The sequence below is a fragment of the Furipterus horrens genome, unplaced genomic scaffold (assembly GCF_987537825.1).
Source record: "Furipterus horrens unplaced genomic scaffold, mFurHor1.1.pri manual_scaffold_6, whole genome shotgun sequence".
NCBI classification, from domain to species: Eukaryota; Metazoa; Chordata; class Mammalia; order Chiroptera; family Furipteridae; genus Furipterus; species Furipterus horrens.
The window spans coordinates 113,415,969-113,560,147 of record NW_028327176.1 but is presented as its reverse complement, the minus strand read 5'-3'; positions in this window follow the sequence as shown (position 1 = coordinate 113,560,147).

The following is a 144,179-nucleotide window of genomic DNA, read 5'->3' as shown; positions in this document are numbered from 1 at the left end:
CTCTCTCTCTCTCTCTCTCTCTCTCTCTCTCTCTCTCTCTCAAATCAATAATAAAAATACCATCAGGTGAAGATTAAATAATAATAATAATAATAGTAGACTATAGAAGGAAATGTGAGAGAGAATAAAATGGTGAATAAAGAAATCTTTCAGCATGAAAGTTTATTGGTGAATGGGAACAGTTTTTCTATGCAAATTTTGAATTATAGACTATGCAATGTTAATAGAGCAATTTACAAGAAAATGTCCAAGACAAGTGTAAATAATCTCTGCCTATGGATGGCATCTAAATTGACTGTTGGCCCCAACATGTCTGTAGAAAAGTTTATGTTAATGGAGACAAAATGTGATCAGCGACCTTAAGAGAAAATAACATTGATACTCTAGGCTTTTCTCAAACATATTTGGTTAATGCTGTAAAACTAAGAATCACTCAACTACAAAATACTTCTAATCTGAAAATATTTATGAATAATCTAAGGTAGCAACCATCAAAATAGAAGACAACAATTTTTTTAAAGGTAAAAACAACAACAAAAAAGCACCATCTTTTTAAAGAAGAATCTTCAGACTGAATATTGTAGTTGGTCAGTGCTTTTTCATTCTGGCTATACTTTAGAATCAACAAAAACCTATGTAAAAATAAAATAAGAATGGATTAAATCAAAACAGCACAGTCTTAAGTGATTCATGTCAAAATAAGCTAAGAAGTATCTGATAAAACTATGGATATTTTGAGTGTCCATAGTTATAGTAAAAGAATATTTTGAATATTGAAATATACAATGCTCAAGAGTCTAATATCACTAAGAATTTTTTTCAGAAAATAGTTTATTATTGCAACATAAAGGTTTTCTCAATTAAAAAAAAGGTTTTCCTTAGAAAAATGTAGCTTGGGTAAGTTATTCAATCTTTCTCAAGATTCTTTGCAAAATAAGAATAATAATGGGCCTTGTCTGATTAAAATGAGATGTCTCATGTAGTATCACTAAAGGAGGACTGATGTTAAAATTTCAAAATTCTCTCATACAGACACATGCAGACATGCAAACACACAAAATCAATAACCCCTTTCTTCTCATCAAATAGTGGAGATATGAGGCAGAATTTAAGAGGCTCAGTATTTTAGGTTGGTACCAATAAACTGAAATGACAATTTTTTAGAAAGATTTTGCAAACAAAAAAATAGTTGAATATTTATAAAAATATGTGCAGAAAGACAATTGAATGAAAGCTAGAACAGTATTGTTTAATGGAAAGATAATATATATCTAATATTAATCAGAAATGCAAGCCATATATGCAATTTTAAACTTTCTAGTGAAAAGCAAAAATAAAGAGGTAAATTAACATTGAAAATATATTTGGTTTTGTCTGTCAAAATGTTTTCATTCCATTATTAATGAGTTGTTTTACGTTGTTCTTTATTTTTTTATTGTCTTCAAAATTCTATATATTCCTAACACTTGGCACATCTCAATTTGAACTATGTGCAATAGCCACATATGGTCATTATGTATTGCACAGCTCAGATTTAGAAATTGACCTGGATTCACAACAACTAACTACAAAAATATGAAACAGTTACTAATTTTAAAAGTTTGCAAGGCAGCAATATGATGTTAATATTTTAAGATTGGACAAAAATATTTGAGACAACTTTTGTGAATAATCACAAGTTCACAGACTAATTACTTTCAGTTACAATGTAGGTCCCTTTAATAAAGTTATCAATGTAGTTTTTAAATTTTTAAAAACTTTTATTGACTTTTTTTGAATGACATAGGTTAATAAAATTATATAGATTTCAGATGTATAATTTTGTAATACAGTATAAGTATATTGTATTGTGTGTTCACCACCCAAAGTCAAGTCTCCTTCCATCATAATAAACAAACAAAATATAAACAGTCCCCAGCTAGTTTTAACTGAAGTATAAAATTTAATTATATAAATATCATGTTTTTGAATACATTATATATAATAATGGAAACATTGTTCATTAATAAAAATTTATATATGATGAAATAATTTTATGAAATAAAGGGACAAATAAAACATTTAAGCAATAATAGGCCTGGCATGACAAGAGAAGATGTAAAACTTAGGTGGTAAATTTATTTCTGAATACATCTTCCGGAATGTTATTTGGCAATTTATAAATCCGTTAACGTGGAATTGCTAGTGATGGTGTGTGAAATAAATTCAGTTTATCCCATAAAGTAAAATGGATTAATTTATTGCATGGTCATTTTAGATGCACCATAAAGATAATGAAAACATAAATTTTACTATTCAGGTAGAAATCACTTTGATTACTTTTGATTGATAGTGACTATAACAATCAAATTCTATTGTCTGGTGACAATCTTGCACTAACACTCTGAAATTTGCTTTGTAACAGTCTTTAAAATATAATTACACTAAATGTATTTTGAATTTAATATTTGTTTTTGCAAAGTTACAAAATAAAATCAATATTTGTAGAACAAAGAAGAAATTCAAAGCAACATATTAATGCATGAATGTGCAAATTAGAGAGCTTTAATGTGAACTAATGCTGAGATCAGGGTTGATACCAGTCAAAACTGGAATATTTCCAAGATTGACTATCGTGTCCTCTATGAGTTGACTTTAATTTATTCTGTTCCTTCCTGGCTAGACATTGCTTTTCATATTTAGCCTTTATACAATTTTATAAAAACATGAATAAGTCAATTATTACTCACTTGATAATCTTTCAGGTAGGGCATTACTGTATTACCCAGAGACTCCATCTATTCAACATATCAGTAGATTAGGTACTCAATAAAGTACCAAAGAGAAAGTGTTGATTAAGACTGAGAGATCAAATCGACCACCCTAATTACTCGGGAAGGCATACATAGGCAAATATGGCATTGTGTGGCAAAGCTATCAAAGCTGTAATAGAGGGAGCACGCAGGAAAGGCATTTACCCAGGCAAGATGAGTTAGGGAAGAATCCCTTAAAAAGAATGGAGACTATAAGTAGACCAAAAAATGAAGAAGGGAGTTGAGAGAATGGAAGTTTGGAGGAGAGATTATTGAATGGCATATTCAAAGATGCACTGGTAAAAATGTAGTAAAATAACTCCTAGGTAGGTGATGAATATATTATTGAAAAACCTATGGATAACATATCACTGGAAAACCCTTGTAGAGAAGAGAAGGATACCTTTATATCAACATATTTTCCAAAGATTTTATGTATTTTGATTAAATTATATTGGTATTTAATAATAATTTACTTTGCATAAAGTAAATAAAAATGTGTTAATAATTTTGAGACTATCAATTTTTTTTTCAAAGTAGGGAATGCTGCCTGTGCTCATTCATTAACAGAAAAAAAAAAATACTATACATATTTTCACAGAAGTTTCTCATAAATGCTGATTATATTATTTTAGAGAGCTTTTTGTTAATTTTTTGTTTTAAAAAGTTTTTAAGCAAATTTTCTAAGATATGAATCTAAATAATGAATGTAATTGATAAACTGTAGTCAAATGGGCAACTGCAAAAATAAAATAGGAAAACTATGATTTCACTCAAGAGTTTCATATCATTCCAAGATATAAATAATTGGATTCTCATTTTAGACGAAAGTACTAACATGAACTTAGTCCAAGTTTTTGTTTTAAATAATCTCATATTAATCACTTTGCTTTCATAATTTTACAGTTTTGTTTTTCTTCAGAGAGAAAAACAGCATGATCTATATCCCATGAAACGAACCTCAGAGTGATAAATTTTATTGTCTATGGTAACCCTTTTGAACTATTTTTGATTACTGAATCTTTTTCATGATACTATATAATGCTTCAGACTAATTTATTTAGTATATGAGGTCTGTCTGGAAAAAGTCCAGCCATTGTTCATATAATGAGAATGGTTTGTGCAACATCAATGTAACCTGGCAGCCAGGGAGAGTGGACTGGAATGTGCATGTATGAACAATGATGGCTTCACTGTACTAGTCATTGGGGACAGTCGATGCTGCTGAGTGAGCATGTACTGTCTGGCCATCACATTCAAAATGACTGAGTCAGTTAAACAACGAATCTGCATCAAATTTTGCGTTGTTAGAACATTCCTCATAGAAACTATTTGGATGATTCAGAAGGTCATAGCTACATGCAACTGGTGGTTGGCAGCTTCATCACAACAATGTGCCTGCTTGTGCATCATATCTCATCCAGATATTTTTAGCCAAGCATCAAATCATGCAGGAGAATTGGCCCCACTACAGTCAGGATTTGTTGCTCTATGGCTTCTGGCTTTTCCCAAAACTGAAATCACTTCTGAAAGGGAAGAGATTTCAGACAGTGATGAGATTCAGGAAAATATGATGGGCAGCTGACGGAGATTGAGTGAACTGCGTGAGGTTCTAAGGTGCCTACTTGGAAGGGGTTTGAGGCATCATTGTCCTATGTGCAATGTTACTTGTATCTTCTTCAGTAAAAGTCCTTATTTTTCATATTACATGGCTGGATCCCTTCTGGATAGACCTTGTATATGCTTCTCTTTGCTTTTATATTGTGACTAACAATTTGTTATATCCCAGAAAAAAGTAACAGATTGACTTCGAAAAGAACAGCCATGGCCCTGTAAAAGTCTGCTGTATCAAATAGTAAATGGTCTAATTTCTTCTGCCATGGTGGAAATGACGGGTGTGAGGCCGTCGTAGAGATAGTCTTAGCTTCAGGTAGAGAGTGGACATGGCAGTGGGAGCAATGAATCAAACTTTTCAGTTCATTATTCAGAGAGAGAGAGAGAATATGACTTAGTAGCAGACACTATGTGGCAGAGCGTGTAAGATTTCTTTTTCTTTTTAATTTAACTCTTTCATGGCTTAATACATGATCTTTGCTTTGGAAATTTAATATGGTTTAAATGTAGAGCATTATATTTATGGTAGTAGCTTATGCAACTGGTTTACTCATGAAAGCATGTGGAGTTCATACCAGAAATTATTTTCTTCAAATTCATTTCATTCTGTTTTACCTTTCAGAATGTCTGTCAATTTACAATGTGTATTTCCAATGTAATAGTTCTACCTGATGATTTCTCCAAAATTACGTTGTAAATCCAGACTAGTTCTGGGAGGAAGTTAGTGTAGCTTCCACTTACTCCTCCGCCATCTTGTTTCTCTGAGTTTGTTGTCATTTTAGTGTTCATAGTTTTGATCTTCTTTTTCTTAAGTAAGTCCCTTTGACATTTCATATAATAATGGCTTGGTGATGATGAACTAGTTTGTAACTAGCCCTATAGAAATAAGGTGATTAAAACAGGGGGAAATGATAGCAGGGCCCACGTGTTAGAGTTTAGCCTTAATTGATAGGCTTAAGTAATTGAAGCTGTGACTGGAGAGACTTTCTTTATCACCAAACCTTTGCTTCTGGAATTTTGCCTAGAGGGTGGCGGCAGGCAGCAGGACCCCAAATTGCTTTTCGGTAGCATAACTACTATTGAATCAAGATTAAAGCATTTCCATCTCCCTAAAAATTATCCTGTGTCTTGTATCATCCTTTCCTCTAGCCCCATAGCCCAAGGCAACCAGTGATCTACTTTCTGTCTCTATAATTTTGCATTTTCTAGAACTTCATGTAGACTTTTATGCTTTGCTTCTTTCACTTAGCGTAATGCTTTTTGAGATTCATTTGTGTTGTTTTGTGTATCAGTATTTTGATCTTTTTTATTGCTGTGGATGTCTGTGACGCGATATTCTAGCGTCCACATCGTTTAGAGCTGCGACTCAGAACATGGCGCGTTCCTAGAAGCCGCTTTCGGCATCAGTGGGCGGCGGCGACTGGACTTGCAAGCGTGGGGCGCGGGACCAACCGACGCCACTTCGTGTTGGACAGTGGAAGCTGGAGAGCCGGGCTATTCGGACTGAGCCAATTGGTTTCCATGGATCTCAATAGTACCAGCACTGTTGTTCTTCAAGTCTTAACTCAGGCCACCAGTCAGGATACTGCTGTGTTAAAGCCAGCTGAGGAGCAGTTGAAACAGTGGGAAACACAGCCAGGTTTTTATTCAGTGTTGCTGGTAAGTTGCTTAAAAATAGTTATTATTTTTAATAAAATGAGACACTATTCTATTGTTTTAAAAACCTACTTGTGTTGGTGGTTTACTTAGTGAAACTGATCCAAATGTTTGGCTGCCATTGCACTGCCATTTACTAATTCGAGGCATGGCACTTGGAGGACATTTAAGAGATGTTTATTGTTGGGTGAGTATACCCAAGCAGGGTATTGGTAGTATCTGCTTAGAAGGTTACACTGCCAGTTTTCTATTTTAGCCTGTAAATGCTGCCCTCAAGACTGTAAAGGAGGAAAGAGGAAGGACATCTCTAAAATCAGAGAAGAAAAACTCTGACTCCAAAAAACCTCCGCTGCCTTGCGGCATACCTCTTCAGGGGAAAGGCTAAGGGAGTAAACCCCGACAGAAAATACGGAGCCGGAGTCCCTAAGGCGGTTTGACATTGTAGTCAACACCGGCAACTCCTGCGGCGCACCTGAAGCCAAGCTGTATTGACTTTGTCTTTCCCTTGGACCCTTCAGCTGCGAAGAGAGGGGGGGTCTGCTGCATGGGCAACAGCAGACCCTCCATATCACCCTGCCCAGGCTCTGTAGCTTCAGTTTCACTTGAGAGGACACTCCAGCGTCATCGCAAGATGTCGACTCAACACGGGAGGAGACAGATACCGGTTATAAGCTCATCCGATTGGCGAAGGAAACGAGCGCCAGGGGTCTCCCCTGATGGTGGGAGAGGTCATCGCACCTCACTGGACAGCTACCGTCTCGCCATGGCTCGCCTGCCCCACTGGGTGCGTGGGGATCAGAGAGGCGCCTCTCGAAAAGTGGGCCACAAAACACCCGCACCAGTTAATTCCAAGCAAACAACAAGAAAGAAGCCTCCGGCTCTTCGCCTCGCTAGCTGGAACATCAGGACCATGTGCCCCGGACTTACTGCAGACCTTCCGTGGATCAAGGGTGCCAGGAAAACCGCTGTCATCGATAGGGAACTGGCACGACTAAACATCGACATTGCGGCTCTACAGGAGACCCGGTTGGCCGACAACGGAACTATCAAAGAAACCAACTACACCTTCTACTGGCAAGGGAAGTCTCCGGACCAACCAAGACAGCACGGTGTTGGGTTCGCTGTGAAGAACACGCTTGTTAACTCCATAGAGCCACCCACAGGAGGCACAGAGAGATTACTTACCCTCCGATTGTCAACAACTTTCGGCCCAGTCAGCATTCTTAGCGCGTATGCCCCAACCCTCTGCGCCACCACCGAAGAGAAAGAACAGTTCTACCATGCACTGGACGAAGCGTTATCCAAGATTCCCAGAAGTAACGCTCTCTATCTCCTTGGAGACTTCAACGCAAGAGTAGGAGCCGACCACATGGCCTGGCCCACCTGCCTTGGAAACTTTGGGAGAGGAAAGATCAATGAGAATGGTCAGCGACTGCTTGAGCTTTTGTGTCACCATGGCCTGTGCGTGACAAACACATTCTTCAAGTGCAAAGAGATCCACCAGGTGTCATGGAGGCACCCCCGCTCCCGTCATTGGCACCAGCTTGACCTCGTCATCACCAGAAGAACGGATATTGGCAGCACCCTCCTCACCCGCAGCTACCACAGTGCAGACTGCGACACGGACCATGCCCTCGTGGTAAGCAAGGTGCGCATAATGCCGAAGAGGTTGCACCACTCCAAGATGAAGGGTCGCCCACGCATCAACACCAGTTGTGCCAGCAACCCAGTTAAGACCCAGCAATTCATCAACAAGATGGAAGATGCACTCGGCGAGGGAGTGGCGGCAGATGACATTATCGAATCCAATTGGCCACGTCTCCGCGACGCCATATACAACTCCGCCATTATTGCTTACGGGAAGAAAGAGCGGAAGAACGCTGACTGGTACGAGGCTCACTGGGAAGAAATGGAACCCGTGATCGAGGCTAAGAGGAAGGCCCTACTGGCTTACAAGGCTACGCCCACTCCCAGTACACTTCAAGCTCTACGGGCTGCCAGGAACAAAGTCCAGAAGACCGCCCGCCACTGTGCCAACACCTATTGGCTAAACCTGTGCAGAAGCATTCAGGAAGCCGCCGATATAGGCAACGCACGAGGAATGTATGAGGGTATCAAGAAGGCAACAGGCCCAATCCCCTCCAAGATCGCCCCCCTTAAGTCCAAGACAGGTGAGGTCATCACTGACCAGGAACAGCAAATGCGGCGGTGGACCGAGCACTACCTCGAGCTGTACACAACGAAGAACACCGTAACAGACACTGCTCTTAACGCCATCCCAGACCTACCAGTCATGGAGGAGCTAGACACCCCACCTACTGCGGCAGAGCTCGGCAAAGCCATCGACCGCCTCGCTTGCGGGAAAGCACCAGGAAGCGACGGAATCCCTCCAGAAATCCTAAAGAGCGGGAAACCAGTCCTGCTACAGCCGCTCCACCATCTATTCTGTCTCTGCTGGAAGGAGGGTTACATCTCCCAGGATATGAGAGACGCCAACATTATCACCATGTACAAGAACAAAGGAGACCGCAGCGACTGCAACAACTACCGGGGCATCTCTCTCCTCAGCGTCGTCGGCAAAGTATTCGCCCGGGTCGCTCTTGCCCGCCTGCAGACCCTTGCTTCCCACGTCTACCCAGAGTCCCAGTGTGGCTTCCGAGCTGGCCGCTCAACAGTGGACATGATCTTCTCCCTACGCCAGCTGCAGGAGAAGTGTCACGAGCAGCATCAACCACTCTACCTCGCCTTTATTGACCTCACGAAGGCGTTTGATCTGGTCAGTCGAAGCGGACTCTTCAGCTTGCTACGGAAGATTGGCTGTCCACCACATCTGCTTGCTGTGGTCATGTCCTTTCACGACAACATGCACAGCACGGTGTCCTACAACGGCGCAACCTCTGAAGCCTTCCCAGTCAGCAGCGGAGTAAAGCAGGGCTGCGTCCTCGCGCCTACGCTGTTCGGAATCTTCTTCTCCATGCTCCTCCAATACGCCTTTAAGGACTGCAGCGAGGGTGTCTTCATTCACACCAGATCCGATGGCAAGCTCTACAACCTGGCCCGTCTACGAGCCAAGACCAAAGTCAAAGAGGTGCTCATCCGTGAGATGCTCTTCGCCGACGACGCAGCTTTGACATCACACTCCGAAGAGGGACTCCAGCAGCTAGTCACTTGCCTTTCCCACGCATGCAAGGAATTCGGACTAGCCATCAGCCTGACGAAGACGAATGTTATGGCTCAAGGCACGGGGACTCCCCCATGCATCACCATCGACGGATACACCCTGGAGGTTGTCAACGACTTCACTTACCTCGGGTCCACCATCTCGAGCTCTCTGTCAGTCGACTTGGAGGTCAACCGGAGAATCGCCAGGGCAGCCACAGTTATGGCCAGACTGAACCGGCGAGCGTGGAACAATTCCAGCCTCACTGAGAAAACCAGACTGCGCATCTACCAAGCCTGCATACTCAGCACTCTCCTCTATGGCAGCGAGACGTGGACCACCTACGCAAGGCACGAAAGGAAACTCAACAGCTTCCACATGAGGTGCCTGCGACGCGTCCTGCATGTCGCCTGGCAGGATAAGGTCCCCAACACCGAGGTGCTGAAGCGAGCCAATATGAGCAGTTTGCATGCAGTTCTTAGCGAGAGACGCCTCAGGTGGCTTGGCCATGTCAAAAGAATGGATGCAGGCCGTATCCCCAAAGACGTCCTCTACGGCGAGCTAGCAGAAGGCAAGAGGATGACAGGGCGCCCAAAACTGCGGTTCAAAGACATCTGCAAAAAGGACATGACACAATGCTCCATCAATCTCAACACATGGGAAGTTCAAGCAGACAACCGCCTAGCCTGGAGGCTCGCGGTCAGGCAAGGTACGTCACGCGCGGAGGCTGCGCACAACGAGGAGGCAGCCCAGAAAAGATCGAGGCGGAAGCAGCGTCAGCAGCAGCAACAACAGCCATCTGCCTTCACCTGTAACAAGTGCGGCAGGGATTGTCACTCCCGAATCGGACTGCACAGCCATTCTCGGCGGTGCAGATAGACTCTCAAGAAGCTACGCCATCGTCTCTCGAGACGGACGGCTGCCGACGAGTTCTACCTGCTTAGGTAACTTTGGCTTGATTTATTTTGAAGTTAACATTTCATGTATAGCAAACCATGAAAACTCTTAAAACTTTTAAATGTGAGATTTCATGTAAGTGACCCAATTAGTTTGATAAATTTCTGTCTTGGTGCTTCATTGAGGCAAAAAATAGCTAATATGATTATCTTAACAACTGTAATCTTTATATATTACTTATTGTAATGAAAGTACATGTTTTCAAAATATTTTTATAAAATAATTTAAAACTGATCATCATAGGCAAATTATTTATTAATTTTGCACATTATATGGAAAAATTATTTTATTAAAATGTATTATGGAGGTTGGGCATTGAATTAATTTTGTCTAAGAAATGATAAGAAATACATTACCCTTTATTGGAAAGCATAAATTAGAAAAGAGACACTTACATGCAGTAGTTTAAAGAAAGTAGAAGATAATAGGGAGAAAAAAGTTGCCTCTAACTTTTAAATTAAAGGTCATTTATCTAGAATATGTGACTAGTGGTTATAGGAACTATGTGTATATATACATATATATAACTTTATATGTATACATATAAAGTTAATATTTAGTTATTAACTAAAATGTTTGCATTAAAATCACTTTATAGAATTTGAACTGAATAGATACAATTTCATGGAATTTATCTCCAAATTAAAAAAATATATTTAAAAATATTAAAGGTCAGTTTAAATAATATGTAATACATAAATGTCAAAGAAATCTAAATTAATATTTCAAATAGAATGAAGAGAGGGAGGGAGATAAAAAATTATAAATTATATGTTTAATATTTTTGGTTAGAAGCCATGCTTAGCATTTATTAATATAAATATAGATAGATAGATAAATATATAGATAGATATTCATATACATATGGCTAAATATTAGTCAGAATTAGGTTCAGTCAAAAATATTCTCTTATCTACCAACAACCATCCTATCTACCACCCACTCACCCCATTCACCTTCACACAGTCTTTCTAGCCTTGTTTACTTTTTCTAAAAAAGGACAGCCTGTTTTTTCTTCCTGCCTATAGAAATTTATAGGTCTTATGGTTAGAGAATTATCCCCTATACAAGAGCCCCATTCCTCCTTTTACAAAGCTCTCTCTTCATTATTGCATTAGCCTTTTTTGAATAAGTACCTCTTTACCTATGTTGGACATTTTATTTGGTAATATTTATTACAAGCGGTTTTTAATATCCACTTAGTTTTAAATTTTGTTTTTGGCATTGTTTTGAGGTACTCTTGACTATTCTGTGTACTGGGTAGATTTTATATTACAAGAATATATTGGAATCCCCCTTTCCTATTGGTTTAATATTATTATTTTTCTCTTCTTTACTTCAGTGAAACTATCATATTTTAGAAAATAGCTCAGTAGGGAGTGAAAGAAGATCTTCTGGATGGAAATGTAAAAATCAAGCTAACAAATTATAGGTAAGAGCTCCATTAGGTGTTATTAGGAATTTGGTGTTTCAGGAAGACATGAGAGAGGTCAGCAGAAAATTAGAATAAAAAGTCAGAGGTTTGAAAGCCAGAGTGGTGAGAACTTTCCAGTAGTGAAGCTGTATTTTCTTCTCTTTTTTAAATGTAATCTTTATTTTATTTTTGTCCATAATCATTTGGTCCCCTCATATATCCTCCCCCAGCAATGCCCACACTGTAGTCCATGTCCATGAGTCCTTTTCCCTTTTTGCTGAGTTCCTCCACCCTCTCACTCACTACCTCCACTAGCTGTCATCTGCTCTCCATCTATGAGTATGTCCCCATATTTCTTGTTAGTTCAATTCCTTCATTAGATTTCACATATGAGTGGAATCATATGGTTCTGTCTTTGACTGGTTTATTTCACTTAGCCTAATGTTCTCCAGGTCCATCCATACTGTTGTAAAGACTACATCAAACTAAAAAGGTTTTTTCACAGCAAAGGAATCAACAAAATAAAAAGACAACCCATAGAATGAGAGAACATATTTGCTGATCCATGTGATAAAGGGTTAATATCCAATACTTATATAGAACTTACAAAACTCAGCAGCCAAAAAACAAACAAACAAACAAACAAACAATCCAATTATAAAATGAGCAAAGAACCTGAGTAGATGCTGCTCCAAAGAAGACATACAGATGGTAAACAAACCTGTGGAAATATGTTCAATGGCACAAATAATCACAGAAATGCAAATTAAAACCACAATGAGGTACCATTTTACATCTGTCAGAATGGCTGTCATCAATAAATCAACGAACAGTGCTGGCAATGATGTAGAGAAAAAAGAACCCCTTTGCACTGTTGGTTGGAATGCAGATTGGTGCAGCAACTGTGCAAAGCAGTATGGCGATACCTCAAAAAATTAAAAATGAATCTGATTTTTTACCCAGTGATCCCCCTTCTAAGAATATATCTGAAGGAATCTAAAACACTAATTTGAAAGAACATAAGTATAGTTATTTACAAACAATTACCAGGTATGGAAGCAGCCCATGTGTTCATCAGTAGATGAATGAATAAAACCACTATGGGATATTTATACAATGTTCATTAAAAAGAAGGCATTTTTACTTTTTGTATTTCTTTTATACAGTAATCCATCTGTCTTCATGAAGTACCTCAGTGAAGTCTGATTCAGCAAATAATGCATGTGTTTGTGTGGCAGTGAATTGGAGGAAAGACATAGAAGGAAATAAGATCATCTCTTACTACTTTACTAGGACCTAATTAAAAACCTCAGACTCATACTGTGAAAGGCATTAAAAAATGCTCTCTGGCAGTGACTCACAGGAATGGAGGAGATAAAGATCTAAGTGACTGTTATTATTAAGGAAATTAAAATCTAATAAGGGACACAAATTATGACTCAGGGAAACTTACTACTAGGCAGGTAAGTATAGAGGAGAAAAACTGATTTCCCTCTACTCTTCAAGATTCCTTGATTAAACATACTGAAATAGATTAACAATAAAAACAAACAAGTTTTGTTAAGTATACTTTATTGATTATGTTATTACAGTAGTCCCAATTTTTCCCCTTTGTTCGCCTCTGCCCAGTACTCCATTTCCTTCCAGAAAATGTCCCTCCTCCTTAGTTCATGTCCATGAGTCATGCATATAGTTTTTTGGTTTCACTATTTCCTATACTATTCTTAACTTCCCCCTGTCTATATTGTACCAATAAATTATGATTCTTAATACCTGCACCATTTCCCCATTTCTCCCTCTTCCCCCTCCCAGTTGATAACCCTCCAAATGATCCCCATACCTATGATTCTATTCTTATTCTGGTTTGCTTAGTTGAGTTTTGTTTTTGTTTTTTTTAGATTCAGTTGATGATAGTTGTGAGTTTGTTGTCATTTTAATGCTCATAATTTTGATCTTCTTTTTCTTAAGTAAGTCCACTTGACATTTCATATAATAATAGCTTGGTGATGATGAACTCCTTTAGCTTCACCTTATCTGGGAAGCACTTCATCTGCCCTTCCATTCTAAATGATAGCTTTACTGGATAGAGTAATCTTAATTGTAGGTCCTTGCTTTTCACCACATTGAATACTTCTTGCCAGTCCCTTCTTGCCTGCTAAGTTTCTTTTGAGAAATAAGCTGACAGCACCCCTTTGTAGGTACCTCTCTGCTTTTCTCTTGCTGTTTTTAAGATTCTCTCTTTATCTCTCACCTTTAGCTTTTAATGATGATGTGTCTTGGTGAGGTCCTCTTTGGGTCTAGCTTGTTTGGGACTTTCTCTGCTTCCTGGACTTGTATGTCTCTTTCCTTTGCCAAATATGGGGAGCTTTCTTTTATTATTTTCTCATGTAAGTTTTCAATTTTTTGGTCTTCCTCTTCTCCTTCTGGCACCTCTATAGTTTGGATGTTGGCACGTTTAAAGTTGTCCCAGGTGTTCCTAAGCCTCTCCTCATTTTTTTTTTTTTCAATTCTTGTTTTCTTACCTTGCTCTGCACTCACCCTTTTTCCAGGCACTTCTCCCAGTTCTGTATGGGACTGGCACCTTTCTAACTATTGCCCTGGCCATCATTCCAAGAGTGGGTGGGACTGCAAACATTCTAGGGCTGTAGGGGCCTTTTAAACAAGCAGACTCTGCTGAGAGACCAGCAGTTTCTGCCTCCACCCCAATCCCCACTGGTTTGCATAGTCAGAAGCAATGCAGCTTGATTTTCCCCACCGCTGGAATTGTGAGGTGTGTGGTCTGGTCTGGTACTGGGAGTGCTTCCCAGGTGTCCCTCCCAACTTTTTAAAACATGTGACTGCATTTTCTGCCAGTCTGCCACTGCTGCCTCTGCCACCACCACCACACCACATCCTCTCCATCCCAGCTCCTCCCTTCCTACCTGCCTAGATTAGTATTTCTTCTTTATATCTTTGTTTGTTAGACTTCTTTGCAGCTCGATTTCTGAAACTTCTGGTTGTCTCTAGTTTTGAGGTAGTCGTATTCCTTCTTAGTTGTGGAGGGAGACACAGCATGTCTGTCTAGGCCTCCATCTTGGCCAGAAGTCCAAAAATAAACAAGTTTAAGAGCATATAGACCTCCAGCATATATATTGGAGAGGCCCATAAAAACCAAGTAACTCTCTAAAATGTCCAAATCACCACTTTATATACCTCCTTTGGCTAAAGACAAAGTAACATGTTGGTGAGGGGAGGCCAGCTATGTGAGGTTGTCAGGCAAAGGAGAGTAAACAAGGATAAAGCTTCTCTACAGATTTAGGCCGTTGCCTTCTGTGTTGATGAGATTCCAGAGATTTAGAGTTTTCCTTCCCCTTTCAAAGAGAGAGAAACCATGACAAAGATTTTCTTTATAAATATAAATGTTTCTTACAAAAGGGTAACTTCTACCAAGTTTTCATAGCTTTTTCAGTCTATTTTTTTTTTTTTTAATAATGAGCTCAAATAATCTTTATGCCAAAGAAATTTATTTTGGGGTGGTATATTTTTCTCCCCTTCATGACAAATAGTTTAGACAAATACAATGCATAAATACTGAGTGGCTAACTACTAATTCTTTACTAATTCTTTTAAAGACTTTACCAAAAATTAAAATAAAAAATCTTATAGTTATTCTGAATTGTTTTGTTTATAATATTTACATTTTATTCTATTTTATTACAATTACTTAAAATAATTTTCAAATAAAATTTTATAAAATAATTTTAATATTTTATTATACAAACTTATTTATATATAATTTATATGTATATAATAGGTCTTTTGCAGTGCCAGAGTATCAAGGACACATACAGGAGTTGTATGGAAATCTCAGTAGAACTACAATCAAACCATATTTATGCCAAAGGATAGCCATTTAGAAAGTACAGAAATTGCTAATTTTTACCTTTTTTTAACTATTCTAAATAGGATGGTAAAATGGTAAGTGTACATTTTTAAAATCTAAAAATACATATATTTATTGACTAGAGAACCTAATTTCATACTTATTATCTAAATATTGATTCTATCTTAAAATACCTAACATTACTATTAGTACCAATTGATTCATATTTTAAATTATAAAACTATTTTTGTTATCTACTATTAGCCAACTACAAAATAAAAACTTTTCCAGAGATTTTCTAACATAATCGTACTTTATTCAGAATTGCTGATGAAAGATACTTATATAAAGAAATAGAATATCCTTTCATCATTGTGGTTCTCTACCATAAGTTCTATTTAGCTAAAATGAAGCTAAATTCTTTAAATTTGTTTCACATAATTAATTATGTCACTAGTTTCTCCAAATATTAATATTATGGCAATATGAAAAAATAAAACTAATTAAAGCTTTTAACTTAGTTATATCATAATAACTACAGAATTCTATAATCTCAGTATCCATCGTCATCGGCAGCCGTCCGTCTCGAGAGACAATGGTGTAGCTTCTTAAGAGTCTATCTGCACCGCCGAGAATGGCTGCGCAGTCCGACTCGGGAGTGACACGGTATCTGTCTCCTCCCGTGTTGAATCGACATATTGCGATGACGCTGGAGTGTCCTCGCCAGTGAAGCTGAAGCTACAGAGCCTGGGCAGGGTGATATGGAGGGTCTGCTGTTGCCCATGCAGCAGACCCCCCCCTCTCTTCGCAGCTGAAGGGTCCAAGGGAAAGACGGAGTCAATACAGCTTGGCTTCAGGCGCGCCGCAGGAGTTGCCGGTGTTGACTACAACATCAAACCGCCTTAGGGACTCCGGCTCCGGATTTTCTGTCGGGGTTTACTCCCTTAGCCTTTCCCCTGAAGAGGTATGCCGCAAGGCAGCGGAGGTTTTTTGGAGTCAGAGTTTTCCTTCTCTGATGTGCCCTGACTGGAAGATCGAACCAGCGACACTTAGCTCGCAGGCCGACGCTCAATCCACTGAGCCAAACCAGCCAATTTCAGTATAGTACCTCTTGAAAAAGATATGTGTGAGGACAATAGAGTCTGTTAGGCTCCCTCACCCCGGATGCCCAGGAGTGGGCTGCTTAGAGATAATAATTAGATTCACATGTGCAGCACACTCACAGTCATATAAGAATTGATGTTGTATTTTGGCTAGTAGCTGGCTTTGTCTATGCATAATATCTAAGGGGCAGGAACTGCCACAGGAATGTTCAGGCAGCGGGCAGCGAGCAAACAGTGAGTGGCGGCAAGCAGTGGCAGCACCAAGCAAACAGCTTGGTTGCGCACATGAATACTGTAATGTCTGCAGTAAAGGAATGTAAGATATCCCAGCCTTGCCTCACATATTCTTCCTATTGCCAGACAAGAGTATGCCTTGGTTTCCATGAAAATATGTATTTTATATTATGATGTTAAGCTGACAAGGATCTACTCAGTGGAAGTCCCCACAATAAAGCAATCTATTCCTTTGTCCCCAATCCATTAAAAATTAAAATGCAGTATCTGTCCAATTCCAGGCTCTTATCTCCACCTTTTGTCCACAATTCTACTGCTGCCAATTTAGACCTGGTGATACAAATGTTTTTCTCATGAATCGCACTTCAATTTTCTGCAGCTGCTCTACAGGATGGGATTTCCTAAGTATTAAACCAATCCTCTGCAGCTCTGCCTCAGAATCCCCTTCTGGACACAAAAACATATTGAGTCCTCCAAAACCCAGATCAAAAAACAAATCCAGTTCTATGCCTGAGGAAGGAAGAGCTCTTGATGTTCTGAAGCACATATTTCTTAACTAACACACCTTATCATTTAGTGTAGTTTATGGCTGTTTTTGTTTTACAAAGGCAAAGTTAAGTATTTTCTATAGACACCTTATTCCCAGTACTGTCTTCATGGGGATATGACTAGTGTAATCAGTCACTCAGGTTTCCATGCACACATGGCTTGCCTTTAAAAGTTTTATTATCTGTAGTCACAGTCTTAAAATTCTCAAAAAAATTATTTTTGAATTAATATTTTGTGAAGAAGTCTGTTGGGAAAATAGAGAATGTGCTGGAGGCTCAGTGCACAGCACCTGTGTCCATCCTGTCTATCCGTCAAGGAAGGATTCTCTTTACAGCTTCTCCCTGCCAACCGCTACTGCCCATCCTCTTCCTTGATAGCCTTGTTTTCCATGGGCTGCCACCTGTCCTCCACCCGGGGCAGTGACAGGACTGCCTGGGCAGGAGGTCCATAGTCCACCATCCAGAGAGCCTTGTATTGAGAACATGTTGTCTGGGGTCTGGCACAGGTCCTGGGAGGCTCAGAGATGGGCAAAGTGTCAACTTTTCTGCTTCAGGTTGGCAGTGCTAGTGTGTTTGACAAGGGAGTAGGCAGGGACTTCTTACCTATGAACTCACAGGCCCAGGTTTAACATCTCTGGAAAGTCACCCTTTTACCAATAGTTGGGGCAGAAAGCCTCTAGGTAGGGAAGATTGATTTCTTTATGTTCAGCAGTGGCCCAATATTTTTATGTTGCACCGAGACCCACACATATGCAACCGGATCTGTTTATCCCCTAACACTGTCAAAAGTGTTAGATCTCTCTATTACATCTCCCTGATTATGAAAAATGGATCCAGATTCCAGTTACCTCTATCTCCTTGATTTCCATGGCACCTTAAAGATAACCTTACTTGCTACTTCCTGTTGTCTTTAAAAGATTGGATCTTGCATGTTGGGGAACTTTTCAGTGGCCTTAAGCAAAAGTATCCATAATTATTAGAAATAGAACTCCTTTGAATATAAATTTAAGAATTTAACATTGTCCTCTTAAAATTGTTAAAACCATTTTAATGGCTGACTTTTAAAAATCATCTAACATGTAACATGAAAAGCTGATTACCTTAATGATTCAGATTATCTTAAGTAATTTTAATTTTAATTGACATATTCTTTTTAAACTGTATGTGACCTATTAATACAGTAAGTAAAATTTGAATACCTCCAGACATTCCCATATATCTAGGATGAAACTATACACACAGATAATGCTAAATAAGTATTCTGAAATTTTCAATTCATTTATCACTTACAGATGCATTTTATCTGTTAAGTTATTTAACACCAGACAGATGGATAGAATCAAGGTGGTAGTTAGGTGTCATATAAATTGAAACTTAGCATTTTCTCAGGAGTTCAAAATATTTTTAAATGTAATTTACTCTAAAACTGTAATAATTCTAATATAATTATCTTTTGTATCTTATGTAAGGTTGACTATTAAAACAGTAACCAAAGTTATTAAGCATTTATACTTATGAAATATAGGATGGCTGGGATTTCTGAGTCACAGTCAAATATTAAGAAAGTAGATTAATAAATTTTTCCACTATTTTATGTTCGTTTGTTTTAAACAGAGAATTGACAGCCCTGGTTAGTGTTGAAACACCATCCAGTTAACCAAATGGTCACAGGTTCAATTCCTACTCTCTTTCTTCCTGCCCCTTTCCCTAAAATCAATAAACATGTCCTCAGATAAGGATTAAAAAAAAAAATTAAAAAAACAGCACATTTGTATGGGAAATGTAGTAGTATTGTATTAGAATTAGAATCTCATATGAATTTGTGTAATTCAAGTGATGACAAATAAAGTCATTGTTTTAAGCTTCTATGTTCACAGCTCTACTGAAATCATTCTGACAAAAATCACTAGAGAAAATATAAAATCAATTATATAATCATAACCTTCCCAAGTTATCATTCATTTTATATATATATATATATATATGTATATATATATATATATATACATATATATATATATATACACACACACACATATATATATATAATCAGGTTAGTAGTCTGGATAGTCTATACAGAAAATATCCAACCATGTAATATGAAAAATAGACATTTATTGAAGAAGATACGAGATATAAGAAACATTGTACATAGGACAATGATGTCTCAGTCCCCTTCAAAGTAGGCACGTTGGGACCTCACACAGTTCTCCCAATCACCACCAGCTGCCCCATCATATTTTTCTGAATCTCATCAATGGTCTGAAATCTCTTCCTTTTCAAAGGTGATTTTAGTTTTGGGAAAAGCCAGAAATCACAGAACACCAAATCTGGGCTGTAAGGGGGCTGAGTCACCTGGGTGATTTGATGTTTGGCCAAAAAACTCTGCATGAGTCATGATGCCTGAGCAAGCACATTGTCATGATGAAGCTGCCAATCACCAATTGCCCATAGCTGCGGCCTTCTAAATCATCTGAATAGTTTCCACAAAGCAATGTTCAAGCTTAATGGAAAATTTGATGCAGAATAGTTATTCTACTTGCTCAGTCATTCTGAATGATACGGTCACACAGTACATATATATGCTCACTCAACATCATCTACCAGCCCCTCTGACTAGTACAATGAAGCCATCATTGTTCATGAATGAGCATTCCAGTCCACTCTCCTTAGCTGCCAGGTCACATAAGTGTTGTGTAAACTATACTCACTGTATTAACAATGGTTGAAATTTTCCCAGGAAGACCTCATCATTTATATAGTTATGACCATACTTAAATATGAACTTTAAGCAAATTCCAGTGAGGTCAGTGCTGACACTGCACTTGAATGATAGTGAGACTACAGAATAAATTGATTAAAAGAAAACAAAATCTTGGAAGGATCTGGACTGAAAGTTCCCTTTGCTAGAAACAGATAAATTTTATCAGTTCTCAATGAGGCAAAAAAATACATAATATATTAAAAATATGTATACACATATCTAATAAACTAAGATGTAAAACAAATCAGAGAAAATAATTTAAAATAATATAAAAATAAAATGGCAAAGTGTAATCAGGTTCTATTTTATAATTGACTGCTCAATCTAATTTTATGTGTAATAAGTGCATTTAGTTTTCAAAAAGGGGCTGTTAGCAAGCATTTTGGCACTTAAATTTATATTACCAAAATAACAGTGGAGGAGCTCAATCTCTTGTGTAAAAATACATTTGAGTGCTAAAATTTGTGTTTTACTCAAATTAATTCCATTGGTAGATATATTCATAATAGTATTTACCATAATTAATTTTAATGTTAGTGTGTAGGTTTATCAAGTATTAGTTATTTAAGTAATTGGATCAGAGTTGGGGAAACAAAATATATAAGACTTTGCACTTGCCCTGAAGTATTTTAAATTCTGGTTACTCAGTTTTTAGTCTTCTTAAAAGATATTAATAAAAATGGAGTATATAGTTTAACCTACCCTATTGTTAAAACTATTTATTAATCTTTTTAAATATAATCCATTTACATAATCCACACATGATTGGTGTCAAAAGACATATTCAATGTTTCAAAATGTGATTTTACACACACACACACACACACACACACACACATATTCTGTTGTTATGTAACTACAGCTTGTGATAATTATCAATATGAATTAGTTTTTGGCAAAGAATATTATATATTTCAAAATGAGATAAGGTCCAACAGTTATAAGAATTTGACTCAAATACAAACATAATAATATACTTTAAAATACTTATAACCTATTAAATATGAATTAAATGCTAGTTATTATTGGCATATATCTAGTTGGTTTATGAAACAATTTTGTAATTTGTTTACAACCAGTTGGGAATAAAGAAGTGTCTGGATAAATCAGATAGTTGGAAATGGTTTTAGAATTCACAACTAATCAAAACAACTAAAGGTAGTCAAATGTGTCTAAATTCAGAATAAAGTTAAATGGATGTAAAGTTTATAGTACAATTTCTAGTACATATATGTATTTCTATCAAGAATATTTGTATCAAAGAGATATATTGTTGATTTGGTTTATATAAACTCTATCTCTGCTTTCCAGCCATGTTTGTCTCTAAGATATTATATTCTACCAGCCTGATAATATTAGAATATCTAGCTCCTATATTTCTAAGTTCCAGGGAATTTACATTTCATCCTCCACAACAGTGAGCCCTTGGCCAATATCTTGTGATTTTTCATGTTCTGTAGGTATTTATCAAAGGGATCTTTTGGGGACACACTTTTATTTTGAGAAAGGAGGCATTTTTTATATGTAGTTGAAACATATTGTTGGACCACAACTGAAGTCTTTCTACAATTTCTAATAAATACACTGCTATCCTTGTGAGACAAAAGCAGAATAATTTATAGACAGCTTAAATCCACCTTTGGAGAAAATTTTAAATATGCTATATCTGGTAATTAAATCTTAAAAAGGCAGATACAGTTTTCTGATAGAAAAATAATCATTTAAATTTCAAATAAAATGAACAACTAAGTTGAAAGATGTGTTAAAATATAATATGGAGTATAAAAATAATAGATGACTTAATTATGGTTTTAAAATGCAGAAGAGGTGGGGATTTACTGGGAGAAGGGGTGGACTGGAGGGGGAGCAATGAGGGAAAAAGTGGGATAACTGTAATAAACAATAAATAAATCAAAAACTAAAAAAATACTTATTCTAAGAATAAAATCTTTCTAAATTTCAGAAAAGAAATGCAGATTCAGAATCACTTATCCCACTCCAAAATTCAACTTGATTATCTGCTAAAAAATGCAAATTTATTTATTAACAACTGTAACTTTTCATAATCCTTGAGGATCGGACTGTTTAATCAAAAAAAAAGTGTTTCACTCACCTGTAGTGACATACCATTAGTGGCAATTTTTAAGTTAATTTAGAATTTATGACTATATTTACACATATATTAGATTTTAAAAAGTCATTATTTTGTACTGTTCAATGCATGTGTGATCAAGTATACCACCCAACCTTAAGGGATATATTCCTAGAAAATATGCCCACTCCCCAAAAATATGAGGCTGATAGAAGAATATGTGGTGGGGAGACTGAGGCTACGGATAAATTTGTAAACCATGTAAAAATTATATTTAGTAAAATGAAATGATAAACATATGTACTGAATAAAAATAATTCTAATGAAATTTTATCTCAATGTTATAGTACTGGGGATTTTAAACTATTTTTCTTGTTCATTTTTAAAAGACTATTGCTGTCTGCTATACAAAAATATGTCCTTACTTTTACATTTGCTTTGTTACCAGTAATAGGCATGCTTAGAAGAAGTTTACCTATATTTGGCATCACTTTAAATAATTAATTTTCTTTTAAATATTATCTCATTCAGATCAATGAACTCTACAATTCTCAATTCTAGAAGCACAAATTGATACAAATATTTGATATGTTTGAATTGACTTTCACTTAAATATGGAATATCTGAAGTAGTATAAAAACATCTGAAATTGAAACCCCCTCCTTTTCTTATTACTCCCCTTAGTTCATTTTCTTTGTTACTCACAGAGAATTTGCACCACTGGAATTAATGTTGGGGTAGCTTAGAGAATTTGATGCATACTTTTTAAACACAGTTGACATACTATTATTGGAAAAAGAATTTAACAGAAAAAAACTAAAAGTTGGGAGCAGGAAAGCTTCATTCTAGATCCAGTTCTGTTCTTGTGTCCCTTCTGGGTTTTTAATGAGAATAAAACTGTTTAAAGACCAAAATAGAACACCCCTTCGTTACAAATGTAAATGTTTAGTATGTGCAAAGACATAGAAATATATCAATTTGAACTTCCTTATGCAGAGCTGTACACCCACTGAAGCAATTATGTTGAAATGAATCTTCACAGACGGCTGTATTTTATAGTTGCTGCAAAGCTTTATGAGCTTTCTCCCTTTGGTTTTCATTGACTTGAGCTTACATAAGAGGTTGAATCAAATGCATAGCAGAAGGTGTTTGAAGAACTATACTTCAGAGGAAATTTAATCAACAGGTACTGAATTGATAGAATATTGGTAATATTTTTTTCCTGTTAAAAAAATGTATATATTTTTTTCATTTCAGGTACATATGGTAGAAAAATATTAGATCAAAAAAAAATATTAAGAAATTAACTGGTACAACCCTCTAGTACAGTGGATTTTTTTTTTACCCTTTCATATATTCTTCTTTGTTAATAATAAATAAATGATTAATTAATTATTTTAACAATAAAAAATAACAATCCCTCTAAGGCTTAAGACCCTTTATAATCTTATAAAGGACAATGGGCGAACGTCTCAAACTCCTCTAGCTGCTTCAAGCTGGTAATATTTTTAAGAATTAAAATTTAATTCAAGTCAATTTACTTCACAGACATAATTTTTTACTTATTTTATAGTAAACTGCTATAATATTTATTTTACATACAGTCATTATATTTTCAAATATTGCTTTTAGTTTATTCTTATTAAGTAAAGACCCCCTACATATGACAACATGTATTTGGTACGTATAAACACAATTGTAATGATATATGACTGACTATATAAGTTAACATGATGACTTGAAGTATTATTATAATATACTGATTTGCAACTATGGTTTATTATCAACTGTTTTATGTATTACTATTTTGTTTGGTTTTAATCATCATTCTACGTAATTCAGTCTATTATGTTTGGGTTGCACATTATAATTTTTAAAGTTCTTTTTGCTTTGTATCATCTCCACTGATGTTAGCAAAAATCCTGTGGGGTAGGAATAAGATACGTTATACCTATGAGGAACCAGCTCAGAATGGCCAAAACACCTGGTCAGGGACACCCAGTTAGCAAATGGGTGACCAGAACTCCGGCACCCAAAATTGCCCTAACAAAAATATCAAAATGAAACCGCCTACATTTGTAGTGTTTCACTATTTATGTTTTTATATGAATTATCATTTTGACAGTGTGGTGATTGTGGGGGATAGGAGAGTGGAGAATAAGGAGGATAAATGGTAATGGAAAAAACAATAAAAATTAATTTAAAAATGAAAATAAATTAAAAATACAAATTAAAAAATAAAATGAATTAAAGAAGTTTCATTTTGAATTTCAAAGGCATGACTCTAAAATAGGAAGTGTATATTTCTGTATGTAAGGACAAAAATTGAATTAAATGCACACAAGTTAGAAGACTAGGAAAGGTTTTAAAGATATGACATATTTCTGGACTGAGCACAAGAAGTAGAGGCTTTTATTTCAACCAATCACCTCAATTCCCTAAGCCTCAGTTTCCTCATTGATAACATGAGATGTATGGACTTTGTGAGTGCTATTGCATCTTCTTATTCACAGTTCTATCTCTGATTCCACCTATGTCAAGAATGGAAAAATACCAACAGACAGGTAATCAAAATTTTCTATCATCGCTGACTTGATTCGTAGCACATCATTTTATGAAAGCTCATATTAATGAAGCTTAAACTAAAGTTTACAGCATAGTTGATTTAATGACAAAACTTTGTTCTGTCATGTGGGTGTTTACATTGACCTGTTTGGATTTGATTATTGTAGTACCTAAATGATTCATTTTAAATGAGCATCGTTTGAAACCTATAACCTTAGTGTGCCAGTTTTTTTCTTTTCTGTAATAACCATCCAGTCTTAAAAGAGTAAAAGTTTCAAAATGATTATCCAACTAATGCCATTGGTCGGTTAATTTTTCTTAAGTTGGTAACATTTTTCATCACAAATCACTACATTTATCCAAGACTCCTCAGAAAATGTTATTTGATTAACTACTCCTCTGTAAGTTGTATGTTTATTTGCTTGTTTCTTTAGGACAGAAAATTTGGTAGAATAATGGGGGTCATTTTCTTAACTAGTGTCATGACATAATTCCAAATAAGAATAAGTACAGAGAAGCAGAAGTGCTTCTCCTGCAGCATTTCCCAAAATATTTCCTGAGTTCCATTATTCCCATGACATGTTTTCTGAGGTCAAACAATTTAGAAAAAATGTTGCATCTCCTCAGTAATGCACCTGGCATCATTTTTATGCTTCCTCTATGAGAGGGGAGAGCAGAAATAATACACTCTCCATTTAGACAATCTATAACCTGCAGAGTATATATTTTCAGTACAATAAAATAATGAAGAAACACTTTAATTACAATGAAGAATAATTTAATTTAAATGTAAAATTGTTTAATAAGTTTTCTATTTCTTTTTATTAATTTCTATTTAGTTCACGTATTCTTCAAGCTATATTACACATTTTGTCAGGATGATTAAAAATAAGCTGTATTTTCAGTTTCTGAGGTTGGTGCATATTCTTGCAATAATCAAGGTGCAGCAAGATTCTAACATGGCTCAAGTGGAGTCAGAGAGAGCAGAGTGGTATGGTTTTATAACCCTAACAAGAAGATAAATCATATAGGGCCTTTAAGGCTTATTAAGGTATGAAATTTTGAATTATAGGAGAGATCATAGGAGGGTTTGGAACAAAATGAGTAATATAATCTCTTTATACCTTAAAAAGTTTGCCATGACTTCTGTGTCATGAAGAGACCCATGCTGTATTTTAATGATAGAATAAATGATGGTGAGTCCATTGCTTAAGAATATGCTTTTTAGGGGGGTGGGGGGGTATTTCTCCAAATGTTATCTTACTGAGTAGGGAAGTAAAGCTTGGAATTATTTGATTTTATATAGCAATTTGTTTTTAGCATTAAATGAGGTAACATTTAAGCTCTTAACAACAGTGCCTGGTAAAAGGGAATGCTAAACATAAACATGTGTGTATTAGATAATTGTAAATCATCTCTTCATGTATAAAAGTATAGAGACAGTTTGCTAAACTAGAAAAATCGCATTTACAAACCTTTAACAGACTCTTACAATTGTTTAACAATCATTATTGTTCTCTATTATTATTATTCTCTTTAGCCATTTATCTTACTTTCTTAACTCTCCTAAAAATATTTACTTTTTTAATTCTCTGATAATCTTACTACATATTCCTTAGTGGAATAGAAAAATGTTGTAATAGTTTCCAACCCATATTAAATACTTATTGTGATAAGAAATGTTCAAAGTACATTTCATTAGTTTTAACAACCCTCTAAATTAAATTATATTTTTATTGCTACTTAACAAATGAGGAACACGACACATAGAGAGGTGTTAAGTAAATTTCCCAGGGTCACACTGCTACTAAAAATCAAAGCACGAAATTCAAACTCAGACACTCTGGCCCAAAAGTCTCACTATGTTAATCATTCCCTTCTCAATACAAATTTTAAAATCTAGCAGCTTGAGCACTTTCTACAAGGTTCATGCTCCCAGCAAATTCTAATCCCACTTCACATTTCCTGGATCTTGACTCCTCCATTATTCATCTTCTGTTTCTTCAGCTCATTCTCCCCAAAGCCCATTCCCATCAATATTCAAACACATTCTAGTATTCTGCATATCTGTAAATCGTTTCTGTTAAGCAGGTTTCTTTTTCTCTTTCTTTCAGTGGCCATCTTCTTGAAATATGTTAGCATAAAATGTCTGCTTCTTAAATTCCTGTTTTCTTTTTAAAATGTTTTTTCAATTTTCCAACTAATAATGAATACATTCATGTTGTAGGAGATTACAGATAAAGCTAGTGTTCCTTTCTATACTACCCCAAAACAGTGAGCTTTCAGAAGGACCAGATTTAACAGTTTGGTGTTATTCTTCTAGATGTTTTCTGCAAATATATATATTTACACACAAAAATCTTAGGAAATATTTAGGGTTTTGCAGGTATGGTTTATATATATATATATACATATATATGTATATATATATATATATACAGTCCTGGCTTGGTTTGGCTCAGTGGATTGAGCGTCGGCCTGCGAGCTAAGTGTCACTGGTTCGATCTTCCAGTCAGGGCACATCAGAGAAGGAAAACTCTGACTCCAAAAAACCTCCACTGCCTTGTGGCATACCTCTTCAGGGGAAAGGCTAAGGGAGTAAACCCCGACAGAAAATCCGGAGCCGGAGTCCCTAAGGCGGTTTGATGTTGTAGTCAACACCGGCAACTCCTGCGGCGCACCTGAAACCAAGCTGTATTGACTCCGTCTTTCCCTTGGACCCTTCAGCTGTGAAGAGAGGGGGGGTCTGCTGCATGGGCAACAGCAGACCCTCCATATCACCCTGCCCAGGCTCTGTAGCTTCAGCTTCACTGGAGAGGACACTCCAGCATCATCGCAAGATGTCGATTCAACACGGGAGGAGACAGATACTGTGTCACTCCCGAGTCGGACTGCACAACCATTCTCGGCGGTGCAGATAGACTCTTAAGAAGCTACACCATCGTCTCTTGAGACGGATGGCTGCCGATGATATATACACACACACACACACAAGAATGTTATGATATTCTATATAACGTATTTTGATATGTGGTAATGTAAATCTGTACCCATCTGTTTAGGTTTAAAATTTCTAGTTCATTTGCTTTGCCAAATGAATTTAAGAATAAAATATGCAAAACTGTTTCCATTATTTCCTGTAAAACTTGTTCAGTTGTCTTAAAAAATAAGTACAGTACAAGATCTTGACCTTTTTGTTTTTGTATCATTATTATAATTATCTTATTAGAGTGCATCTCTTCAGAAGCATTTAAGTTTCTGAATAGAATGAAACAGACCAATATCTTAGTCACTATGACAAAAGCAAGTACATTTAATTATCCCTGTAAGATGCTGTGGAAACAGAAACCTCAATTACCCAACCCAGGCCATGAGAACAAACCCCATTGTCTATGAGGACCAAGCTCAGAAAAGCAAATAGCTTTTATTTCCCCTTAAAGTGATATACAGCTTGTTCCACCTGCCTGGTTTATTGATCCAGGTACAATGGCACAGAATCCACCAAGACTAACCAACAAGAAATCTACACTAATGTTATTGTTATTACCATTCAAGCCAATATGTTTAAACTGATCTGTATTTTATCCAGGGCAGAGATTGTATCATGAATAATTTCTGTCAATATAAGCAATGTGCCTGAATAATTAAAAGTGACTATATTTTGGAGTTCTTGTCTAAGTTGGAATTTCCTGCATTACACATTTGTATCTCTATTAGTTTCTTCCAGATGGTAAGTATTTGGTCAATTGCTCTATGGAGTTTATTTTATTTATTTATTTTTTTAATTCAAACTTAGAATTTTCTAGGGTCTGAACAATATAGCAGAGTATGACAGACTAAGTGATCTAAACAACAGATTTATGTCCTTGTGATTTTGGAGGCTAGGATGAACCAAGATCAAGGTGTCAGTGGGGTTGATTTCTCCTGAGGGCCTTTCTCCTTGTATTATAGATGAACTTCTCTGTATCTTCACTAGGTCTTTCTTCTGTATGTGTTTGTATCCCAATATCCTTCTCTTATAAGAATGCAAACCATATTGGATTGGTATCTATTCTAATGGCCTCAATCTTAATTATCTCACTAAAGGCTCTATCTCCAAATATAGTCACATTCTAATATAGTTGGGGAGTAGGATTTGAACATACAAATTTGGAGGGTTCACACTTCAACTTACACCACACAAATGAGAACAAGAAAAAACTTTTTATTCAGAACCTGTGATACCAAGGAAATCAGGAGCCATCACATGTATCGGGCAGAGGCTCAAAGCCAGGCAGAATGCAGAGTACAAAAGCTCACTAGTGGAAAAGAGGCAAGGCTTCAGGTTTGCTCTGATTAGAAGCTATCAGCATAGGAAATCTGTAGTGTTATTGGAATTCTCAAATTTAATATTTTTTCATAAATTGTTATAATTAAAAATAGTTATTTCCTGTTTAGTGTTGTCAATTAATTACATATAAATAGAGCTAATGTTAAAGTCACTAATGTTAACTTACATGTCTTTTAATTAAAAAAATTATATTCTCCTTTCTAAATGATTTTTATAAACATACTATCCAATTGACACCTGTAAATATTGAATTGAGGGAGTAAGTGATATATATTCTTCAAAGATCCAAAAATAAATTTCATCAAAAGGGATGGTATATGGAATCCGTAGAAAATGGCAGTAGAGACTGTATTCCTTAGTTTATCTAAAAATACATATAAATACAATATTACCTGTTGAGAATGTTGATACTCTAAAACTTTTAATACATATCTGTCTAGAGACTATTAGAATCATTTTTAATCTTTCCTGTTAGACTTGTGCTCTGGGACAGCAGAATTGAAGAAATTATCGTGATTGTCCTATTGTGAAATCTGGGTTACTTTGCTGGAATTTTCACTTTTTCACTTTTAACTGTAAAGTGTTTTTTATACATAGCTTGATAATACAAGTAAAAATGTCATATTACATTACTTCTTGAACTAATGCATCAAGGACTATAACTGTAATACCTCATGTTTTTATCCAGTCTTGAAGAAAGACTAAATCAGAAGAGTAACAAATATAATTGATTCACCAGACCATAGCAGAACAAAGCAAGATATCTGTCATCATATACCCTAACAGGGGTAACAAAAAAAAATTTAAATCAAGAATAAATATTATGGCTTTAGATTGTTTAGATTTAACAGATCTGTTAAGGCCTTAAATTATTTACCAGAATATAGACTCTGTTATATCTTGTGTTATAATACTAACTCTAATCACAGAACTTTTATTTCAAATTACTTTTTAAATTTGTTCATGTTTTCTTAAGCACATAATTATATATAACTTAGTAGGTATATGAGTTGATTTAATTGATTTTTATTTGTTCTATAAAAATGTAAACAAAAATAACTTTTTAAAACTTTAAAATCTCTAATTTTATTTCTTATAAATTTTGTATAAATATTAATAGAAAAAAATTTATATAGAGAGTTTAATGTGTCTTATATAGTTCTAAGCATTTTACATGTATTAAAACATTTAATGCATCACACAGCAACTTACACAATGTTAACAAATTCTAGTCTAGTGTTGAGAAATGACATCACCAAAGCAGCTCTTATTAATTAGGTTAATTAATGGTATATTTAAAAAATCAAGATTGTCTAAATCTTATTGATGGTGCTAGAGGTTAATATATAATTTGATTCTGATAGTGACTCTTTTTAAAAAATTTTTTAGCCTTTTATTAAATTTATTAAGGTGACATTGATTTCATAGGTTTCAGGCATACAATTCTATAATACATCATCTGTACATTGTATTTTGTGTTCACCCTATACCCTCTATACCCTCTTCTACCTCTCTCCACCACCTTTTTCCTTTTCCTTCTGGTAGTTACCATACTGTTGTTTCTGTCTATGAGGGTTTTTAAACTTTTTTTTGCTTAATCTATTCACTTTTTTCACCCAGCTGCCCAATCTAACAGCTGTCAGTCTGTTTTCTATGAATCTATTTATACTGTGTTTGTTAGTTTGTTTGATTCCATATATGAAAATAATCATATGATATATGTTTTTATTGGGCTGGTTTATTTCACTTAGCATAAACATCTTCAGCTCTATCCATGCTGATGCATAGGATAAAATTTCCTTCTTTTTTAGGATCAAGTAGTATTCCATTGTGTAAATGTACCATGGATGTTTTTATCCACACATCCATGATGGACACTTTAGCTGCTTCCAAATATTTTTTCTGATATATTGCTTTGGGAAAGGGAAACAAAAAATTAAAAATAAACAAATGTGACTACATCAAACTAATAGTGGAACATTATCTGCACTGAGCAGCATGCAAAAAATCAGGAGTAATTAGATTCTGTACTGGCTTTAGTCTCTATGTTAGCTTTTACTATTTATTTTGATTTCTCTAACCATTTGAAACTATAATACAATGCTTTTATCTGTTTACTAGAATTAAAATATTTTGTTCCCATGTAATTTACATTTTTAATTTAAGCCTGCTGTTGCAGGAACTCAGCTCTCTGGGTAGGAACATGTTTACATGCTCCTCTGTCCAGGTGTCCTGTGGCTCAGGAGATAAGCTGGCCTTGTCTTTGCCTTCAGCTTTAGGCTCTACAGGCCACTGAGTCATGGAATCCTGAGAACAAAGAGGTCTGTTAAGTACTCCATCTGCCTCCTTGTAAATAAAGTCTTAATTGGAACTGGCCTTGAGGATTAGTGGGTCTGCTTTGTATCCTTAATAGGTGCTATCTAAGTCATAAGTTACCCTAGCTGTATTTTACACGTTAATAATACATTGTAAAAATTCTTTCAATATTGGCTGTAGAGCCACTCCCCCCCATTCTATTTTTTGTAACTTTTGAAATCCTAATAAAAGGACAGTGGGTCTCATGCTCTCCGCTGACTGCCAGAGAGTGCTGCAGCCCCCCGCTCGTTTTTATCATTCTGCTTGCTGGAATTATCTGCGTGTCCAGGATCACAATTAAATTGACAGCCTGCTGTTAGCTATACCTTTCTGGGTTGTCAGATTATAGTGAAAAACCTACATTTTTTCTACTTTCATAGTGTTCCAATTAATCATAGAATTTGGAATGCTAAACTCAATACCTTCTTTTGTTTTTCACTCACTCATTCAGTTATTGAAAAATATTTATGGCATCTTCTATATAACTCACCATGTTAACTGTGGCAAATACAATAATGATAACACAGTCATTGCCCTGTATCTGTTGGAGCCACTTCCTGTAATAGATTAACTGCTCATTTTTCTTGTATGAAGATCTTTGATTTCTATTATATTGTCTATTATGAAATCTGCTGGCATATTTTGTTCATTTTATGATCAAAGACCAACAAAGTATCATAGGCCTAAGAATTTTAAAAGACCTGAATAATTAAATTGGAGTAAAGGTATCCACACATTCTATTTTGCCATAAGAAACAAAGATTGTTCATATATATTTCTATAGAGGGGGAAATTTTTAAAAAAATGTGTCATTCACTAGAGTTTCTAATAAAGGAGGGACAATATCTTAACCAGCATATCTAAAGTTTATGAGGTACCTAGTTCCTTTATTTCTTTAGGAAAATATATTTACTGAAAGTTTTGAAGGTAAAAAGTATGGAGCAAAAATTAAGTGCCTATGATATACAAGCACAGGAACAAAAATGATGCAAAACTGCCCTTAATTTTTTTTTTCTTGTCTAAGTCCTATGTGCATAATCTCCTTTAGATTTCATTTCAGTGGAAATGCATACTGTTTTGTATATATGTATATATATATATATATGTATATATATATATATATATATATATATATATATATATATATATATATATATATATATCATCATCATCGGCAGCTGTCCGTCTCGAGAGACGATGGCGTAGCTTCTTGAGAGTCTATCTGCACCGCCGAGAATGGCTGTGCAGTCCGACTCGGGAGCGACAATCCCTGCCGCACTTGTTACAGATGAAGGCAGATGGCTGTTGTTGCTGCTGTTGACGCTGCTTCCGCCTCGATCTTTTCTGGACCGCCTCCTCGTTGCGCGCAGCCTCTGCGCGTGACGTACCTTGCCTGACCGCGAGCCTCCAGGCTAGGCGGTCGTCTGCTTGAACTTCCCATGTGTTGAGATTGATGGAGCATTGTGTCATGTCCTTTTTTCAGATGTCTTTGAACCGCAGTTTTGGGCGCCCTGTCATCCTCTTGCCTTCTGCTAGCTCGCCGTAGAGGAGGTCTTTGGGGATACGACCTGCATCCATTCTTTTGACATGGCCGAGCCACCTGAGGCGTCTCTCACTAAGAACTGCATGCAAACTGCTCATGTTGGCTCGCTTCAGCACCTCGGTGTTGGGAACCTTATCCTGCCAGGCGACATGCAGGACGCGTCGCAGGCACCTCATGTGGAAGCTGTTGAGTTTCCTTTCGTGCCTTGCGTAGGTGGTCCACGTCTCGCTGCCATAAAGGAGAGTGCTGAGTACGCAGGCTTGGTAGATGCGCAGTCTGGTTTTCTCAGTGAGGCTGGAATTGTTCCACACTCGCCGGTTCAGTTTGGCCATAACTGTGGCTGCCCTGGCGATTCTCCGGTTGACCTCCAAGTCGACTGACAGAGAGCTCGAGATGGTGGACCCGAGGTAAGTGAAGTCGTTGACAACCTCCAGGGTGTATCCGTCGATGGTGATGCATGGGGAAGTCCCCGTGCCTTGAGCCATAACATTCGTCTTCGTCAGGCTGATGGCTAGTCCGAACTCCTTGCATGCGTGGGAAAGGCAAGTGACTAGCTGCTGGAGTCCCTCTTCGGAGTGTGATGTCAAAGCTGCGTCGTCGGCGAAGAGCATCTCACGGATGAGCACCTCTTTGACTTTGGTCTTGGCTCGTAGATGGGCCAGGTTGTAGAGCTTGCCATCGGATCTGGTGTGAATGAAGACACCCTCGCTGCAGTCCTTAAAGGCGTATTGGAGGAGCATGGAGAAGAAGATTCCGAACAGCGTAGGCGCGAGGACGCAGCCCTGCTTTACTCCGCTGCTGACTGGGAAGGCCTCAGAGGTTGCGCCATTGTAGGACACCGTGCTGTGCATGATGTCGTGAAAGGACATGACCACAGCAAGCAGATGTGGTGGACAGCCAATCTTCCGTAGCAAGCTGAAGAGTCCGCTTCGACTGACCAGATCAAACGCCTTCGTGAGGTCGATAAAGGTGAGGTAGAGTGGTTGATGCTGCTCGTGACACTTCTCCTGCAGCTGGCGTAGGGAGAAGATCATGTCCACTGTTGAGCGGCCAGCTCTGAAGCCACACTGGGACTCTGGGTAGACGCGGGAAGCAAGGGTCTGCAGGCGGGCAAGAGCGACCCGGGCGAATACTTTGCCGATGACGCTGAGGAGAGAGATGCCCCGGTAGTTGTTGCAGTCGCTGCGGTCTCCTTTGTTCTTGTACATGGTGATAATGTTGGCGTCTCTCATATCCTGGGAGATGTAACCCTCCTTCCAGCAGAGACAGAGTAGATGGTGGAACGGCTGTAGCAGGACTGGTTTCCCGCTCTTTAGGATTTCTGGAGGGATTCCGTCGCTTCCTGGTGCTTTCCCGCAAGCGAGGCGGTCGATGGCTTTGCCGAGCTCTGCCGCAGTAGGTGGGGTGTCTAGCTCCTCCATGACTGGTAGGTCTGGGATGGCGTTAAGAGCAGTGTCTGTTACGGTGTTCCTCGTTGCGTACAGCTTGAGGTAGTGCTCGGTCCACCGCCGCATTTGCTGTTCCTGGTCAGTGATGACCTCACCTGTCTTGGACTTAAGGGGGGCGATCTTGGAGGGGATTGGGCCTGTTGCCTTCTTGATACCCTCATACATTCCTCGTGCATTGCCTATATCAGCGGCTTCCTGGATGGTTCTGCACAGGTTTAGCCAATAGGTGTTGGCACAGTGGCGGGCGGTCTTCTGGACTTTGTTCCTGGCAGCCCGTAGAGCTTGAAGTGTACTGGGAGTGGGCGTAGCCTTGTAAGCCAGTAGGGCCTTCCTCTTAGCCTCGATCACGGGTTCCATTTCTTCCCAGTGAGCCTCGTACCAGTCAGCGTTCTTCCGCTCTTTCTTCCCGTAAGCAATAATGGCGGAGTTGTATATGGCGTCGCGGAGACGTGACCAATTGGATTCGATAATGTCATCTGCCGCCATTCCCTCGCCGAGTGCATCTTCCATCCTGTTGATGAATTGCTGGGTCTTAACTGGGTTGCTGGCACGACTGGTGTTGATGCGTGGGCGACCCTTCATCTTGGAGTGGTGCAACCTCTTCGGCATTATGCGCACCTTGCTTACCACGAGGGCATGGTCCGTGTCGCAGTCTGCACTGTGGTAGCTGCGGGTGAGGAGGGTGCTGCCAATATCCGTTCTTCTGGTGATGACGAGGTCAAGCTGGTGCCAGTGGCGGGAGCGGGGGTGCCTCCATGACACCTGGTGGATCTCTTTATATATATATATATAAACAGAAAGAGAGAGAGAGAGAGAGTGGTGGGGTGGATGTTAAGCAGTTAGGTAACATGGCTGTGATAAACTAAGTGATTTTGTAAAGAAGGCAAATATATTTTGTTACCAGTAAAATAAAAATGAGGCATGGGAAACAAAGATTATGAATTCAATTTTGTTCTTGTCGTGACTCAGAAATTCTCTTTCTGTAAGCTTTTTTTTTAAATAATTGAAAGTTTGCTATTATGTGTTATGTTAAGTTTAGATAGTAAATATTTTAGGCTCTATAAGCCTTATAGATTCTCTCATAACTACTCAACTCTGATTTAGCTGAAAAAACAGCCATAGAAAACAAGCAAACTAATAGGCATGGTTGTATTTTTTAAAACTTTATGTACAAATACAAAGAGGCTGGTTTTTGTCCATGGCCATAGTTTGCTTACCTCTGCTTTGGAACCGGATCAAACATCATGTGAATTTAAAATTGGATGGACATTGAGAAATTAGTCTCTTAAGAGACTGCATTGATAAGCCCACGAAACAATATGATTTTCAGCATTTTCTCATTTTAAATGTTAACTGGCAAGTGGTGAGACAATTTCTGATAACCTGGTTATATTTGTCTTAGTTTCTTTGTAAAAAGCAGAAGCCAAAGTTAAAGGTTAGGTTTTAGGGACTTTTGGAAGACACGGTCTCAAGTTAGTGAGACTGAGGAAAACCAGGCAGGGCAAAAAAAGGTAAGAATCCAAAAACAGAATGATATGTTACCAAGTTGCTTACTCCTTCATGAAGAAAATGCTCCAAGAAAACTCTGGAGAAGATATACAGAAGAAATTTTTGAATCAGAGCCTTTCTGGAGGAAGTAAAAGATAAGGAATTTATTAGTTATTCTTTTTGTATATGGTATCTCATTGGTCAGTTTGTTCCATACAATTTTAGTTTTCTTAAATTTCTGGATTGCATCACCTAGAATCTTAGACCTCCTGAGACATTAATTGATTTTTATCATCTTCCTCCTGGACACCCATTCCATACTTCACAGACACTTGAGGAAATATTTAAATTTTTCTGAGAAGTTTGTCTAGAAAATAAATCAAGAACCTCATCTCTTAAATGTCTGAACCGTTAGTAATCATGTTCTTGTTGGATTGTTACTGGTGAAATTCCTTAGAGAGTTTTCAAGTACTATCCTGGAATAGATTGCTGCTGAGGGTGTTATATATCTAAATACATCTACCTCATTGAAAGTCAGAGTCCCATGGCCTGGCACTTAGTTTTCACTATGGTCCAACAACAAACATGGAATTATTTTTTATGTGTTGAGAAAAATAAAATGGTATGGCCTTCCTACAGAAACTTAGGGTCATGATTATTTTTGTTTAACAAAGACTCACACACTCCTATTTCAACAGATTCCCATTGCTTCATAAAATATGCAAATAATTTAACCTAAGTTTCATGGAAACTTGAATAGCCACCTGGATTTTATGAGGTGATTTTTTTTAAAATTGGGATTCTATTCAATTCCAAAATAAGCAGCCTTTAGAGTCAACTGAAAAATCATGGTAAAGTGTTTCAAAATGTTTTCTAACTACAAATCTGGAGACCCATTAGGTGAGCAAAATAATGGCATCTTTTACCAGAAAAAAAAAAAACTCAGATACCTTAAATGGACTTCCCAAAATTTTAACTAATACTTGGCCCCTGAATCTTTAGTTTTTTTCCCCCATTCTTTGTCATACATTTAATTATTACAATTTTAGGATGCTTGCTATTTATTTATCAACAGTTAGATGAAAAAGATATAATTTGTAAGTGAACCAGAGTGCTGTTTTATGGAATGCTAAAATAATGAAGATGTCTGCAGACAACTGTGAACTAAAGTAGGAGAATTAAGATCTCTGATGTAAGACTATTTAGATTGTTGTCCATGTCTTGTAAACATGAATTGCTTCTGATTCTTCTAGCTTATAGTTACAAATAAGAAAAGACTCACTCGTTAGTTGCTTCATATCAAATAACAGAATCTCCATTTATCTTCTCTAGAAAAGATATCATTGTGAGCCTGAGTCATGTAAGAAACATAAAAAAATAGACTTCCGGTCAAGATGGAGGCTTAGACTGACATGCTCTTTCTCCCTCTACAACTAAGTAGGAATACAACTACCTCAAAACCAAAGATAACCAGAAATTCCAGAAAATAAAACTACATAAAAGCCCAGCGTATGATGTTATAAACCAGCGGTGCTCATCTAGATAGGTAGGAAGTGCAAAATTAGAATCAGGATGGAAAGGTTGGGCGTGGTGTCTGCGGTAGCTTTGGGGATAGCGTTGGGACTGCAAGAAATGCCAGGGGAGCAATCCCAGCTTCAGTCAAGACCCAGCAGCTCATGATTCCAACACTGGGGAAGGCAGACCCCCCCCCCATTGCCTTGGACAATGAGGCCCTGAGGAAGGAGCCTCCCGGTCTCTCAGCAGAGAGTAACGGCAGGAATCCATCTTGGGCCCCAGTCCCCACACAAAGCACCACAGAGAGGTGAAAAAGGTCCCGGGTCCCTGGGTAGTGATGAGTGTACAGGGTGCCGCCCCCTACAGCCCACCCAGGAAACAAAGGTAAACAGAAAACTGACAGGATGAAACAGACCATGATTGAAATCCTGGTGACGCAGCTCACCAGGCAGCAGATGAGGGACCTAACTGATGAGCAAATAAGAAGTCTTTCTGAGGCTCAGTTCAGAGCTATAGTCATAAAGTGGCTTACAGAATAACAAAAGATTTGGAACAAGACAGGGAATGAATGAAAGCTAGTCACACTGAAATGAAAGAAAACACGTATGAGAGAAGTGATGAGGAAATGAAAACCAGAGATCAAATCAACAAATCGAAACATAGGGAAGGAACAAACAGTCAACCAGTGCAGAAAGAGGAAACAAAAAGGGAGGAACATGAGGAGATGCTTAGAAACCTCTGGAACAGCTATCAGCAAACGAACATTTGAATAATAGGATTGGCAGAGGGCGAAGAAGAAGAACTAGAAATAGAAACATTATGTGAAAAAATAATGAAGCAGAACTTCCCAAACTTGGGGAAGGAAATAGACTTACAGGTCCAGGAAGCACAGAGAGTTCCATAAAAACTGGACCCAGGGAGAACCACTCTAAGACACATTATAATCAAATGTCAAAAATTAAAGATAAAGAGAGAATCTTAAAAGCAGCAAGAGAGAAGAATAGAAGTATGTACAAAGGGGTCCCAATTAGACTATCAGCTGATTTCTCAAAAGAGATCCTGCAGGCAAGAAGGGACTGGGAAGAAATATTCAAAATAATGAAAATCAGAAACCTACAGACACAAATATTCTATCCAACAAAACTGTCATTCAGAATAGAAGGACAGATAAAGTGCTTCCAGAACAAAGTAAAACTGAAGGAGTTTATTAGATCCAAACAACTGTTATATGAGATGTTAAAGGGACTTGTTTAGTAGAAGGAGGATCAAAATTATGAACATTAAAATGAAAAAAGCATCACAACAACTAACAACAGAAGCTAGGGAACCAAAATAAAAGCAAACTAAGTAGGCAATGAGAGTGGAAAAATAATTATAGGTATGGGGAACATACTGGGAGGAGGTCAGCAGGGAGGGGAAAGGAGAAAAGGGAGGGAGATGGTACAGGAATTAAGAAGCATAGTAGGAGGGAATGGAATAGACAGGAAGATGTTGAGAAGAACTATATGCACAACCAATGGACATGGACTAAAAGCGGGGGACAACTGGAGAGAGGGGGATCACTGGGTGGAGGGGAGCAGAGGGAAAAGAAATTGGGACAACTGTAACAGTATAATCAATAATAGGTATTATAAAAATAAAAAAATTAAGTACTCAGGTAGATATTGCAGGTAAATCATTCAGTATATAATAGTCATTCATATGTTCTCTTATACTTTCCTTCATACCAGTGGCCCCAAGTTCTCCTAAAGTGTGAAAGAGGATTTGTTCTGCCTTTTTCAGTCTTGTTGTTTCTGCTAGCATTCTGTTCTTGGTAACTTCTAAGTTGTGATTGAATTAAACTAAACATTTTTAAATAAGAAGAATCAGGTTGAGGGAACTCAATCCAGAATGATATTCCTGGGCACTCTGTCCTCATTGATGACAAACCAGGCATGCTTGGCTAGACCCCTCACAAAGGGAGACCGGCCCTGGCTCAGTGGATCCATGACTTAGCAATGACTGCCTGACTCTTCAGTTTAGTTTTATAAAGATCATTGCCCCACATATACAATTCATGTGCTTTATTTAGCCTTTAGCGGTAACACAATTGATATTTTGCTCACTATCTGATTATATATTTTATCCTTGTTATAAATTGTTCAGAATCAGGAGGGACAGAATGGTGCTGTATATTAATGCACCCACTCTGAAACTGAACTTGTTTCTGAATTTTAATGGCTACCTCTCTTGTTATTAGAGTTTCCTGTTAGTCTTTAATAAGGTTGATCATATTTAAGTATAATGATTTTCTTTTATTAGAGGTGATGTGGTATAGCTGTTAAGGAGGTGGGCTCTAGAGCTACACTATCTTGGTTCAAATCCTGACTCCCTCATTTCCATATATGTGACATTATTTATCCTCACTGAGTTTCAATTTTCTTTTTTGTAATATAGGGATAAAAATAATTGTAGCAACACAGTTGTTGTTAGGATAATTTAAAAAGTTAATGCAAGCAAAGCTCTTAGAACCAAGGCCTGGTACATATAACTGTTCTTATCAGAAATGGCTGCTGACTTTTTACCAAATGCCTTTTTAATAACTCAATATAATCATGTAATATTCCTCCTTTATTATTTTCCTGTGGTGAATTAAAGACATACATTTTCTTTTGTTAAACCATTTTTGTTTCCTAGACTACTTGATCATGAAATTATTTTCTTTTAATAGACGGTTGGCTCTGATTTGCAAAGATTCTGTTTAGAGTCTTGGCATCTATATTCAAATATAAAGTTGGTCTATGGTAAAAAAAAAAAAGAAACATACAAAAATATAAGGTTGAACCTGAAAATATTTTTATTATAAAAATATGACAATAATTGGAGGAGAGTTTGGAAGGCTGAGAATGCTGTCAGATAGTTATCTAAATTGACTCTTCCAGGTTTTGACGATCGTCAGGGACTTAAAAAGAAAGTTATTAAAAATTGGTGACAAGAAAATTTGAGGAAGAGTTATGGGGATAGATCTCTCTGCAGAAGCAAAGACATTTCTGCCCCCTATTTGTGTTCACCAAAGGGTGATCCCTGAAAAAGATTATTATAATTATCAAGTAGAGGGGATGACCCTTTCTGTGGATACATCAGCCTTTTTGCTCAGTCATTCCACTTATGGCCCCATAGTTTTATGCTACCACGAGATCAGCAGCATAGACTTCCACTAAGACTGACCTTGTCAGAGCCATGGCTGAGTGTTTAATGTGGCAGCAACAAAGCAACATTCAGTCCCTGATATGGAATCACTCCCTAGGTGATCAGTCAGGTATCTGATGGCAAATTGATTACATTGAACCACTTCCATCATGGAAATGGCATTGTTTTGTTCTTACTGGAATAGATACTTAGTTTGGATATGCATTTACCTATAGATATATTGATATGTATATCAATGGAGATAGAGGTAAATATAGATATAGAAACAGGTATAGATATAGATATACCTCCTACTGGTTCTATTTCTCAGGAGAATGCTGACTAATTCAGAGTTTAATAAAAATTGGAGATTAAGTGAAAGCATCCTAGATCACTCTGAATCAAAACAAGATGCAGCAAGGTCATCTGGGAGTTCTCAAGCCACACTTGGCCATCAGAAGAATGTTGTCACTCAAGTATTAACCTACCCTAGTATTTCTGCCACATACAATTACTGGATGAGAGCACCCTGTGGGAAGCATGGCCTTAGTAAACTTGCAGTGAAATATTTTAGAACTCAGAAGTTGGAGCCCTTGTTCAATGAAGCTTCCTATACTTGAAGATCTGTGAGGTGCATTCTCACAGCTGCCACATGTGGCATGTGCACATCAATTATTATTAGGGCTATCACTTAGATTTATTGTTAGTCCCCCATTATTTCCAAAAACTTAACTGGTTTGTGCAAGAATCAAGTAGGTGAATGGATTTGTGGATTTGATATGGATAATCAGCAGAGTGTTTTTCAATTCCTCTGATTTCTCATCTTCATATGTGGTATGGAGGACAAATACAAGGGTTTCTCCTTGGATATTCCTTTCATAATGTCCATAATCCATAATTCATGGACTCATATACATGCTCTGCCAGGTATTTAGTATGTGTATCTCAAATATATATTTCATAGTGGTAGAAATAACTATAGATGTGGGGATGCAGATAACTTGGACCCACCTGGTTTCTTATATTCTGAAACTTAACAATGAGAAAACAAAATTCTATGGCAGCCTCCCCAGTCTTCCAAACAGGCATAGACTAAGAAAATAACTACAGCTGACTAGTTCAGAGTTACAGTGCCTCTCCAAGTGAGACATTCTTTATTGCTTTGGTAAACTAAATATCCTCTGGTCCTTTGTGAGATTCTAGCCAGCTGGTCAGTTCTCAGATTCTTGGGTCTGTTCTTGGGTCTCAGCTGCATATTGATTACATTCTAATATTCCTTCTGTCATAAAACTTCAAAAAATGTCAAATATTTATGAAATATCTACTTCATTTATTTTGAATTAGTGTTGGTTCTAGATTTTAAGGAGTTATCACCTTAGGACCAGCCAAAGTAGCCTTGCTAAGTTAAAGATGTTCCTATGTGAATGAAAATTCTCAAGTATCTATCTTTATATCCCAATTCCTCACATTCTGCTACAGATTTTATAGTTTCTGTCAACATATATAAATGTAATCCTGAAATTTGCTGGTTTATAGGCTTTTTTTTTTTTTTTTTTTTTTTTGGAGGGAGAGTTGGGCTTGCACTAGCATATTAGGGCAAAATATAGTTACTTGACATGAATTATCAGTCTAGAGACAATCAGGGGTTGGGGGGTGGAGCAGGTATTGAGGAGGACAAATATTATCCTGTAAAAATGGAATTAATATAAGATCTACAAGCAAAGGGATACTTTATTCCTTTGGTCAGGGGTGAAAGACAAGTAGTTTGAGGAGTAAGAATAAATTACAAAGACACAGATTCTGCCTTTAAGGTATTTGCAGTCTTATAATTGTATTACATAATTATGAAATGCTTTTGCTTCTAAATATATTCTCATTTATTGATTAATTTATTTTTATGACAACCTGTGCTTTAGATGGATGTTGTTGATATTATATAGAAAAAGATGCAAGGGAAATAAAATTGTTAATGTCAGAGAAAATCTCCATCCACTAGACAAGGAGATGACAATTCCCTCATCTTCATGGTTACCCCAAAATCTCCCAGTGGGGTTTGGAGAATAAATGCTCACATCATCAGGTAACTGGGTATATTATTGACAGAGATCACAGGTTAATAATGTTTACATTGCATTTAAAATAGAAAGCCTCAGAAATCAGCAACTTGAACTACATTAAGTGTAGTCATTTCTTTTATAATGTTTTTAAGGAACATTCAGCTTTTTAGCAAGCTTCCCATAAAATAAAGCTTATTCCCTATTATTGTATACTATCCCTGATTTATCTAAATAATTGCTAGCTACCTGTCATCTAATAATAGATAAAATCTTTTAAAAAATCTAATTTGACAGGTATTTTCTTGGGGTTTGATGTATTATATGATATCAACAAATGTTATTTCCTTCTATTAGTATATATATTTGAAGAGTCCATTTACATTTGGTTGAAAATCTAATTCCCAGGATGTAATAGCATTCAAACTAAATATTGAGCTGAATTTGAATGTAATGTTTAAATGTAATATGCTAGATTTAACTTTGATGCTCATGTTTTGTTATTTTCTGAAATATTACACTTAAATGTTATACTAAATGTTTTAAAACTATAAAATCTAAAGAAAGATTAAAAACAAAATTACTGATAGCATATGAAAAGTTCAGTTATAATCCAAAATTTCAGAATTCATTAAATTTTATAGCACACCTGAACAAAAGGTGTTAAAACATGTGAGAAGGACTATAAGTAAAGATAAAATTAAATGAAATATGATACATATTCAATAGTTTTAGAGGGAAGATTGGATTATTTACATGAAATATGAAGCTTGGATAATAAAAATTAAGATATATTTTGAAATCAAAGATGGATAAAAACTTTTAAAATACATATGCTAGCATGTGTTTTGATACATATATATGCATGTATATTTCAAAACTTAATAATGCTCCCCACAAAATGCTTTCAACAATTTAATATTTAACTTATAGTTATTTTAAAAATGTGTTCTATTCCTATAGAACAATTTTGTTTCTCACAGAGGTCAAAATATATATATATATATATATATATATATTTATATTTATCAGAAAATCACTATAAGCTTCAAATAAATAATTTAATATAGTAAAATCTAAAGCTGAGATTGTATAGTTCCTGTTTTATTGGTGTTTCCTGAGTAACAATTTGGCAAGTACTAAGAAAAGTATAAAATAGTATTAGCATTAGATAAAATTATTCTAAATGTTGTGATGCTGTATTTAAAAAAAGACCCAAAAGAATCTTGACAGGAAATTTGTCCCAAATTCTATAAAAATAAATTCGATTAATAACTAAAAAATAGTTATATTATCATTCTCTCCTTTATTTTGTTGTTGATTACATTTAAATATATTTACTTAGCATCTGTTATATGTCAAGAACACTGCTAGACTCCGAAAATATTGAAATATTTAGGTGAAGAGGAAATGTTAGAATCTCTGCCCTTATATAGTTTGAAGACTTTTGGGACAGGCTGGCATTAAACAAACAAAAATATTTACAGTACTCTAGTAATTCTTGTGATAAGCACCATGTCTTAGTCAGTTTATATTACTGTAATAAATTACCACAAGTTGAGTCACCTAAAAAAACGTATTTATCCCAGTCCTGAGACTGGAAGTTCAAAATCAAGTGGCAGGCAGATTCAGTGTCTGGAAGGGTCCTCTCCCTGGTTTGCAGATGGCTGATCTCTTGTAGTATCTTCAGATGACAGGGAGCAGGAGGGCACTGGAGAGCATTCCCTGGTCTCTTCCTCTTCTGGTAAAGAAACTAATCCCATCAAGACAGCACCATCCCCATTACTTCATGTAAACTTAAGTAATTCCCAAAGGTCTCACTTCTACACACCATTACATTGGGGGTTATGACTTCAGCATATAAGTTTTGGAAGGCCACAGACATTCAGTTGCTAGCATACTCTGAAAGATTGGAAGAAGTGGATATTGTAAGTTTAGCCAATTAAGTTAGTCACTTTTAACACATACAAATTGTTAGCTTTCCTTAATATGGACATTTTTTTTCTATTGTAGGTCAATTTTTTAATTTTTTAAATTTAATCATTATTGTATTTTTTCTATTGCCATTTAGCCCCCTTACACATCTTTCCCACAAGCAATCAACATATTGTTGCCCATGTCCATGAGTCCTTTTTTGTTTTTGCTCAGTTCCTCCACCAACTAACCTCCTGCCAGCCAGTCATCATCCTGCTTTCCATCCAGGAGCCAGTCTTCTTTTTACCTGTTAGTTAAGTGTGTTTATTAGATTCCGCATAAGAGTGAAATCATAGAGTATTTGTCTTTCTCTGACTGGCTTATTTTACTTAGTATAATGTTCTCCAGGTCCATCCATGCTGTTGCAAAGAGTTAACTTTTCTTTTTTATGGGTAGTTAGTATTGCATTGTGTAAATACTCCATAGTTGTTTTATCCACTCATCTAATGATGGACACTTGGGCTGCTTCCATACCTTGGTGGTTATAAATAATGCTGCCATGAACGTAGGGGTGGTTCTGTTCTTTTGAATTAGGGTTTTGGGTTCCTTCGGATATACTCCCAGAAGTGGGCTCATTGGGTCAAAAGGCCGATATATTTTTAATTTTCCATACTGCTTTCCACAGTGGCTGCACCAATCTGCATTCCTAACAACAGTGCAGAAGGGCTCCCTTTCTCCACATCCTCACCAGCACTTGTTGTTTGTTGATTTACTGATGATGCCCATTCTGACAGGTGAGATTGTATCTCATTGTGGTTTTAATTTGCATTTCTCTGCTGACTTGTGGCACTGAGCATATTTTCATATGTTCGCATCTGTATGTCCTCTTTGGAGAAGTGTTTATTCATGTTCTTAGCCCATTTTTTAATTGGGTTATTTTTTGTTTGTTTTTCTGTTTTTGTTTCTTTGCTTTTGAGTTTTGTAAGTTCTACAGAAGCTTTGGGTATTAATCTCTTATTAGATGTATTGGGAAACATGTTCTCCCATTCTATAGGTTGTCTTTTTATTTTGTTGATGATTCCCTTTGCTGTGAAAAAATTTTTAGTTTGATGTAGTCCCATTTGTTTATTTTTCTCTTGTTTCCCTTGCCTGAGGAGGTATATCTGATACAAAATTTCTGTGAGAAATGTCCAAGATTTTGCTGCCTATGTTTTCTTCAAGGATTTTTATGATTTCAGGTCTAATATTTAAGTCTTTGATCCATTTTGTATTTATTCTTGTGTGTGGTGTAAGAAGGTGGTCTAGTTTCATTTTCCTGGATGTATTTGTCCAATTTTCCCAACACCATTTATTGAATAAACTATTGTATATGCTTGCTACCCCTATCGAATATTAATTGCCAGTACCATGCTGTTTTAATTACTATGGCCTTATAGTGTAGTTTGATATTAGGTAGCATGATTCCTCAAACTTTGTTCTTCTTTCTTAGGATCACTGTTGCTATACAAGGCCTTTTGAGGTTCCATGTAATTTTTAAAAAATATTTGTTCTAGTTCTGTGAAATATGTCATTGGAATCTTGATAGGAATTGCATTGAATCTAAAATTGCTTTGACTAGTATGGACATTTTAATAATGTTTTATTCTTCCCATCCATAAACATATTATGTACTTACACTTATTTGTATCTTCTTCAATTTCTTTTTTCAGTGTCTTATAATTTTATGAGTACAGGTCTTTTACATCATGGTTAGGTTTATTCCTAGGTATTTTATTCTTTTTGAAGCAGTGGTGAATGGGACTGTTTTCCTAACTTCCCTTTCTGTTAGTTCATTATTGGCATATAACAATGTAACTGATGTCTGTATATTAATTATGTATCCTGCTACTTTGATAAATTCATTTACCAGTTCTAGTAGTTTCTTGGTGGAATCTTTGTGGTTTTCTATGTATAGTATCATGTGATCTGCAAACAAAGACAGTTTTACTTCTTCCTTTCCAAGTTGGATGCCTTTAATTTCTCTTTCTTGTCTGATTGCTGTGGCTAGAACTTCCGGTACTATGTGGAATAAGAGAAGTGAAAGCAGACATCCCTGTCTTTTCCCAATTGTAAGAGAATGCTTGCAGTTTTTGCCTGTTGACTAAGATGCTGGCAGTGGGTTTGTCATATGTGGTCTCTGTTATGTTTAGTATGGTCCCTCTGTTCCCACTTTGCTAAGAGTTTTTATCATGAACTGATGCTGGATTTTATCAAAAGCTTTTTCTGAATTTATTGTTATAATCATGTGGTTTTTATCCTTTATTTTGTTTATGTGGTGAATCATATTTATTGACTTGCAAATGTTGTACCAACCTTGCATTCCTTGAATGATTCTCAGTCGTTCCCGGTGTATGATATTTTTGATGCATTGATGTATTCAGTTTGCTAATATTTTGTTGAGGATTTTAGCATCCATGCTCATCAGGGATATTGGCCTATAATTTTCTTTCTTTGTAGTACCTTTATCTGGTTTTGGAATTAAGATAATGCTTGCCTCATAAAATGAGCTTGGGAACCTTCTGTCCTCTTAAATTTTATGAAAAAGTTTGAGAAGCGGAAGTGTTGTTTCTTCTCATTATGCTTGGTAAAATTCACCTGCAAAGCAATCCGGTCCAAGGCTTTTGTTTGTTAGGAGTTTTTGATTATTACTTAAATTTGACTAGGTGTAACCTATCTATGCAGATTCTCCTGGTTAATTTTGGAAGGAATTTTTCCATTTCATCCAGGCTGTCTAGTTTGTTGGCATATAGTTGTTCATAATATTTTCTTACATTCCTTTGTACTTTGTTGTCAGTTGTTATTTCTCCTCTTCATTTCTGATTTTATTTATTTGAGTCCTCTCTCTTTTTTTCTTGCTGAACCTGGTTAGAAGTTTGTCAGTCCTGTTTGTCCAAAGTGTTTCTTAAGCTCTCCATTTTTAAAATTTAATTTATTTCTTTTTCCTGCTCTGCCTGCTGTTTTCTTCTACCTTGTTCCGAGTAACTGATTCAATCATCTGCTTTATCTAATCTACTATTTATTTCTTCCAGTGTAATATTTATTTCATATATCTTATTCTTTATTTCTGACTGCTCCTGTTGTTATGGTTTTAAAGTCTTTTTCCATGCTGTTGAGTATTCTTATAATCATTATTCTAAACTATCTGATAAATTGATTGCCTTCATTTCATCTGGTTCTTCTTTTTTAGAATTCTCATGTTCTTTCATTAGGGGTTCTATTTCTTTGTCTTCCTATTTACCTCCTTTTCTGTATTTTCTGTCTTAGTGTTTAAACTGATCAGTTATTAAAGTAATCAAGATGTAATCAGCATCACAGCTTTAGCTCTACAGATTGGAGCAGAGTAATTCCTGTGAGTGGGGCTCTTGCTTCCCCTCAGGCTGATGCCACTTGTACAGGGTTGCTCTACCTGAGAAAGATGGCTTCTACAGTATGAGGAATGATTCAGCAGAGGGAATCTGGTGGCTGTTCCTTCAGTTATCCCCCCCAGAGCCACCCACCCAAGATTCTCCTCAAGCATCTCTAGTCCACTCTACCCTCCCTTGGCTGGAGCCCAGAGTAAGTGACTGCAAATGAAATTTTGTACATTGGCCCTTTAAGAGACTCTCTGTGTCTACAACTGTATCTCTATGGCAGGCAGAAACCTTGCTGCTTTTCACAGCTGGATTTTACCTGGGGTCCTTTCTGGCTCTGGTAATGTAGGATGGGGGACCTAGCTTAGGGTTTAGACCCCACACTTCCCTGGGGGAAATCCCTGGCTGCTGAAATATCCCTCTGGATTTCAGGTGCCAACTGTGGAAGCCCAGCCAGCCCTCTTGTGCCTTCTCTGCACTCCCTATCAATCTCCTTGTGGTGAAATGGTTTCTTCTGTCTGTCCTTGGTTATAAGGCTTCTTTCCAGCTAGTGTTCAATTGGTCATTCAGGATAACTTCTCTAAAATTTAGTTATAATTCCAGATTGGTCTTGGAAGGAGGTTAGTGCAGCTTCTACTTTTTCCTCTTCCACCTTGGACCTCCAATATGGACCTTTTACATGAACTTTCAGATATGTCTGACTATATAAAGTAGTCTAAAAAATATGATAAAGGTAATTTAAAAGAAATCATGTTTTTTGACTTCTCCACATTTAAAAATAAATGTTACTAACTTTCTAGTTGAAAGATCTGAGGTATTAAAATATTTTATGGTTTATGTCATTTAATTATCACAATAATTCTATGAGATAAAAGCAATCATTACCTTTATTTTACAGATGAGAAAATTGTATTACTTTATCTAGTGTAGGGGTGGTAGAAAGTAAGGAAGCCAAAATTTGTAACCAAGCATTTGAATCCAGAGGTCCTGTACTGTGGATTTTAGGCAATACACATGCATGTCTAATAAGGTAGTCATTCAATAGTGTATTTTTTTACATCTATTAAATGAACCTTATTCTTTGTCTTATGTTGGAAAACTTTGATAAACAACTCAAATCTAAATATGCATAAATAAATAATATTTTTCTCTTAATTGCAGCAAATATATTTCTATATACTTTAGTGAGGTGTGATAGAAAAACATGGTAACTTGAAAATAGAATATTGGAACATATGAATCCTAGTCATCATTAATCATAATTTTATATTTGTCCCCAAATTTCTGACCCTAAGTATGGTGTATGTCATTTTTTATCTGTAATTGGCTCTTCAATTTTAAAGAAGTGGCATCAAAATATGGAGAAATGACAGAATATAATATATTTGTTATTTCTGGGAATATATTGATATGCAATGGAGTACTACACTCAGAATGCCATTTGCCTAATGAAATTATCATATTGTAAAATTGGTGATTCCCATTAATAATGACAAGAGGATAGGATAAATATGGGCAAACAAAAGAATTGGACCTGCTTAGAAATACTATGAGTAGATTACACATTATAATAACTCTGATGAGTTCATCTTTATTCTTGCCTACTGCATACATTTATGTATATATAATATATACACATTTAAATATAGTATAAATATATAGTGTGTAAATATATATACACACACATACACATCTTAAGGTCCTCATTGCATCCCAAATATATTTATCCTGTCAAACTCATGATTTTCTAGCTTAGCAATATTCATGTTATAGTCATTACAAAAATATACTATCTTTAAATGTCTATATTCATGTATTTTTGTAAAAAGATACACTAAATTTCTCCCTTTTTGTTTATTACAAATTATCCATATGTCATTTTTTAATTTAATTTATTGTTTTACTATTACAATTGTCATGTTTTTTTTTCACAATTGTCATGTTTTTTCCCCCATTTCTCCCCCCCACCTAGTGCACCACTTCTCCCACAGTCATTCCCCACCCTGTTATCCATGTCCATGGATTATTTATACTAGTTCCTTTACTAGACCCTTTCCCTATTTACCCTTTGTCTCCCCCCAACACCAATAATTGTTTTTCTGTTCCTTGTTCAATTTTGTTCATTTGTTTGTGTTATTTCTTAGTCTCCTGTATTAGGTGATATCATATGGCATTTTTCTTTCATTGCCTGGCTTATTTCGCTAAGCATAATTCTCTCTAGTTCCACCCATGTTACCACAAATGGTAGGAGTTCCTTCTTTCTTTCTGATGCTTGTATTCCATTGTGTAAATGTACCACAGTTTTGTGATCCACTCATCTACAGATGGGCACCTAGGCTATTATAAACAGTGCTGCTATGAACATAGGAGTACATAGGTTCTTTTATATTGATGTCTCAGGATTCTTCAGGTATAGTGCTAGCAGTGGAATCACTGGTTCAAAGGGCAGTTCCATTTTTAATTTTTTGACGACATTCCAAACTTTTCCATAGTGGCTGCACCAGTCTGCATTCCCACCAACAGTGCACTAGGGTTACGGTTTCTTCACATCCTCACCAGCACTTGTTGTTTGTTGATTTGTTGATGATGGCCATTCTGACTGGTGTAAAGTGGTATCTCATTGTGGTTTTTATTTGCATCTCTCTGATGGCTAGTAATGTTTAGCATTCTTCTATATGTCTATGGACCCTCTCTCTATCATCTTTGGAGAAGTGTTTGTTCAGGTCCTTTGCCCATTTTTTAATTGGGCTGTTTGTCTTCTTGGTGTCGAGATGTGTAAGTTCTTTATATATTTTAGAGATCAATCTGTTGTCTGAGATATCATTGGCAAATATGTTTTCTCATGTGGTTGGTTCCCTTTTCATCTTGCTGATGTTTTCTTTAGCAGAGCAGAAACTTTTTAGTTTGATATAGTCGCATTTGTTTATTCTTCCCTTTATTTCCCTTGCCTTAGCAGAGGTATCAGTGAAAATATTACTACTTGGGATATCTGAAATTTTTCTGCCTGTTTTCCTCTATGACTTTTATGGTGTCACAGCTTACATTTATGTCTTTCATCCATCTGGTGTGTCATGTAAGTTGGTTGTCTAGTTTCATTCTTTTGCATGTCCCTGTCCAGTTATCCCAGCATCATTTGTTGAAGAGGTTCTTCTTAGTCCATTTTATGTTCTTTCCCCCTTTATTGAATATTAGTTGACCATATAGACCTGGGTTTATTTCTGGGCTCTCTATTCTGTTCCATTGATCTATATGTCTGTTTTTATGCCAGTACTAAGCTGCCTTGATCACAGTGGCTTTGTAGTATAGTTTGATGTCGGGTATTGCAATTTCTCCTACTGCATTCTGTCTCAAGATTGCTGTGGCTATTCAGGGTCTTTTTTGGTTTCATATAAGTTTTTGAAGAATTTGTTCTATGTCTGTGAAATATGTCACTGGTATTTTAATAGGGATTGCATTGAATCTGTAAATTGCTTTGGGTAGTATGTTGATTTTTCCCATCCATGAACATGAAATTTATTTCCATTTATTTGTATCTTCCTCAATTTCTTTCTTCAAATATATATAGATTTCCAAGTACAGATCTGTAATCTCTTTGGTTAAGTTTATTCCTAGGTACTTTATTTTTCTTGTTGCTATAGTAAATGGGATTTTTTTTTTTAGTTTCTATCTCTGTCATTTTATTGTTGGGGTACAGAAATGCCTTCAATTTCTGAATAGTGACTTTCTACCCTGCTATTTTGCCAAATTCACTTATTATGTTGAGTAGTTTTTTAGTAGAGTCTATAGGGTTTTCTATGTGTACTATCCTGTCATCTGCAAATAATTACAGTTTTACTTCCTCTTTTCCAATTTGGATGCCTTTTATTTCTTTTTCTTATCTGATTGCTGTGGCTAGAACCTCCAACACTATGTTGAATAGGAGTGGAAAGAGTGGACATCCTTGTCTTGTTCCTGATCACAGAGGAAATGCTTTCAGTTTTTGTCCATTGAGTATAATGTTGGCTTCTGGTTTCTCATATATAGCCTCTATTATGTTGAGGTATGCTCCCTCTATTCTTATTTTGCTGAGAATTTTCATCATATATGGGTGTTGTACTTTATCAAATGCCTTTTGAGCATCTATGGATATGATAATGTGGTTTTTGTCTTTCACTTTGCTTATGTGCTGTATTACATTTATTGATTTGTGAATATTAAACCATCCTTGCATCCCTGGGATGAATCCCTCTTGATCATGGTGTATGATCTTTTTAATGTGTTGCTGGATCCGCTTTGCCAGTATTTTGTTGAGGATTTTAGCATCTATTCATCAGCAATATTGGCCTGTAGTTTTCTTTCTTTGCTGTGGCTTGACCTGTTTTTGAATTATGGTAACACTGGCTTCATAGAAAGAGTTTGGGAGTTTTCCCTCTTCTGGGATTTTTTGGAATAGTTTGAAAAGTGTAGGTATTAGTTCTTCCCTAAATGTTTTCTAAAATTCACCAGTGAAGCCATCCAGCCAGGGCTTTTGTGTGCTGGGAGTTTTTTAATTACTGTTTTAATTTCACTCTTTGTTATTGGTCTGTTCAGGCTTTCAATCTTCTTGATTCAGTTTTGGAAGTGTATGTTTCTAGAAATTTGTCCATTTCATTTAGGTTGTCATGTTTCTTGCCATACAGTTGTTTGTAGTAATTTCTTATAATCCTTTGTATTTCTGTGATATCAGTTGTGATTTCTCCTCTTTCATTTTTGATGAACCTTGCAAAAGCTTGTTGATTTTGTTTATCTTTTCAAAGAACCAGCTTCTACTCTTCTTTATCTTTTGAATTGTTTGTTTAATCTATATGTCATTTAATTATGCTCTGATTTTGATGATTTTCTTCCTTCTACTCACCCTGGGCTTTGTTTGTTGTTGTTGTTATAATTCTTGTAGCTGTAGGGTTCAATATTTTATTTGAGATTCTTCTGTCCTTTTCAGGTAGGCCTGTATTGCTATGAACTTTCCTCTCACGACTGCTTTTTCTGTGTCCCATAGGTTTTGGGCTGTTGTGTGTTCATTATCATTAGTTTCCAGAAACTTCTTGATTTCTTCCTTGATGTCATTGTTAACTCGTTTATTATCTAATATTATGTTATTCATTCTCCATTAGTTTGAATGTCTTTGAGTTTTTTTCTTTAGGTTAATTTCTAGTTTCAAGTCATTGTGATCTGAGAAGATGCTTGATATAATTTCAATTTTCTTTAATTTGTTCAGGCTTGTTTTATGTCCTACCATGTGGTCTGTACTTGAAAATGTCACATGTGCATTTAAAAAGAATGTATATTTTGCTTCTTTGAGGTGAAAAATTCTACATATATATCAATTAAGTCCATTTGATCTAGTGTATTGTTCAATGCCTCAATATCCTTGGTGTTTCTTTGCTTTAGAGATCTGTCTATTGTTGATAATGGGGTGCTAAAGTCCTCTACTATAAGTGTGTTGCTGTTGATATCCTTCTTGTTGTCTTCTAGTATTTTCCTTATATATTTGGGTGCTCCTATGTTGGGTGCATATATGTTTATCAGGGTTATATCTTCTTGATGGATTGTTTCCTTAAGTATTATGAAATGTTCTTCTTTGACTCTTTTTATGGCCTTTGCTGTGAAATATGCTTTGTCTGATATCAGAATATTCCTACCCCAGTTTTTTTTTTTTTTTCACGTTCATTTGCCTGGAGTATTTTTTCAATTCCTTCACTTTAAGTCTATGTAAATATTTTATTTTGAGGTGTGTCTCTTGTAGACAGCATATATGTGGTTATTATTTTCATATCCATTCTGCTACCCTATATCTTTTGTTTGGAGCATCTAATCCATTTACATTTAAGGTCATTGTTGACAAGTATTTATTAATTTCCCTTTTACCTGCATTTCTCTCTCTTTCTCTTTTTCTCCTTTTTCTTAAAACATTCCCTTTAGCATGTCTTGCAATGCTGGTTTGGTGGACATGTATTCTTTTAGTCTTCCTTTGTCTGGGAGACTCCTTATTTCACCTTCCATTTTGAAGGCGAGCCTTGCTAGGTAGAGTAGTCTTGGTTGTATGCCTTTGTTTTTCATTGCTTGAAATATTTTTTGCCATTCCCTTCTGGCCTGTAGTGTTTCTGTTGAGAAATCAGTTGATAGCCTTATCGGAGCTCCCTTGTATGTTATTTGCTGTTTTTCTCTTGCTGCTTTTAGGATTCTCTCTTTGTCTTGGAATGTTGCCATTTTAATTATGATGTGCCTTGGAGTGGGCCTTACTGGTTTCATCTTCTTTGGGACCCTCTGTGTTTCCTGAACTTGCATGACTTTTTCTCTCATCAAGTTAGGAAAATTTTCTGTTATTACTTTTTCAAACAGATTTTCTATCCCTTGTTCCTCTTCTTCTTCTTGTATCCCTATGATTTTAATCTTATTTCATCACATGTTGTCCTGCAAGTCTCTTAAACCTTCTTCATTCCATTTCAATTCTTTTTCATTTTGTTGTATTGTCTAGGAATTTTTTTCTACATTGTCCTCCAACTCACTGATCTGATCCTCTGCTTTGTTTAGCCTGCTTTTATTGATTCTAGTGTGTACTACAGTTCATATATTGTATTCTTCATTTTTTTTCTGGTTCTTATTGATAGTTTCTATGTCCTTTTTTATGGTGGTGTAGTCCTCTGTAAGTTCCTTGTAGCTTCCCTGAAGTTCTTGGTAGTTCCTCTGGAGTTTGTTGTAGTTTCCTCTGAATTTGTCAAGTTCATTGAGTTTCCTTATAACCATTCTTTTGAATTCTACGTCTGATAGTTGGCTTGTGTCTGTTTCATCTATCTCTCTGTCTGGCGATTCCTCTTTTCCTTTCATTGGGAGGTTGTTTCTATGTCTCCCTGTGTTGTATGCTTCTTCTTTGTATTTGTTTCTTGGATTTGTCTGCTTTGATTTCCCATTTTTGTGGTAGGAGATTCCATATAGGAGACCTAGGGAATTCAGTGGTGCATTCTCTTTGATCTTGTGAGCTTGATGCTCTTGGGATGCCCTTTATGTCGTTTGTTTAAGCTGTCTGGTTATATTTCAGTTACTCTTTGGTGGAACCTTCCCTCTGGCTAGTTGACTGAAAGTCACTCTGCCCCCCTTGTCTTGAGTTCTTTTGTGGAGATGCTGTTAAAACATAAACACACAACCCAGGCAAGAAACCCACACCCTCAAATATATCCCATTCCCACAATCGCACTATTAGTAGCAAATGAACCAGTATTAATATAGATGTAAAGTGGTTAAGACTATTACACTATATGAAAAACTGATAAAAGTTATTTTATCTGATAGAGAGATGATTTTTGAGAGGGAAGATGGTAGAATAATAGTAGTAGCAAGCAGGATCAAGGCTATGTGAGACAGTAAGTAGTATTTACATTGTATATTGAAAAAGGGAGGGAGGAATGCAGAATGAAGTGATAAAGTGGAAGTGCACAGTAATAGGTTTATATAACAGTTATATGCTATGTATTTAGTGTGAGAGGGAGAATAAACAAAACGGACAAACAAACAAACATTAAAGAAGAAGAATAGGAGGGAGAGAAGGTAGAAAACAGACTAAAGAAAGAATAATTTCTCCAGTACAACCTTTGGGCACTGTTCTTCTTTTACTGGATCCACCCTTGGTCAAAATTCCATGGGTTTCGAATCTTCTTTTCTGACTGGCTGGCTGTGAGGGGATCTAGCTGGATTCTGGGGTTGCTATATTCTCACTTGTGGGCCTGCCACTGGTCCCTGCTATGAGCTGCACTGAGTTGGGTCTCTCTCCATTTGTCCTGCAACACTCTCCAGCACTCCTCAGGCTTGTCTAGCAACACTTTTCTGCTGGCAAGCCAATGCACAAGCCCCTAGTCTCTGCCCAGCCTTGGGTCCTGTCTCCATTCCTTCTTCAAAAAAGTCTCTGTGTTGCCTCCCAGCTGCAGCACCAAGTTGCTTTCCTGGCTGGCAGTGCCTTATTGTGTGCCTGTGCATACTGCTTGCCTGTCTGAGGTCCCTACTGGGCCTGTGTTTCTGCCACAGCTTTCCTGTATGGTCCCCTCTCCATAGGTCAGTTCTGCTTTTTTGTTTGGTGGAGCCATGATGTGTGTGCCCAGGAAGTAGGGTCCCCACCTAGACTCAGTTCATACAGTTTCTCACAGTCCAGACTGTCCACTGTCTTCCCACGCCTCCAGCTGTTTTTAAGGAATCCTTCTAGATGACTCCCTCTGGGACTTTGCTGGTCCTAGTGCCTATGACAGGGGGTAGTTTCTAAACAAATACCAGCTAATGGGCCGGTCTGCAGCTTCCCCTTTCAGGTGCGGTGCAGCAGAGGCACAGGGCTGTGGGTCCCAGCGACTCCATTTTGAGAGCGCGGGAGAGCTTTCTGCTCTCTTTCACGCTGCTCCCACACATCCTTCCCTGTTCGCACTTTCTGAAATCTGAACTCACTCAGTCCTCTCTGTGTTTGTACTCCAAGTTCTTCCATAATGGGAGCAAGCAGACAACACTGCTACCTACTCTGCTGCCATCTTCACATCTCTCTATCCATATGTCTTAATTGATTTTTTTAAGTAGCCAGAGGATAGTGATGTATATCCAATGCAATTTAAATACATAAAATGTAGTCTCAGAAAAATGACAGACTAGGAAAACCAAGACCCTCCTTTCCCCCACAAAAAAAAAAGTAGATTTAGGAACAATTCACAGAGAAATTATCTTTGTGAGAATTTCAGAAATGACTGGAGAGGTTCCTGTACTCCAGACAAATGTGAAACTAGACTTGCTGAAGCTGGAAGAGAGATTTGGGGAATTGTCGCACCAGTTTTCCTTTTTCTGATGCAGCATCATAAGATCAAAGAGTACCTAGATCCCAGCTTCATCTAAGAAAGGAAAAGGTTTGGTTCACAGGTTTAGTGCCAATATTCTATTCAGGTTCCTCAGATTGGATGATGCCCACCCACATCTGCTTTGCTCCTTTCACTAACCCAAATGCTAATCTCTTCAGAAAATTCCTCACAGTCACACCTCAAAATAACAAGATATTTGCTTATCCTTTCTTTGGTCCATTCAAGTGGACACACAAAATTAGCCATCATAATTATTGTATATTATTATCTTATAGAAAGTATGACAGCAGCATACAGTGTTAGACCTAAAAGGTGCATGAGAGATTGTTCAATCTAAGTTGTTGTTGTTGTTTCCTTTTCCCCAGTGAGAGAATAAGTTCTCTGACTAGTAAGTAGCAAGGAGAGAGTCTGGACCAGAATCTAGCTCCACTGTTTTTTTTTTTTTTTATTAACTCTTGATTTCTACACTATATTGCTCCAAAAACAGTTTTGATGAGGGGCCATTCTAAGAAAGTATTGTTGGAAGAGGAGTTAATAAGCTGCAGTCTTTTACATTTTCATACCCTCATGTATAAAATGAAGATACATAACTGTGCTAATTACAAAGGTTAAAGATTAAAAGAACAAAACTTATAAAAACTTTAACATAGAGCCTGATACAGATTAAGCCTTCAATAAAAGGTTAACTCTTATTTTGAAACCTTTAAAAAATTGTTTCATTCTATTCTGGGATTTTAATTTTCTTATATCTTTACATTTTCTCCTGAAAAATAAATTACCATTCATGCTTTCAGTAGAGTTTATTAGTCCTATCCCTAAATGAAACTTCTGAGAGTTGCTTGCATGCCCTAATTTCTCTCTTAATTGTTAAGGTCACATTCCTAGGAACCTTAAATTTACTATACTTAAAAGTGCTTTAATGACTGAATTCTCAGTGACTCATCTTCCTATAGTCCTAATTGCTTAGAAAGACACATTTACATGAGAAATATGTACTTCTACATATAGAATATATATGTCTATAGATAGAAGATTTCCTCATTTTTGTGGCCAGAATACACATTTGAGCTGTCACATTTTATAAAATTTAAGAAATATGTGTTATAATTGTGCTAGAGATTTTATTTTATATCATCCATTTAATGGTTTCAGCATCACAATGCTTTAAGTCTTCCATTTTCTTTAATTTCTTTTCTACCTCCCTCACTTCCTTCCTTCCTTCCTTCTTTTTTTTCTTTTGTCTTTCTTCTATAGTGATTCTATAAATATTTTTTAGCCTTAATATGTGCCAGGGAATGTAATATATTTGCAATGTAATATATCTGCACCCCGAGTCGGACTGCACAACCATTCTCGGCGGTGCAGATAGACTCTTAAGAAGCTACACCATCATCTCTTGAGACGGACGGCTGCCGATACGAATATATCTGCACCCCAATAAATATTTCTACAATTAAAATTACCCTACAGTGTATTTAATTATCATATTTGTACCTATAAAAGTATTTATATGGCATGGCAGATAATTATAGATATTAATGTCTAAGTGTGCTGTGAGAAGTTGGGTAAAAATTTTATAGATTATAAACCTGAAGGTAATGAATGTGTTAGAGTCATTCCAAATCCTCAGTGTATCACATACAAGCTATGTGCTCTTAACTTACTTACCTGATGACGCTGACACAAGTTTTGTTCATCATTAGATTGGAAAACTAATAGCTATTTGGGAAGACTGAAAACAATTTCCGTACTCTACTTAGGACATGTGATTTTCAAATAAACAACAAATTATAGAAACGCATACATGCAGTAAGCATGCATTAAAAAGTTAGTAATTTTAATTAAGAATTTTCTCTGGTTTAAGATAGAATTACTCATAGAGTAGTTGGAGTTAAATTTCCCTCTAGTATATGAAAATATCACTTACTGTTAGTAGAAAAATAAACAGGTGTGTTATATTATTTTCCTACAGTTCTTTTAAGTAATGTCATGCATAATATATTTTTATTGCAAAAAATAAAAATAAAAGCAGCATAATCTAATTACTGTTTGTCAATTTCATTGAATGACTGCCAGAATACAATTATAATCTTTGTAGGAAAGTTAAAAACCTATCCTTAAGGAATTGATATGAAAGTTTTTCTAACTTGCAAATAGAAACATTAGCTTTAAAGTGTATAAAGTACAGTTAAAATATGTTATAAAATTCGACCTAAAAAAAGAAAAAGGCAAATGGAGAATATCATGTTCATCATCCAACACTGTGTGCACCATATTTCTAAATGGAATAAAGAAACCATCAAATGAAATAATTGCCTTTAGTAATATCATTTTACAATTAAAGGACTCGAATTTCTAAATCACACAAACACACATGCACACACACACATACCTACCTTATTTTGTTACATCTAAAGAATGTCAAATGCCGCACTCCAAGTGTTAATAATTGAAAAATTTAGAATATCAGGGATAAAAGTTTGTGAGAGGAAAAAGAAAGAGAAAAGGCCATATAAAGCAATTAGAAATAAGAATATTAGACTTTTCATCCAAAAAATAAAGGAAATGAAATAATGTCTTTCCTGTAAGAAAATAAACTTCAGTACAGCACTCTATACTCAGACAAAAATATTAATAAAAAGCATGAATCTAATGATATTTTTTGATATTGAGCTTTTAAAATTTATTTCCCATTTACCCTTGCTGAGAGACCTACTAGAAAATGATCTTCACAAAAATGAAGGCACTCTCTCACATCAAAGTTTCTCTCCGTTTCTTTCTCTCTCCATTCCCCTCTCTCTGAACATAAATAAATAAATAATTTTTAAAAATTTTTATTGAAGGATCACAATGAGAAATAAATAACACGCATGGTTCTGGAAACAAGGATGCAACAGAAAAGTGAGGCAAAAGGGATAGGCAGTGTGGTATGATAGGAAGTGACAAAAGGAAAGCTGAATTTGCATCTGGAAAAATGTCAGTTCAGATCATAGGTATCTAAGATGGAAGTCTATAGGGAGGAAACAAACAAGCAAAACAAAAAGACATCACTTACTGTGTTTCATCATATTTGCAGGGTATTTGTATTGTCACGAACTTTGAGAAAAAATAAAGTAGACATCAAATTAAGATCTGTTTTGTAAAAGATTGTTAAATCCTCATTAATGAATGAGAACCTAAGCCACAGACTAAGAGCAAATATTTACACATAATATCTATCAAAAGATTTGTATCTAGAAATGGAAAGCACTCTCAAAATCCAATAATAAGAAAAATAAATGACCCTATTAAGAATAGGCAACACTTTTGAACAAATACTTAACCAAAGAACATATTCAGATGGCAAAAAAAAGCACTGGAAAAATGCTCAAGATCATCAGTAATCAAACCACAATGAGATATGTGTTGGACTAACTAAAATGAAAGAGATTACTCATACCAACTTTTGAAGATAATTTGGAATAACTGGAACCTCAAGGAACTGCTGATAGAAATATAAAGTGGTAAAACAACCTTGGAGAACATTTGGCAATTTATTTATTTTTTTTAAAGCTAAACATGTCCCAGCCATCTGACTCACCCATTTTATTCCTAGGAATCCAGATATAATCAATAAAAGGGTAGGTCCACAAAAGACATAATTAAATGTTTATAGCAGCTTTGTTTATAATAGACACTACCCAGAAACACCAATGTTCAGCATCAGGTAAATGGATAAATAAGTTGTGATATATCCATATAATGGAACTTAGAGATACTCATAGTAAAAGTATACAAAATCATTTTCTCTTATAGTATACAGTAAATAATATATCTGAAAAAAGTAATGAGTTAAAAATTATTAAAATTCAATGTAGACTTTGGGTTACAGGTCTAACATATAAAGAACCTGCAAATTTTAATTTTCTTTCTTATTGCAAGATAAAGCTGAAAAAAATAAAAATCAATGGCTTTTCTTAAACCTACCAGGATACTGGAGAGATAAGTGAATGGAGAGAGTCATAGCATATATCTTGAAGCAAAAACACTTGAGGCATAAACTGGTAGTAGCGCTTAAATTAGAATTTCAATAAGTTGTTGAAGGCTATGTGGACAAATAACTCCTGGGAGCTGCAATTTAGTTTGCTCCCCACACATTCATGGGCTTTATTTTCAGATATCCACCAAGTACTTATTGTAAGAGTGATCCAACTGAGACCCAGGCAAAAGGGTGGGAAGAGTTACCCTATTGAAATAAACCATTCTTCATAACAAAATCTTACTCATCAGTGGGAAAAATTTCCTAGAGTCTTGTCCTAGAACAATGAGGAAGGACATTCTTCACACTTTAGGTCCCTCTAGGCTTCATTCTCACCTAAGAGGGTGAAATTACATAAGGAAGATCACTTGTAAAGGCCACTGCATAGATACACAGACCCTTTAGAAAAATAAAATTTAACTTGAAGAGTATAGAATGCTTGTCCACCTTTACATGAAACCAACAGGACTTCACTATGAAAATAGTAGATTACAGCTACAGAGGGTGAAAGATACAAACATTCTTTGGGGATGAGTGCTTAGGAAAATCCAAGGTCAAAAAGGAAGTGAAGTAGTCTAATTTGTTTTTCCTTTCCTTTATTTCCCTTGCCTTAAAAAATATATTGTCAAAAAATATTGCTACATGGGATATCTGAAATTTTTCTGCCTATGTTTTCCTCTAAGACTTTTATGGTGTCACAGCTTAATTTTAAGTCTTTTATGCATTTTGAGTTTACTATAGTGTATGGTGTAAGTTGGTGTTCTAGTTTCATTTTTTTGCATGTCCCTGTCTAGTTCTCCCAGCACCATTTGTTGAAAAGGCTATTTTCACTCCATTTTATGCTCCTTTCCCCTTTGTCAAATATTAGTTGACCATTTGGCCTTGGTTTATTTCTGAACTCTCTATTCTGCTCCATGGATATATATGTTTGTTTTTATGCCAGTACCAGACTGTTTTGATTATCATGGCCTTGTAAAATAGTTTTATATCAGGTATTGTGAGTCCTCCTACTGTATTCTTCTTCTATATCACTAAAGAGTTTCTGCTCAGCAAAAGAAAACATCAGCAAGACAAAAAGGGAACCAACCATATGGGAAAACATATCTGCCAATGATACCTCAGACAAGGGATTGATCTCCAAAATATATGAAGAATTTATAAGACTCAACAGTAAGAAGACAGACAATCCAATCAAAAATTGGCAAATAACCTGAACAAACACTTCTCCAAAGAGGACATACAAAGGGTCCTAGTCATATGAAAGAATGCTCAACATCGCTAGTCATCAGAGAGATGCAAATAAAAACCACAATGAAATACCACTTCACACTGGTCAGAATGGCCATCATCAACAAATCAAAAAACAACAAGTTCTGGTGAAGATGCAGAGAAAAGGGAACCCTAGTGTACTGTTGGTGGGAATGCAGACTGGTGCAACAACTAAGGAAAACAAAATGAGATTTCCTCTGAAAACTAAAAATAGAACTGCCTTTCAATCCAGCAATTCCATTGCTAGGATTATACCCAAAGAATCCTGAAACACCTATTCAGAAATACTTATGCACCCCTATGTCCATAGCAGCATTATTTGCAATAGCCAAGTACTGGAAACAGCCCAAGTGCCCATCTGTAGACGAGTGGATCACAAAACTGTGGTACATTTACACAATGGAGTACTATGCAAAAGAAAGAAAAAGGAACTCCTACTCTTTGTGACAACATGGATGGAACTAGAGAGAATTATGCTTAGCAAAATAAGCCAGACAACAAAATAAAAATACCATATGATATCACCTAATACAAGAAACTAATGAACAACACAAACAAATGAGCAAAATTGAACCAGAGGCATGTAAACAAGGAGCAGACTAACAGTGACCAGGGGGGGAAGCAGAAGAGGGAGAAGGGGGGTAAGAAGGAGAAGGGTATAGTCAAAGAGCTTGTATAAATGACCCATGGACATGGACAACAAGGTGGGCAGGATTGGGGGAAGCAATGGGGGATAAAGTGGGACAACAGTAATAGAAAAACAATAAATAAATCAAAATTTAGAAAAACAAAGGAACCGAAAACAGAGACATTAAATTAATTTGAAGACTTTGGTACCTACAGGTGAAGCAACCAGTAAATAAAGCCCAAGTCCCAGTATATTAACATAGACTCTCACACTAAAGGTCCATTTACCTCAGCACATGTAAGTGTTGTGTAGACAAAAATCCCACTTAATTTATTATTTGTTTAATTTGTTTTATTTTTTACCACAATTACAAATAACTTCTTTTAACTAATTAATTTGTTTGTTTGTTTGTTTACTTATTTTATTTTTAGAGAGAGAGGAAAGGAGAAAGAGAGGGAGAGAAATATCTCTGTGTGTTTGCCTCTCACTTGCGCCCCCAACTGGTGACCTGACGTGCAACCTAGTAATGTGCCCTGACTGGGAATTGAACCAGCGACACTTGGCTTGCAGGCCGACACTCAATCCACTGAGCCACAGCAGCCAGGGCTCAAAAATCCCACTTTAAATATAAAGATTCAGGTTAAAAGTAAAGAGATTTGGAAAAAATATGCAACATTGCCCCTAATTAAAAAAAAAAAAAATGCTGGAGTAGCTATATTATTTATAGAAAAAGCAGTCTTTAGAGCAAGGAAAAGTACCAGAGATAAATAAGAATACTAGACAATAATAAAGGAGACAATTCTCCCAGAAGAAATAATTTTTAACGTGTATATACCTAAGAACAGTATATAAAAAGATGTTAGGCAATAACTGATAAAACAGGCAGGAAATATAACAAATTTGCTATTTTTTTGGAGACATGAAATACTCCTGTCAATCATTGATATGTCAGACAGCAAAAACTTAATAAAGATATGGTTGACTGTTTTAGCACTATCAAGCAACTTGTTCTAATTGGTGTTGACAGAAAACCTCATCCAACAACAAAAGACACATTTTCTTGCTTGCTTGAGTATACATGGAACATTCACCAAGACAGACCACTTTCTGGGCCCTAAAATACAGCCGCACAAATTAAAAAAATGAAATTATGCAATGTATGTCCTCAAATTGCAATGTATCAAAACTGGAATTAAATATCATACAGATACTTAGAGGTGTTTAAATGTTTAGAAATTTAACAATTCACTATTAAATAGCATGTCAGTCAAAAAATAAGTCTCCAAAAAATTTTTAAAATATTTTAAACTAAATGGAAATTAAAGTATAACTTAACAAAACTCTGTGGTATGCAAAACAATCTCTTTATAAATTAAGAATTGAATTACACATCATTATATTTATATTTTGAGTACAAATTACAGCTTCTTCTTCAAATATATCCTTATGTGATGCTTATAGTAATCTTGTTCAATAGAATTCAGTTCATTTTGTATTCAGCATATATAGATGCAAAATGACCTTGTGGAAGTTTTCTGGGTTTTTTATTTTTGGCTTCTTTTTTATTTATTTAATTTTTTTGAGATGGAAATGTAATACATCAAATCACTTTCTCATAGAAAATATAAATGCACAATAATTAGGGACCCAGACAATTCTGAGAAGCATGGGATCAGCCACGCAATAATGTGAGCTCACATCTGCAGCTAGTCTAAAAATGTCACACAGCCCTAATTCTTCAAAGCAAATGCATCTATTACTTAGAATTTCCATGTGGAAAAAATCAGTGACTATGTTTGTTTAAAACCATTTACCAATTAAGTTTTTATTGTATCATTTCAACAAAGCTGCTGGGAAAATAATGCATTGTGCAGGTTGATACTACTGTAGATTTGTGACTTAACAGCCACAAAAAGTATTTTAATATTGCCTAGTGATTCTTCTACTTTGTCTTAATTAACGTTCTCTCATATTTTCTTCAGTTATCCAATATTATCCCTCCAAACTCATCATCTCCATCAATCACCTCCTATTTCATAGTGAAAATAAGTCTCACAAGCTACATTCTTCAAGTTCCTGCCACCAAGTCACAAATTTAGTAATCTACAATAATCTTGCCTCTTCTCTCCTACTGTGCACTGTGTTCATTGCTGCTTTTCTTCTTCTATACTTATGATCCCTATGAGTCCTTTGCTTGTTATTTAAAAAAGACCAAGTCTTTCACATTTTAAAACAACCTTCCAAATCTTTACATATATATTGAAATATAAAAATATATGATTAATATGATTAGATTTAGAATTCCAGCCCAGCTTCTCATCTATGCCCATCTCTATGTTATACCATTGATGTCTGGATACTTCTGCAAGAAAATCATTCAGATAGACTTCAGATTCAATACATGCACATGTGATTCTGACATACCCTTTCCCTTACTGCTTCTCACCTGTTTCCCTGGGTTTCTTTCTCTCTCCTTAGGTCAACAACCTTTGAGAGTAGTGGTCCTTCCTTCTCCATACATCTCAATTCTCCCAACTGTACCTACCTGTATGGACATTCCTCACTCTGCAAATAAATTGATGCCATTAAAATAAAATAAAAAATTCTCTTATTAATATCCTACATAGAATCTTCAATAAGTTCTCCATTTTCCTCAGATAAAATGTAAGCTCCTTTGCTGATGATGCTGGCCCCTCTTGATATACCATCTAAATCACAAGCTTATATTTTATTATAATTTATTTTCCCTCTCCTCTTAAAAGCTCAACATCTCTACTTCTTCAAAGATATCCAGTGTCACACTCATCTCAAAAATCTTCAGCTAGACCTCTTCCCCTGGCATTAACTTCTTGAGCAATTTTCCCAGATGATTTTATTTCATTGTCCAGTGTATCTTTTCTTTCCTGTTAAGTGTCCCTGCTATGTGTTTCTATAGTTCTCTATACTATTTTTAACTAACAGATCGGTGATTCTACTTTTCTAGTAATCTGTCTCCTTCATTAAGTTTTTAGTTCTTTACATTGATACCTAATTTCATTCAGTCATTGATGAATTCCTAGTACCTAGCATATTGCCATGCATATAGATTACAATCAAATAGATTTGTTTAACGTATTCTTTATACCTTAGCAAGCATATTAATTTAAAGTTATGATTATTATATTTCAAATGAACATGATCATACAGAACTTTTAGTTTTTAGAAAGTTATAATTTAAACTTTTCTGTGTGCATATTAAGAAAATATATTACTTATGTAAATTCATATTTTTTTAGATTTATAACATCCACAAGTTAAATTGCAGAGAGGTAATTTATAACTCAAATTTAATTTCTTTATGACCTAAAATAACCATTAAGATATTGGACTAACCATAAATATTTAATATTAATTAACAAATTGATTACATATTATAATGGTTAAAATATGTTGACAATATTTAACTTATAATAAAGGTATATTAGAAATGATAGAATTTTTAATCTGAAAAATGTAGATATTGATAACCTAGTGAAATTGGATAATAATAAAAGTACCATTTATTGAATGACATATATTTAAATAATCTAATTCAATCTTCAGTACTACCTTAGTAGTTCAATACTACTATGTTAATTTTTAATTCACATATTTAATACATTCTTACTTGCATAAGAGTGAAGTAAATTAAAGCCCATGTGGCCTATGAACATGGAGTGAATAAATAACATAACTAAGATCCAAAGAGCATATATTTTCATTATGTCACTTATCTTTCTTCTCTGAATTTGAGTTTTGTTATGAGGTTTATATTTTATTTGTTAATCAAAAAGTATAGTGGACTTCCGGCCAAGATGAAGGTGTAGACAGACACGCTGTGTCTCCCTCCACAACTAAGAAGGAATACTTCTACCTCAAAACTAGAAACAACCAGAAGTTCCAAAAAAATCAAACTGCATGGAAGTCCAGCAAACAAAGATATAAGGAAGAAATACTCATCCAGACAGGTAGGAGGGGGTGGAGCTGGGGCAGAGCTGGGGCTGAGAGGATGTGGTGTGGTGGCAGCAGTAACAGCAGCAGCGACAGCAGCCTCAGGCCAGCAGAATGCGCAGTCACATGTTTTAAAAAGTCAGGAGGGACACCCGGGGAGCATTCCCAGCTCCTCATCAGACCTCACAGCCCACTGTCCCAGCACCAGGGAAAATCGAGCCTCATTGCCTCTGACTGTGCAGATCAATGGGGATTTAGATGAAGGCAGAAACTTCTGGTCTCAGCAGAGTCTGCTTGTTTAAAAGGCCCCAACAGTCCTAGAATGTCCGCAGACCCACCCACTCTGGGAACAATGGCTAGGGCATCAGCTAGAGGGGCGCCAGTCCATTGCGGAAGTAGGAGAGGTGCCTGGAGAAGGGGCAAGTGCTGGGCAGGCGGCATTGTTCCCTCTCAGACCCCTCCCTTACATATAGCGCCACAGTGTGGTAAAACAGGTCACCCTGTACTGACAAGAATCCCTAAAGCTCTGTCCCTTACAACGTAACAGGAGTGACAGATCTACCTGGCTAGGAGACAAACAAAAACAGGAGCCTGTAAGAATGAGGAGACAGAAAAGTATGGCCCAAAAGGGGGAATGGATCAAAGTTCCGGTGGGAGAACCAAGCGACAAGGAGATAGCCAACCTAACAGATGCAGAATTCAAAACACTGGTGATAAAGATGCTCACAGGCTTGACAGATATGCTTGAGTATGGCAAACTCATAAGAGAAGAAGTGAAGGCTATGCTAAGTGAAATGAAAGAAAGTCCACAAAAAATCAATGGTGAAGGGAAGGAAACTGGGATTCAAATCAATAATTTGGAGCATAAGGAAGAAAAAAATAGTCAACCAGTGCAGAATGAAGAAGCAAGAATTGAAAAAAATGAGGAAAATTTCCCAAATTTTACAAAGGAGATGGACATACAGGTCCAGGAAGCACTGAGGGTCCCAGGCGAGCTGGACCCAGAGGGGACCACACCAAGATGCATCATGGTTGAGATGCCAAAGGTGAAAGATAAAGACAGAGTCCTGAGGGCAGCAAGAAAGAGGTGGAGAGTTGCCTACAGGGGGTTGCCTATAGGACTATCAGCTGATTTCTCAGATGACACTTTGCAGGCACAAAGGGACTGGCAAGCACTATTCAATGTGTAGAAAAGCAACCTACAACCAAGATTATTCTATACAGCAAAGCTATCATTTGGAATGGGAGGGCAGGTGAAGTGCTTCCCAGACAAGGTAAAGCTAAAGGAGCTCATCTTCGCCAAGCCATTATTATATGAAATGTCAAAGGGACTTACTTAAGAAAAAGAAGATCAAAACTATGAACACTAAAATGACAACAAACAACTATCAACAACTGAACCAAAAAAATGAAAACAAAATCCAACTAAGCAAACCAGAATAGGAACAGAATCATAGGTATAGGGATCATTTGGAGGGTTATTAGCTGGGAGGGGCAAGGGGGAGAAATGGGGAAATGGTGCAGGTAGTAAGAAGCATAATCAATTGGTACAAAATAGACAGCGGGATATTAAGAATAGTATAGGAAAGGGTGAAGCCAAAGAACTTATATTCAGGACCCATGGACATGAACTAAAGGGGGTGGGATTGCTGGAGGGAAGGGCTGTACTGGGCAGAGGGGAGCAAAGGGGAAAAAATTGAAACTACTGTAACAACATAATCAATAAAATATACTTTAAAAAAAGAAGTATAGTGATTTATGAAGTGAAAAACCTAAATAAGTAGTAGTTACTACTCTTTAATTAGGTCAATATATTAATCCCAGTTTTGTTTTTTGCCTTCTTTCTGGGAGTAGTGATGGCCTCCAACAGATCTGATCTCCTGACCCCTCCTTTCGCACCAGTGGTTAGTGATGAAAGAGAACAACATTTCAACTATAGTACCTTATTTATCATTCTGCCATTATACCAGTTTACACTCTCCTTTCCCTTTTTTACCTGTTGTGTTTCCATCATTCCTGCAGAAGTTGGATGAAGACTCGTTCTAAGTTTAGTCATCTGTACAACATAATTTTATATGTGTTTTTAATAGATGTGAGATCTTCCACTTCCTAGTTTACCATTAGAAGAACATGATTTGTCCTTAAGATACCTTAGGGCTCATGCTTGGATGAAAATATTATATGAATATTATATTTAAACTATTTTATTCTTATTCTATGTCTTTTAAAGGTTTTTTTCTAAAACTTATCAAAAAGGAACACTTATAGCTGAAGGAAATCAACCCCACCCATAAAAAAGAATCTTAACTATTGCTATGTTTTAGTGATATTCAAGCATCATATAAAAGACTACAATAAGCTGCTGATTTAATTATGTAATGATACAAAACCTTTTCAGAATCAGGTGCTTATATAGGGCATGATGAGATATAATATAACAGTGACATTTTCCCAGCCTTGTTTCACGAAGAAGGTGCCAATCTGTTAGTGACACAGTCCTTACAGAAAACAGGTAAGAATTTTTTGTATCGCTATATAATTTATGAAAATCCTGATTAACAATGTATATTTTTCTGTCTATAGGGATATTTAAAACAGTTGAGCCTACTGTTCCTTGATCAAAATCTGGTCATCAAGTTTGCTTGCCCTTTGGGAATAGCAAAGAAAACCAAAAAACCAGTCCCCAGGAATTCCCTGAACAAAATCTCTACTTAGAAATGCCCAGCAATATTGAAAGTCCATGCTGAGCAATCATTTCTGACATTTTCATGATAAACTGTGAAATACAATTTCCTATAATGACTAACAAATCAGTTATGCTTCTAAGTCTCTTGGTTATTCACAACATGTACGTAAATGGAAAAACAACATGTAAATGGAAATTGGTTCAAGAATAGCATACACAGGCCTTATCATATGTGGTGAATTGGACAGAAAACATCTGCATGGGTGTCTATGGAGATTGCTGATTTGAGGACATCAATACTAAAATGAGTATTTCAAGCAATCAATCTCTTCTCCAGATTTTCCCATTGCAAATTAAATTAGGAGACATTTTTTAAATTTCATCTGAACCATCTCTTCAATCTCCAGAAATAAATTTGATGAATGTTTCTGAAGCATCATTCATTGACTGTCGGCAGAATACCACAATTAAAGAACAGTTACTTTTTGGTTGCAAGCTAAGAGGAATGCACACTGTTAATTCTAAGTGGCTGAGTGTTGGGACACATTATTTTATCACAGTAATGGAAAGTGGTCCATCACTTTGTCAACTGGGACTTCGACTAAATGTGACAGTGAAAGAGCAGTTCTGCCAGGAATATCTGAGTTCAGAGTATTGCTCTGTGCATGGTAAATGCCTTACTGAAATTTGGAACTAGACATACAACTGCCATTGTGAAACTCCATTTTCTGGAAAATACTGCCAGGAACTTGAGACATGTTCTTATAAACCATGTAAAAATAATGACAGTTGCATTAATAAAAGTGAAAAATGGAATAAGCAAGGATATGAATATATCTGTCACCCATCATTTACAGGTAAGACTACTTTAAAATAATTTTATTAATATATGAAAATAAACAATTCACAAACTGCTACTTGCAAAAATAAACAAGATACATGAAGGGTGAATCTGAGTCGAGGAATATAAGGAAGTATGTGATGTTGGGAGAAGGCACTGGAGCTGCTTGGGAGAGTTGGAGAGGAAAAGATAATTGAGGGCCAAAATGATGTTCTTAATGGAAGCCAGTTCAGCACTTAAAAAATGATTGCTAGATAATATGAACAAGGAAGGAAAGGGCATGATGTAAGTAATAATAATTATCATAAGCTAAATGAGAAGTAATGATGAGGTTGTAGAAGTATGGTATTTGGAGAGTAAACAAAAGGTAATCTGAAAAAAATGTAAAGTATACTACTGAGACTGAAGTGGGGATTTGAAGGAAAATAAACTTTATTTGAAAGTTTACTAGGGAATTTTGGTCATCAGAGTTAAGTGAAGAGAAACATTGAGAAATGTAAGGGACATTTAAAGTTTGGGAACTTATGTAAAAGTTTCTTTTAAATGCTAGTTTCAGAAACATGGCGTGAAGAATTACAACGATAATGGGTAAGACAAGGATGATCTAGCAAGGTGAAATACTTAGTATAGTTGGCAATGGTAGTAAAAGAAAAATAGCAAATTAGCACTATATGTTGATCATGAGGTTGGAAGGAGCGGAAATAATATGACTAGAGCAGATCAGGCTTAGGGATGAAACTGATTTTGTCAGGCAAGCTTTGAAGTGTTTCAACAAAGTCTTTCTTCCATGGAGCATGGGACGACTCCTTTTGAGCCAAATTTGAGAAGGCTGTGCAAAAAATATAATGGAAAAGCTCAATTAGCCATTGTAAGTTCTAAAATTCATGCAAGCCAACATTTCATAGAGGTTAGTCTCTGTAGTAGGGAAGTACCAAGGCCATTTGAAAAGTTGATTCCAGCAATATCTACTGAACATCATCTCTTTATAACTGGGATCAAATTCTCATTTGACTATACTGTCCTGGTGATAAAATGTTACCCTACTTATCCTGGAGTATATCAGGTAATAAAAATTAAGGCAGTTTACCAAAAAGTGAAAGCACTCAAATTGCTGATTTAGAGTAAATGAAAAAATAAAATAATTAAAACGTTCTAATGCATACATTTTAACCTGCTGAAAGAATTTTAAAGACTATTAGGCCAGAAACTTTCTACCACCTATCAGAATATTGGCATATATAATCATATATCATAGACTATTATTTCAATAGTTTTATCATAAATAATATAGAGTGATTTTTTCTTACCCAATGCTTATTTGTTAGTTTATTAGAAACACAACCATAGATAATTTACATCACTAATTTTAAACACCATAAAAATACCTAATTGTATTATTCATTTTTTGAAACATTGAGAATATACCATTATTAATTACTTCAATTTTAAATTTCATAAGATATAGAAATGCATCATCAAAGAAAATTTTTGTTATTTTTCTATTTTATTTTTTAAATTTTTATTTATGTTTATTTTTTCCTTTTTATTGAATTTACACTGGTTAATCAAACTATAATGGTTTCAGGTACACAATTCCACAACACATGAACTACAGTTATTGTCTGTTCACTGCCCCAGGTAGCGTCTCCTTACATCACCATCTATCCCCCCAATACTCTCCTCCACCTGTCCCCAACCCTGCCTTCCCCCAGCAATCATTACACTGTTGTCCCTGAGAGTGCTCACTGTGTTAGACCGCTAGTGCCACCAAAACAAAGTACCACAATTTGAGTGGCTTTAACAACAGAAGTTTATTTGCTGAGTTCTAAACATTCAGGATGAAGATGTTTGCAGAATGGGTAGAATGGGTTTCTTTTTCCTTGTCCACAGATTGCCATCTCCCTGGGATTTCATAGTGTCTTCACTCTGTGTGTGTTCATGTCCACATACTGTTTTCTTACAAGTGCATCACTTTTATTTGATTAGGGCCCACCCTAATGACCTCATTTAAACTTTATCACCTCTCCAAAAATCCTGCCTCCAAATGTCATATTATTAGGTCCTGGGAGTTAGGATTTAACAAATGGGTGGGGGGAATTTAGCTCACTAAGATGGAAGGATATGACCTGTAAACATTCTACTGTTAATTTAGTTTTTATATTTAGAAATATTTTGGTGCACAATTATATTTACTTATATTTTCACCATGTTGGAGGTTATCTGGAGGTACATGATACAAGAAGACTTCTGAGGCAGAGATATCAGTTTACAAGGAATGAAAGGCATCAATGATCATGGCAAAATCTTCTTAAAATTAAGAATTCAGTTAGAATGGGGGGTATTTTACCAAATTGTATATAACTGTTCTGAAGTAACATTTGTCCAATTGCCATGCAATACATTTTTTTAGGTACATTTTTTTTGAAGGATACTATGTGATACATAGAAAAATATGCTATGTAAGGTTATAGTCGTCGTCGGCGGTGGCGGCAGCCGTCCGTCTCGAGAGACGATAGTGTAGCTTCTTAAGGGTCTATCTGCACCGCCGAGAATGGTTGTGCAGTCCGACTCGGGAGTGACACAGTATCTGTCTCCTCCCGTGTTGAATCGACACATCTTGCGATGACGCTGGAGTGTCCTCTCCAGTGAAGCTGAAGCTACAGAGCCTGGGCAGGGTGATATGGAGGGTCTGCTGTTGCCCATGCAGCAGACCCCCCCTCTCTTCGCAGCTGAAGGGTCCAAGGGAAAGACGGAGTCAATACAGCTTGGCTTCAGGTGCGCTGCAGGAGTTGCCGGTGTTGACTACAACGTCAAACCGCCTTAGGGACTCCGGCTCGGGATTTTCTGTCGGGGTTTACTCCCTTAGCCTTTCCCCTGAAGAGGTATGCCGCAAGGCAGCGGAGGTTTTTTGGAGTCAGAGTTTTCCTTCTCTGATGTGCCCTGACTGGAAGATCGAACCAGCGACACTTAGCTCGCAGGCCGACGCTCAATCCACTGAGCCAAACCAGCCAGGGACTAAGGTTATAGTATGTTATATAATAAGACCACAATACTTTATGTAAGTGGGATTTGGAAAACTTGATATATAAACAAGGGCAATAAAGTGTACAATTTAGAATTTTATGTGTAGCTTCCGAGAATCCAAGCAGCCTTTCCTTTTTTCCTCATAATTTAGATTTTATTTTACTGTGGATAGAACACAATGTTGGATCTATTCTTTAAAATTTTTAACGGTATAATATGTTATTATTGACAATAAGTACAAGATTATACATCAGATCTCTAGAGCTTATTCATCCTGCTTAACAAAAATTTTATGCCCTGGTTCCTCTTCAGATGGTATAATGTTTTTTCCCATTTTTGACTTTTCAATCATTACCCTGACTAGATGGTATGTACAATGTGTCACTTGATAAATTACCACTGCAATGCTACCAGTGTACATTCAAGAACTGGTACTTACATGTATTATTTACTATCAAAACATGATTGACAAACTCAAATTATCATGAAAAATAACTGAAGGTCAAATATCAATGATCAGGAAAATGTTTTCCAAAGATGGAAAAGCTGATATAAAATATTTTAAAATTGTTTCAATTTATATACATCATCATGGAGCAATAATTTTTAAATAAAATTTTATTTTGTCAAACATTTTATATTACTTATTTCAAAATTTGGAGAAAATCAATTACTATAATTAACTCTTTATATAAATTGTAAATATCTTAATCTAGCTAAAAAAATTTATTTTTATTTTTGCAGGCATAAATTGTTCAGTACCAAATGACTGATATCAACCACATATCTGTTTTCATGGAAATTACAGCAATATTACTACAACTAGTTTCATTTGTGAATATGATGAACCATATTCAGGTAAAAATGTATGCATACATATATGCAAATAATTTTAATTTTATCTTTTTTATTTCAAATTAAATTTTAAAATGTTTCCTTTATTACTAAAACTACAATTTTTGAATTTCTATGGTGACTGTTTTTAGGGATGAGATTAATAAAAATATTTGGTTAACATATAATTAATTATTCTGATAAATATTTCACAATATAACAAGAGTTTGGACACCAGTTGACGTATTTTTATACCATAATAGAATATATTGTGTTTTAATTACTAAAATATTTTTATAAAGAGTGCACATATTGCTGATAATTTGTATAATCATATCTAACATTTCCTTAGGTATGCCATTTTAGACAATTCACATTTCATGAAGAATAATTTTTTAATTTTTCAAATGAATTTAAAAATGTGAAATGAAATCATTATTTAAATCAACAATTTCTTCATTTAAATGTTTTAACAAAAAATATTTAAATTATTATCTATACCTTTGAACTCTTCTACAGTTTTCCATTTTCTGAGAAATAATAGCTCAATATCAGTGTATCTGTCCTGCTTCAAAGTGTCTTTAAGTAGTTATATCTTTAGCCACAATTACATACTTAAAGCCACCTTTTGGGGAGTGAAACAAAATATGATTGTCTCCCAAACTACAGAGAATGGTAATATTTCATGGTGTTTCTCTTGTAGGTCCTTCTACCAAATTAACTTGAGAGAATTTTGAAATTTTTGATAGAATACATCAGCCACTGCCTCATAATAAGAGGAGATGTTAACTGCAGGCAGTAAGAACTCCACTTACATGTGGAACCTAAGAACAAAATAGGCAAAATCGAAACACACTTATAGAGAAAAAACTAAGGGCTGCCAGGTGAGAGAGTGGTGCATAACTGAATGAAAAAGGTGAAGGGATTTAGAAGTACAAAGTTGTAGTTACAAAAAAGTCATGGGGATTTAAAGTACAGCATAAAGAACATCCCCAATAGTACTGTAAAATCTATGTATGGAGCCAGGTGAGTGCTAGAATTTGGGGGGAATCACTTTGTAAATTATATAATTTTCTAATCTCTCTGCTGTACACCTAAAACTACAATAAAATATGACTGAACATCAACTGAAAATTAAAAAAAAAAAAAGTTGAAACCTTAATTAAAAAAAAAAAAAGGAACTCCACACTAATTCAAGTGAATCTTTTAATCTTTTCAGGTCTTTTTCTCTTGTCTTTTGTTTCTTTGAGATAGGTTATGAGTTGAAAAATGTTTTACAGTCTCTTACCATTTTTTGCATATATATGGTCACCATATAATCTTTCTTCCAAACCATAGCATTTTTGAGCAAAAGAGGTAGTTAAAAGCAGTTATAACTATATAATATTTGAAAATTTATTTATTGATTGGCAATTTGGTTTCATGAAATCAGCAAACATATAAAGTATATAAAAATTATTTTTAAATAAAATTATTTCCAAACAAAATAATTGTATCTTTATATTGACAAATCAAAGGGAAAAATTTAAAATATAGTTTATATTTTCTGAATTTTACAAAATAGTATTAGCAAACCTATGTTTAGCCGAATTTATTTCAAATACTATGCTGTTAATATATCTTATTATTTTAATTTTTTAAAAAATCATCAATACCTTTTTCAAAGTTGTATCTGTGATTAAGTTTAAAATCATTAATGCCTCCAACTGGCTCTTTACCTAATTATACCATTCTTAACTGAAATGATTTTCACTGTACACATATTTAATTTCTGTTAATCTCAACAGAAAATATGCTAGATGGAAAGTATTCTCAATTCTATATTTTTTGTATAAAATACACACATCAAAAATTTTCATCAAAATCCTATTTTTACTCTAGTCAAATACTTTCATCAGAGCCATATTTTATTCTATTTAGAATTATTTTCTTTGACAAACATTTTCAAAAATAATCCTCATGATTCCATTGAGTGGCCAAACTTAGTGCTGCAAAGGTGTAGGCCTTCTCAACTTAATTCCATTATGTTCTAGCACATAAATTTATTCATGAAATAAAGAATCACCCTTCATAAGTGTTTCCTATATGTCCAGCTATTCCAAAGCACAGTATTAATGCTTATCTTGTACACTTCTAATCTTACTGAGTTAGTTTAGTGTCTTCATTGCATTTTGCAGGAATAAATTTTAATGTCTTCTTTAAAATAAGAACAACTCACTAATACTTTCAAAACCTGATTTTCTTTGTGCTTAATGTATTGTTTTTTGATTAAATGTTTGTAACTGATTTTCAACTAGATGTGACCAAAATTTAGAGGCTTCTTTAATTAAAATGTCAAAACATCCCTGAAACATTTTGGTTTATTTTCAAAGTTATTATTCAGAAGTTTAAACATTACTAAAATCTAAATGTTAATGTATGAGAGTGAGAGAAAACACATTCTGCCCTGTTACTTTTTTTTCAGTATCGGTTTTGTCACAAAAAAATTTAGTGGGCTGTCGTGTAAATATTTAAAACTTTCTGTGGATTTTTCAGTTATAGATTCTAATTCAATTGTGTGACTAGTGTAATATACTTAAAATCTTATATATATATATATATACACATATATATATAATTTTAACACAAGAAAAACTTTATCTTTGAATGTTTTTATTATATTTTCAATAGCATTTCTAATATTGTCAGGTATCTAATTGTATATGACTTATTTTATCTATGGAGCCAATAAATTTATAAGGATACTTTTACTTTTGTATGTAAAAAACTCCTGCAATAGAAAATGAGGGAAATCATTTTGAGACAGTCATTTGATCTAATGGTGGAAAGAAGGGGAAGGGACTAGTCAAAGAACATGTATGAATGACCCATGGACAGAGACTGTGGGGATTGACTGTGGGGGTGGGGGGGTAAGCTGGGTAGGAAAGGGCAAAGGGGGGGGAAATTGGGATAACTGTAATACCATAACAATAAGAAATTTACAAATAAATAATATAAAAAGACACACCTTACATAGTGTTATGGAAGAATACCTTCTACATGTGCAACTAACATCACTGGCAGGCAGTGTTCCAAAATAATTGTTAATATTTAAAATAGATGCTGATGATTCTTCAACTAGTGTGTGTCTTCTGGTTTTCATATAAACAGTGATGTCAGTAATACACTGTGGAGAATCATGACTAGTAACATAGCTTAGGGAACAACTACATATTTATTATCAAATTTATAGGAAAATTTGAAATATTTTTATTAAACTATAAATTCTTTCTTCTGATCTTAACACATGTTAAATATTTATCGAAGAAATTAACATATATAAGTATATAAATAAAATTTATAAATATTTGTATATTTATACCAGGGGCTTTCATACTGTTTTTCTATAAATGGTTATATAGTAATTATTTTATACTTTCTGAACCATATGGTCTCAATTGCAATAACTCAGCTCTGCTATGGTAGTATGAAAACAGCCATTGATAATATGTAAATAAATAAATGTATTTATGTTCCAATAAAACTTTATTTACAAAAATAAGTGAAAGGTTGTATTTGGCTCACAGTTATAGGTTACCATTTCCTGATTTATATCATACAATAAATGATCAAAACTCTATGGCAGGAACATATAGAAAATTCTCTATAAATTCTATGATAAGACTACTTGACCTCAATTTGCCTCTGATATAAAGAGACATAGCTCATAATTTTCTGGGGTTCCTGCTAACCCGGCTCACTTGCAGACAGGCAGTTTTCCACTATCAGGACAGCATTAGCGGATCCTTTTCCTCCTACTAGCTGAAAAAGGAGTCAGCTATTTGTGGCTGCTTGGGTCTTTAAACTCACACAAGCTACCTTTAAATGAGAGATATATTTTGAATCTGGAAGTGATTGGAAAAAGAGAGGTAGATTATTACTAGTTAACTTGCTAGTTTATCCTCATGTTAAAATAATGCACTGCTTATGTATGTTCCACACTCTTAGAAAAGTTCGTGGCAAAACATAAAGTACAAAGTGGAGATTAAACACATTCCTGTTTATTTTAATGCAACTGTGAATAACTGCACTTGTTTAGAAAGTTCAGAATAAATGGAAATTTCATAACTGGGCAGAACTGATATCTTAGCAATATTCTGTTTTACACTTCATGTGCATGAAGTGGTATTATTATGGGCAAACTGGGATAATGACCATATTAGAAGATCTAGTCACTGTAATACTTTGGAATTTTTGTGGTTACCTATTGCATAATTCTGTGACATAAGGCCTTAGCCAAAGATGTGAAAGAAGCATCCCATTTTAAAAACTTATAAGTATGTATGTATTTATGTATCTATGTATTTATCTATCTACCTATCCATGTATTTATCTATCTAGCCATCTACCTATTCAGTTATCTTATGTATATTTTCCGACTGGTTTCTTCAAAAACCTTCAAGAACTAATACATGTATAATCTTTTTGCCCACTGTGATAGTCTGTGCATACAAATATATATTATATTATATATGAAAAAGCGTTCATAAATAAATTGAGATTATAATGTTTCAAAGAGTCATATTAAGTCTGAAAACCTTTCTATTTCCAGTGCCTTATCAAACAGTGATTATTACATAAATTAGCTTTTATGTCAAATTTACTTTGCTCTGAAGTTTTACTCCTAACAGAGAATTTTGGAATTCAATGTCTTTGGGGAAGTTAAAGCTTTATGCTAAAAAAAGTTTAATGATCTAATGTAAATAAATCAAGTGTAGAGTACACTAATCCTATTTAAAACTAGTGAGCCTTTAGGAAAAAAAAATATATTTCCGATTTTTCAGATATCTTAAATATTGTGGAAAAGTATGAATGAGAATAATTAGCATTTGAGGTCAAACTGAAATCTCAGTTATTATAAAAGTAAAATAAAAAATGAAAGGTCTAATCTAAAACTGTAAGGTAACATATTCTTCATTGAAATTCCAAATTTGAAAATGTTATGTAAAATTTATATATCCATTATTAAATGATGTACTCTAATTTTATAACTTCATAAGGTTTATTGCAAAAACAATAATGTATTTTTGGAAGTTCAGTGAACCATCAACATTCTCATTTTATATATGATTAGTTTCTGACTTATTTTCAAAACTTTTTCGATATGAGTTTGATATTATCAGAAACTAAACTCTTCAGTCTTAATTTCAGACTGACAGCTACAATATCAATTTTAGTTTCCGTATTCATTGTTTCATTTGCAAGGCATGGTGGGATCTCTGTACCCAAAATGATTTAATGAGACCACAGAGCCCTGACCAGTGTGGCTCAGTTGGGTATCATCCAGAAAAGTGAAAGGTTGCCAGTTTGGTTTCCTGTCACGGTACATGCCTTGGTTGTGTATTTGGTGCTGGGTTGGGGCATGTGAAAGAGTCAACCGATTAATGTTTGTCTCTCTCTCTCTTTTTCCCTCCCTACCTCTCTCTCTAAAAAATATAAAAATTTAAAAATTTTGAAAATATAAATGTTAAAAAGAGAGAGAGAGACCACAGCATAGCACTGGAAGAATAATTATTTTTCAGGTATCATTTAGACTGGTAACAAGAGGTTCAATCTGACTAGTGAAGAATACTGTAAGGCATTTTATCAACTGTTTAAATCAGAAGGCAGGCAGACTATTTTTTAATGTAAAGTTGATTTCTCCATTTTAAAAATCTCTATTTGTGGCTAGAATTTATGGAGAATAGTATTTTGTCCATGGAATAGGATACTAGAAGGAGCTAAATCTGATATAACTTTACTCATTTTTAATAATTAAACTTTAATCCTATTTTGAAACCCAATTCTGATTGAGATTGGGAAATTAATCTCAGTCAATTCAACTCTAGCCCTAACCTCCTGCCATTCTGAGAATTGACCAATATATTAGTTGTTCTTATGAGTGTAATTTGTTAAGTAGTGTGGGTAGTTAATCACATTACATAAGCTGGTAAACACAATACATGTATAAGTACAATCAACACTAAGGCTTGACATTATAAAATTTGAAGTTATAAAAATATTTCAAAACATGAGGAGATTAAGAAATACAAATTGGTTGTTACAGAATAGTCATGGGAATGTAAAGTACAGCATAAGGAATAAGCTAGCCAAAGAATATATATGCATGAGCCATGGACATTGACAACAGTGTGAGGATTGCCGGAGGGAGTGGGGGGCACTGGGCTGAAGGGGACAAAGGGGAGAAATTTGGGACAACTGTAATAGCATAATCAAGATAATATAGTTTAAAATTTAAAAATAAATTTAAAGTTAAAATTATGGCAAACAGTTAAACAAGTTAATTTAATAACTTTAATGATGTGCATAATTTTTTAAGCATCAACTAGGAAGGAATTTATGTACTTTTCTGTGGATTGTTATATTTACATTGTCAAACCTCATTCTGAGGTATTTTTTTCTTAATTCTCTGGCCCCTGTGATCATTTCAGCACTGGTGGTGACCTGTAGTCCTAAACTCAACATGATCCATGGTAATATAGCACTAAAAGGCAAAAGTTGTGTATTCAAACACAAACATGAGTGATTTCCTTTGCTACCCTACTCCATTCTGACAAAGAACTGAAGCTTCTTTTGTGCCTTCTGATTAATCTGTCTTCCATTGTGATAAATCCTTCTTTGATTGATTGTCAAAACAATGCATCCAAGTGTTCCCCATCCCATTGTAAATTGTCTCAAGACAATTTATGTGTCTACCAAGTCTCTAGTACATATTATTAATTTAATAAATTATAATTATTAATAACAATGTGATCACAGCATGATCATGAACATTTTTTGTTTTGATAAATGAGAGCATACATTGAATGCAGATTAAAGGGCTTAAATGCTCAATGAAACCTATAATTTTGCTAGAGTTATGAAATATATGTGTACCGATTTAAATTCCCTTCTACTATTATTCAATAAATACAATACTTAACTACTACTTATTTGTCTTTCTTTTGGTCAGTAAACAAGTTCATGAAATAGAAAAAATCATCTTATTTAACCTTTTTAGGAAATAATGGAAATAAAATTATAAATTGAATTACTTAATTCCAGTGATATTGATCTTAAACCAATATGCAATGTTGCTTCTCTGGTTTATTCAGTGACTAATTAATTAAATATTTAATAATGAAACAGTGTCAGTGTGTACTTGCATAGGCTGATAGTGTTCTAAAGACCTTGAAAACTAGTCCAGCTTACTTACTTTGCCATTTTTAAGTAATCTGTCTCTATTGATTTATACAAAAATATTTGATATGTCCTGGATAGAAGTAATCAGTAATGTATGCATATTTGAAATATTTCTTTCAGTTGCTGGTTTGTCTTTTTACATTTTAATCCATGTATTTTGATGAGCAGATATTTTATATGTTGATAAAGTTCAATTTATCATTTTTTCTTTTTAAGTTTAGTGAGTGTGTTTCTTTAGGGAACATTTGCACATCCCAAAGTCATAAAGATATTTTCCTATGTATTCTAGAAAATTTATAGTTTTAGCCTCTCTGTTTAGGTTAATGATTCATTCAAAGTTAATTTTTGTGATTTTATATAAGGTAGGAAGCAAGATTTGTTTAGCATCATAGTAGAAAAGTCACTCTTTATCCAGAAATTTGCTTGGTATATTTGTCAAAATCAGTTAAACATATATGTGTCTATATTTCCATACTTTAAGTTATTTGTCTTTCCTTTAGCCAATAATGCCTTCCCTTGCTTAGCATAGATTTATATTAAACCCGAGGTCATGTAGTATGAGTCCTTAAATTTCTTTGTTCTTTATCAAGATTTTTTTACTATTCCAGATTCCTTTCATTTCTATATGTCTTAGAATCAACTTGCCAGTTTATCTAAAACTTATCCCAAGTGTTTTAATTTGGAGTGTTTTTAATATCTCATTCAATACTGGAAGGATAAACATCTAGCAATATTCACTTTTCTAATTTGTGAACATGATAATATGACTATAATTTGTGTAGAATTTTTCTAATCCCTACCAATATTCTATCGTTTTCAGGGAGGGAAATTATATCTATTTTGATAAATTTATTTTTTAGTATTTTAATCTTTTGATAAATATAATTGTTTTTAACTTTTTGTGATCACCTGCTGTTATATGTAGACATATACATAATATTTCTATTATCTTGTGCCTTAAGTACATTATAAATGCATTTATTAGTTATAATTTTGCCCACGTTCCTTGGAATTTTTATCTAAATAAATTTATAGTCTATATAGTTTACTTTTATATACATATTTCTAATATTATTTCTATGGTTTCATTTGGTTGTCTTATTGTACTGGCTAGGCCCTCCATACAATGTTAATAATAAAAGAACTTTCTTCCCTTTTTCTTGATGTTAAAAAGAGAATATTCACTATTTCATCATTGAGTACAATGTTAACTATAACTTTCACATAGATATCCTTTGTCAAATTAAATGTCTCTTTCTAGTCATAGTTTGTGACAAACTTTTATCCATATCAGTTGATGAATTTTGTCAAATGTTTTTACTTAACCAGCTAAGATGATTTTATAATGTCTCTTTATCTAGTTAACTAATCAATTACAGATTTCACAACTAATTCAACCTTGCATTTCTGGGATAAATCTCAATTGAATATGATTAACTATCATTTGTATATGCTCTGGATTTAGTTGGTAATATTTTTACCAACTAAAAAAAATTTGAAATTTTTTAGTTATAGTCCTGTTGAACATTGTTGTATAGTTTTCTGAAAAGAATTCTAAGGTAGATGTAAAAGATCCATTAGAATATGCTTTTTGAGAGATTGTATAAATTTTGTATCATTTTATTACATGAATGTTTTATATCAGTCACTAATGAAACTGGTTGGCCTGTAATATATTAAAAGGTTCTTGATAACATTAAATTATTTTAGCAGATACGGAAAATTTATATTTTCTAAGTCTTGTAAAATTTCAGAAGTTTAGCTATTCAATGAATTTGTTTCTTTCATATTGGTTTAATTTTTCAAATAGTGTTCATAATGTTATCTTGCTATTTTAAAAATATATCTAGAATCATAATAATGTCTATTCTTTTATTTTATATACATTCTTTGTGTATTTTTTCCTTTTTTTTATCAATCTTGCTTAAGATTTTCTCCATATTGTTGATTTTCAATGTAAAAAACGTTGGCTTAACAGATGTATTCTGTTACTTTCTATTTTACTCATTTCTACTTATTTTTTCTGTCCAATTACTTTGGGTTTAACTTAATCTTGTTTTCTACTTTTAATGTAAAGACAATTTATTTACATGACATTACTATCTTCTAGACTTCATTGTTTCTCATAAAATGTCAGTTAAGTTTGTGTATTGTTCCTTTAACATGTTTTTCCCCAACTGATTTAATAATATTATATTTTAAATATTGACTGTACTTTGCCTAGCAGTGATTTTCTTTTTATTTGTTTTACCTAGAGAGTACCAGTCTTCTAGAATTTCTAAAGTAATGCTTTCACCTTATTTTTGAACTTTTATACCATTATTTTAAATTATTTTTACTGTCAAGATCTCTCTCCCTCTTTTTACAATTACACATATGATAGACACATTGTTTTCCTTATTGTCACTCTGTCTCTATTCATTTTACTTCACACATTTTTGCCATTTCTATTTTTCACATTAATTTTCTTTTATATAATTTTTTAGGTTGCTGGATGCTTTCTATTCTGTCTGGTTTACTGTCTCTTCAAGGACTTTGTGTAGTTTTTGTTTAGGTGTGTTTTATATGAAATTTCATGTTTTCTGTGAGACAGTTCCTCTGAGAAAGAAAAAAGGTATTTCACCAGTAACAATCATAAATGTCAACATTTCTTTTGCACTCTGTCTTGTTTTTTGTTTGTTTTTGCTTTGTTATTTTTAAATCTTCAGAACTTTTCTTAGTATATATTGAAATAGGGAACATTGCAGGGAAACTAAACAGGGACTTTCAGGTAGATACATGTAATTTTAAGCATCAAGTATGTATAATTAGGCATAAACATTAATTTCTGGTAAAGTTATTATGACTTCACTTTACCTCTTATGGTAATTATTTTAAATTGAGACAACTATAAATGAGGCAGGCAGCTTCAGTAAGAGGAGCACTGTCAAAGTGCTGAACATCTGTGGAGAGAGAATTGAGCAGCTATAATAAATATATAATACCTTGTCCAGATAATTTTACCTAGTACAACTAACTTCATTTTCTAAATATGTTTTTGTAGACACTACTTTCTTAAAACAATTTAATCACTTTTCCTTTTCTTATGTTACATAGTAGAAAGATGAACATGAGAGTTATATGAGCTTGGTTGTTAGATTCTATAATAGTTACAGGTGAATTTTAGTCATCTAATCTTCAGTTACTTCATCTACAGAAGGAAATATAGTGCACTTTTCTTGCTTGCTCTGTGGAATGAATGAAATAAGAAACACAGCATGGATGTGGTTAATATCACATTGCCATTAGGGTTAAGCAGACTTGTGTTCCAAGACCATCTCTACAACTCCCTGGGTCTATGACCTTTAGAATATTATTTAAACTCTTTAAATTTTCATTTCCTGATCAACAAAATTTTGAGAATTATCAATACTCTTCTTGTAGATTTTTATAAGGATTAAATGAAACAATCCATGTTGTGTATACTTAGTAAAAGTTACAGATGCATAACTAAGCACTCGAATATTGCAGTTGCTGTTACTTTTGCTTGTTTGACATAACAACCCTTCATCTAATGTTTATTTCTTCTGTTTAATATAGGCAAATCCAGTCTCCTAATTTTTTTCAGCATTCAAGTATTTAGAGGTTTGTCTTCTATCTACTTTTTTGAACTTATTTTTCATTATTTCTCTAAACAATTGATCCAAGTGATTGCATCATGAACAAGTCATACACACTCACATTTTCTCTGTGGTTGCTCATAATTTTTTCCTTTTCTACAATGAAGTCTTCCCTCCTTTCCTTTACTTCTCCAAAATTTATTTCCTTTAATCCTCCTGCCGATATATAGTGTCCTTAACAGCAAAGCCTGTTATCTAGTCAAATATATAGCTCCATGTTGTAACAAATATAAGGTATTGAAAAAGTTTCATAATCATGAAAATCAGAAATAGGCATTTTTTTCTTAATCCTAAATGAATTTAGGCATGAAACAATCTGTTTTCCCATTCTGGAGTAACATGGTTATATTTGAATTTTGTACACTCTATTTGCCATACATAGAAAGAAAAGAATCAGTTTTAGATATGTGTTTTATTAGGATACTGGAAGTAATATTGAAAGAAACACACCCCCTCTTAAAAAAGAATATACATGATCTTGGAACAAATAAGCAGGTAATATAAATACCTGCTTATCTTTGAATCAGAATGTGTTGAATTTTTATACCAGTTATAAAAATCACCTGATTGTTTCATTTTTAAAGTGAAAAACATGTAATAGATACTTTTAGCCTTGTAATATTGAATGCACTGTCTCCCTTTGTAGAATTTTGAATTGGCTATCATTAGTGACAAATGCTCTATACATTTCAATAATTCTGCTTATACAATTGTAATAATTTTTCTCTTCTGATTCATCAGTTTCAGTGACTTAAAAAATCACTTGATGTCTGCTTGAAAATTACGTATGTGTTGTTTCCTATATTAAGTAATCTCTGAGGGTGTAGTGTAAGTCTTTTAATGACTTCTAGAAATCTGAAGTCTGCATGTTTCATCCTTTGTTCAAGTGAACAGGTGTGACAGTTTATAGAATTCCAGGCAGAAACTTTCTAATTACTTCATCTTGGGACTTTGAAATATGTTTTATGGGCAAAATCATAAACTTATTTTTAGATAAAGAACATTTTGAACATATGGCTTCAAGGTTTATTAAATGAAAAAAATTGAAAATAAAAATTTAGAAAGTTGGAATTACCAACTATTTTACACTTAACCTATAGGTATTTTTTAACTTGATTTTGTTTTTGATATTCATTGATATTACTTTCACATATTGGCTATAAAATGCCAATTCAGGAATTACTAAATTATTATTATAAACCATTTCAACAGACATGATTCTACTTGAATTCACTGATATGCTAATTTGATTATAGTAATTAAAAATTCCAGTGTTTAAAAATCTACTCAACAATAGACAGGCTTATCTTGACAATTCTATCAACTTCATGTTCTATAGGTTCAGAAGTAGTTTTAGAAAAGACCGGAGATGGATTATAATTTCCTGATTCAAGACAAACATTTGAAAATAATTAATATATTTTGATATGAAATTGTACCACAATTCATAGGAATTCATCTCCAAATCAAAAAGTACCTTTACAAATAACATGAGATAATAAATTAAATTGAGATGTACATGTTAATATTATATCAATTAAGTAAGTTTGGAAAGAAAGTACAGTTGGCTCTTGAACAACACAGGGATTAAAGGTCCTGACGCTCACATAGTCAAAACTGTGACTTTCAACTCCCCAAAACTTAAAATAGTAATAGCCTCCTGTTGACTGGCAGCCTTATCAATAACATAAAGAGTCAATTAACACATCTTTTTTTGTGTGTTATATCTATTATATACTGCATTCTTATATAAATTAAGTTAGAAAAGGGAAATGTTATTAAAATAATCATAAAGAAAGAAAACATATTTAAAATAGTATGTATTAATTGAAAAGAAATGTGTGTATAAGTGAGCCCAACAATTCAAACCCATGTTCAAGAGTCAACCATAATTTATTTTTCTGGTACTTATGCGTTATATTTTATTCCAGTGTTGTCACAGCTCTACCTATCTATGGGAGATCAAAATTAATGGCTATACTTCATATGCTGGATACACTCAAATTTAGAACTTTTAAGGAGCACCTTCTATAGAGTATTTCTTGCTTCCAAAAGAATCCAAACAGCATACATTACAGCAGGTGTGTCTACCATTTTATGTTTAAAGACCAAGGTTTCTCTTCAGGTGCAGTGTTGCAGGGAACTGAAACACCAAATAATTCTTCCTATATATTCCATTTTTTGAGGTTGTTATAAAATCCCATTAAGATTGCAGGGCAGAGAAAGTGTTCTGGAAGACCCTATTCAGTTGAAAATATTGCCACAGCCATTTTTGATAATCTACCAAAAACACTTTTTAAAAACATATTTCACACTAGTTGATTCTCAGGTGTTTTCTTCTACAGCATCCTATAGAAAAAATTACTCATTCTGTGATGTGACATGCATTATGAGGCCATTATTGCTTTGTCTTAGCCAACAATTGCATTTACCAAACTACTGTTTTAGCCACATGTCTCAAAATCTTCTCCTTTTGGGGGCTTCATGACACATTGTATATTATTTGCTACTGCTTTTAGTATTGCCATTTGCTGTCTTCTTGGTTTCTCATCATTAATTTATAGAATTAGCGCCTACTTTATAATCTTTCTTTCCATTACAAATTCTGTCATCACCATTTTAAAATCTTATTTCAAATTTTTAGGCTTCCTTAACTCCAAGGAATATCACAATCATTTCACTGCAGCAACTCCCACACATAAAGATGCCAAGAATATTCTCATTATCCTGAAATAGTGTTATTCCTTTAGTTTCTCACTTTCTGAATCATTCTACATTTTGTTTTTTAGCTCATATTAAAAAGAAAAAAAATTACTGGAAATCAATTTGTTTTGATAGAAAAATAATTTTTTGAGATCAAGGACTTGGATATGATTTCATATCTGGTGTTTATTACTCTTGACCAAGACCCTTCATTAACTTTCCTGAAGCTAACTTTTTTTCATGTGCAATAGTTGAGAAAAAAATAAAAGCAACATTAGATTGAAGTGTAAGTTAAATCTTGTATGTAAAATGCAAATACTGTTCCTAACACCCAGAAGGCACTAGATTATCGTCAGTTACCTCTTGCAAAATGTTTTGTTCTTCCATAACTAATTAAAAACAGGTGTTACACTTCCATCATGAGATATGATGCATATAGTTAGCTTTGCATTACTTATATCATATGTTTTCTCTGTTCCTTTTCAAGGTTATTGAGCACTGTTGGAGGAAATTCCAACATTTTAAATAGCTTTACAATACATCTGTAGGCTTGAGACTCAACAGTACTCTCAATACTTATATCCTTTCTCTTTAGGTGTGTAAACAGTAACCTTCCTGCTTATTTATTGCTACTTTTCTGAAACCTCAGACTTTTTGTTTAACTTCTCTTTTCTAAAGTGTCACTCACCCCATATCCACGCAGCAAATAATTTTTATTTTCTACACAGAAAGTACATATCCAGTATGATATTCATCAACTTTTATCCATTATTATTTTTATTTTAACCACATAGTTTCTCACCTCCTTTACTTCAGTTTTATTAACTTTTATGTCTACTTATTACAACATTGTAATCTGAATTCTCCCCCTTTCCCATAGTCAAATATAATATTTGCATTTAGCCAAGTTGGATTTATTATTTTATATGTATTTTAATTTCTAATAGAGTTATGCTCAATTCAGTTTTCTTGCTTCGTGGGGGGTGACTACTGATGAGAAAAAAATTGTTTTACTTGATAAACCCTTGCCACTACTTATCAAAAAATTATCTATATCTCATAGGAGTTTGAGTCCAGGGAAATGTATTTTGATTTTTGGGCATACAAGAGAAGACATATCAGTTAAAAGCAGATTACTAAGAAAGTATAAAGCTTAGGGAAAAACAAAACTATAAAAGACAACATGTATAAGAGCCAATTGTGAAATTAGAAAAAATTAATACATTTTAAGTGAAAAAAATAACTAAACTCAATTCGTTAATGAAATCGAGTGATTGCTCTCAAGGACAGTTAAATGAATTCTTTAGTGTTCGACTTTCTTTTTTGGACTGAATCCCTCCTATTGGTTTTGCCTGTAACTGAAATCACATATTTATACAAACAAGCTAATTTATATTTCCATGTATGTGTTATATAATTAAGTGTTATACTCAAGTGAATTTCAAATAATTTGTGAATAAGTTATGGTCAATGAAGTGTTTTTCAAAATATTCAAGTTGTATTATTCAAAATTCTTCCGCTCTTTCTTCCCGTAAGCAATAATGGCGGAGTTGTATATGGCGTCGCGGAGACGTGGCCAATTGGATTCGATAATGTCATCTGCCACCACTCCCTCGCCGAGTGCATCTTCCATCTTGTTGATGAATTGCTGGGTCTTAACTGGGTTGCTGGCACAACTGGTGTTGATGCGTGGGCGACCCTTCATCTTGGAGTGGTGCAACCTCTTCGGCATTATGCGCACCTTGCTTACCACGAGGGCATGGTCCGTGTCGCAGTCTGCACTGTGGTAGCTGCGGGTGAGGAGGGTGCTGCCAATATCCATTCTTCTGGTGATGACGAGGTCAAGCTGGTGCCAATGGCGGGAGCGGGGGTGCCTCCATGACACCTGGTGGATCTCTTTGCACTTGAAGAATGTGTTTGTCACGCACAGGCCGTGGTGACACAAAAGCTCAAGCAGTCGCTGACCATTCTCATTGATCTTTCCTCTCCCAAAGTTTCCAAGGCAGGTGGGCCAGGCCATGTGGTCGGCTCCTACTCTTGCGTTGAAGTCTCCAAGGAGGTAGAGAGCGTTACTTCTGGGAATCTTGGATAATGCTTCGTCCAGTGCATGGTAGAACTGTTCTTTCTCTTCGGTGGTGGCGCAGAGGGTTGGGGCATACGCGCTAAGAATGCTGACTGGGCCGAAAGTTGTTGACAATCGGAGGGTAAGTAATCTCTCTGTGCCTCCTGTGGGTGGTTCTATGGAGTTAACAAGCGTGTTCTTCACAGCAAACCCAACACCGTGCTGTCTTGGTTGGTCCGGAGACTTCCCTTGCCAGTAGAAGGTGTAGTTGGTTTCTCTGATAGTTCCGTTGTCGGCCAACCGGGTCTCCTGTAGAGCCGCAATGTCGATGTTTAGTCGTGCCAGTTCCCTATCGATGACAGCGGTTTTCCTGGCACCCTTGATCCACGGAAGGTCTGCAATACGTCCGGGACACATGGTCCTGATGTTCCAGCTAGCGAGGCGAAGAGCCGGAGGCTTCTTTCTTGTTGTTTGCTTGGAATTAACTGGTGCGGGTGTTTTGTGGCCCACTTTTCGAGAGGCGCCTCTCTGATCCCCATGCACCCAGTGGGGCAGGCGAGCCATGGCGAGACGGTAGCTGTCCAGTGAGGTGCGATGACCTCTCCCACCGTCAGAGGAGACCCCTGGCGCTCGTTTCCTTCGCCATGAAGAATGCTGACTGGTACGAGGCTCACTGGGAAGAAATGGAACCCATGGTCGAGGCTAAGAGGAAGGCCCTACTGGCTTACAAGGTCACGCCCACTCCCAGTACACTTCAAGCTCTACGGGCTGCCAGGAACAAAGTCCAGAAGACCGCCCGCCACTGTGCCAACACCTATTGGCTAAACCTGTGCAGAAGCATTCAGGAAGCCGCCGATATAGGCAACGCACGAGGAATGTATGAGGGTATCAAGAAGGCAACAGGCCCAATCCCCTCCAAGATCGCCCCCCTTAAGTCCAAGACAGGTGAGGTCATCACTGACCAGGAACAGCAAATGCGGTGGTGGACCGAGCACTACCTCGAGCTGTACACAACGAAGAACACCGTAACAGACACTGCTCTTAACGCCATCCCAGACCTACCAGTCATGGAGGAGCTAGACACCCCACCTACTGCGGCAGAGCTCGGCAAAGCCATCGACCGCCTCGCTTGCGGGAAAGCACCAGGAAGCGACGGAATCCCTCCAGAAATCCTAAAGAGCGGGAAACCAGTCCTGCTACAGCCGCTCCACCATCTACTCTGTCTCTGCTGGAAGGAGGGTTACATCCCCCAGGATATGAGAGACGCCAACATTATCACCATGTACAAGAACAAAGGAGACCACAGCGACTGCAACAACTACCGGGGCATCTCTCTCCTAAGCGTCGTTGGCAAAGTATTCGCCCGGGTCGCTCTTGCCCGCCTGCAGACCCTTGCTTCCCGCGTCTACCCAGAGTCCCAGTGTGGCTTCAGAGCTGGCCGATCAACAGTGGACATGATCTTCTCCCTACGCCAGCTGCAGGAGAAGTGTCACGAGCAGCATAAACCACTCTACCTCGCCTTTATTGACCTCACGAAGGCGTTTGATCTGGTCAGTCGAAGCGGACTCTTCAGCTTGCTACGGAAGATTGGCTGTCCACCACATCTGCTTGCTGTGGTCATGTCCTTTCACGACAACATGCACAGCACGGTGTCCTACAACGGCACAACCTCTGAGGCCTTCCCAGTCAGCAGCGGAGTAAAGCAGGCTGCGTCCTCGCGCCTACGCTGTTCGGAATCTTCTTCTCCATGCTCCTCCAATACGCCTTTAAGGACTGCAGCGAGGGTGTCTTCATTCACACCAGATCCGATGGCAAGCTCTACAACCTGGCCCGTCTACGAGCCAAGAACAAAGTCAAAGAGGTGCTCATCCGTGAGATGCTCTTCGCCGACGACGCAGCTTTGACATCACACTCCGAAGAGGGACTCCAGCAGCTAGTCACTTGCCTTTCCCACGCATGCAAGGAGTTCGGACTAGCCATCAGCCTGACGAAGACGAATGTTATGGCTCAAGGCACGGGGACTCCCCCATGCATCACCATCGACGGATACACCCTGGAGGTTGTCAATGACTTCACTTACCTCGGGTCCACCATCTCGAGCTCTCTGTCAGTCGACTTGGAGGTCAACCGGAGAATCGCCAGGGCAGCCACAGTTATGGCCAGACTGAACCGGCGAGCGTGGAACAATTCCAGCCTCACTGAGAAAACCAGACTGCGCATCTACCAAGCCTGCGTACTCAGCACTCTCCTCTATGGCAGCAAGACGTGGACCACCTACGCAAGGCACGAAAGGAAACTCAACAGCTTCCACATGAGGTGCCTGCGACGCGTCCTGCATGTCGCCTGGCAGGATAAGGTCCCCAACACCGAGGTGCTGAAGCGAGCCAATATGAGCAGTTTGCATGCAGTTCTTAGCAAGAGACGCCTCAGGTGGCTCGGCCATGTCAAAAGAATGGATGCAGGCCATATCCCCAAAGACCTCCTCTACGGCGAGCTAGCAGAAGGCAAGAGGATGACAGGGCGCCCAAAACTGCGGTTCAAAGACATCTGCAAAAAGGACATGACACAATGCTCCATCAATCTCAACACATGGGAAGTTCAAGCAGACGACCGCCTAGCCTGGAGGCTCGCGGTCAGGCAAGGTACGTCACGCGCGGAGGCTGCGCGCAACGAGGAGGTGGTCCAGAAAAGATCGAGGCGGAAGCAGCATCAGCAGCAGCAACAACAGCCATCTGCCTTCACCTGTACCAAGTGCGGCAGGGATTGTCACTCCCGAATCGGACTGCACAGCCATTCTCGGCGGTGCAGATAGACTCTCAGGAAGCTACGCCATCGTCTCTCGAGACGGAAGGCTGCCGACGACGATTATTCAAAAACTTATTAGACTTTGCAAGCACTTGTACTAAAATGTTTTAAGGCAAAATAAATTCCACAAATATTCCTATAAGAATATATATTTCTGAAATTGTAATGATAGCATTTGTTCATGTTAGATATAGAAAATATAATTTGATCACTGTTGCATACTTTCTTTCAAGAGTAAATTTGTATCTTTAAACATATCTGTATTTTTCCAGGGTGGTTATGTTTACTAGACCTATATTGCATTCATAATTAGACAAAAAATAATACTGTATTTTATCTCCATATTTATTATACTACTTCTTTCTAAGGATTATCCAACTCTGGGACTTTGTTTTTTAGGGATAATTAAGCAAAGACATATTCCAGTATGTTTCTGATTATCTACATGGTGCATGAAAATTGGCAATATAATGTTAAATTTTGTGCAAGTAATGTGCTATTTATTTAGTAATTGAATAATTAGAAAATAAGATATATGGTGAATAAGTGCAATTATCTACATTTAAATCATCTACAGAAAGATTAACAGCATAAGACATGCCAAAATCCAACCAAATATCTTCTATCATTTAGTTTAAGTTGCTTAAGTGACATGGCACTGCCACTCTATTTTGAGGTTAAAAATGGCCTAAAATATTTTATTAGGAATATAATAGTAATTTACATAATCACCTGATTTCACTAATAGCAAAACACAAACACACACACACACACACACACACACACACACACACACACACACAAAACCCTGATACAAAGTAGAAGAAAACAAATCAGGCAACTTCTATTTTCCATAGTACTAATGGGACCATATCTTGACTTTTTCAATTTTGGAGTAAATGTTCTTTCTGAATCATAGATCTCAACATATATTACAATGATATTAGAGTGGGAGTTACTGAAGAGTTAGCTGTAATGTGCTAAACAAGTTGTATAAGACCTAAAAACCATGAATTTTTCCCTTCTCCCAATTAATTTTACAGCCATTTTTCTAACATTTATCTTTATTTTCTTTTTAGCTTCTGCACTCTTCCTATGCTATCCTTTTTATATCTCCACCTTAGCTGTCAGAATAGCACACTATATACCCACTCATCTTCCTACATAAATTTGATATCTAGGTAACAAATTCCCTTAATGACAGCACACTTAATATCTTTTACATTCATGTGGATGACTTCAAATGCTAGAGTTTTATGTCACTCTCTTTTATTATGCTAATATATAACATCAGTCTTTAACACAGTTGCTTAGCAATTTGAAATTATTTTTGTATCTCTGATCTAGCTAACAGAATGTTAACTATATATTAACATCTAATATAAATGGATACTGTTTTTAATGCAAAAAATGTTGGAAGGCATATTAAGAGTGTGCAGGTTGTTTCCAGGACATCAAGCTTCATTAGTTTTAAAACCAATTTAATATTAAATTCATATGTAAATTAAATAATAAAATGTAAGCTGTTTTTACTTAATGTATGCTGGGTATTTTAATAGCCATATTTTATACATTATTCGCATATAATCCTCAAAACATACTATATATAATAAATATGATTATACTTTCTATTACATTTATTAGAGAAAATGAAGCTCTGAAAACTTTCATGAATTTAAAAATTTCTCAGCACCACCACAATTTAGTGGTAGAAGAAGGTTTTTAAAGATTAAAAATATTAGGAGATATTTTTACTTCTTAATTCTCAGTTGGAGATAGCATTTAACTCACTGGCATAGACTCTTCTGTTGCTTGTTACTAGTCCTTTAAAGCAGATACTTTTAAAGAAATATAGTATCTTCCAGCCAAGATAAAGGCTTAGACTGACATGCTCCATCTCCCTCCACAACTAAGAAGGAATATAACTACTGTAAAACCATAAATAACCAGAAGTTCCAGAAAATAAAGCTACATGGAAATCCAATGTATGAAGTTATAAAGAAGTGGTGCTCATCAGACGGGTAGGAGGGGCAAAGCCAGGGTGGAGAGGTCAAGCTGTGCTGGCAGTCGCAGATGAGGCAGCGGGACAGCGGTAAACACAGACACCTGTATTTAAGGGGAGGCAAGAAGCACCTGAGGAGCACCCTTGGCTGCAGACCAAACTTGTCAGCTCATGATTCCAACCCCAGGGAAGGCAGACCCCCATTGCCTCAGACTGTGAGGGCCGAGAGGATATGGGATGCAGGAGGAGGCTCCCAGTCTCTCAGCGGAGAGTGAATGGCAGGAATTCATCTTGGACCCCCATCCCACGCAAAGCACGACAGTGTGGTGAGAAGGGTCGCCCGGCAGTGATGAGTTCACAGGGCTCTTCCCCTGATAGCATAGGAGGTGAGATAGCCCCTCCTAGGAAGCAAAGATAAACACAAAACTGTCAGAATGGCACAGATCATGATAGAGATCCCAGTGACACAGCTGACCAGACAGCAAATATCTAATCTAACAGTTCAGTAGATAAGAATTCTTTCTGAGGCTCAGTTCAGAGCTTTGGTTATACAAATGCTTACAGGCCTAACAGCAGATCTTAAACAAGACAGTAAAGGAATGAAGGCTAGTCCTGCTGAAATGAACAAAAACACATATGAGACTAGTGGTGAGGGAAAGAAAACAAGGGATAAAATCAACAAATTGGAACATAGGGAAGGAACAAACAGTCAACCAGTGCAGAAAGAGGAAACGAGAAGTGAGGAAAATGAGGAGAGGCTCAGAAGTCTATGGGACAGCTACCAGTGGGCCAACATCTGAATCATAGGGCTGCCAGAAGGTGAAGAAGAAGAACTAGAAATTGAAAAAGTATGTGAAAAAATAATGAAGCAAAACTTTCCTAACTTGGGGAAAGAAACAGACTTACAGGTCCAGGAAGCACAGAGAGTTCCAAAACAACTGGACCCAGGGAGAACTATACCAAAACACATTATAATCAAAACGTCCAAAATAAAGGATAAAGAGAGAATCTTAAAAGCAGCAAGAGAGAAGAAAAGAATTCCATACAAAGAAGTCCCAATAAGACTATTAGCTGATTTCTCAAAAGAAATTCTGCAGGCAGGAAGAGACTGGCAGAAATATGCAAAGTAATGAAAAGCAAAAACCTACAATCATGATTACTCTACCCAGTGAAGCTGTCATTCAGAAAAGAAGGACAGAGAAAGTGCTTCCAGGATAAAGTAAAACTGAAGGAGTTCATCAGATCCAACCACTATTATATGAAATGTAAAAGGGACTTGTTTAGGAGAAAGAGGATCAAAACTATGAACATTAAAATGAGAACTGCATCACAACAACCAACAACAGAAGCTAGGGAATTGAAACAAAGGCAAACTAAGTAGACAACAAGAGTGGAAAAAGAATTATAGGTATGGGTAACATATTGGGGGGAGGTCAGCAGGGAGGGGAAAGGGGGGAAAGAGAGGGAGATGGTACAGGAATTAAGAAGCATAGTAAGAGGGAGTGGAGTAGAAAGGAAGATGTTTAGAAGACCTATATGCACAACCAATGTGCAGGGACTAAGAGGTGGGGAATTGGATGGAGGGATGTCACTGGGTGGACGGGAACAAAGGGAAAAGAAATTGGGACAACTGTAACAGCATAATCAATAAAGCATATTAAAAAAGAGAGAGATATGGTATTATCACAGGCTTCTAAAAACATACATTTCCTAAGAAAGTGTTATTTTATATCTAAGCTCTAATATATATAATTTTTAAATCCATATGTAAAATTTTGAATGCCAAATGGAAAAAGTTTGTACATTTTTCTTTGATTTGATTTTAAGTCACAGTACAATCTGGCAGTTTCTAAACTTAGGCTAGAGTTAGGGATTTAAAAATCTTTGGGTTTACTTACATCATTTCCTCAACAGATGCTTGGCAGAAGAGGTAGCTATGTATAGCTGAGGAAGAAAGTTCTTTGAGGACAGTGAGGGATTTGTTGAGGTTTGAATTCTTCAAGCTTAGTTCAATTACATTTTTTTTCTTCTTATTCTGAGTGGTATTCACAAGTGTTAATGGAAAAGCATTCTCCCTTTCCTTTTGAAATACAAAGTTTATATTATAAAGTACAAAATAAAAAATAAGAATGATTTTAAAAGGAAAAAAAGATATTTAAATTTCCCAGAAAGTTTATGTGACTGATAATTCTTCAAAAACATGTATTTTTCATGCTTTGGTTTTTCCCCTGAAAATAATTTTAATAAGATTAGGTTACCTCTTGTAATTTTAGCCTATATAATAAAAACAAAAATAGATGTTTTCATCGTCCTCAGATATCATTAAAACCTATAATTCTGCCTGAATTAATTTCAAGCTAACATTATTCATCACACTTAACCAAATCTACCTAGAACTTTTTAAAAATTAAATATATTGGGGAGACATTGGTTCAAGCGTACAATTCAATAAAACATCTGCACACTGCATCATGAACCTACCACCCCAAGCAAAGTCTCTTTCCATTCTCATATGACTTCCTACATTGTCCAGCTCCACCTAGCTCCCAACCGCCTTTCCCGCTGGCTATCACCACACTGTTGTCTGTGTCTAAGTGTTATGTATATATCTTTTTGGTTAATCTCTTCACTTTTTTCTTTTTAAATTATATTTCTAAATTTATTGACCTAAAATATTTAATAACAACATACAGAGGGATATGATATCTTTGAAAAAGTCAGAGAAGAATACACACGCACACACACACACACACATACATATATATACACACACATATATATGTATGTATATATGCACATTTATTTACATTTTAATATTGGGTTGGCCAAAAAGTCTGTTTGATGACTCTAGTAGCACTTAGTTGTCTTTAACTTCTGTTAGATTGTATTTTGACAGCTGTCATATCAGCATGCATTTAAAAAATTATAAAAATTGTTGAATTTTTGTGCAGCCATGTTAATATTAAAGATGAGAGAAATATACATTTCAGCATATCATTTTTTTTCAAGAAAGGTAAAAATGCAACTGAAATGCAAAAAAATGAAAAGATTCATGCAGTGTATGGAGAAGGTACTGTGACTGATTAAACATGTCAAAAGTTATGTTTGGTCAAGGAACAGGTAAAAATGACCCATGGACATGGACAACAGAGTGGGGATTGACTATGAGAATGGGAGGGCGTGGGGGATAGGGGAGAGCAACAGGGGGGAAATTGGGACAACTGTTATAGAACAACAATTTTAAAAAGTGGTTTGTGATAAAAAATAAAAATGTGGTTTGTGAAGTTTCATGCTGGAGATTTCTCACTGGAGATTGCTCCATGGGTCCAGGTTGGGTAAACCACTGAAATTGATAGTGATCAAATCAAGACATTAATTGAGAACAATCAAGATTATACCATTCAGGAGATAGCTGGCACACTCAAAATATCCAAATCAGTAATTATTAATGAAAATGAAAAAAATGTGTCTTTTATTTTACAGAAAGAAACTAAACACGCTTTTCGGCCAACCTGATATTTTATGAAGAATTAAAATGTGTAACTGAAAGGAGGTCAGTGAAATAAAAATGCTTTCTTAGACTCTCTATGCTGAAACTACCTACAATATTAGTATCATTTTTATGAGAAATCAAAAGATTGGTGATACTTTACTGCTTGTAATATAATACTTAATGGAATTCATTAACTTGCAGAACTTGAAGTCTAATATTAAGTTTGCCAGATTTAGCAAATAAAGTCACAAAAAATGCTAGTTACATTTGAATTTCAGATGGGTTTTTCTTATACTGAACAAGACATTTCAAAATTATTATATTTATTGGGGTGACATTGGTTAATAATATTTTATAAATTTCAGGTGTATAGCTTTATAATATGACATGAGTATACTGTTTTGTGTACTAGTACAAAGTCTGAGCTCCTAGTGCTAGTACAAAGGGATAAAGGGGACCTGGTCCTGAGCAGATCTGTCTGGGGCCAGATGGCAGTGTGTGTAGGTTCTTCACTTGGTGCAGAAAAGGTTTCACAAAACGAGTACAGGGGATTTTTGAAAGTATGCTTATTAAAGCTGGGGACAGTGAAACAAGGAAAGGCTTGGGATGATGGAAGCAACAAGAGAATCTAAGTGGGGCTGCCTTAGCTCTCTAGGAATGTTATAGGAAAGAAATGAGTGTAGGCTGCGCTGCTTTGGCTCAATGGGAAGTCAGAGAAAAGAGGGGCCTTAGGGTTTGGTTCAGGAGGTTACCTGAGCTGAGTTGCTGCTGCTCATTACTCTCTGGTTGCAAGGCTCTGGGAATACATTAGAGTTTAGAAGATGTGTGCCTGTGCAGGAAGAAGAGGGGGTAGGGAAAGGCGCAGGTGTGCTCCTGGGAAAGAGAGTGCACGTTGGGACCTCCATTTTGAGAGATTTTAAAGGCTGGGAGTTTAGGGGAGGATTTCAACAGAATAGTCATTAGTTTTATGCTGATGTGCCAAAATGAGATTTTATACCCTTAACTTCACCTGTCTATGGGTATGGTTGGCAAATTGCACTAGTTGGATCTCTGCTGTCTAGTTCCCCTAGTAGGATGATTTAAGCTATTTACCCTCTGGTTGGGAAGGAAAAGTGCAAACCATTTTACCCTTAAGTGTCCTTGGTTTAAGGCAGGCAGGATTTACTAAGTGGCTACAAATGGCTGTTTAACTGTCTGTCTCAGAGTCCCTCCCTATTTTACTTGTCAAGGGATTTTCCTGGCTTCTTGCTATCCTGCTTCTGCCTCATGGTGTATATGACCCCCTTTAAGCCCTTCTTCCTCCTTGTCATCCCCTTCCTATCTGGTAACCACCATTTTGTTGTCTGTACCTATGAAATTTTGTTGTCACTTATTTGTATAGGACATACCTATTTTGAAAAAGAAATCTGAAATTCAAATCTAACTGTGTTTTTATATATATATATGTTATCTGGCACCCTGGAAGGAAATTTGAATTTGAATGTTGTTTTGTCTCTGTTTCAGAGGAAAGTAAATTAGATCAAAGAAGTAAATGGAGGAATTCAAGATCACTGTAGTAGTTTTATTTATCTAAATAAATCACAGAAATACTAAATGTATTAAAATACTAAAATATTCCTGATGTCATGTAACATAGAATTTTAGAGATTTAACAGTTTTGTGGGCCATTAACCATGTGCTTCAGGGATCTGGATGTGGTACTTTTGAGAAGGACAGACTTTTGGTTTTAGTTGTGTTTCTTGAAACCTGGCGATCTCAGAGAACTGAAATTGCTCCTTCAGAAATCTCCCTCTCCCAGGTTCTAATAGTGCTTAATCCACATTGCAATCATATGTATATGGATGTGTGAGTTTTTCTGTGGTTGCTTTCTGAATAGGTCACTTTTGCTCTATGTAACCTAAAGTATTCAACTGTTTTAGAGGCTATTGGAATATAGGCAAGTCATAAAAAGAAAGATTATATATTCAACTTCAGACATGCAAAACAGAGTTATGCATCAAGAAAATACTATGCAGCAAAAAGGAAGAAGGAACTCCTGCCTTCTGTGACAGTGTGGATGGAACTAGAGAATATTATGCTGAGTGAAATAAGGCAGGGAGTAAAAGACAAATATGTACCATATGATCTCATCTAATGAACACCTAATGAACAACACAAACCAATGACTAAAATAGAACCAGAGGCTTGGCAACAGGAACAAACTGATAGTGACCAGAGAGGAGTAGGAAAGAGGAAGGAAAGAAGGGGAAGGATCTAGTTAAGAAACACATGTGAATGACCCATGGACACAGACAACAGGGTGGGGATTGAGACTGTGGGAGAGGAACAGCGGTGGGTGAGGCAGGGGAGAGGAAAGGGGGGAAAATGCAACAACTTTAATAGAACAACAGTTAAAAAATAAATTAGAAAAAAAAGAATTAAATAACCTTAAAAACCTGGAAATTGTATTCTAAGTCAATCCTGAGGGACTCATCATTTACTTCTCCCTTAGTGTACCAAATGGTCCTTAAATAATTTGTGAGCTTGTCCAACTTGGAAATAACAACAGGGAAGGACATCAGATACTTATAGGAAGTTGAATAGAAACCTCCCTTATTCTTGCTCAAGGAGGCTTGGGAAAGAGAGAGAGAAAAGAAAAAATAAGTCAGGCATGGGTATCAATTTCCCTCTTCCTAGCTTTGATTGTCCAAGGAAAGGGAGTGGTTCTAGACAAGGGAGGAAGTACCAGAAGGAGAAGAGATCTCTTGCCAACACTCCCTGTTTAAGGTTCTAGAAACAACACTCTGGCTGTTCCATAAGGGTAAAATGTCCTAGGAAGATTATTGGATATAATGTTACTGATCTACCTTTAGTTCTTCTGTGGTGTAAATCCAAAAGGAAAGTCACTAACATTTCGGTTGGAGACCACGGGGTACTGAGAGGTCCAACAGTGTTATTAATGTGACTTGTTTATTTTCAAGAGTAATATTTATATGGTAGTTATTAATCTTTTCTAATTTTTAGATATTGTAAATATATCTCAGTGTGTTAAATTTGCCCATGAGGCCATCCATTGAAAAATAATCCACAATCAAATCCATAAAATTTTAATAATTAGTTTTTGTAGTATGTTTTAATTCTATCTGGACAATTATTCCTACACATTATTATTCTTTTCCAGTACTTAGTCATATATGATCATGTATACTTCACTAAATATTTTAGAATAATTTTATTATTTCTTAAAATATGCAATTTTATGTTACCTAAATTAGTAATTTAGTGAGAACAGACATCTTTGTGTTAATTCACAGCATCTGAAGAAGTTGAATATTTCTTCATTTATTCAAATTTCTTAATATTCTTTATTATAATTTTCCTCATAAGAGTTTTATAGGTATATATGCATGTATGTGTGTATGAATGTGTACCAGATAGTTTTTGTTACTCTAGTGGATTCTTAATTTTGATTATATTTATGTGATTAGTTTTTTGTAAAGAAAGGACATTGAGTGGTGTGAATTAATTTGGTATCCTGCAATCTTGTTGCATTCATATTAATTTGATATTTTATCTGTTCTTTTTATGCATTTTCTTGGTAGATATAAAATATCTACTCAACAAATAGTTAAAATACTAACATTCTCCTTACAACTTTTATAAATAACTTTACCTGATTAGGTAAGTAAGGCAAAAATGTATATTTGGTCCCTAGTTTGCTTACTTCTTTACTACAGGCTGAGACCCATTAACACAAAAGCCTGCCTGTGCCAAACTAATGTTTTTAGATATACAATTATTTACAACTGAACAAGCCAAATTCAGCCATTCAGAGCCTTCCTGTTCTGCATAGCCTGTGAAACTACACCCAGCATCTACTGACCATTGATATGACAGAGCCTCCATGTGATAAAACTCCAAGCCACTCCTGCCTTTTGGAGCTCTCTGACCTAGACTCCCTACAGTGCTATTGAGTAACATCATGCAGAAAAGCAACACTCTTTCCCATCCCTCTATTTCCCAGGAGTCCCCTAATTGTCCTCCTTTGGACAGTAAACTATTTCCTTAAGTGTCTGAATGATTTCCTGATGTGAAGGACTTCCTCTCTCAGGCCACCCTGCCAAAGCTCCATGTAATGGTCTGTGTGTGCTACTGTCACTTGTGCCCATTTATTTTTCTTTATCAATCCCCAGATTTCTCAAACCTTTACATATCTCTTATTGTCTTTTAATATTGTTTTTCTCAATTGAATTGACCAAAACATCCAGGACTGTAGCAAATAGTTTTGCTAATAGTGGGGATTTTAACCATGTCCCTGATTGTAGAAGGAATTAATCTAAAATTCTACATTTTATATAATATTCTTATTGGCCAACATACTTTTCCATTTTTTATTATCAACTATTTTGAATGAATTTCTCCTTCATAAGGGTATATATTATATTTTTGTGTGCTTTTGTTTTTAATCCATTTGCATTATTGTTATAGTTTATATTTTTGACCTCAACTTTTTTTTCATTTTTATTTAAGTTCAGTTTGTTTTCTTTGTTTTTATTTTGCCTTTATTTTATATTGCACTTTGGAACATAATTCATCACAGATTTATACCTTTCACTCATTTCTTGTTGTTTATTTTTTATTTATTTATTTTTTTGGTAATACATTTTTAAAACTATATAATTGTCAACAAAGAAACATCAATTTTTTATTTTATGAATAAAGAAACTTAGCATAGCTAATTTTGAGGGGTTTTTGGCTTCATGCAGGAAATAATTCAATACTAGAACCAAACAAGAGGTTAAAGTAAAAAAATAGGTTTTATTGAGTAGAGAGGACAAGCAAGAAAAGCCTCTCCACTGACAAAGTAGCAAACTCTCTTCACAAGAGAAGGAAGGCTGACCGCAACCATCTTTAGAGGCTGGTCTTATATGTGTTTGTAGTTCCTATGGAAAACTGCTGGTATGGGGAAATAGAGAATGGAAAAAGTTTGGGATTAACTTTAACCTTTACAAGGTATATTTTGTGGCTTTATGTTTTCCTTTTATGGTATGGTAAATGATTAGGTATGGAGGAGAAATTATTAATCAATCTTTACAGAAGTTTTCTTTGTTCTGGAGGCTCCTTGTGGTATGCCTGCATCTCCAGTCAGGCAAGTTCTATGTCAGGCAACATGTAGCAGGCCCCTGACCTTTGTTTGACATTAGTTGATTTGTATAGTTCTCATTCCCTTCTCCTCTATTAATACTCCCATGTGTTCAGATAGAGTTTTGTAAGGAGTTGCTCTTTCTTAGGAAATGAAACATGGTTGGGAAGAGGAAGGGAATAGGTAGAGATAGTTCTCTGATCTCTTAAACGGTTACATGTAAGTGTAGTCTTTGGACTGCCAATCTAGGGGCCAACATTAAAAAATGGATGATGTGACTTCCTATCTTTTTTAGGTGATATTAAGACAAATTGTTTTTACTCTAGTTACATTAACCTTGCTGTGGGTAGAAATTCAGCTTTGAGATTTAGTTGTTCCAAATTACAGCCTTATTTCAAATTTGACAGGTTTGGGTGATATTGTATTTATTACAACTCAGATATCCTTTAAGTCAGACAGTATAATTTGCTATTTTGTGGTCCATAAAATTTAACTACTGAATAAATGATACAGTCAAGGAAAATATTAAAAGTGTCTGCTTTGTGTAGCTGTGTATTTAGTCCCAACAAGCTGTATCAAAACTCTTTTTGGCTTCATATCTCCATGCCTCACATGTTCTTGACTGAATGTATACAATTTCATTTAAAAACGTCATATGTGCACTTCTGCATAATTATGTAATAAGGGGAAACTGGACTACTGTATGAATTAGTCTAGAATACAATATATATTCATTTATGAGCCTATAATAGGCTAGAAAAATTAAAAATATAACTGAAATTTAAAAAATAATAGATGAATTTCTCTCAGATATAAAAAAATGAAATATATTACATGGTTGTCTGGAATCAAATTTTTAAAAGCATATATTATACAGTTAAAAGGTAATTGAAATATATTCTGACTACTTTAGACTCAATTATTCTATGTGTGATTTTTTGTTTCTAACCACAATAGTTCTTTGTATTTTTAATGATAAACTTTTTGAATATTTAACAAATATTTTAAGAAAGCAAACTTTATTTTTATAAACATTTTGATTAATATTTGATCACAAAGTATAGTGTTTTATATGTATATGGAAATATTTTGTGTATAAGTTAAATCATCGATTCTCCTTCACTGAGCAAATATTTATCAGGCAACTGTTTGTTCGGCACTGTACTATGCACTTGAAAATATCAGTGAATAAAACAAAAAAAATTATCTCTGCTCCTCATAGAGATTATATTCAAGTGGATACAGAAATAATAACTAAAGTAAATAAAATAAATAAATCTATTAACAAATGATAGGTGAATAAAATTAGAAAATAGCAAAGCAGCATGAGAAGATCAGCAAATGCTGAGCAAGTGAGCATACCAATTTATATAAGATGGTCAGGAAAGACATCATCGAGAAAGTTATGTATAAGAAAATATTTGATTGATAAAGCAACTGGCCATAGCATATATTTGGCGAAGAAATCTCTGGACAAAAGAAACAGCTAGTACAATATCCCTAAAAGAGTAGCATCTCTGCAGTGCTGTTAGAAGAGCAGAAGTACTATGGGATAAAGACAAAAAAAAAAAAAAAAAAATACATGTGTTATACTATCAGAGGCCATCTGAAAGACTTAACTTTGAGCCTGAAATAGAAAGACACAGAAGGTTTTTGAAAAAAGGAGTAATAAGGTATATAATGCTTGAAAGTATCATTCTGTCTGATGGGGTGAGTAAAATATGCCAAATGTGAGGGCAATGGGTAAAGCAGAGAAAGCAATTAAAAGTCTTCTGCAATAATCCAGATGAGAAAAAAATATATATATGAAGGGAAAATTTTTGAATATTTTCAGATCAAGAGGAAAAAACTTAATTATCAAATCATAGGATAAAAATGTTCAGCTAAATAAGCTGTAACATTAATGAGATTGTAAAGGGTATATCTGATAAAAATTTGACAAATGTACTGAGAACACATAATAATTATGTAAAGTATACATATTTAAAAGTGTGAGCCATGTAACTCACAATTTAAAATATCTATAGAGGCAGCCTTGGCAGATGTGGCTCAGTGGATTGAGTGCTGGCCTGCAAACAAAAGGGTCGCCAGTTCAATTCCCAGTCAGGACACATGCTGGGTTGTTGTAGGCCAGGTTCCCAGTTGGGGGAGTGTGAGGGGCAACCACACACTGATGTTTTTCTCTCTCCCTCTCTTTCTTCCTTCTTTCCCCTCTCTCTAAAAATAAATAAAATCTTTATGAAATGGAAATTAAAAATTAAAAAATAAATAAAATATAGACAAAAAATACTTTTAAATTTAGTGATTTTAATTTTTTTAAATTATTTTTTAAATATATACATTATAATTAATTTTTGTGTGTGTGTTTGCACGTCTATGAACTTAAACACATGTATAGATTTAGATAAATCATCAATTACAATTAGAATATAGTATAGAACTGTAGTCTGTCTTTTTGAGAACATCATATAAAATAATTATATATTAATAAGCTTTTGAGATTGGATTTTATTCACCCTGCATAATATCTTTCAAATCCATCCAAGTATTGCATGTAGTCATAATTCATACCTTTATATTGCTGAGTAGTATCCAATTATGTAGATGTACAAAAGTTCCCTTACATACCCACTCATTTAAGGACATATGAGTTATTACTATTTTGATGGTGATGGATAAAGCTGCTATAAGCATTTATGCATAAAATCTGTATTTCATTCTCCAGGGTACTAAGATATCATTCTCTGTGGGAAATATCTGAGTAGCATTGTTAGATCCTATGACAAGTATATGTTTAACTTCATAAGGAAATGCCAAACTATTTACCAGAGTGAGTATATTGTATCCCTTTCCCATGGGTAGCATATGAGTACTTGTCATTTGGCATTTTTACTGACACTGGTGTTGTTAGTTTTCTTTTCTTTTTATTTTTTTATTTTTTCCTTTTGAAAAACAAATCATGGATTTTTATTAGAGAAATAAATGTTGTAATTTCACCTCTGAATTTTCTTTTTATAATATATTTCATAATTAAAATTAAACAGATACTGGAGTATATATCATGTGTAAAGTATAAGTATTACAAGAAAAGGGTCACTCTCTTAAAAGAAGCATAACCGGTTCATTCAGCAAGCCGTAGGAAATCTGCATAAAGAAGGAAATGTATAAAAATAAATTTAGTCATTGCTCTCTCCATGTTGTCCCTGTCTGCCAGCCATTTTTTAAACACTGCATTTCTTTTTCTAGCTTTAATTGAATGGTTTATCATTTCTTTTTTATTTTCATATTGAATTTATTAGCGTGACATTAGTTAATAAAACCATACAGGTTTCGAGTGTATAACTCTCTAACACATCATCTGCACACTACATCATGCACTCACCAACCAAAGTCAAGGCTCTTTCTGCCACCATTTAACCTTCATTTGCCCTCTTCTACCTCCTCCCACTCCTCTACCCTCTGCCAATCATCATACTGCTGTCCGTGTCTAATTTATTTTATTTTTCATTGTTCCCTAACCCTCCTCCCCTCTGACAGATGTCAGTCTATTCTATACATATATATAGAACTCATATATATATACACACACACACAGACACACACACACACAGACACACACACACACACATACATATATATGTCAGTTTCTATTTTGTTAATTTATCTGTTCTTTAGATTCCACATATAAGTGAAATAATATGGCATTTGTCTTTCTCTGACTGGCTAATTTCACTTTGCATAATACCTTCTAATTTCATCCATGTGGTCACAAAACATAAGAATTTTTTTTTTTTTTAATAATTGAGTAGTATTCCATTGTGCAAATGTCCAACTGTTTTTTATCCAGTCATCTACTGATGGACACTTGGGCTGGTTCCAAAAGAGCACTGCAATAAACTTCTGTCTACATAAGTCACTTCTCTTCTGGCTCTGAGAGCACACATTTCCTTCCCACCAAAGGCTGAAGATTGCATTTCCCTGGAGGGAGCTAAAACACTGAAGATGTCTCGCTGGAGCAGAGTGGGGAACCCCAGTGCAGCACGGGGCAGAGCGGGCCAGTCAGTTAGGAGTCACTGTCTGACTGGAAAAGTGGTCTGGCTTCAGAACACCTCATCCTGGGGACTCCGGGTTCTAGGGCTGCCTAACAGCAGTTCTGTCTTCACAACCTGCTGTCACAGTTGAGGTGTGTCACAGTCGTGCTCTGTCACAATTGAGCTACTTTCACAGAAAACGTATCCTCCTTTACCGCACCCCAAACTGGAGATATCTTTCGATGTTCAATTGACGCCAATGGCCTCCTGTCAATGATTAAATGTGTAACTAAAATAAGGGAATCTGTCTTTAAAAAAGGGGGAACTAAATCTAATTAGGCCCATCTAATGTTTGGAAAGTGGCTTTCAATCCAATTGCCCCCAAAGGATAAAAATATATTAATGATGATCCATATGCATTTTCATTGGATAGGGCTACAGCCATAGCAGTTACTATAATACTTTTAGAAAGCCGACTTTTGCTACCTGGAAAATGCCCACAGATCCCATAGGTATTGGGGAAACCATTTTACTAGACAACTCTACCCTAGTTGTGCAAACTTGGCTGACACTGCAGTGGTTTCATTGTACTCAGCATCCCCAGTCTCCTGTTTTATAGAACAAACTGACCAGATAGGTAAAATTCAATGGGTAAAATCTGTTGACTCTTTTAATCTACCTTGGCCTAAAGTCTTTCCCTTGGTATTCCTTAATTTAAGATCAGTTCTTTTCTGTGTATATCTATTGTCCCCTTCTAAAATTGTGACCGGAAGGCCTATCCTGTGAGGTTAGATCAGGAATGTGGGAACTTGCCTTAATAAGGAGACCTTCTAACTTACTGCTAAGAACTTACAAAGGCCTTGAAATTAGTGCAAGCTCATAGGGCAGTCTTTCCACAGTGCACTTCTGGAAGACAGCACCAAGCATCAAGGCCCACAACCTGGGTACATGGTCCATTAGCAAAACATGTCCACAAGGACTCTCTCCACCCTTGCTGGAGTGGACTATACCGTGTACGGTTAACTAATCCCTGAGTCTTAAGGTTAAATGGTACCAATCCATAAATGTGTTTTTAATTTTAAAAAGCCCCCTAACTTTTACCTCATTCACTTAATTGAACACCTCAGCCTATAGGAGACCTCAAATTGGAATTAATCAGAGCTTGACTTCTGCCTTGACAGTTTGACATCTTTGGGTCTGTACTGACCTGTCTGAAAGATCAGAAAATGTTCTATCTTGACCTGGCCAGTGTGGCTCAGTGGATTGAGCACCAGCCTGTGAACCAAAGAATTATTGGTTCAGTTCCCAATCAGAACACATGCCTGGGTTGCAGGCCAGGTCCCCATTTGGGGGCATGGGAGAGGCAACCCAATGATGTATCTCTTGCACATCAACATTTTCTCCCTCTCTTCTCTGTCTCTTCCTCTGTCTCTAACATAAATCAATGTGATTTTTTTTTAAAGAAAATGATCTATTTTGTTGGTATAATTTCTTAGGTAACTATTAACACCATTTTTATAAATGGATATAATTAACTTGTAGACTGGCAGCTTTCTTTGAATTTTTCTTTTTTATTTTTTCTCCTTTCTGAGCTTATTCTAATCTGAATGTAACTTATAAACATATGTCTGTAATTGATTAAATGACCATCCTTTGGGTCCCAGTCAGCTCAGCAACAAAGATTGTCATACTTAGGAGCCAAGTAGCACTGATATAAGGTAAAAAATAACAAACGGAAGTGCTGGGGAGGGAAAAGCTCACAGGCAAATCCCTCTGAAGAGTCCCTTTTCCACAGGAAAATCCCTCTAAAGAGTCCCTTTTCCACAAAGCTGAGACTTTTTCAGAGAAGTGTTAAAGGAAAATAATTTCTAGAATAACATACATGTGATTAAAACACTCCATATACTGAAAGTAGGGAGGTTTCTTCAGGATTAGTCTGAATATAATGTGCCAGAGGCTCCCCCTAAGTGTCCTCAAGCTTGCCTGCTCCCTCTGTGCCACCATAGAAGGGTAGAATTGGACACAACATGTCACCTCACCCTCTATACCTCTGTGGAAGTCCTCCCATCCACAGTTTCCAAGTGCGTTTACAAATGTAAATTAACCAACCTCATCATCATGTCTCTCCACAAGATGGTTCATTTAAGTAACAGAAATTTAACTCAATGGCCTACACAGGGTCACCTGAGATGTCCTTTGTGTAATCTTGAAAGGGATGTTCCACGTGTAAAGTGACACGGTAACCTCACTGCAGATTCAAACTCATTGCACCCCTAGCAAGTACCACTGGAGGGAGGAACAGATCATCTTGAATCTTTAGAGCAGGCTCCTTCCAAATGGCGTTTCCTCAGGCTCCCTAACCACCCACATACCTGAAACCCAGACTTCAGCTCTCCTCCTTCCTATCTTATCTGTTCCAAAAGCTGAGTGAAGACAGAACATGACTTTCAAAAAGATTTTTTTAATGCATCGCTGTAAATAAGGAGTTGGCCATATAATCTTTTGTTATCCCAAACTCTTCTATTTATTAAACACTTATCTTGTTGCCACTCATCATGCTAGGCACAGGGAAGACTACAGGCATGCTCCTGCCTTCATGCGGAGGTCGGACAGTGAACAAGACCCAGCTGCCTGTGGTCAGTGCTGTCAAGATGACAAACATGGTGGGCTGGGCGAAGAAGGTAGGAATGGGTGGTTCAGGGAAGTTTTTCTCAAAGCAGATGTTATTTGAACTATGACCTGGAGCATGAGACTAAAACTTTTTATTTTATTTTATTTTCCTTTTGCAACATATAGATTTTTATTTCTAACAGAGTAAATATCAATCTTTAATATCCCACATAAACAAGAAACTCATTGGGTGGGAGCGGGTCCCTTTTTTCAATTCCACAGCCAAAGGGCTGTGAGACCAAAAAGTGAGAAAACCACTGTAGTTTATCCCCAGCCACACCTGGGCCACACCCTGCTCTGACCTCACAGGCGCCATCCATTGTGATGTAACTGCAAGCCCATCCTATATAGATGGCCCTAGTAGGACTGAGAGTTTGTCCATTAGAGCCCAGGAAGCTGATTGTGGTGGCCTGTTGGACTTGGACTTGCGAGCTTTGTTCTTGCCATTACTTGCAAGTTTTTTTTTTTTTCTTATTCTATTTTTTCCCTTTTTCCCCCATTTTCTTTCTTTTCTTTTATTATTTTCCCTTTTTGTAATTTTTCTCATTTGTTTTTCTTTTTGTTTTATTATTTTTTTTATTTTTTTATTTTTCTTTTTAGTTTCTGGTTTATTTTTGTTCTTATTTTGAAGTTACTATGGCGAGTGGCCTTGCAGCCACCGTTGGCCTTCAGGAGCACGTGATTGGCGATTATAGGCTCCTGCACAACATCGGCAAGGGATCCTATGCCACGGTGTGGTTGGCCCTGCACGTGCAAGGTAACTGAATATTTTTAAGAAGTTTTTTTTTTGTCATAAGCATTTAAATCATCCAAATATCGCACAGTTATTTGAGGTGATTGCCACCGAGGAGAAATGTTATGTGTTCATGGAACACATGAGCAGAGGGAGCTTACAAGACTACCTAGAAAATTGCGGCCCCAGGGCCTAGGCAGCAGCCCGACCCATGTTCCGGCAGCTACTATCATTGGTCCAGTACTGCCACCAGAAGAAGATCGTCCACCGCGACCTGAAGCCAGAAAACATACTGCTAGGTGGTGAGAGAAACCTCAAAGTAGCAGACTTTGGCTTTGCCAAGTACTATTCAAACTATAAGCTGACAACCGTTTGCGGCACCCCAGACTATATGGCCCCAGAGATCATCCAGGGTCACACCTATGACGGCCCGAAGGTCGATGTCTGGAGCCTGGGGGTAGTTTTGTATAGGATTCTGGTGGAGGATTTGTCATTTAAGGGGAACCTATTTGGGAAGGTGAAGAAGAAGATGCTGAGTGGGAAGTTCTGGGTACCATGCTTCCTCTCCAAAGAAGGTCAAGATCTTTTATGAAAATTACTGACAATCAGCCCCAGGAGAAGGCCAACCATGGAAGACATCCTACAAGACCCATGGGTCACCATGGACCAGGAGGAGGAACTGAGGCCCTACAGCGAGCCACCCTGGGGCGACCTTGACCCCCAGGTGTCTGACACAATGAATGACATGGGGTTTACGAAGCAGGAGATTCAAAAGTCGTTGACACAGAAGAAATACGACAGGGTCATGGGAACATACCTGATCCTCAAATCCACAACAAGCAAGATAAGGGGTAGCATCATCCAAGTAAGGCCCTGCCCCTCCCCTGCCTCCAATATCAGGGAGAGTCCAGAAGAGCCTGCCCTTTCCTCAAGCAGCCAGGAATCGTGGACAACCGCTCCCCGACCAGAATCCAACCTGGTGTCCATAACCAACCCTTCCCTAACCTGCCCCCAGGCCAGGATGGCCACGCCCAGCCCAGCCCTCCAGTGTGACACTGGTGGCTCCCCCACCACCCTGAGCCATGGCAGCACCCGCAATGCTGGAAGAGCCCAAGAAGGACCCACTGATGACAACTGCATCCAGGCTGCACAGCCTAAAGCTGGGACCCCAGGCTCTCCCTCTGGCCCCAGCCAGGGCTGGTGGGGTGTGACTCACAGAACCTTCACGTTCTTCTTAAAATGTATGTGCTGTGGGCAGTCAACTGACAAGCAGCGTTGCAAAAGGACAAGGGTCACACCAAAATAATGTTTAGTGTTGTGGACGGCCTACAGCATCCAGACGTGGACACAGACAGCTGCAGGTGACAGCGGTGTCAGAAGTACACATCATGTGTGCAGGTGACAGGACCTGGTCCGGTGGACGATGGAGGTGTGCGAGCTGCTTCAGCGTTCTCTGCACAGGATCCACAGCGGAGTGGATCCCGCATCTCCATGGACTGTTTTCTCCTGGGGCCCTTCTCCAGGGCAGAGCATACTGTAGTTTGAGAAGCATGTACTGATGTAGTACGTACTTGGGCTTTACTACGGGAACTCCCAAAGGTTAGGAATGTGGTTTTACAGGGCAAAGACCCATAGGTCAACATGGGCCAGGGGGAGGAACTGGGCATGCTGGGCAGGTTCCAGACACCAGGGCACAGCAGGGTGTGAAGCAAGCAGAGGTCTCTGCTGTCAGGCAGCTGACAGCCTGGGTGCTTTATGGCATCAGCAGGAACCACCTCTCCTGACCTGTTGGTTCTGCTTGCTTCCCTCTGGGCTGGTGTCATTCTCAGGGGGGCTTTCCCTTTGTACAGTCAGACTTGTGAAGCACTGGAGGAAGAATGCTCCAGCCTGAGGAAACAGCCAAGCTCAGGGCAGCCAAAGCTTAGTGAGCTGGAGTGAGGGCAGCAGCAGATGTAGCTGCATAGGAAGGGCAGAGCTCATGAGCCACAGGAAGGGTGTGGGGTTTACTCTGAGAACAGTCAAACCCATGATCCAATTTATGTTTTAAAGATAGTAAGTTGTGGCATACGTTTTTATCTGTCTCTACATATTATAAGATTGCCTACGTATAATATGATTCACCAAGCAGGGCAGGTTTTCTTATAACCGCTGAAGAAACATGAGTAGAAAACTATGTCTTCCTCACTTTAATCCTTACCACCCCAGTTCCATGAACACATAGGAATGCAAATTAATTGAATGTTTTAAGAGGGAAAGCCCTACCTGCCTGATACATTGTTCTTACATCACCAATTAGCTGATCTTCTTTGCCCTTGGCACTGAGGAACCTGCCATGGTCCTTTGATTCATCTGTCCCCCTTTCCTGAGATCCCAGCAGCATATGGCATAGACCTGCATGTGACTCTCATCACTTTGTGTTGTCATTCAGTGGTCTCCTGCCCCCTTGCCCTGATCTCCCATTCCTGGGTTCTTGTGGGCTGGGAACTATGTTGCTCACCTTTGTATTTCCCCTCATTATCAGAGAGCCAGGTTCAGAGTAGGTGCTCGGAAAATGATGGACAGGTGAACCGTCAACCCTGTGACCGTCAGGGGATTGTCCCCAGTCAGGACACATTGGAGTGTAAAAGGGACTGTGATGAATGATTATGCTGCAACAACAGTGTAAATTTGGACTGGACTTGAACTGGGATGTAGGTGCCTCAATGAACCTTGTGAAGCATTGTAAGCAAAACTGTGACGCTTCTAATTCTGGGATCCATTAGAAGGCCCTCGTACTACATTCCATCTGCTCGAGGTGCTTTAGCCCAATGGTCCTCTCAGCATGGGAGACATCAAAATATACACACTGTTTCTAAGTAGCAAGGGCATGAAGGTTGAGTCATACAAACTCACAGTTTCACAGTGTAATTTCCTTTTCAATTCTACTTCAGTATTTTTAATTACTTCAAAAAGAAGCTCTCGGTTTGGTGCTAGATTACCTTTAACCCCCTCAAACTCCCACTAAACATCATTTTTAAATGAAAAGTAAATCAACCTCAGGATCAGGTCCTTTGAATAAGAAATGGTATTTGTCCAAGGAGCCCTGGTTTCTTTTATTGGTTAATGGTATAGAAATGAAGATCTGGGTGCTAGATATGCTCATTGCTACTACGTGACATTGCTTCTAGTCTCGTCTGACAGAGCAGGAACATATATGTGTGTACAGTAACCTGTGTATATATACATAACAAAATTCTACAGTATATGTATAAATACTATAAAAATAGTGTAACCATCTATTTCTATATTAAGCTAAATATGAATTCATACTAGTGCCTCTAATTTGTTAAGATGTGAATTGTTCTAGAGTTTCTCTTGCTTATTTGTAAACTTTCTCTCCAACAATGAGAAACCTGTTCCAACTGTCTGCCATTCATTTACTTAATTGCTCAATTCCAGTGTGCATGTTTGGCAAATCCAGAATTGTTAACCTGTATCCCATGGGACACAAACTACCAACCAAAGAACAGTGCTTATGCAGTTTCTTCTGCTTTCAGTCTTACATACTCTGTTCATTTCCATAGTTACTTAGTTTATCACCATTTTTTCTCCATACATTTGTAATATTTGTTTTTCTCTGTTTTTTTTTTTTAATCCTTTTGTTTCATCATGCTTTATTCTGGATACTTTTTCTAGACTATATTCCAGTTCATTAACTCTCTCTTTAACTGGGTTTACTGTGCAATTAAAAACCTTGGGGTTCTTCATTTTGATTATTATATTTTTCAGTTCTGTATTTTTCAACTTAGTTCTTTGTAATAGTTTCCAGTTCCCTGTCCAAATTTTTAACTATGCCTACTATCTTTTTAACCATATTGAACATTCTGTGTCTCGTGACTATATTATCTGCATCCCATGAGAGTTTATTTACCTTGTATTTGTTTTTCTGTTTGTGATCTCTTTGTATCTATCATTCCTCCTTCTGCTTGGTCACAGTTATGGTAGACACTTTTAAGGAAAAGAGTGTGTTATTATAAGAGTATATAAGGAGGGAATAGAGTATTTTACCTGTTGAGCATGGTCGGGGAAAACATCCTCAAGAAAGTGAAGGTTACTGTGGGACTTAAAGGACAGAAGTTATCACAATACCTGTAAGAGGAACTAAGAGTATTCCAGGCCCAAAGACTACCATCTGTATAAGTCATAAGACAAGAGGAAGAAAGACATGTTCATTAAAGAAGTCTAGAATGTCTGGAAGGCAGGGAGCAAAGAGGAAGCAGGGCATCAGATGGGGTTGAGAGACATGCAGGGTCCAGACTATGGGGCCATGGTAAAGATTCTGGCCTCCATTCCAAGGACAATGGAGAAGCCATGAAGGGGATGATATAATAATGATGATACTGTTTCCCAGGGATCATTGGGGCAGAGCTGGCCTTAATCAGGCTTCAGATCAGCTAGTTGAACCCTCCATTTCCTATTGTTATGTTTATGGAGAAGAGTAATTTAATGTGAATTCTTCCTATGAAAAAGGATTTGTAAGTTTATGGCTAGGAGTTTACTACGAAAAGGCACTGAGTATAATTCCAGATAACATTAAGAAATCATCAGACTATGTCCATTTATTCAATGAATAAATAGTGACTATTTTGCAGAAGTCATTAGGATAAAAATAAGTCAAATTTGGCTTTGAGCTACATCTATTACATATTCATTAAAAAAATATTGTTACATACAGACAGTCAAATTACTACCTCAACTGAGAATATGAATTTCAGTAAAATCCTAAAAGAGGTGAAAGGGAAAGGCGTATGTGTATCTAGAGAATATATTGTATGCAGTAGGGCCAAGAAGAGCAGAGTCCTCAGGTGGGAGCAGGCATAAGAGGTCAAGGAGCAGAATAAGTGAGCAGAAAACTGGCAGGATATGTGGGAAGAAAGGAAAGTGTGAAAGATGTTTTCAAGCCTCCTAGGATATTGTGAGGACTGTGACCTTGACTCCAAAGTAAGAGAAGAGTGGAGGGTTTGGACAGAGGAATAATCTCACCTGATTTATTTCAACAGTCTCCTTTTCACAACTGTATTGAAAATAGACTGAAGAGAGGGTGGAGAGCAGGGAGATGGTGAGGAGGCCAGGGCAGTGGTCCAGGCAGGGGATGAGTAGGACTTGGGCTGTGGTCGTAGCATGAAAAAGGTAAGAAACAGGCTCAGGCTTTGCTGATGAATCAAATGAGTCAAGGATGGCATCATGGTTTCTATTCTGAAAACTGGAGCATGTAGTGACCATTTTGAAAGAAAGAAGACTGCCTAAAAGAAATCTCAATTTTAAACATGTTGAGTTTGAGATGTCTGTGAGTCCTCACTGCGGAAAATCTTTCTAAACTTAAATACTACCTGTCTCTCTTTTTTTTTTTTTTAAATTTTGGTTTTTCAATTACAGTTGTCCCCTTTTCCCCTAATTTCTCTCCCCCACCCAACCCACCCCCTCTCCCGCAATCATATCCCTCCCCGTTGTCCATGTCCATGAGTCTTTTATATAGGTTCTTTGACTAATCCCTTCCCTTACTTATCCCCCTTCTCTCCCTCTCCCCTCCCCCCTATTTACTATTATAATGTTAACAAATACTCTGCCCCTTTACTTGATCTTATCAAAGGTTCTGACCTGCATGTCAGATTAAGCCACTTTTCTATTTAAAACTATCCGATGGCTTTCCACTGAGTTCAGAATAAAATCTAAGTTTCTCATCAGTCTCCAAGACCCTTCCTGTATGTCCTGCCTGCCCACCTTGCCTTGTAAAATCCCCACTCTTCAGTCATTATACCATTCTGTATGGGCCTTATTTCTGTGTCTTGAACATGCCAAGATCATTCTGGTCTTAGGAACTTGCTGTTGTTTCCATTGTCTCTTCCTGGAATATGCTTGTCACTGTTTTTCTTCAGCACCAGAGACTGTATGTGATCATTCAGATTGCAGCCCTCATGCTATCACCTCAGAAAGTTCTGTAATCATCATTATGGTCTCAGTCCTTCTCACCCTTGAAATCGCTAGTTTATTTATTTACACGTTCATTGAGTGTCTCCCCCATCCCTGCCCCGCAGGGATGACTAGTTTCCACTGTATCCTCAGTGCCTAATACAGCACCTGGCACACATTAGGCACTTTGTAAATATCTGTTAAATAATTGGGTAGAGGTAGGAAAAAAAAGATTAGGTGGAGAGAGAAAACCCTATTCTCTTATCATCAAATAGGTTGCTATGTTGGCTACATTTTGCCTCTGTTAATGAGTGCATTTTATGTTGTAGACCTTACAGATTTCAAAGTCTTCCATGTGGGATTTTGTATTAACTGTACAAAATCAACAGGTCAGACCATTCCCATTTTACATGTGAAAATGAGGCTCATAGGGAACAGATAAGTTCCTTGTGATCACTGTACTTTTAAGTGACAGTCTGACCTGACCTTTGTGGAGCCTGAGAAAGACGATGCCTAGAAAAAGGTCTCTTCTTTGTGGCTTAACTGGGTTCAAGTTAAAAAAAAAAAACTACAACAAAAGCAGCCCTGGCTGCTGTGGCTCAATGAATTGAGTGTTGGCTTGCGAACCAAGTGTCACTAGTTTGATTCCCAGTTAGGGCACATGACTGGTTTGCATGCCAGGTCCCCAGTTGGGGGTGCATGAGAGGCAACCACACATTGATGTTTCTCTCCCTCTTCTTCTTCTTTCCCCTCTCTCTAAAATCAAATACAGTGATCCCTCACTTATTGCTGGTATTACATTCTAGACCCCCCATGATAGGTGAAAATCTGCAAAGTAGGAACTTTACATTTATTTTAGTATTTACTGTACAGTACCACAAAATCCTGCAATATAACAAAAAATCCACGATAAATAATTAAATATAATATTTTTTAAAATCTCACGATACAGTGAGGCTGCGATAAGTGAACCGTGATATAGAGAGGGGCTAATGTATATCTAATGCAGGTAGGCTCTAATTTGCTAAAAATAATGTTTACCAGGGGTATATATAAAGCAATTGCATGTGTAAAAATTTGAGTTTGGCACTGGAGAGCTTTTGAGTTTATGGCCCCACCTTGCTGTGAAGACATAAACAACATAGGAAATAGGTAATATTTGGCTCATTTATTTAACAAAAGGAAATAAAGCTGTAGAGGATGTTTAATTCAGTCAATCATGAATTATATAATAGTCTTTCTGTGGAAAAGAAAAACATTTGATTAATGTTTGAAGAAACTAAACTTGGGAGATAAGAAAAATGAAATATATATTTTGGGTCACTGCTATCCCAATGTTTGATATAGAAACAAAATTTGAACTTCATATTCAAAAATGGTATTACAGATTGTTTAGTAAACTCTCTTACCTAGAAGTGGAGATGGGAGTTTGCTAAGAAATCCATGTATTCAAAGTCTTTAGAATAATGCATTGTGTTAATAGAATAGTTTGTCAACTTAATAATGCAGTTTAAGTCTGTAGAAATCAGTGTGTGTGTGTGTGTGTGTGTGTATGTGTGAATGCAGCTAACTGATATATATTGCAAGTTAATTTTACATCTCTGAGTCATTTTTAGTAATCCATTGATCTACACAGGCCAAAATATCACTATATATATTCAGAACAAAATTTTGGATACTTGACTGAGCAACTAGCCAAAGGAAGATGTGGGTACACTGGAGCCAGCTTTAGGCTTTGGGTCAGTATAAATCTGAATAAAATGAGCTAATATTTATTTTAATGTCCTTCCTTATATTATATCACTAAAACTATTTCCAACTGACCTGGTGATTATGCAGAAATGGCCAGCACTGATGACACAAAATAAACATTTAGTGTCACCATCATGGGGGGTTTTTCTTCTTTCAGTACAAAAGAGAGAAAAATAATGATCACAATGGAGACCTAGAAGAATCTAATGTCTTTATAGTTTTAACGACAAGTGTCACATTTTCATTTTGCATTTTTAAATGAAAATATTTGTATTGTAGCAAGTATAAATTTATATTTTATACATAAAATAGACTGTATCTTTTTACTTATTTACTTGTGGATTTACCAAGTTGGATATAAATTTTAAAAGATGGGATTATCTCCAGGAATGCATTTGATAAGAATGGAATTTAGTGGATAGCATAACATAACCCATGGATATTTTAATCTTTCTCTCTCTCTTTCTGTCATTCCTTTTTTATTACTGAGAAGTGTATTAACTTGGGAGAAAAATATGTATACACAGTAGCCCCCCCCCCAATTCACAGTTGTGCTTTCCATGATTTCAGTTACCCACAGTCCACTATGGTCTGAAAATATTAAATGGAAAATTCCAGACATAAACAATTCATGTTTTAAATTGCATGTAGGTCTGAATTGGCATGAAAAAATCTCTCTCTGTTCTATTCAACTAGTCCAGATATCACTCATCACTTTGTTTGTGTACACACTACCCATTCCTTAGTCACTAACCATCTTGGTTATCCCATCTGTTATCAGAGAGAGAGGGAGAGCATATTCACATAACTTTCATTACACTATAACATTATAATTGTTCTATTTTATTATTAGTTATTGTTGTTAATCTCTTACTATGCCTAATTCATAAATTTTATCATAGGTATGTTGTTGTATTAAATGTGAGATAACCGAGGACGCTGAGGTAATTCCAGCAGACAGAATGTGGATGAACGGGGGCTGCTGCACACTCAGGCAAGTCAGCACTGAGCAGAGCAAGCACTATCCTTTAATTGAAATCTGAGGGTGGCAATTACAGGATACACACCATATTGCATAAAGAGAAAACAGGATGACAGGGTTCAAACATTAACTACTTTAAGTAGAAAACAAAACTATAAGTCCTTAAGGCTAAGCTTCAAACAAGATGATGAGACAAGGGAGAAATGGAGTGCTCAGCAAAGTCTCTTTATTCTCAGGATACCATAGCTCAGTGGCCTGGAATAGCTTGCAGCTGCTGACGTCAGCAAGTCCAGCTTGCTTATCTGAGTCACGGGATACCTGGTCAGGGGGGCATAAAGAAATGCCCCTACCCAGAGATTTGATTTCCACCAACAGTATGTATATATAGGAAAAACATAATATACGTAAGGTTCAGTATTATCTGTGGTTTCAGTCATCTATTGGGAGTCTTGAAACATATCCACCACAGACAAGGGGAGACTATATATATGCAAATATCTCACAAAGTAAGAATTTAAAGAAGAATTAAATATAATACAGTAATCACTACACTGAAATTAGAAATTAACTTTTTATACTGTTGTTACCTTGTAACTATAAATATATTTTCAACTAGTTTAGTGTCTTCAAGTATTTTCTAGGTTTATTTTTTTAACTAAGCTCTAGCTGTAAAGATGTTTAAGATCTTTGAAATAGTATAATATGAGGATTTTTTGTTCATTCATTAATTTAATATATATTTATTAACCATCTACTATGTATCAGGCACTTCTTGCCTTACCACTTTTGAAAAAAGAAACTGTATGAGAATTTTTTATTTTATTCTTGTTTATTACACTAGAAAAATTAAAATACCTTATTATCTTCATTATCTTATAAATTATCATTACCCAATAATTTGTATATCCTTAATATTGATACTAAAAGATATTATAGTTGCTTTTTTAGTCATTTTGTTTCATATTTGAATTATTGTTTTCTCAACCTGCTTACCTATGTAATATAGTGTACAATTATTTCAAATAAACATCACTAGCATTTAACATCTCTAGTAACATAAACTACTTCATCTTTTCTATTAAGTGGAAATATTAATGAAATATCTCCAGTCTCTGTGACATATGCACTCAGCACATCTACTCTCTCATTCTTTTATATACTGTTACAGATGACTTTTCAAACTAGTAGATGTGTCTTGTTCAATTAATTTTAAAAGGGTTCACTTAGCAGGAGTCATCTTATCAGCTCTTGACAATTGTGTATATAATTTTATCATAGCATAAAGTTTTTCTTTCTGATTTTATTAAAGAAAATATAAAAGCAATTTTTGAGAACAAGTATCCTCAAACATCAACCTTTTTAAAATTCTGTATTTCTTTAAAAACATTTTGGTCAGATTATTTTGCAAGTACATTTTTCTTCTTACAGAAACTTAACTTAGCAAATCTCTATTATTTCAATTGTAATTTACATACCTATTTAAGAAAATATAAGTAAGAATACCTCATAAGGTGCTATTTAGGTTCAAAAATAGTCCTAGAAATGGTTTTTTAACTTGAAACTTCACAATTGCTTCTAAGTGCCTGGAAAAGTATTGTAGTTCTAGCATGCAATAAAAAAATAATATTCTTTGTCTATCCAAACTATTTTTCAAGAGTCATGTTAAGATACTTTTGGTTTTGGCAGAAAAATATAAAAATATTACTTACATTGATTATGCCCTAAATTCCAGCTTTTTAAGATATTGCATGTACTTAATTGGGCTATACAAATCTTGAACTTAACAACACAATCCCTATTTGTAAGCAGCTCTATTAACAGAACTATGGAACATCTTTTCAGATTTGAAGTGATAAATTGGAATTGGAATATTTGTCAACGTTTGAAACCATTTGTGAGAGTAAGTTATTCAGATCAGAATGAATTTTTTTTTTTTTTTTTTTTTTTTTTTTTTTTTTTTTAGGGATTCTTGCTTTTTCACCTTCACTTGCCACCTAGGATTTTTTGAGGCAGGGCTGGTGAGCAAGTGAACACAGAACCAATATGGTGAGAGTAGGGGTAAGTTGAGACCTGAGATTGAAAAGAAGAATCAGTGGTCTGTACCCTTGGGCAAGTCACAGGTTGGTGGAGAAAGAAGACAAATAATGTGTTTAAAGAAAGTACAGTGGAAAGATATGCAGTGCAAGAGTACGGAAGCTCATGGGTTCAATAACAAGTATTCATTAAAATGCTTTACTCATCAGATTTGAATTTCAGAACAATATATTAATCAATATGGGTAAAGGATAATCTGAAGTTTGAGAGGTTGCAATAAACCTGGTTATTAAAATCCAAAGATGCAAGCCTGAACTAAGTGTTGCCTATGGGAGTGAAAGACTGGTACAGGTATGTATCAAGAATAAATCTGATTTGCTGTGTGATTGGTATTGTTTGGTGAGGACTTCAAGTGGGCAAAGAAGCAGGATTACTTCTTGTTTCTCCATTGAGATGATTAGGTAGATAACACAGGTTTGAGGGTCAAATGAAATGGTGAGCTCACATTGTACTTGCTGAGCTTGAGACACTGTAAGCCATTCATGTGGATGAGTTGACTGGTATTTGAGAATTTTTCCCAATCCTGGTTAGGATGAGAAAGGCCTATGTTTAAGTTTTATTTGTAGATGAAAATATTAATTTTCTGGAATATCTTTCAGCTTGGTTCATGACATTATAACACACTGTAGTAAGCTTGAATTTGTTTTTATTAATCAGAATATGATATTATACCATGGTAACCAATAAAACACACAATAGCAGTGATTTAGAACAAGAAATATTTACTTCTCACTTGTACAAGCACATTTTCAAGTTTAGCTGACACTCTAGAGCAAAGGATAGGTCAGCCTTACATTTCCACTCAACCAAGATCACTGTTACATGGAAAGAGAGCCCTGGAAAGGCTTTGACTGGCAATTAATTATCCCATCTGCACAAATATCTTGGGCTAAAACCAATTACAAGGCCATAGCTAACCTCAAGGAGGTAAAGAGTTTCAACATCTTTCCTCATGCTTGGTAAGAGAAGCGGGAATACCAGCAAACAGTACTAATGTTTTCAGTAGTTTTGAAGTCAAGTCAGAAATACTTGTTTCAAAATCAACTGTGCCTAAATTTCTTTATCCATAAGACAAAAATATTGATGTTCATTTAATATTTGAAGATAAAATGAAAATTGTATATAAACTTACTAGTTAGTTGTTATAAATGGTGCAATTAGTGGGTGTAGTTTGAGTATTTAAATGTACACAGTGTGTGCAGACAGACTTTGAACATTGACTCATCCCCACACACCAAAGATGTTTTTGAAAATTTGTCCTTTGCATTTTTATTTTATATCATAGCAGATTGTGCTTATATCATATAAGTGGAAAGTATGAATGAATAAGCTTTTAATCCCAGTTTGCATGTCTATAAAGATTTCCTGGGCTTAGTAGCTTAATTTATGTTGAAGACTTCGTGGATCTTGTATGTGGTTTGATACCCTTAGAATGAATTCTTCTTTTAAAAAAAGTCACTTTTGAATTGCCCATCGTCAGACTGATTGCTTGTCAGAGTTTCTTGGTGTTTCAATGGATGGTTGCTCATTTTTGATTTTTGGACCTAATAGATTTATATCTTCTATTGTAGGGGCACCAAATATTCCCTGTAAAAAAAGTTTCAAAGGTTTGCTAAATATGTAAGTATGTAAGGGTTTTAAATGTTCTTTGTAAGAAGTAGCAAGGACTTGCTAAAATGCCTTGGAAAAAGAAATGTAAAAAGGAGTGTTATAGCAATTAGGGATTTACAAGCTAAAAGCCCCTCAGCCTCTATCACCTCCCATTTGCTTGCTTGTGTCTGGTTTATAACATTTGTGAAGGTTGTGCTTTGCAGAATGTCTAGCCCTTTGAAGATAAATTACTTCACAGGGAATTCGTCCCTGGCTGAAGAGCTATGCTGCCGCTGGAGATAACCTTATAGCCTTGCGAATTTCTGTTCCTGTTGCTGCCAAGACATTCCTGCAGTCCAACCCAGCCCCCTCTTCCTAAGGCTGTTTCCCACCAAAGAAGAAACAAAGAGACTGCGCAAGTATAAAAAACAGGCGTTTAGATTCCATTGTAGATTGGAGCATGATAAAGACCAGCTCAGGGTCTGCCCAACTCCTGGCCATTATTAAAATCCTTTGCTTAACTTTATACACCACTTCAGAGTGTTCAATCTTGCCTATGTAGCCATAACACTATGACTACCTATATGGGGTCAAGTACATTTTATATGCAAGTATGATTTATTGCATAGGCATGTATAAGAAGACCAATATCTTACAGTATCTTAGACTGGGAATGATATTTGCTAATAATTCCCTTAGGTAAATGTTCCTCATTGCAACACTTTGTCTTAGATCTGACTTAGGGGTAATGCTCGTTGACTCTACTAGTAGTCTACAAATCTTCCAAATGACATTTTGACTATAGACAGATATCGGTTTCAATTATACAATAATTTATAAATTAGAAATACAAGTTGAACATGCCCAGTGAGTTCAACTAATTACATACAATTATCTTGAGTGAGGTAATGTGTTATAAGCTATAATGTAATTGATCTTACCTTAGTGGCTTATATAAACATGTCTGATATACACTAAGAAACAATTATTTTGAGCAGATTAATCTGGTTCAATATTAGCATATTTCATTTAATTTTGAAAAGTTTAATTTAGTAAAAGGTCATATTTTTATGTTTTTATTTCTGTTTTTTCAAATTATTTCTAATTTATTGTACTCAAAATAGATTGTTTTCTATCAAAAAGATAAAAATACTCCTTAAATTTTAGACTTTGACTGTCTTATTACTGACAAGGTTTATCACACTCTGCTTAGTTATTTGTTTACTTAGTTGTTAGGAAAAGTTAATTTTACACTAACTAGATATCAAATATTGTTATAAACATATGATATTTAGGTAAATTATTATTACTAAATTTTAGTAAGGATTGTATATATATTGAAAATTCAGACTGGTAAATCTTCACTAATTTTCCATGAATGAGTTTTTAAAAATATTAATTGTAATAAATAAATAGTAATTCTATTGTAGGGGATGGGCGGCACTGGTTCAAAAGATTGTGACCCCTGCATGATGCCCTGAAAACGTAGGCAAATACAGGAATGCAGGCTGAAAACAGCCTCGAGAAGTCACAGATTTCTGAGCCAAGAGCATGGCAGAAATAAAAAAAAGATAGCAATTGTCTGGCACCAGCCTGACCTTCACACAGAGTATTCAAAATTCTGTAAATGTTTTACACTCATCCTGTTTGACCTAACAGATACATCAAGCTTGTCAAGATTCCTGCATGTATGCTACTAAATAAAAATGGATGCAAGGGAAGTGTCAGGAGCATTCTCCTCTGTGAGATGCTCCTCCTTCTCTCCCCAGGTAAATGGTCTCTGGACCATTTTCTTCTGCACCACGGGCACTGCAGGTCCAGACACCCCACAATTTATTTTCCTCTAATCATTTAACTAGGTAAAAGCTGTAAAATTATTTATTTTTAGTGTATTGTTATGAATACATTGATATCATACCCATAAGTAAATTTTAAAATAATATGAAAAAGTTAATTTGAAATTATTACTCTTTATAAAGGTAAAATGTGCATTAAATTAAAAAAAATAGAGCTCAGTATCTATATTAAAAAGCAATGCTAATTATAAGAACGTTCTCACTGTGAAGGTAGCAACAGAAAAGCTCATAGCAGGATTAACACTCAAATAAGTATATCTTTGCTTACAACATTGCTTATTCTATATGAACAAAGTCTTTATCTTAATGACAAAAGTAGGATTTTTGAGGTTAAAATATTAAAAAGCTATATTCCTATAACTAAATATCAATGATAAATTGTTATTCACATATTTATTATTTTCAGTGAAAGAAGAATTGTTAGGTATTGCTGACGAGGTATCTGAAATATTACTGGAGTGTTAATTCATGCATTTTGGTGGAAGTTATAAATGTACTTATTACATAAATTTCTTGAATTAAAATATAATTAAAAGATAGTCAAAATATGTGTATGTGTGTGTGTGTGTGTGTGTGTGTGTGAGCATGGTGTATATAAAAATGCAAAAGGTATTCTTTCATTTACCCTTATGTTTAAATTGTGCTGCTAATAAACAATATAAATACTTTTATTATCTTTTTCTACTTTGTGCCAGAATTAAAGACCCTATTATTCCTGTATAGAGTTGCCTATATCATTTATGAGAAAGTGTTCTTTTTTTTACAAGTTAATGTAGAAAATACACAAGAAAAGTGAAGAATTAATAATAACAATTTGGTTGATATAGTTGTTATAAGTCATAATAACTACTAGTTATAAGAACTTCCAAGAAGAAAAACAAAAGCCAACAAAAAAAAAAGTCAACAAAAATTGGGAATGTACAAAAGTATCTGACCCACAGATAAAGTTTAATATATATAAATATTTTTAATGAGAAATACCAAAAAAGTGTGAATTTTGAGTGTACCAAAAATTTCCATTACAATAATAAGTTAAGAACATGTCATGTTTTTCAATAAGTCATCAGCAAAAACCCAGAGGTTTGAAATATTTCTTAGGTGCTGGATGTGGAGATGCATCACCCACATCCCTCAAGGAGGGATTTCATGAACCAGCTGCTGGATGGCAGTGCTGATGACAGGCAGGCTTCAGGAGGCAGCCACCTCAGGGATTATTCTCAGCTGAAAGTTTTAATAAAGGCCACACCCTTTCACAGGGCAGCGTTATCCAATACTGTCAAATGAAGGGAGTACAAAGGCCCAGCCACTTCCATCCCAAGCAGGACCACTCTGATCAGTCATTTTTGGCTCCAGAAATCCCTGGGTGAGCAAAGGCTCTGGTCACTCTATGGCGCTCCACTTCTACCTGTCTCTGGGATACTTCTTCCCGCTCCCCTTTCACACGTGAAACTCTGCCTCAACAGTTGATCCCCAGAAAATCCATCCTATAATATTTTATAAATACAATATAACTGGAAAAAATGATGGCACATAAAATCGGACACCCTAAGAATGGTCGCTTTTCTCCCCCTAGGTCTAGGATGGTTATTATATTTATTCATGTTTGATATTCTGAAAGAAACTATAAAGCATAGGTATAATGGAATCTGAAGTGAATATTTTAAAATCTGTGATAAGTAGTGCCTTGAAGGAGCTAGTAGGCCAGGAATCTGATGACATTAATCACACACACCAGAAACCAATAAAAGCCTGGTTTGTTTTCAAACTGTAAGAATGGAAGAATTAGACATGCACTGTGAAAACAAAATAACTGTAAAATTTAGACACTGTTTTTTCACACCTTCTTTAAAAGACAGCAGAGTCCTAGCATTTTGATTTTACACACTAAACTATTTTGAAATCTGCCTTTGATCACAGAATTTTGTGATGTGCTAAAGTACTTATAATACTCAACTTTTAAAATTCTATTAGCAAATGCTAACTAGCATCTAAAATGATGAAGACATCCCAGAAAGACTGTAAGAAAAAACGAGAAAGAGAGAGGCCCAAGTAAAGAAAGAAAATTACTTCAAAGCAGAAGAGGGAAGAATATGAGACCAGAGGTTGGAGAAGAGAGGACCAAAGAAAGGAACAACATATTTTGAGGAAAGTAAAGAAATGAAATACACAAAACTTATTCTTTGAAAGGCTTCTTTTTCTTTTTTTTTATTATTATTATTTTTTAATCTTTTTTTAAAATGTTTTTTATTGATTATATTGTTACAACAGTTCCAATTTTCTCCCCCTTGCAGGCTTATTTTTCATGTCTTTGCTTTTAAACAAGATTCTGAAAATGTTTTATTTGATTGAATTGTTTTATTCCTTTTTATCTTACCTCACAGTTGAATCTGAATTAAGACTGAAATTCAAATAAGCTGCTTTTCTTTTCTATTTTCAATGGTAAATAACTATAGGTAACAATGTATGTCAGCTTTACTCTTAGTTTTGTTCTTGCTTTGTTTTCTTTTTATTTTATTATTATTACTATTATTTTATTGTTATTGGAGAAAAATAAGGCACCATCCCTGATAGCAATATCTCCCTCATTCTTCCTTCATTTTTCTTTTTTTTTAATTGTATTTTCTTTCATTACTATTTACCCCCCTTTCCCCTGCTACCCTACAGCCATCACCACATTGTTGTTCATTGCTTTGTTTTAAATCACACACATTACAATACAAATGTAAACAGTTAAGAAAGTGGTTAACAACTCAATACATTTTTATGGTTACAAAATTTCAGAAAAAATTCTGTAAGAAATTATTTTATTTTATGAGTTGATACTGAAAATTTTTTTAATTAAAAACTCCTTTGCATATCCCATATGCACCCAATAGGCTAAAGTTGTATTATTGGCTATCTAAGCTCTAGGCAGCTGGAGACAATTCTCAAATTCCTTAAGGAAAGAAAGTCAAAATTACAAGAAAAAAACAATACGTTGTTGAGAACATCACTAAAGCCATGCTTTAGTGAAGAAAAACAACAGAAGTCTCATAAGGCAAAGTGGAGCAGATGGTCCCAAGAATGTCTTGGACTAGGTTATTTTTGTTCTTAGGCCAGAGCTTATGATGGAAAGTAAATACTCTGGGAACAAATTAACCGGTGCATATGGATGTGGGTGTTAGTTTCCTAAGGTGGAAATCAAATTCACAATCCTAACATTTAATCAGAGCTGTTGTTTCTAACTAGTATGTCAGGCTCTATTGCTTCCAGATAACACACCATCTGATTTCCAGTCAAATGTTAATGATGAATAGAAATGACAGAATGGAGAAAACAGCACTGAGTCAAACCTACTTTTCTCCAGATAGTAAAGAGAAAAGAATAGAAAAGAAAAGAGAAAAGAAAAGGAAAACCCCTATACCATGATATAGAAGAAAAAAGAAGCGCATGTCTTCAAACATTCTAGCCTGTTTACATGGCTCCATCACTGATAAGACTTTAAAAACTATACACAATTTCACATGTCACATTGTGGAAGATATAAGCATTATGTGCATTGAGCCAAATTATCTAATAATGTTGAAAGAAACATATGTTGTATGCACAGTTTTATTGAATGAAATAACTTGACTGAGACAAAAACTAAGTTTGTTTTGACCGCTATTTTCATCAGGGCATAAGTTGTTATTGTTTTCATAAAACAGTTACTAAAAACATTGCATTCACAATTGCCAAATTGTTAAGAAAACATATAAAAATAATTTCAAAGACATTAAAATTGTACTTGTATTATATTTGTTAAGGCTTTATAAAGCACTGCGTGTGAGTCTGTGGGGATATGTGAGTATGTATGTATATAAATATGTATATACATGAATTAAATATCCTGCCATGTTTCTCTTTGAGAGCCATGAAGAATCATTAACAAAATAAGGTTAACCCCTGATGCAATTTCATGTGAGTGATGTAGTAATCAACAAGTGCTGAACTCTCAAAACCTAAAATCAGCACATTCCGTAACAGAATTCTTAATGAATCTTAATAAAAGTTTTCACACTTTAAGGATGATTTCCATTTTCTCTTACAATTTTTGCTACTTATCACACATGTGAATTATGCTTTCAATATAATAAAGCACAGTATGATCATGTAGTATGATGTCAGAGAATAATGTTACACATAGTCATGTTAGTCATCTAACATCTTCATCCTCATTTCCATTGAATATTATCCAAATTCTTCAGCACTCCACAGTGGCATGGGGTGTGTATGTGGTGGGACTATAATTCCCACAGGAGTCATCTGGAAAAGTGGTAACTGGGGTGAAGGACAGGGTTAGTTTGATCTTCTTGCAAGGACAAGGGACGCTACTGGAATTTGTCAAGGGCGGGGCAGTGACATTCAACATCCCACAAAGAATTGTCATGAACAACAAAGAACTGTTCAATCTGCCAGTAGTGCCACTACTAAAGAATACTTAGTCACAATCTGACTTGATTGTATATAGATTCAGACATTCTAATACACATACTCAGCATCCCAGGCAAACTGAACATCCTATTTTCTTTAATATGGGTCTTCATAAGCCATTACCCCTTCTTGAAATGCTATTCTCTTCTTCACCTCCTTCGGCAACTAGTTCATTTTTCCAATTTCTGCCCACATGTTGCTTTCTCAGCAAGGTGTTTCTTGCTTCCCGCATGTTTTATTACTTATTTTCCCTCTCCATATTCATGAAATCCAGAACATTCCACTAATGCTATGTGTACACATGTTTGTGTGGTTTTACATGTTTGCAGGGTGTTGTTTGTAGATAATTAATTATTTTATATTTATCTTTGCTTATGGAGACTTCAGTGTATTGAAATGTATGTGTTCATCATATGCCTAATGAATGTTTAATGAAATATAATAGAGAAAATGAATGAGTGAAGAAATATATGCAAAAAAATAAGCAAATCAAATTTTGGAAAGGTACGTTACAACGTTAGATTTGAGAAAGTGCTGCTGCTTTGAAAGAAATGTCACATTTATATTTGAGAACCACACAGAAAAATGTAAAACTGTTTACAATATGTATACTGAATTTCATATGTTTAAATACACTCATTCTTTTTAAACTGCAAAAGAAACTGTATGGACATTTAAGGACAGTGTTTTACATTTATTTTGTTTAATAAAATATATAGAAACAAATAAGATTATAAATGTTTTAAAGTGGCAATATGTTTAATTTTTTCTAAATTGTTCAATATAACTTATGTTCTTTTTTAAAAAAGATTTTATTTATTTTTAGAGAAAGGGGAAGACAGGCAGAAAGAGAGGGAGAGAAATATGAATGTGTGAGAGAAACATTGATTGGTTTCCTCTCACATGCCCCCAGCTGGGGACCTGGCCTGGTTCTTAGGCCAGTGCTTAATTCACTGCACCACACCAGTCAGGACTTAATTTAGGTTCTTAGTCAGTATCTTAAACTAAATTATTTATTTTATTGTTTGGAAAAATAGTATCACAATAATTTGTAATTATTTGAAAGAAATAACTAACATTGCATGATAGACAAATAAATTTTCAAGTTATTTTATTAAATGCATATTTAATTTTTATATGCTGGGTCATGTTCTGTGCATGTTGCTGGATATTAAGTACTAAAAAGATACAGTCATGGGACCTACTTTAACAAATATTATACTATTGAGAAATACAGATAATTGACCAAGTAAATAATACCAAGTTTAATTACTAAGTTGTACTGTGATTCAATATTTAATTTGTTCAACCTTTAAAAAGTATTTAGTGTTTCTGAATTTCATTTAAAAAATTATAATATCTACAAAATATTTATAAAATGAAGCAAAAACCTAACTGGTGAGCATGTTGTGAGGATAAAGATAGATTATGTAAAGGCTTAAGAAAATTTCTGGAAATAGACAGCATTTAATAACTGGCAACTCATATCATGTGAGAGCTATATGTTTCATAATTAGCATGTTTTTATCTGGCCTTTTTCTCCACAAGTTTTAACTTTAATAATCTTTAGAGATTCTAAGAATTAAATGTTCTTATGTTTTTCTATACTCAAAAATATAACCAGCTTGTTTACTAGGTTTTATGTGTTATTTCTTAATTTTTTCTGTAATAACGCATTAGTTCCTTGTTCTATTTCTTAGACCAGTTTAGATTTAGACTGCATGAATGCTACTTTAAAACATCTTTGGACAATTTAGCATGGATTCAGAAATACATCAAAATGCAATCAAGTGCAATGTCTTGCTTTTTCATTGCCTTTTGTTAGTGTGACTTTTATTATTTCCCTCTGGCTTTTTCAGTTTTCTCCCAAGTTAATAGTTTCTCAACTCTTAGGTGCCTGATATATTTTCTTGCCATTAATCAGTGTAAACAGCTAGCACACCTCTCAGTTTTACCTTGAGTTTAACTCTGTCTACAGAGCAATGAATCAAAGTCATGGAAACAGAGAATGGTACCTCTTCAAATCAAAGCATTTAAAAAAGTGTATACTCAATATTAAATGTTTAGACTTAGAAAATCCTTTTTGGTTTTGAGAATTTTCTCTTTGAAGTTAATGTACTTTAAACATTACTAACTGGTAAAATTTTACTGGATAAAAAGTATTAATTAGGCATAACTTTTGAAGGTGTTTTGCTACAGAAAAATTCGTGTCTTGATAAGTTTATTACATTTTTATTGTTTTTCAAAAACTTTTATAAATGTTCATTTCTCAATATTGACATACTATCTCTTGTATTTTAATGTATTTTTATTGAAAGGAGAACTACAAATTTGATATATGTTTGATGATTCAGGTGATCAGTTGGGTTAAAAGAGAGTTACTTTGGAACAACAATAACAACAACAAAAAAACAGTTTCATGATTGATTCAAAAACCTAGTGGGTAAAACTTTGTTATTTATACTATGTGCAAGTTTTGAAATTCTACTGCTTTAGACACAAGCTTTTATCTTGTCTACATTAGGAATAGTAATTCTAAATCTTATTGATATTATAAACTATTTGGGAGATTTTTTAAATATTTTTTGTTTAATCATGTAATAAAATTATGGTAGCCAACAGTTCAGGTCTTTAATCAAATAAGGTAACTTCTTAAAAATTATCTTTTAGAAACAAATTTCACAGAATATGGATAGAATAAACAGAGCTGAATATAAGGATTCCAGAGTTGGGCATATATGTAATGATGACATGATATTTCTATACAAATGCACAGGTTTTATAAACATACTTTCTCAGTTTATTGCTAGATTCTTAAGTCTGTGTCTTAGTGTACCTCATATGATTAATATATAATTTTGCAGTTTTTCAGTCTTTTTCAATGTATGTTTTTGTGTCAGGTAAACTTCTTATAATCAAAAACAATTTAAAGTGAATCTAAACTCATACCAAAAAGAAAACCATTAGATGAAAAAAGAATTAAAAGCTGGAAGTGTTAAAACAATTAAAAAATTAAAATTTATGGTATTATAAAAAATGAATGGTGAAATTACATTTTAAATATTCTTCTCTCTCATTTTATACAATTATGAGGAACTTTAAAATGAAATATATAAATATTATTATGCATTCATAATAAATTTACTTAAACTTTTAGGCTAGTGAAAAACAAGCCTTAGATATTTTCCATATGATTAGTATGGAATGAATACATAGGATTAATAAAAGTGCTTGCTTTCCTCTTAGTTGATTAGGTGATGATAAATACTTAAACACGGTGAAGAGCAGAAACTAGACCTCTGGATTCTTGTTAGGAAAAGCCAAATAAGCTTAATACAAATAATTATCAAAACATTAACAACAGCAATACAGAAAACCCAAAGAGTGAAAGACACTTTTCAGTTATTGATTTGGCAGGAATAAACTTCATTTTCAATTGCTAAAATATAATTCATTCTTGAGGTTGTTTGTCAGATTAAAATACAAATGATATGCAGAACATGTATTGTTAAGTAAGATAAGGCCTTAGGTGTAGACAGGCAATGAGCCAGAGAAGACAGGTAAAGAAAGAGATAATTTAGTACTTTATTGAGAAAGAGTAGGGACATATTGATGGCATATATCATACAAAGGGGGGCCCAGAAAACAGAATTATTTATTAAAAATTGTGTATTTATTTTTATATGTTTAAACTCCAGTCACCTTCAATGTACTCTCCATTTGATGCAATACACCTATCAAATCTTTTTTTCCCACTGCTCAGAACAGTATTTGAACTTGTTGATTTTGATGTATTTTAGTGCTTCTGCCATTTTTTGTCCCACCTTTTCCATGTCGACAAAAAACATTTCCCTTTGAGGACTTTTTTTCAACCAGGGGAAAAAACATCACTCAGGGAGAGATCAGGTGAATGGAGAGGTGGGGCATGCTGATCAAGCTATTTTTAGTCAAAAACTGCTGAACACTCAGTGTGGTATGGGAAGGTGCACTTGTAAATCATCTATCGTGAAATGGGCAAATGCATTAAGTCTTCAAAAAAAGACTCTGAAGCTGAATGCAATCTCTCACAACAATACCAGCTGGCACACTGATACAGATGGGTTCCTAGAACATACACTTAGCAAGGGAAGCCTGTACTACAAGTGGCCAACACTCCAGAAGATAATTTTGTTTTTTTTTTCTTTGTGTGTGTGTGTCCCTTTCAATATATCATGTGATTGTATATATATATATGTAATCAGTATAAATGTAATCAAATAGTTTATATACTTTGATATTTATATATGTTGTTATTTTGCTTTGAAGTGAAGTGATTGAGAAAGATGGTCTACTAAGCTCAATAGTTGAACATTTTATAATTGAAACTAATAAGAATTATGCTAAGATATTAATCTTGGCTAGAATTGAAAGTCCTAACATGAAAGACCTAAAGTAGGCCACCTAGCACAGTGTTTTCCTAAATAAACAGGTAATCATAGAGGATATTTTTCTGAAATGTTCTTCATAGCATAGAAATGTTAATGTTAATACCAGAAGTGTTTAGGTTTTATCTCCCTCAAACCTTAGAATGATGTTATTAAGTTATGGTTATCTCTTTATCTAAAGACAAAAAAAAAACGTCAGTTAACTTGTTGATGTCTGAGAGGGTTCAAATCCAGCCCACTCTCCAAATAAACCTTTTCACTAAACTGCACAACATTCAACTCTCTTCATGTGAGTAGGCTTTGTGGGCCCTAACACTATTTTCAATAATATTCATAGAATTAGTGGCCTTCTAATTAAGTTGCATTTATTACATTTCAGACCCAGACACATGAACCCTTACTTTTATGAATATTATTACTGTTGTTATTATTTTCCCCAGTTTTGGTTAATTATTAAAATTTTCTTCTGATCCTATGGATATAAGGAGAAAGTTTAAGAAATTAACTTCAAGATTAACTTCAAACTCGACATTTAACTTAGACATATTTGATTAATATTATTAATAGAAAGGGAACATAGATATTCTTTTATATTCATTTTCAGAATTAATGTAATATAGTAATTTTATCAGCATAAAGTCATACATAGCTTTACCAAATATGAATAAAAATTTAGGTTCTTAAACTTTAGAACACATTATTTTTTCAAAATATAGAATTTTGAGCCCATATAACCTAAACCTGGTCATCTAAATTAATAGGACTTCAGTGGGACTGATTAATTTGATAATTTATAGTAAAATGTGGATGCTCAGATATAGAGTAGAGCATCAGGTATTTCATGAATCTCTCTGAGGACTGCTAAGCTAGGTGGTCTCATACACAAGGGACTTTCATTATGAGACAAATTATAGTCTTTTAGGATTGAGAAGAAAACACAAAGCTGTTTGTAGTTTTAAGAAAAAATACATAATATCCAGGTTTTATTATATTTTAATTATAATCATTAGGAAAAAACAAATTAGCACTGAGTGTACAGACACCCTTATTCATCAACTCATGTCTTTAATTATCATTTATTGAGTTGCTATCATACTTGTTCTAAGCACTGGTAACAGAGGTATAGTGGAGAACAAGAGAGTTATTGTACTGTACTGACAGAGCTGTCAGTTTCATAGGAAAAAATTACCACTTCCCTGTCTAAAAACAAGCAAAACTGAAATAAAATAATTAAAAAGTTTTACTCAGTTTATAAACAAAAGAACCCAGGGTTTTAGGTACAAAGGAAGAGTATTTGAGAATAAATTTTGTCACACAAGAGAAAAAAATCTCAACGAGAGCCTGTATGAGGAAATTACAGTTAGTGTCCAAGCAAGGAAATTTAACAGCGTCATATTCAACTTTTGCCTAAGTCTTGCTGGATCATTCCTGACTACCTGAAAAGGATTCAGAAAATAGTATTCCTGAATGCTTTTGCAAGGGTAAACTCATCTCTCTGAGTTCCAGTGCCCTGCTCTCTACAAACAAGAGAAATTAGCCTAGATGTACATTTAGTTTCTTCTAGTTTTACCATTCTTTTTTTCCCATATATTTATTTTGCTAACTTAGCCTTATTTCATAGATATTATGTTTAAATGTTTTTAAGGGAAAGAAACAATGTTCCTCAGGATATTATGCATTGTAATTATAGCAAATGTAACGTTTCAAAATATGTAAAGTATAACAGAATTTAAACAGTGTTAGTCTGCAGTAGTCTGTCAGTACATAGAACTGTTGAAGGACTACATTAGTTTAGTTCATTTTATAGTAAATCCTGGTAATATTTTGATTCCATTACATTGTGTCCATAATTTTTAAAATAGAGTTTTGTTTTATTTTCATAATATTTTTTCAAATAAGAATTTTAGTAATGGGAGAAAACTCTTCGTGGAGTTTCTTAAATAAAACACATTTACAGTAAATACATGTGGGGTCAAAATAAAGTGTGAAAATGTTAAAAAGTAAAAGTTTCTTACACAAATATAAAATTAAGTGTAATATAAATATAAAATATATGTGCTAAAGAAGAATAATGAACAATGAGTAAATCTTATTAAAGCTAATATCATTCTATATGAGTATTAAACATTGACACTCATAAATACAAATAAAAATAGTATGTGGTGAAAATATGATGAAAAAGGATGCATTCATACCGTTCCTTGGCTCAAAAACTATGAGTAATCAAGTCGTTAGTAGGTTAATTAATTAATATTATCATTCTTTCAAAAACATGTATTTAGTTCATATAATATGTTAAACACTTTGTTATATATTTTGTGGTTACATAAATGAACAAGGATTGTCATTTAGATGGTTGTTGTCCTTCCTGGTGAAACAAAAATGTATAAAATAATGTCATTAACTCTTTAGAGGAAATTTTTAAAAGATATAACTGCTTGTGGTGCACAAGAATATATAGTGAATACAAGAAGAGCTTTTAGCTTTATGTATCAGCTTGACAAGGATGCTTTTGGAGAAGTGGGAAAACTGATCCAAGTGTAGAGGAAATGACATGTGAACCATAGTATAAAAGATGTCATAAGAATGCATGTATTCTATATCATATTTCCCAAACTTTGTTCTCTGGAATATATATAGTAGGTATATATATTAGGTATATGTATATAGTAAATATACATAGGTATGCTAAATGGGAGACATTTTCATTTCCTGAAAAATTTAGAAAATGCATTAAATAAAGGTCAAAAGTTTATTTTACTGAAGGTCTTCCAGGTGGTTTTTATACTAGCATGTATTGTAAATCTCCAAATCTTCAAGAAAGGTCAAAGTACAATATGTTATTGAATCTGGCAAACATTTTTATTGTATTTAATATTGGAAAACTATATCCATAGAGCACTCTTGTTCCACTGAGTGTTTGGATTATTATCAGTATAGAGTAAAATGTAGATTTAAAAATTGCTTAAAAGATTAATGAAACAATTTGTTCATCCCTAGTATAATCTTACCTGGGCTTTCTCTCCTGCCACTGATTTTTAACCAATCTTATAACAAAATACCATATTATCTTTATTACTGTAGATTTATAAACTTTACAACTCTAAATAACTAATAAGATCTGTCTCCCTCTTTTCTTTTTTAAGTATATTTTATTGATTATATTGTTAAAATAGTTCCAATTTCTTTTCCTTTGCTCTCCTCTGCCCAGCACCACCCCTCGCCAACAAACGCCCCCAAGTCCATGCCCATGGGTCGTACATAAAAGCTCTCCTGCCTCACCCTTTCATATATTCTTCTTCTTTTTAAAAATTAATTAATTAATTAATTATTTTAACAATAAAAAATAACAATTTCTCCCTCTCAGACTTAAGACCCTTTATAATTTTATAAAGGACAATGGGCAAAGGTCTCAAGCTCCTCTAGCTGCTTTAAGCTGGGCATGGTCCTCGTCCTACCTACCCTTGGGTCCAGAAATCCCTAATAAGAGTGGGGGTGTGAGGGGAGGGTGACCTTCCCACATGGGGAAGGATCGTGCAGACTCCAGGTAGGTTGGCTGTACCCAGACAATGGCATGCTTGATTTAACATGCTGGCATCCTTGTTGTATTCTGGAGGCAACAGACTTGGCAACAGGGTTAAAAGACATCATTCAATCTATAACCATTAAATGACAAAAGATGGGTATTAATTTTTCAATGTCCCACATTAGGGAAAAGAAGGGCTTCTTTGGAGGAAGGTGTGCCAGGTACATCTTAACTGTCCAAAACCCTTTTTCCATTATACTTAGTTTGGGCTAAGGGAAATATTTTAGGTTTTCCCCTCTCAGACCTCTGGGCTCTTTCTTTCCAAGCCATTAGGACAGAAAAGAGAAAACAGTTTTAAAGTGAAGCCCACAGACCACCCCATTCTTCACCAACCCAGCCACTTAGTTCAGCCAAACCATTGAGTCTCAGGAGGCAATGATGCAGACAGGATTAAGTGAGGCCTATACGTACAGACAATCACTCAGGTAATGAGATCATAGGCTTATGCCCTTTGAAAACAGAAAACACATGTTAATTTATGTAACATAACCCACAAACAAGTCTCTAAATCTGTAGGACTGTCTTTTCAGAAAGACATCAAGTTTCAAGGCACTTGACATTCTTCTTGCCTGTAAATTAAACATCTTTGATAATACCACAGACATAGTTTAACTTTCAAATGAAAAAAATTTTAAATGAAAAGAAACTTTAAATACAGTTAGCTGCACTACTTTATAGTCCACCACTGAGCATTGTGATTTTTTTTGAATAATGATTTTTCTCCCTAAGATTACCCTCCTTGTCATTAAAGGGACTGCATTCAGTCCATTTTTAATTTATTCTGTTCATTTGCATAAACACAACAAGAGCAGCAAATGATCACTTATGATCTTTAGTTCTGCTTTGCTGGAACTTACACAAGGAACATTTAGGGTGACCTTCAGTCTGCCCTTCAGGGCACAGAAGCAGAACCACATACCTGGCATTCAGCCTTGCCTGTAAACACTTGTCTTTTCCAAGTCCTTCTGGTTTTCCATTGTGCCTTAAGGTCCCTCCTAGCCATCTTTTAGGAAAACAACCTTCATTCCTTCCCTGGAAAGATTGCCATGGACCCCGCACCCAACCAAGGTACCAGTCCTTTTATCTCATGGATTTTTATTACCTTTGAAAGTCAATCCCAGTTCCTCAGGGCTTTTTGGTAAAAACCAGAGCACAAGCATGTCTCCATTAGGCATGACATTCCAGTCAAAGCCTTAGTCAAAAAGATCTCTATTAACAACTGGTCTTATTAATTTTATGCAAGTAGAATTATGTCATTACTTACTTCTTTAGAATGCCAAACTCTGGAGGGATCAGATAGGGAGAAAAATATACAATGTAAAGAAAAATCCCTGTCCTTCTAATATTCGTTGAAGTTGCATTCCATTTTTTGTATTTTCATTTTTTCCCCCACTAAACATTTTTTTTTTGTTTGTTTTTTCATTACAGCTGTCCCACTTTTTTCCCCCTCTTGGTTCCCTTCATCCTGCCTTCTTTTCTCTCACATTCAGTCCCCACCAAGTTGTCCATGTCCATGGGTCATTTATACATGTTCTTTAACTAGACCCTTCCTCTTCTTACGCCCTTCTCTCCCTCCTATCTCCCTCTTTGTTACTGTTAGTTTATTCCTTGTTTACATACCTCAGTTTGAATTTTGCTCATTTGTTTATGTTGTTCATTAGTTTCCTGTAATAGGTGATAGCATAAGGTATTTTTCTTTCATTGCCTGGCTTATTTCTCTAAGCATGATTCTCTCTTGTTCCATCCATGTTGTTGCAAATGGTAGAATTTTTTTCTTTCTTTCAGTACTTATTCATTGTCATTTTCCCCCTTTGTACTCATGTTCCTCTCTGTCTCTCTCTGTTTCTTCATCTTCTTAAAGCAGACACTTTAGCATCTCTTGCAATGCTGGTTTGGTGGAGATGTATTCTTTTAGCCTTCTTTTGTCTTGGAAACTCCTTATTTCACTTTCCATTTTGAATGAGAGTCTTGCTGGGTAGAGTATTCTTGGTTGTAGGCCTTTGTTTTTCATTGCATGGAATATTTTCTGTCATTCACTTCTGCTGAGAAATCTGATGATAGCCTTATCGGAGCTTTCTTGTATATTATTAGTTGTTTTTCTCTTGCTGCTTTTAGGATTCTCTCTTTGTCTTTGAATGTTGCCATTTTAATTATGATGTGTCTTGAAGTGGGCCTGTTGGGGTTCATCTTCATTGGGACCTTTGGTGCTTCCTGGACTTGCGTGACTCTTTCTCTCCTCATGTTAGGGAAGTTTTCTGTCATTAGTTTTTCAAAGAGGTTTTCTATCCCTTGCTCTTCTTCTTCTTCTTCTGGAATTCCTATGATACAGATATTATTATGTTTCTTGTTGTCCTGCAGCTGTCTTAGAGCCTCTTCAGTCTTGTTCAGTCTTTTTTCATTTTGTTGCACTGTCTGTGAGTTTTTGTCTACATTGTCTTCCAGCTCACTGATCCGATCTTCTGCTTTCTCTAGCCTGCTTTTGATTCCTTCTGCTTTATTCTTCAATTCAGAGATCATATTCTTCATTTCCTCCTGGCTCTTATTGATAGCTTCTATGTCCTTTTTCATGCTGGTGTAATTCTCAGTAAGTTTCTTGTAGTTTTTCTGGAGTTCCTTGTAGTTTCCGCTGAGCTCATTAAGCATCTCTATTATCCATGTTTTGAATTTCATATCTGATAGTTTGCTCCCCTCATTTTATTTAGCACTCTTTCTGGGGATTCTATGTTTCCTTTAGATGGGGTTTGTTTCTTTGTCTCCCCATTTTTTGTGACTCCTATTGTTTGTTGGTGCTTCTTAGAATGATCTGCACTTCCTGGATCTGCCCCTGGTGGCATCAGATCCTGTACCAGTCTGGGCCTAGGCAGCCTGTTGGAGACTTCCAGGGATCTACTGACTTTGTCTGACTTCTTTAGTTGTTAATCTATTCAATCTGTGATTAGCCATCAGGCTTAAGGTCCGTGGGTGTGGCAGCTTAATTCCTGTAGGCAGGGCCTTTGCTTCCCCTCAGGCTGATGCCACTTGGCCGGGAATGGTCTGCCTGCAGTACTGGGGATGAGTCAGCACTGGGACCTGGTCGGCTGCTTCCCCAGTTCTCCCCTCAAAGCCACCACACCAAACTCTCCCCAAGTGTCTCTAGTCCTCTCTGCCTTCCCTCTGCTTGAGCCCAGGGTATGTGGGGGCCAAAATATTTTTGTATGTGATCTGCTTAAGAGCTCTTTTTCTGCAGCTGTTTCTCTCTGGCTGGCAAGAAACCCTGTGGCTTTCAGCTTTTCACAGCAGGATATTATTTTACTTTCCACTCTGTTACTGTAGGCTGGGAAGCTCAGCTGGGGGCTTAGGCACTTCCCTTTTCAGGGGGAATCCCTGGATGCTGAGCTGTTTCTCAGTCCCTTCAGCAGCCACCCGTGTGAGCCCAGCCAGCCCTTCCGCGTCTCCACACTCCCTACCGGTCACATTGTGATGTAGCGGCCTTTTTTGTCTCTCTGTGGTTATAAGACTTCTCTCCAGCTGGTGTTCAGTTGGTTATTCCAGATGATTTCTCCAAAATTAAGTTGTAAATCCAGACTAGTTCTGGGAGGAGGTTCGTGTAGCTTCCACTTATTCTCCTGCCATCTTGTTTCTCTCCATCATTTCTTAATATAAAGTTACCTTGGCTATTCTTGACTCTGCCTTTCATTATCAAGATGTAGGTATTTAATTAGAATTGTATTAAATTTATAGATTAATTTTGGGAGAATATTTCTATAAAATATTAAATACTATATATATCTCTTCTTCTAAATTTATTTAAGAACTTTTTTGATTTTGCAAAAAAGATTTATAATTATCTCCATACTTATCTTAAACATATTTTTTTAATTGTTTGTTATCAGTGTATATGAAATTTGTTTTGTATATTGATGTTTTATCCTCTAAACTAAGTTAACACTTTCTTCCAAAGGAATGTGTTTTACTACATGGATTTACTATATAGAACAGGGTCTCCCAATCATTTGTAGTGGAATACTGCTTTGTCACAGATGGGTTACAATTGTGGTAAGATATTGATCTGATTCCTTTAGCAATTTCTGTGATCCCCTGGGATGAAAAGTGCTGGGTAGCACTGAACAGACAATCGTGGAACACTGCTGTGTCACAAATGGGTTACAATTATGGCAAGATATTGATTTGATTCCTTCAGCAATTTCTGTGTATTCTGAGATGAACAGTGTTAGGAAGGACTGAACAGACAATCTTAACACATTGTTGATCAGTCACAAAAAACTCGTGTTTTCGAACGCAAATGTTGTTTTCCAATAATGAGTTAACTCTTGTTTGCACTTGCATTAGCTTAGACAATTCTTAAAATTGAGGGTAATATAGGATTTTTTAAAAGATTTTTAATTTGTGTTTACATTATTATAAAAAATGACTTTTCTAGATATTCCAGATATTATCACAATTTTAGTATTGCAAAAATTTCAAATATATCGAATTGCAACAGTGAAGCATTTTTCAATTAATGATATGCAGACAATTTTCTTGATTGTCTGAGTGACTTCAAAGTATATAGCAGTGATGTGGAAGATGATAGTCTGTTGGAAGAGATAGTTATGAATTTGATATTAGACCACAAAAAAGGCAAAAAAAAGAAATCTTACAGAATCTGATAGTGGAAGTGATTTTGAAGAAGAGTGGACAGAAAATCACATTACACCAGCCTTGGAGGATTATACAAATATTTCTGATGTAACTGTTGAACTTAGTGATCTACAGAGTATCAGTGAAGTGACAAATTTACTTTTTGATATTTATTTTTTGACTTAATTGATTCTCAAGCAAATTTATACCACTGCCAAATGGAAACACTTTATAAAACATCTGCTAAAACTTTACCATGGATGGAAATTAACACTAGTTATATGAAGAAATTTCACGGTTTATTAATATTGATGGGACAAACAAAAAAATCACATTGGTGAGATGACTAGTCAATGGACCCTTCACTTGAAGCACCCATATTCCCTAAAACTATGACCAGAATGAAGTTCAAACAAATCCTTATCATCTTAGTGATAATTCACAAGTTACATCTAATGAAGACAGACTTTACAAAATTAGGCCTCTTTTGGATTATTTTATTCAAAAATTTAAGTCTTCATATAGGCCTAAACAGGAGTTATCCTTGGATGAAGCAAATATACCACATGGAGAGTATATCAGCTTCAGAAAAAAATTTACTCTAACTACAATTTAAAATAATAATAGGAGATACCAACAATTTCCACTTGAATTTGTTAGGGAATGTATAACTTATAATTCAGGTGAATACAGCATAGAACCTGCCACTTCTTCCCATACCTCTAAAAGAGCTCCTTACAAAAATTCATCTTTCAGAGTTTCAGGAACTCTAGAAGACCACATTTTAGAAAAAATAGTCACAGACATAAAGAAGAATCCCACTAGAACATGTAGAGTATGCTCTTCAAAAGGAAAGCACAGTAAAAGTAGATATATTTGCAAAACTTGTTGTGTACCATCACACATAGGTGAATGCTATACAGTTTATCATACCAAAAACAGTTATCAAAAGTTATGTAGAAGATATGTAAAAAGTTTCATTTAAATACATTATATATAAATAAAGTATATTGAAATTTATTTAGATTGTTTCATTTTCATATTCAATTCTGAAAAAGTAGCTGGTGATTTGGGGTAGCTTTTTTATATAAAATTTCCAGTCAACAATATTTCACAGACCTAGAAAAAGTAATTCAAAAATTTGTAGGGAACCAACAGAGATCTCCAATAGCCACAGCAATTTTGAGGAAGAAGAGCACAGAGGGAGAATCACAATACCTGATACCAAACTATTCTACAAAGCTACCAAAATCAAAACAGTCTGGTACTGGAAAAGAACAGACATATAGATCAATGGAACAGAATAGAGAGTCCAGAAATAAACCAAGCTCTATCTGGTCAACTAATACTTGACAAAGGGAGAAGAAACATAAAATGCAGTGAAAAAAGCCTTTTTAACAAATGGTGTTGGGAGAACTGGACAGGGACATGCAAAAAAATGAAACTAGACCACCAACTTACACCATACACCAGAATATATTCAAGATGGATAAAAGACTTAATTGTAAACTATGACACCATAAGGTCCTAGAGGAAACATAGGCAAGAAAATTTCAGATATCCCATGTAACAATATTTTCACTGATGTCTCTCCTAAGATAAGAGAAATAAAGGACTTCTGGCCATGATGGAGACCTAGACAGACACGGTGGGTCTCCCTCCACAACTAAGAAGGAATACAACTACCTCAAAACTAGAGACAACCAGAAGTTCCAGAAATCGAGCTGCATGGAAGTCCAACAAACAAAGATATAAAGAAGAAATCCTCATCCAGAGAGGTATGAGGGGCAGAGCCAGGGTGAAGAGGACACAGTGTGGTGGCAGCAGTGGCAGGCTGGCAGAAAGTGCAGTCACACCTTTCAACGAGCCAGAAGGGGCACCTGAGGAATGTTCCCAGTGTCAGACCAGACTGCACAGCTCATGGTCCCAGAGCCACAAAAATCAAGCCTCATTGCTTCTGACTGTGCAAACCAGTAGGTGCTGGGGTGGAGGAAGAAACTGCCGGGCTCTCAACAGAGTCCACTTGTTTAAAGGGACCCCACAGTCTTAGAACGTCCTCCGACACACCCATTCGGGGAATGATGACCACGGCAACAGATAGAGAGGCGCCAGTCCCATGTGGAAGTGAGAGAAGTGCCTGGAAAAGGGGCAAGTGCTGAGCAAGCGTCATTATTCCCTCTCAGACCCCCCACCCCACATACAGTACAACAATGTGGTAAAATGGGTTGCTCATACTGATGAATACCTGAGGCTCCGCCCCTTATAACATGAAAAGAGTTACAACTCTACCTGAGACACA